This window comes from Tamandua tetradactyla, chromosome 4, assembly GCF_023851605.1.
Source record: "Tamandua tetradactyla isolate mTamTet1 chromosome 4, mTamTet1.pri, whole genome shotgun sequence".
Taxonomy (NCBI): Eukaryota; Metazoa; Chordata; class Mammalia; order Pilosa; family Myrmecophagidae; genus Tamandua; species Tamandua tetradactyla.
In genome coordinates this window covers 62,889,785-63,033,963 of record NC_135330.1, presented here as the reverse complement: position 1 = coordinate 63,033,963, position 144,179 = coordinate 62,889,785, and the positions used below count along the sequence as shown (strand labels likewise).

The window sequence follows — 144,179 nt, the reverse complement described above, 5'->3', positions numbered from 1 at the left end:
AGAATAAAGACTGAAAAGACATATATCAAATGCTAATAGTGGGTGTTGGGACTGCTGTGATTTGTGTTTCTTTATTAAATTTTTTTTGCAATAAATGTGTATTAATGCTTCTCAGAAAGACATGTTTAAAATGAGGTGACATGGAAAACGTCCAGAGCATCACTGTCCAATAGAACCTTCTGCAATGATGTCCAATGCAGTCGCTACTGGCCGAGACTACTGAACACTTGAAATGTGGCTCTTGTGACTGAGAAACTGGGTTACTAACTTAATTTCTCTTTTTCTTTTGCATGGGCAGGCAGTGGGAATCGAACCCGGGTCTCCGGCATGGTAGGTGAGAACTCTGCCTGCTGAACCACCGTAGCCCGCCCTTAACTTAATTTCATTTTAATTAAATTTAAATTTAAATTTAAAAAGCTCTGCTTTTTAAGGGCCTAAGAAGAGAGTCTGTGAATGAAGATGCTGGTTGTTAGGAGTGAGCTTCCTCCTTTGTCACCCTCTGAGCCACCCCTGACAGGGGCTTTCTCCCTTCACCCTCTCTCTCCCTGGAGCCAAGGCCTCCTCCCTCTCTGCTCCCCCCTTGCCTTCCCTCTCCAACCCTGCACAGAGCACAGGGCCTCCTCAGCCCAACCCCTCCAGGTGTGTGTGTCACGGTGGGCACCACCTGCAGGTGGGAGCCCTGGAGCCAGGTGTCCTGAGCACCAGTCCTGACTCAGCATGGCCTTGCTGTGTGATCATGGGCAAGACCCCTCCCTTTCTGGGCCTCGGTTTCCTCATTTGTGTGATGGGGCTATTGGCCAGAGATTTCCAAAGAGTCTTCACAAGCCCTCCACCAAAGCCAAGGGGGCTACAAGGTGGAGCCACTGGACCACTGTGCAAGAGGGACCTCTGTGAGGTGGTGAAAAGAAGTTTCTGGCTGGAAGGCTAATGAGACGCTGGGATGGGTGAAAATGTGTGATGAAGGATGTGTCACGGAGCAAAGAGAGCTTTGCCCGTTCAGCTTTCTTGTGGTACAGGTCTGTGCTTGTCTTCAGGTCATAACTCCATTTTAGCAGTCACGAAGATACATTGTTATTCATCGATTCATATCTCTTTCAGGCTAGTTTTCATGATGTTCAAAGAGAGTCTGCAGTTCCCTTCTGTATCCTCTGTTTCTATCATGGAGCCGATGTTTATACATGTTTAGTGAATGAATGAATGAATGAATGGTGGTTTTGCTTGGCCTCCCTCCCCCCAAGTCTTGCCCCTCTGGGGTTAGAGTTAAGCTCTGTGGCTAAAGGGCGCAGTCATGGAAAAGAATAGAAAATCAGTGGAACTTATTTTGTCTTCTCTGTCTGCCCCTTTGAAAGTATTTTTGCCACAACTCCCCATAACCCAACCCTCCCTTTCCCCAGCAGGGCAGAGAAAGTGTGCACTGTGATAACCTCATTGGTCCTAGGAAGCCAACTGCTCAAGATTTTACCCCCACCCAGGGGCACCTGCCTTTGTGTACAGGAAGCAGCAGCATTTCACGTAGCCGTGGGGAGGCAGACTCAGGAACGGGGGGGGGGTGGCGGCGGCACCCACCCCGCCCCGCCCTGCCAGGCCCGCGCGTGCCGAGAATCAGCCCCTTCTGCTGTGAAATAGGGCCGAACTACACCTCCTAGCCACCCTCTGAGGCTGGTGAGAAGATAAAATGAGTCGGTGCACACAAAAAGCATTTGTAAGCTGTAAGGCCCGGGTGGAAAAAGGGATTGACACCGCCAAGTCTTTGGGCCAGGGCGGGGTCCCTCCACACCTTGGAGTCATTCCCGAGTCCACGCGCCACCCTGCGCCGAAGCCACCTCCCGTCTGATCGCACAGCTGCGAGCCCGGGGGGACGCGGGGCTCTTTCATCTTTCAGCCCCGCCTCCCGGGGCTCGGTGAGAGGGAGGCCGGGACAGCCCATGGAGCCCCCAAACCTGCTCCTCTTACTCGCCTCCAGACCGACCGTGGCCGATTCTCGGGGCTCCAAGTTCTGGCATCCAGGGATGGGGGCCCCTCTGGGGCTTAGAACACGGGCCCCAAACCGTCGCTGCTCCCTACACTCCGACACCCCTACACTCCGCTTTCAGCACGGGGTCCTGCCCCCAGCCTCCCCTCGCCTCCCCTGGCGTTAGCTTCATGCAAAGACAACTTCCTGGGCCTTCCCAGGGACCCCGAGGCCAGGCTACTCCTTAGCCACGCCCGTCCCTCCAGCCTGATTTTCCCATTTGTGTGGGGAGACGAGGACGCGGGGAGGTCATGCGACCGGCCCAGGGTCCTGGTGTGAGCGCCAGCCCCCAAGTGCCCAGAACTCCGGATTGCGCCCGCTCTTCCCAAGAGGAATGCATCGCCTCTCCCGCGACCCCGCCCACCTTCCCTTTTGTTTTCAAGCGCAAATAACCCCTCTGACACCCCTGCGGTTCCTCAGCTCTCGGAGAGATGACCTAATTCCTGCTTTTTCACTGTTAGGGACTTAGCGGTCCCTTCCCCAAGTGTCCTGCCCTCTAGCGTGTGGCCTGGGCAGTACCCAGGCCTGAAACATATCCCTTTAATCCCTTCTCCAACCCCAGTCCCAATCAAAGCCACCCCACCACGGGACACTCTCCCACCCCCTCCTACCCAGCACTCTGAGAAGCCCGCCCCGTAGTCCCCATCAGAGTGAAGCTCTCCCCCCTTGGGCTTACCAGGCCAGCCCCATAGCAGCTTTTATCTCTTCGTGCTCTATGTCAGCGGGTGTGTGTGTGTGTGTGTGTGTGTGTGTGTGTGTGTGTCCATCCATTAGATCACAAACTCCAAGAGCGCAGGGCCATGCCTTGCCGTTCTCTGATTCCCTAGTGTCTAACCCCAGGCCTGGCACAGAGCAGGTGCTTCTTGAATTTAACTGGCTCTAAGGCTGGGTGGTTTGGGGCTCCCACACCTGAACTTCAGGCTGCCAACCAATAATGGGACCTCTAAGATCTGCAGAGGAGGAAGTGGAGGGGAAGAAATGAGAACAAGCTCCCCTTCCTCGGTCCCTGCCTCCCCATCCTCAGCAGACTTGCTGCCATTTCTCAATTGTCCAGTCCTTAGCCTGGCCCGGCTGCACCGGATTGAAAAGGCAAGAAGGGCTGGTCGGAGTCACATAACAGGTCTGGGTTGGTGACTTGTCACTTGCATGTGTTCATTGAACGCTTAAATAAATGGGAAACCCTATCTCCATCCCCCACCCCAACTCTGGGTACTTAGGGCTGACCTCAACTGAAAAAGGAACAAGGGGATCCAATTCTAGTCACAGCCCTAAAACAGCAGAGAACAGAGCCCCTAGGCCAGCCAGAGACTCAAGTCTTTCTAAAGCTTTTACTGTAGACGTATCTCCAGTGAACTGAAGTTATAGCAAGAACATCCAAAGTGAGACAGCAAAGGAGTTCTCAGCTGGTTGGCAGGACGGCAGAGCCTGTTGTGAAATCTCTTTCTCTGGGGGCTTTTGGAAGCAGAGCCAGCTGGGGTGAGTGAGTGCCTGGAGGCAGGGGCATGACTGCGGTGGCCTGTCTAGCACCCCTCCACCTTGGATGCCTCATCAAGACAGCAGGCTTTTGTGGGGGAAGATGACCAAAGGCAGGGATCAGCTGCCTGGGGAGGGAGAGCTGTCCTGGGAGACCCCACGGGTGGGAGGAAATGCTGCCATCACCACCGTGGACTGTTCTTCTGGCTAGTGCAGTGACTCAGGTGCTGCTGGCAGGTCTGGATGTGCTGGGGCAAGTCCAGGCCTCCCCTCCCCACATGCCACCCCAGCAGGTCTGGGGTGGGGTGGGAGACTCTGCCTTCCTCCTTCCATCGCCGCCCAGAGGTTAGCTGCTGCCTTCTGGCCCAGGGGGTCACTGCTGGGCACTTATCTGAGCCCTGCCCCAACCCTGGCCCGGGGAGGTCAGAGCTCTCCCTGGGACCCCAGATAGCCTGGAAGCACCCTGCCAGGTAGACCCTACAGGGAGATCTGGGGGGATGAGGGCAGGCACCCGCATCCGACGTCCTCTCTGTGCCTCATGTTCGCCCTGCCGGGTGGCTAGCACAGGAGTAATGATCACATATCAGAGGAAACTGAGGCGCATCACCTCAAACTCGCGACACGTGGTGCCAACTCCAGCTCCCTTCCCCTGATCTCATGCCCAGCCATGTTGTAGAGGACGGTCCACCCACCAATACTCCTGTGGGCCAGGCAGGCCTTTGTCCAGTCCTCCCTCAAACCGGGGCTTGACCACTGGAGACCAGACCAGCTTCGTTTACGAGATTGAGGGGAGAGGATTCTGGGAATAAAGCAGGCTCTTGGCTCATGGGGAAGAGGAACCGTGAAAGCTCCTACTGGGCTGGCGACATCTCCTCCAACCCTTTAGGGGCCAAAGGCCAGGACTCACTTGTTGCACCTTGGCCTTGTTTTTTTATGCAGAGTGGGTGGGCCTCAGACTTCTCTGAGCAGTTTTTTTTCCCTGTATTTTAACATCCCCAGAGGTTCAGGTATGAGAATAATAGTAACTGCCTTCCATGCATCCTTATGGTGTGCTTGGCACCTTGTGAAGGTCTTAACCCGCAGTGTGGCACGTCTCCTGCACACTAAACCTGGAAGCTGGCGTCATTTCTAGTACCTCTGACAGATGAAGAGACTGGTCTGAATGCCGCTGGAACCTTGTCTAAGGTGAGCAGCTGCTCTGGGATTTAAGCCCAGGTCCAGCGCCCATACCCTAGACCCTTAGTATCCGGACCTCACTTCAGGGGAAATACAGGTGGCCAGGAAAATCCCTCCAGGGGCCCCGCTACCATGGCCCCACCTCTCTCTTCCTCTCCCATCTGCCTCCCCAGCCCAGAATCATCCTGGAATAACCTGGAGTGGAGAGGGTTGTCATCTCCCTCTCCCTTGCCTTCTGAGGCTTTGGTGTTGGCCCAGGTTGCACCTGTTACAGCTCTGCTCTTCCATCCAGGCTTGTGGGGAGACCAGCTATGCACGGGCACGTTGAACAGGCCAATTGCACACGCCAGCCACCTGCCTGCCACGTGCTGCTGGAGCAGTCAAATGACAACCCAACCCCAGCAGAGATGAATTCTCAGCTCCCCCATCCTTGGCAGGAGGAAAGGCTGGTAGAGGGTCGTGGGGCAAAGATACCAGCCTGGCTGAGGCCCATAGCCCCCAGGGCAGGAGCTCTGGGAAGCAGCCTGCTCCTGGGTGTGCGTCCTCCAGTCCAGGGAAGGATGGTGTCTGGAACCAGGAGACAGCTCTGATTCAAGGTCTCACCCTAAGAACCGGGCAGGAGATAGAAACAGTTCTGGGGAACAGAGAATCAGATGCAAAGCAGGAAGCATCAGAGGAACTAAACCCAACTCCCAGAGCATGCCTGCCACGGTGAGGTAAACACTAGGCCTGCGGTGACTGTCCCTTTTGCAGAGGATGACCCTCGAGTTGGGGCTGATGATCCTCCTCCTTTGGCTGTTGGCTTTGCAGCCTCTGGCTTAGCTGGGGAGTGACCCCCTCCCCCTCCCTCCTCCCTCCCAGTGTGGATTGTGGTTGGCTGTGACATTTAAAAGCCAATGTGGGGGAAGGCACCTGACCTTGGGGAGGAATGTGGGAAATGTCTGCTGCCCAGAGCAGCTACCCCCTACCTGGCACCCAGGAATGTGGGCTCCCTGCCACCTGGCCCCCAAGGGAGGTGCGAGTGTGCGTGTGGCTGGAATGACACTGTGGAAAGCACAGTGGAGGTCACCCGGGGAAACTCAGACCATGCAAGGCTGAAGATGAACGGTCAGTGCTGCTCTCTTCGTGGCATCAGCCCTGCGCCTCCGATCCAGGCAGGGCTCCTGTCCTGCCTCCTGAAATCCCCTCAAGCCAGAGGCCACCGACTCAGTGGCAGTTTGTGACTTCTCAGGCTCACAGAACCTTTCAAATTAGCAGCTGCGTCTTATGTTACAGTTATGGAAACTGAGGCCCAAAGAGAGGATATGGCTCATCATGGGCGAGGACCAGGTTTCTAGACTCTGGATGGGTGTTTTTCACACAACCCGTTCTGAGTCCCCAGTCTCGGGAGACTCGGACCACCTCTTCCAAGCTCCCACACGGTTCCTGCTAGGAATCCAGTGTCTTCTGTGGGTGCTCATAGGGAACCGCTAGGGGTGGGAGCTATGGCCATAGGGCAGACACTGAGGGCCTGGCACATGGGCCCCTGTGCCCAAGGCCATGGTCCAGGTAGTGGCCAGCAGGTGGTCCTGATTGAAGGGCGCTGAAGAGGCCAAGCTGACTCCAACAAATGCCCCCCTCTGGGGCAGAACCCCAAGAGAAGGGTTTAGAGTAAGGACTCTGTTGCCCTCTTGTGGTCACACTTGGGCATGACAGCTGTCTTCCAGACCTCCCGGGGCTTATCTTCTCCAAATTATGGAAAGCTTCCCTCCAAAGCTCCCCCTCCTGGAAAGTGCTCCAGGAGGGCTGGATGGGGTGAGATGGGGGTGTCGGTGTCATCCCTCTTGGTGTCATACCTATCACTTAGGTGAGAGCTTTGACCGCACAAAGAAAGGGGGAAAGGGTGGAAGAGATGATGCCTTCTTCAACGTTAGATAGAAGAGGAAGCAGGCTCAGGCCAAGGGGTGTGGCCAAATCTGTGTTACTCAGGATGTCTGGGTGTGTGGAGAGACTCAGTGGTTTCCAAGGTAACAAACTAATCCATCAACAGAGGCAGGATGGTTTGGAAACTTAGAGGATATTTATTTCTCGGGAAGGTCCACACAGCTGGCAGGCACTGCCTTTCCTGCTCTGGGGGATTCCGCTCTCCTATTCCGAGAAACTCCCTCTCCTCTCGGAAGTACCCATGGGAAGGCTGGGATGTGAAGAGAAACCATACACAACACTCCAGAGCCTTAAAAAAATAAAGCATCAAACAACCTCCTCCACCCAAATGCACATGTACAAAATAAATAGATGTATAAAAGAGAGGCCAGGCTCCTCCTATCTGGTCTGAGATGCTGCTTAGGAGAGTGGGTGGCTTGGCCCCACTTCTTCCAATCAGGATTATCCAGAGGCCAAATGGTATGGAAGTGCTGTGGTGAGCCAAGAAGAAGCCCTGGCTTCAGAGACGGGGTGGGAACTCTCCCCTGGAGGTCAGCATGGGAAGATGTGGGGGTAAGGTACCACAGAACAAATAAATAAATAAATAATAAATAAACCCCAATGCGCTCCCAGAGGCCTAAGGCCTTAGACTGAGGCTTGGGAAGCCCGGGGTGGGGGTGGGGTGGGAAGGCCTGTTTCCCTGAAAATGGCAGATCCTGTGATAGGCAGAAAGAACAGTAGGAAAAACACAAGTCCAAAACCACGTCCCAGCCAGCCTCCAGAGCCTGCATCCTTCGTGTTATGGAACCCAGCCTCGAACTGGCTCTAGAGGTGGCTGGGTCTCCCAAGTATCTGTTCTGAGCCTCCTCTCTGACCCTGGAGACGCATGAAGGCTGCGGAGCCCTCTGTCCCTGCTCTCTCTGGAACCAGCGGGGCCTCCTCCCTCCCTCTCTTGCCTGCATCCTGTCCATCTTCCCTGGAGGGAACAGTAGCTGTCTCCAGGGCGGGCTCTTCCCCAGGGCAGTTGAGGCAGAGCCCTTAAATAATCAAACCAAACCAGTCCCTGTGTCCTCCTCTGCTCCCTCTGGCCACATGCAGCACCGCCATCTCTGGCCAGGGCTGCATGCGAGGCTCCCTTCCAGCCAACAAGGAGGAGGCATCAGACGTAAGCGAGGACAGAGAAGGGGCAGGAGCTGGTGGAATGGACAATTGGGGTAGAAGGCCAAACTGGATACACAAAGAAGTCCAAGAGACTGGGGGAGTCTCAGCATCCCTCCTGGAGAGGCACGGCCAGCGGGGGCTGGGGGGACAAGGGGTGGGGCGGGCGGCCGCTCAGCTGGGCAGCAGCACGTGCTCCAGGAGGTAGGTGAGGGAGTCCCAGTGCTTCCAGAGGAGGAAGAGGACGAGGACCAGGAGGGCGGTGCTGGTGATGCGCAGGCGCGTCTTCATGAGGGGCGTGATGAAGTTGGCAATGGTGGACACGAACACCAGCAGCACGGCCATGAGCGCCAGGATCACGTTGATGAACTTGCCCAGCAGCGCGCGCGCGTTGGCGTTCTCCACGCCCTCCAGCTGCACCACCTGCTGCTGTTGCTGCTGCAGCTCCAGCTTGGTGACCCGGGTCAGGCAGGACTCCACGGCCTCCTGCAGCGGCGGAAGGGACAGCGCACGGGAGCTGAGAGCAGGCGGAAACCCTTCACCCGCCCCACCAAGAAGGTGACGATGCTTCAGGTCACCCCCTCTAAAGGCCACTGCAGACATGGGTGAACCAGCTGCAGCCGAGGGCAGAGAGTTTGAATGGTGACTATTCGGGGAGGCCGCCGGGAAATGGGAGTCTCGGTGCAGCCCTCGTCATTCACATGCCTATCTGCCCCGGCCAAGGGTACAGTCTGCGCCCTTCCTCCCCCACACGGCACAAACCATCACCCTCTGCCACTGCCGGCTCTGCCGGTGTGTCTGAGATCCGCGCTGGGGCCCAGCTGTACCTGGATGTCTCGAGCCCTCTCGTAGGACTGGTAGGCCACCTTCTCCTCCATGCTGGCCAGCTCCTGCTTCAGGTTGGTCATCTCATTCTGGTGAAGCTCCGTCAGGTCGTTGAGCTGCTCCTCCAGCCGCTCATACCTGGCAGAGGGAGAACGTGTGAACCCCATCCTGGCTCCCCAGCCTCTCTCATATCCCCAGAATCAATCCCATTCATTCAATGCACCTCAGGCATTCAGGCCTTTGTAATTTTAGCAGCAACCACAATAAAAGCTGCTAAGTCCACAGCACGTATTATGTGTGGGCACCATGCAGAGCATTTTATCCCTGTCATCTCATGTCTTTCCCACCACAATCCCACACATAGGTACTGGCATTGTCCCCATTTTAAGGACAAGAAAGTTGAAGCTTAGAGAGGTCAAGGAACTTGCCTAGGGACACATGGCAGAGCACAGCTGGGTACTGCCTGACTCTAACCTGGGTCTGAAGTCCCAGGCTCAGCTGTTCTTGCATTAACAGGGACACATCAGTGTCAAGGGCGTGGTCCCCTCTCTGAAGGCATGACACAGCAAGGTGACTATCAGGTGGAGGTGGGAGGATTTGGGGTGAGGTTTCCCCTCAATTTTCCAAACCTTCTTCATATGTATGAAGAAGAAAAAGGAAAAGTATTGACTAATGAAAAGATCCCTATGGATACCAGGGAACAAGTGCCAAGGGTCACCTGAGAGGCACAAAGCAGAAGAGCAGAATCAGGAAGGGGTAACAGAGGGGACCAGAGTCTCCAGCTTGGTTCCAGGCAGACCCCTGGAGTGTCAGCTGGAGGTACCGACTCCCCAGGCTGTGGACTGACATACTCTGACTCTACATGTTTGGACTCATTTAGCATTCACAACAACCTGATGAGGTAGGTATTCATATTCTCCCCATTTCACAGACAAGGAAACCAGGTCCAGAGAGGCTAAGTCCTTTGATCAAGGTACTAGTAAACAGGAGTGCTGGGATTTGAACCCAGGGGATCTGTATCCAAGACAGTGCCCTTCATCATCCTCTCCAGATGAGAGGCTGTGTACCTGGTCCCTGCCTTGGTTTCCCCTTCTATGCACACCGACCACACAATGATCCAGGCAGGGATGCTCAAAGCATCCCACAGCAGGCAGGATGTCCTTCCATAGGGTCCCCTAAGCCACATCTCCTGTCTCCTAGCTGTCCTGTACACTCTGGGGAAAGCCTTCTCACACCTACTCCCAGCCCTTCCGATTGCCCAGCACCCTTCTAAATGCACCTCCATCTACATCGAGAACCCTGAGTCAGCACCCTGCTGCTCCGTGCCTCACTGGCGGTCAGGCTGGGCTGGGGTGGGGCCAGGCGGGCACCTACCTATAGCGTTCCTCCTGCAGGCACTGGGTCATGCAGGTGTAGTCCCTCTGCAGCTGCGCCTTCAGGTCCTCCATGGAGTCCTCCAGGTGGGACTGTCCCTCTTTGATCTCCCGCAGCTCCTCCAGCACAGCGTCCAGGTTTCCAGGGGCACCATACAGCAGGTTAGACTTGGGGCTCCCCAGCACCCCACCAGGCCCAGCCCCAGAGTTGCTGCCTGCCCCGGCCGAGCTGGCGCTGGCGCTGGAGCACTCATCATCGCTACCGTACTTGGGGCTGGACACCAGCGTGGCGCTGCCACTCAGCGCCCGGGCCGCCTCCTCGGGGGGCCCGTCTTCCAGAGGGTCCTTCAGGTGGGCGATGTTGTCAGCGCTGCCAAACTTGTTGCGGATGAGGCTGGCGAACTCCCGGGGCTTGGACACCACGGCGGTGTGAGTGGCCTGCGAGAGGCCGGAGAGGCTGCCCTTGACCCCCTCCACGACGCCGCCCCCGAAGCCGCTGATGCCTGCCCGCATGTTGGCGCCCACGTCCTTGAGCCCCTGCTGCATGTCCCGCAGCACGTCCTTGGGCTGCCGCGATGGCCCGTTCTGCTCGATCTCCTTCAGGCGCCGGCGGTAGTGCTCCAGCTTTTTGTGCAGCTGGGCGATGGTCTGCGCGGATTTCTGGTTCTTCTTCTCGAATACCTGCTTGATGCGCGACGCCTGCTGCTTGTCGGCATTGTTGGCCAGCTTCAGGTACTCGGCCACGTTGTCATCCCGCGCCTCCTGCTCGATCTTGATCTGCTCGGTGACCTTCAGGACCTTCTGGCGCAGGTGGTCGATGGCCGCCTTGGTCCGCTGCGGGTCCGGGGCCCCGTCCGGCACGTCCAGGCTAATGGGGCCGTCGGCGTCTCCATGGCCGGGGCCGCCCGGGAGGCCGAGGGCCACAAGGTCTCCCTTGTCCACCTGGGGAGAAAGGCAAGAAGAGGAAACGGGGATAAGTCACAAAAACATGGAAGGGGCCTGGGCAGAACCCTCTCACGTGTCCCCACATGCGCGTGGATGGGGTTGTTTTTACCTGCAAAAGAGACGTAGGACAAATAAGGAACATCAGGGAAAAAGTTCAAAAAATGATCATGACAACAATGCAGCGGGTGGCACCATTCACCAAGGGCTCTCACATCTGCTAATTACCTATTCCCCACAACATGCCTAAAATGCACAGTGCATGGATCTCTTCTTCCTGGTTTTAAACGTTAGGAAACTGGACCAGGGAGGTCAAGCAAGTTGCTCTGGGATACACAGCTACAAAAACACAGAACCAGGCTCGGAATACAGCTGTCTTAACTCCCGGCCCAGAACTCTTATTGCTCCATCACAAGGGCCAAGCGGGTCACAGGGGTGAGTTCTCAGAGAGGAGACAAAACAGACCCTCTGGACTCAACTTCCCCTTCCTCCCTCGGAACTGAGCAGAGCCTACAATTTGGGTGAGGGGGCACCCTGCCCTCCTCACGCTGGCTACACCATTGCAGCCTGGCAGGTCATCCTGCCTCTGCCAACACTTCTTCCTGGGACCTCTGTTACCTTCCAGCTTTCTGAAGTCGTCAGCAACCTCTTCTGCTTCATGACGGGGGTGTGCCCAGCCTGGCACCCCGAGAGGAGCACACGCCCGCCCGCCCTGCCGGCCAGGTCCCTGAGGACGGAAGCCAGAGAACTAGCTCGCAGGGAACAATTTTGGTGTCCTGAGGGTGCCAGCAGCCCAGCTTTAAAGGTGGTGAGCATGCAGCAAGAGATGACAGCTTCCCTCCCCACTGGCAGGCAGAATCCCAGAGAGCATCAGGATGGCCTGAGCACCGGAAAACTCAGAGACAAAGAGGGGAGAAGAGAGACTGAAAAAGAAGGAGGGGAGGGAGAGAAAGGAAGGAAAGGTCATGGGAGACAGGAAAGGTCTAAAATACAAGGTCAGGTGATAGTGGGTAAGCCTGGAGCCCCCCGGCCGTGCCCCCCTGGCCTTTTTGGAGGATCTCTGTCCACAGCTGAGTCCCCAGTGTTTATCACCATGCAACAACGGAAGCAGCAGGAAATGGCTCAACCCCATGTATTTTTACACACAGCACACCCCAAGTAAGGCAGGGTCAGTTCATTTGCTCTTTATATATATGGGGGGGGGGGGCAGAGGCAGGGTAAGGTATATGTTGGGGAAGGAGTTAAACATAAAGAAAGCTCCCAGTCACAGGCACCGGAACTGGAAACAGCCTGTGCCAATTAAAGGCAGAAGTCACTGAGCTCCATTTCTGCAGAGGTGCAAAGTGACTGGAAAACAACAGTCCTGCCAAACTCTGGAGCCAGGGAGGGTGCTGCATCTCTGCGGGCTCCCCCTGGGCTTTTTCAAGTCAGGGTACTGCTGGGGAGACTGGGGACGATGGTCCCTTACCCAATCCCTCTCAAAGTCAGGATTTTTCTCTTACATTTGCTTTGGTCCCCTTCATGTTCCCTTGCCCTGCACCTCCCCCTGCCGAGCTGTTCACACCTCATGACCCTATTTCTCAGAATTTCTGAGCTTTTATACCAAAGGAACCAATCCCACAGCCCCTCTTAAGTCCTCGGTCCCAAGGTCTAATTGTCTAATTGTCAAAACTCCACCCTGCTGTGAAACTTCTTCTTCCTCCCACTGTCCCCTGAAGTGTTGCCAAGGAGTATACCTGCCAGCTTTCCCGACCCTCTGTGTCCTTGCCTGTAAAATGGGGATAATCACATCTTTCACAGACCTGTTGCAAAGTGTTCCACAGGATGATATCTGGCAAGCACTTAGCGTGGGGTATACAGTAGGCACTCATTAAATGCAGTCTGAGTCTAGGCAACATAATTATCCCTCCCCAACCCCTGGGAAACGAACTGCATTTAAGAGATTATACCAACACATTTACTCATTATGGACAGAACACCACAAAATTAAATTCTATATGTAACACATGGCTTTCAATATTAAAGAATCTGACCTTATAAGGCCTCTGTTCTTTAGGGGGAAAGAGGGCCCAGAAAATGAGTTCTGAGTCTGATGGTGTTGCTGCCTGATGCATGGACAGCATCTGCCCCCCCCCCCCCCCCCCCACTCAGGGCAGTACAGGAGGAGCGGCTGAGAAATAGGTGTGAAAATGCCGTGAGGGCGAAAGGGCTCCAGCAGGACCACACTGGAGTGTGAAACAGCACAGTCCCCGCCTGTCACGGCCCCTCGATGGCAGTCTGGCATGTTTCCTCCCTCAGTTTGGCATTTGTCTAGTTGACGAATGGAAAAGCAGAATTGAAGCTGGCTGTGAAATCCGCAGGAATGAGAGAGTAGACACTCCCTGGAAAACCAGCAGGAGGGCTGCCATGTGGCCAAGCGCAGAGGCAGGAGGGCCCGGGGCCGGGAGATGGGCTGCAGGCCCCCTGGTGATGTGATAGTCCGAAGGGCCTCCTGGTCAGCCTCCAGCCACAGAGCATTCTCCCTACCTGCCCCACTTCCCCGGCAGGACTCAGCTCCATGGGCTTCCAGGCGTCTTTTCCCTCAGCCCATTGGCTCTTCTCTTCCCCCTCGAATTGCTATTGGAAATGCCTTGGCTGAAGTGCAAGATAATAAGAATCACTACAACATTATTGGTACTTGCCAGCCTGACTGTAAGTGTCGCACATATATTAATTCATTTAATCCACTTAATTCATTTAATTATTCCTGTTTTATGGAAGAAGAAACCCAAGACCTACAGATGTTAGATAATTTGCCCAGGATTATACAAGCAATAAATGAAGGAGCTAGTCATTTGAATCCAGCCTGGCTCCAAAATCCAATGCCTGGCCCCACCTTGGGGTATGGTCTGGGGGGCCCTGCCTCAGACATCCCACTGCCCGAGCCGGCCCACCTTGTCAGTGGCAGAGTCTAGGTAAGTGCTTTCCAACCAATGCCTGGACCTCACTAGAGAGCAATTAAACTGGAACCTCATAGAGCTGGGGCTGTGAGCTTTTATACTCAAGGTGAGCAAGGAAAAAGAAAAGAGCGCTCACCAGCCCTATCCTGCCCTCGCTATACCCCAAGGCAGATCCTTGGAAATGGCCACGTAGTGGATGCAGCATCTAAAGTCCCCTCGGAAGACATATCCCTGTGGCCTTGCCAGTTTTCCTCACTGAAGCTAGCCGAGGATCCCCATGAAGACTTCGCTCACCCACCCCCAGCACCCATTCCTGGCCCCACAGCTGCCTCTGGGGTCTGGGGGCTCTGCGGCTAGTGCGGGCAGAGCAGCTGCTCTGGTGCTGTGGGGAGTGGGGAGAGACCAAGATCCCGTTTGCAGTTTCTGCCCTCCAGGCCAAACATTCCGGATGAAACACTACTGATGTCAGAGCTCCCCCCTTGAGGAACTTCTCCTGCCAATCCACAGCTGAAGGAGACAGACAGACGGAACGACTGAGGGACCAAGAGAGATCTTAATTTAGACAGGGATGGGCCTCCCCTTGCTTCCAGGGTATAAACTACCAGCCTCAGGGAGGTAGTTTAGGGCTCTTCCCGCCACCACCCCCCCCCCCCAGCCCTCACCGTCCCTCCCTGCCCAGCACTCAGGGATGGAGGCAGAGTTGATCTCGAGCGCCAGGCTGGCCCGAGACACTCCTAAACCAGTGCAGGACCCACCTATGTCGCTCAGCTCTGCCCATCACCACACACAGCCAGAGAGGAGGTGTCAGGGTTTTGGAGAACAAGGAACATCTCAGAGACTGACAGGAAATACCAGACCTCCCTGACCCTCACTGCCTGCACCCCCAGCCCCTGGAACTCAAGGACCTTCTCCCAGGTGCCCCAGAAGCCAGGGCTGACCATGTCTGCAGAAGGTGGGGAGACAGCCCCTGCCACACACACACACACACACACACACACACACACACACACACACCTTTCAGGATGGAGGGAGGGTGGCAGGGGGAAGGACGAGGGAGCAGACAGGAGGAGATAAAGAGGGAGGTATGTGTTAACAGAGGAAAGAAAAGACCAGAAAGCTGTTAAGAGTAATGCAACTAGACACAGAGTTCGAGAAGAGGAGAAAGATTTGCCAGAAAAAGAATGGCAACGACACAGCATGCAGGGTCTGTGCAGGGCAATGGGAAGGGCACTAACTTTGGGGTCACCGACAGGTTTACAGTCCTGGCTCTGTTACTTGCCAGCTGTGTGACCATAGATATCATTAACCTTTCTGAGACTCAGTTTCCTCATCCGTAAAAGGGGTGGGGGTTCACTCTACCAACTCCAAAGGTATCAGGAGAATGAAAGGAGATAATGAGTGAGGGCAACTATCACAGCATCATTGCAGGGTATATACAGCAGGTGCTCAAACCCAAATAAAAACAAATTAAGGGAGTAAAACCTGGGAGTGGAGGCCAGGCTTCGCCAACCTGCTGGCCAGGGCTACCACTCCAACCACCTTCTGAAGGATACTACATCTTTCATCTCACTGTCCTCATTTAAAATAGAGAAGGTGCTTTTCCTAACTCATTCCCAATTCCTCTGACCTGCTAGGTAACTAAGAGGAGGAACAGTTCAGCTCACCCAACCCCTGGCTGGGTGAGACCCACAGCGCCTTGCAGTCCCACACACTCCCCTCCCTGGCCCCTGCCAGCCACACTCAGCAAAGCCGGATCAGGCCCTCTGCCAGATCAGATCGGGAGCTCCAGCCCTGGCTTTACATGGCCCTCCTAGGGCTCCCGTCTCTGCCGGGCCTGAGCTCAGTATCTTCAGGTTACCTGGGCCTGGATGCAGGACCCTGCCCAGTCTCTCACACGCTCGCTGAGCAGCCCGTATCCCCGAGGCCCAGGGGTGGGCGGTGGGGGATCACACAGTAGACACCGTCCAGGCTTAAGTGAAATTTGAAGAGAGGAGGTACATACTCCCCTCCCCACCCCCAGGTGATGAAACTGTTAAATGGGCTTAAAGTAGCGATGTAAATTGTGAACTGTGAATCATGGTTCTATTTATTCAGCAACCATTTGCACTCAACATTCTGCAAGATGAACCATACAAACAATTACCATTTGCAAGGCAGGCATACTCCACCTCCGTGTTTCCAGGTTCCTGAGAGAGCCGCAGGGGGCTCTGAGCCCGTGACCCACCCTGACCCCAGGTCAAGCAGCCCCTTCCTGGATAACAGGATGGGACCCTGTTAGGGTCATCAGGGCAGGCTGACAGGGAAAGGCCTTCCTGTCCTAGGTACTTGCACAGGGGGTTGGAAGATGGACATCTAAGGTGACTCTTGTGGGAAAAAGGAAGGATGAAGGGGAGAGGTGGGGAGGGGAGCAGAGGGAAAGAAGAGCTTTCTGGGCCCCTGTGCTTCCTTCCAGCAGAACAGGGCAACCCTGTCCTCCGACCCTGGGCCCACCTCCCTGGTCAGGAAACCATGGAATCAGGTGCCGACCCTGACTTGTCTGTGGGTCCGGCCAGGCAGGTGAGGGCGGCTGCAGGATGCTGCTCCTGAGGCAGGGTCCGGGCTTCCAGGGAGTGACCGCCCGGCAGGAGAGTGCGGTCCGGGGCTGCCAGGCCTGGGGTCCTGTACAATGCCTCCATCTGCTGGCTTCTGGCCCCGAGACTCTGATCTGAACACCCCACTTGGGATGGAGAACACACAGATTTCCTTTTGTCTACTAGTTCTCAGGGGGAAAGGGAAGGAAGCCGGAACCAGGATGGAGAGGGAAGCCCAGGGCCAGCTAAAATCCTGAGAAGCTGGGAAGGAGGGAGGCTGATATTCCCGCCAGAGCAGGCTGGAAAACCATTCCGACTCTTGGTCCTGAGTCGGGGGCCTGCCAGCGTCCCCCCAGATCAGCTGGCATGGATAGCCTTGGGGGGCTGGGGGCTCCTTCTCCTCTAGGTGGGGTACGTGGGCAACATGAAGTTGCTCAGTCCCAGTTCTGGATGACCCAGGCCTCCCAGGAAGGCAAAGAATGAAGGGGGTTGGGGCGGGGAAGGGGTTCAACCGGTGCCTGGGAGCCTAAGCGGCTTTTCTCCAGAGGGCTGAGAGACCAATGCTTAGACACTTAATGGGGTGCACGTGGGACTGTACAGACACGTGGGTCTACCTGCCCAGGGCAGGTGAAAGGAGACCCTGTAGGGAGACCCCAGCCACCACGCAGGGGATGTGAGGCGATCGGAGGCCTGGGTGCCCTGGCTGCTGGCACTCCCCGCAGCGCCCTCCCCTGCGGCGGAGCATGCCCTCAGCGGCATGACGGCATTTCACTCTGCTAACAAGTGGGTTTCTGAGCAGAGACTGCACGCAGTCACACCCACTCATTCATCTTTTCTCCCAGCACCTCCTGGGCTCAAGGCAACATGCAGCCAAACTACCCACTAGTCTGGTCACCAGCACAGGGTGGGAGCCCCAATCTGCCTCCTCCCCCCCCAGTCGCAACTCCTTCTCCCCCCTCCCCCTGAGGGCTGCTCTCTCTTCCTATGGAGGGGAGTAACCCATCTCATCCTCAGTTCTGGTCCTTCTGTAAGGTCCAAACCCCAGGTTCTGGTCCAAGCACCCTCCCCCTCAATTTGCCTCATTCCCTGCTCAGCTGAGAACAATGTCCTTTTGTCCACAAAAATGTTCTGCTCTCTCCTCTCCTCTCCTTCACACCCACAGAGCGCTGGTTGGGTCCCCGACCTGCCTTCCTATCTTGAGGTCTCCTCAGTTCTCTATTCTCTGCATTTCCAGCAGCTCCAAGGGCCCAAACACTTTACTCCTTCTGGACCCTCTACCTGCTAGCCTGGGAACACTGCACCTGCCCCTCTGCATGCAGGGGCTCAGACTTCACACTCTCCAGGAGACAGAGGTGACCCCAGCCAGAAACACCCCTTCCACTGGATTTCAAGGCAGCTCCTCTGGTCCTAGAAGGAGGGCTACATAGCCACTGGTTTCTGGGGGTGTCTTTAGCAGGGTTCACTCATTCTTCCATCTATGACCCCAGAAACCCAGCCTTGGGAGCCCTCTCTGCAATTGTCTCAACAGCCTAAGGTTGGGGCCTATGTATGTGCCCTCCCCCACTCCCTTCTCCCAGCCACAGAGAGCTCTCTGTCATGGGGGAAGAGGGGCATAACCCTCGCCAGACCAGAGAGCGAACAGAGTCACCCAAAATGTTCAGCAGAAATGGTTTCTCCCCACACCCAGTAACTTCTCTCCTGCTACCCACCAGGGTCCTCACCTGTTTGGGTCCCGTTTCCCAAAGCCGGGTTGGTGATGGGGTCCTGGGGACTCTGAGGCCCCAGGCCTCTGCAGACTGTGCCAGGCTACTGGGGTCACAGTCCCTGGGCAGTGCTGGGCTTGCTGTGGGAAGCCGGGATCTGCGAGCAGGGGTGCCCGAGCTCCCAAGCTCCACAGCCGCCATCTCCAATCTGAGGATTAGGGGTGGATTGCTCTGGGAGATTTCCTCTCCCTGGGGCTCATGGGAGGCTCCCTCCCATCTGGCAGACCGTGAGGGTCACCGAGTGGGTGGACCACATTCTCTGATGAGGTCCCCCCGCACCCTCCCCAAGTCCAGCTGTTACCACTGCGGGTTCAGTGTGCATGAGGATGCCCAGGTGTGATGGTAGCAGCCCTTGGCCGCAGAAGGGAAGCACCCCTGGCACCATGGCAGCTGCAGCACTCTGTCCCACCCCTCCTATTGCAGGGCCTGTCTAGAAATGCCTCTTTCCATCAGAAGCCCCTCTCACAAACAGGGGCCCACATCTCCAGGCACACCCAGAGGCCCAGGCCCAGCGACTCCCTGCCCCCATCCCAGAATAGAATGGAGCTTCTGAGCCAAGCTTCAGGGGCTAAGAGGAGTTCCCCAGTACTAAAAACACCGGAGACAAGAGGGGGGTTCAGTGACGGAGCTAACATAACTTGGAGATTTCTCCCTCACTCCCCGCCACCTGCTACCCTGCCCATTGACTGCTTGAGGCACCACCATTCACAGGGCACCTTCCTGACGGACCCCCACCCCCTCCTCCTGGCTGAGGAGTTCTCCAGGCTCCTCCCGGGAAATTCTTCCACCACTGACCCTGTCCCAGAAACCCACTCTCTGCCCTGGACATCACCGCAGCGACACCTCCACTAGCTTCTGCTTCCCAGTTCCCCGCTCTCCTTCTCTGCCAGCACAGTCCAGGCAAAAGCAACCAAGGTAAAGCATGGATGGCAAACTCACAGCAGTCTCTTCCCCCTTGGACCTCATCTTGACAGTCCCAGGAGGAAATCCTGAGAGTGGCCAGCAGAGGGGGCCAGAGTCCACGGTTGAGGACAGCGAGCTTGAGGAGCGCAAGGGGGCCCCAGGGGGTGTTGGGTCTCTCTACTGGCAGCTTCCTGACGAGTCACTGGTTAGAAGGGACTTGGATTCTGCACCAACTTAAGCCTGGCAAGGGACTGGGGGCTTAAATACTGAGTCAACATGGATCATGCTAATGGGGCAGTCCCAAATTCAAGAAGGTACGAAGAGATAAGAAGGGCCCAGCGCTATCTCTCGGGCTCGGTGCCAGAGCCTGCAGCCCCAAAACATCAAGAGCATGAGTCCCCACACCCTAGGCTCATGGAAACCTCACAAATATTTGTGGCAGCTGATGACATGGGGTTTGTGAGGTCAAGAGCTAGCAAAGCACATTTCATGGGTCCCAAATTCTGGGGCCTGCTCTGAACGGTGGAGTCAGGGACAACTTCCGACAACATCTCCCCCTACCTGTAAGGGACCTCCCTCCTGCAGTATTCGTTTTTTATGCTTAGTACTATTCCTATTGCATAATGGTTATTCATCAACAGATCTTATTACCTCTACTAAACTAGAGAAGGGCAGGGATCAGACCTTAAACTTATTTGGGCTCTTCATTGTGCCTAGCATAAAAACGACCCTTAATATTCATGTTTGTAGAGTGAATGAACGATCTATCTCATTTAGGGGTCATGGAAGATAGTCCAGCTAATGCAGTTCTGTCCTTGGTAGCAAGGGAGGCAGCTTAGACTTCCTATGCTCAAGATGCCCTTCCCTGCCCTGTCCTTTCTAGGCTTTACCAAGCTAAAATTTTTAACCTTTTCTTACAAGTAAAAGAGGAAAAGCAAGAAAAGAAGGAGGCAGCAGCACCTTGAGGAAGCTGAGCCCTGGGGCTTGCCATATGTCAGGGATCACACAGGTCAGAAGCACCAGAAAGAAGTTCCTGCAAGACCATGCTTTACCACCAAGACGAAGCTGGTGAGAACTGCCTCCAACAAGACATCTGGCTTCTCCCTAATGAAAGGTTTCAGCTGTACTCCAGGGACAACTGACCCAATACCTGAGCAGCAGGGAAAGTGGCGGGAGGCTCAGGGGTGAACCAAAAGACTGTTAAGAGAAAGGGAACAAATGGGAACTAGGGGTATGCCTGCCAGGCAAGATAGCAGGAAAATATTTGTTTTTCCTCTACGATTCCATTCTCATCTTTAGATGCAAGAAATGTTCCCAAATCTGCCAAGGATGCAGAGCTTCCTACTCTGGGGATGCGGTGTAGGGGACCCTGAACTATCCTGGCACAGTGGAAAAAGCCGTACATTGGCCTGGGTTTGGGTTCCAGTTCTACCATTTCTTTGCTGTGGGACCTTGGTCAAGTCACCATAGCTCTGAGACTCAGTTTCCACAAATGCAAAATGGGAAAGTACGCCTACTCACAGGGCCAATGGAGGAGTCTGTGAAGTGTGGGGGAGCTTGGAATGCCATGTTTGGCAGGAAGACATGCCAAAGTCCAACTCGCAGGCCCTGGCTGAGCTTTTCAGTGGCACGGCAGAGGGCCTGGGAGTCAGAAGACCTGGTATAAATCCTTCACAATCGCAAGAGGAGGCAGCAGCATCTTCTATGTAGGAGCCTTGAAGAGGCCTGAGTGCTTTAGACCAGTGGCACCCGGAGAAAGAAGAGAGGATGAATGATTTGATTTTCTCTGCAGCTCAGTTTTAGCTTTCTTTGCTACAAAATGGTACAAATAATTATCACCCTGGGTCAAAGTGAAGATAAAACGAGAACATGAGCAAAAATGCCTGATACACAATTGGTTTCATTTAAAAAGATATCTAGTCCTGAGGCTCCCTCACGACATATGTAAACAAACTCACACATACACACAAAAGCACACACACATGTGCACAGAAGTCATAGTCATTCCAGACTGTGCTTTGCCTGGGACACAGAGAGCTAGGAAAGGAGCAGCCATCTGGAGCAAAGTTGAAAGAATGGCAGGCCAACATGGAAATTGCTGCAATGATGCTAAGGCAACAGGCTCTGAAAGGATGGCAGCTGCCAAGAACTATCCTTTGCAAAGGAAAGGTGCTGCTGCATAAATGCCAGCCAGGTGTTTTCCTGGTACATTTTGTCCATCCCATTCCTCCACTGCCTTGCTCAGTCCAGGCAGCTGAGCCATGGAAGGGCGTCTCTGTCTTTGCTCTTTCCTCTCTCCCCACTTGAGCCTGAGAACCGGGTGGCAGGTGGGCCCCCTTATCCAGGAAAGAGCCTCAAAGGACACCCAAGTTCTGCTCCTGAGCACGTCCTGCAGGTTGCAGCCGTCTCTTCTCCTGGGCGCCCCATAGTTTAGTTTTTTCTTCCATATCCTTCTTTGTGACTTCGTCTTCCCTTAATTTTTATGCCATGTCCTTTCCTTATTTAATACTCTTTAAACATTAATTTTTTCTTTTCTCTTCCTCTCCCCTCTTTATTATTCTTGTTTCCCTTTTTGTCTTCATCTCTTTATCTTTTTTTTTTTTTAAAGAATGGACAAACCACACATTCTGAGGGGTAGGATACCCGAGAAGTCAGAGGTTTGACGGGCAAACAACAACACTGAAAAGCAGCTAAATTTAGTAGCTGAGAATAGAAGGTGAGGCCTTAAAAAGCCTCAGGAACCAAATGTGCTGTGAAAATCTCCCAGTTAGGATTCCTCCTTGAAAGGCTGGCACTTCCCTAATGCTCACCAAGCCCTCTTAGGATGGGGGGCCTGGGAGGTGGTCAGTGTTCAGAAATTTTCCCACCCAGCTGGAAGCTGCATCTTCTTAGAACTCAGGTTATTAAAGGGCCCTGCGTCCCCTGGGGAAATGTGGCAGGACAGTTAATATTCTTCAGTGTGAACTGAATAGTGGGTCTCAAGAGTACGCGGAGAGGCACAGCCACAGGCGCTGGCAAAGAAGTCAGCGAGGGCCAGGGGGGAGGACAGCAGGGAAGCTGGGGGGAACACCCAGCCGCATGCACCGCGCCTCTCACAGCTGACCAGGAAGCAGGAGCATCCCTCTACCCGTTGGCCCTTTGCCAGTATAGTGCTAGACACTCCCGTGCTGGGAGCCTTCTCAGGCACAAATACGAGCCCAGATGCTGGGCAGTGGAGAGGACCACTCACTTAGGCAAATCAAAATCTGTGCCAGGTGGGTAGAAATGATGGGTGATTTGATGCCTTTTCTAATCACTCTGTTCCCCTGCAAGAGGGCAAACAGGGAACCGGCCCCAGAGAAAGTGACCCAGAGAGGAAGCAGCAATCTCTATTTTTGAGAAGCAAAGTGCCCTGCATCCTAATCTCTTGCCCAGAATACTTTAGAATAACTCCTTTCTAAAAGCCGAGGACCGAGACACAGAATGTTTGCAGGGGTCCTGCTTACTCAGGGGCTCAGAGCTTGTCACGAGCTGACATGATCAAATGAGAAATGTACGTAAAAGCACTCAGCAAACTGCCGCGTGCTGTTTGTTCCCTGGCTGTGAGATGTCAGGAAGGCTTTCAAAGGGACATGGCCACGATGCCACTGAGCCCTGGAGGAGTAGAAAGGCACGGGGCCCAGATAATATTTGGGTCTGACGCTGCCTTCTCAGACAGGGCAGAAACCTTACATAACGAAGTTAATATTACAGAACCCTTGTCTTCCAGGGCAGGGTTTGTCTTTCCAGTCGCCCTGAGGAGGCCTCCTGGTCACAGTATCAGCTTAGATCTGATTTAGCTTTTGCTGAACACGCTGAATTATTCACTAGCTATGGATACTGGCCCAGCTCTGGGGTCCCAGTGGTGGGATACGTGGAGAGCAGTAAAAGGAAGAGAAAAGGGATGCAGTGAGAACTTCCTGTATCCAGACATGGGGGTTGGAGAGGACAAAAGAAGCAGGGGGTATCTGAGTCAATCTCTGGAGGAAGTAGGAAACAGGGACTAGGGAGCTGAGAGCAGCCAGAAAACCTGCCTGCTGCATCCCAGTGCCCGTCATTTGAGAGAGAAGGGGGGTAGACAAGGCCTAGAAACTTCAGTCATTACCCCCAGCCCCCCATCTTGCACATAGCTCAGGGGAGCCTTTAGATTCCCTAGGAGCCTAGACGGAGTGCAATGAGCCCTCTGCCCCTTGGGGTATAAACAGAGAAAACCCAAACTGTGCCTGTGAAAAGAAAGAAGAGGCAGAAGCAGGGATCGGATTAATGATACTGTGTTTCCATTGCCTCATCTGGCACTAGAGGGACCAGGGTCACGTTTCACATCTCATGGATGTGGCAGATCCAGGGAGGAATTTGCTCGGTGGCTGCAGACACTTGTGCCAACTCCAATGACCCATGCCCATAGCACCAGCTCCGGCATCCTCGAAGTCTGGAACCCATGGCCGAGCACTCCTGCTGCTGACTGCTATCGGCTATTGCGTGGGGGGCTGACACCCGAACCCTGAGCACCCTGTCCTCTTGGACAGTGCATCAGAGGGGGCTAAGGCCAAGGATGAGGTGCACACTTCTGAGGGAGAAGGCTGGAGACCTGATGTCATCACAGCTCCCAGAGATATCTCCCACCAGGTTTTGACCTGTGCTCAGAAGCAAGCGCACTAAGAAGGCCCTGCCTCTGACCTCGGTTAGGCTACTTGGAAGTTATGTGCAACTTGGGGCATTCTGTACTCCCAGAACACAGGCTACTCTGGAGAGCACTGGAGGCTTTTCTAACAAGAAGAAAGTCATGGGTGGCAATGGGAAAGAGACGAATAAAGAGTTATTCCAGAGCCCAGCTGCCTGCTAAAACAATTAAATGGACCCATAATTCAATTTTTAAGGTCAAGAGGATGCTGCTGTTTATGACCTCAGGTGTCAGAGCTTCAGGTAAAAGGCAGAGTCAGCCCGTCTCCTGCTTGGACAGGATGCCAAAAAACCAAGGGACTTCACCTGCATATGAGGAATTCAAATCAGAACATCTTGACTCACCAGGCACAGCTAGATGTACTGTGGTGAGGGGCCAGCAGTCTTGGAAAGCAGGGGTTTTTAATCACAAGATGGGGAGCAAGGGTCTCTGGCAATCACAGAGCTTCTAGTTTGGCCTGCCAAGCGGGCAGGCAGCATGGGGGTCCAGAGGGGGCATCTGTCCTCCCCAGCATCCGACAAGGAAAGGATGGCAGTGGGGACCGGCTGGCACAGCCCCGAGCACACAGGTCTGAACAGTGAAGCCATATAACGTGTGTGAGCAGGATGGGGCAGCCAGCTGGACCCGACTCCCACGTTAACTCCCAGATTCCCATGGTTGACCAGCTGCCAAGGACACATGTTTAAGACCTCTTTCTTTCTGGAAAGTTCTCTTTGCAGAGACAGCTTCACCTACCTCTAAGGCAGCAGGCTTTCAGACATGAATAAACTGGGCCCCTCAGCCCTGCCAAGATCCCAGTCTTGGAAGGGACTTGGGCTAAGGGCGGCCCCTCAGCCCTCAGTGTAAACAGGGGAACTTATTTATGCCAGGGCAGAGGAGAAATCTTGGTGTTGGATAAATCTGGAGGGGGAGTGTACCAAGAGGACAGGATGTCCAGAGCCTGCACTGGTTTGGGTGACGAGCTGATCTCCACTGGTTTCCCTGTCTGGGGCTTGGAGATAACACCTCTGTGAGGCCACAGGAAAATGTCCAGTCATGACATCATCTCTCCGCCCACGACGCAGCGCCACGGGGACACCGTGCATCTCTCTCCCACTCTGCTCCCAAAGCCTGTCAGTAAAAGCCCTCCTGCCACTGAGCGCCTCCAGGCTGGTCTCCTAAGGCTGTCCAGGTGCCTTCTGCAAGCTGCTGCCCACACTCCTCCTTGGCCTCAGAGGGGACTGGCTGTACCGCTTCAGAGGCAGAGAGCAGCCAGGGCAAGGCCAGGGGCGCACCCAGCCCAGCCAGCTGTGAACTCGGCCCTCCTGCACTGTCCCCCTCCCAGGACGTACTTGCACAAGCCCAGAGCGGGTAAGGCTGGGTGGGAAATGTCACAACGACTGGGGAGAGGTTTAGAACAAGGCAGAGAGGGAAGTGATAACCAAGGCAAACATGGAAGAGACGAGAGTTAGGGAGTTCAAGCTCCTGACACTTGCAGGGACTAATACATTCCTGAAAGTTTGGGAGCTGGTGATGGTGGCAGGAGGGAACTGTTGCTAGATTTTCCTGAGAGAATACACATTTTTCCAGGAATTGCTGCTCATCAAAGAAAAACAAAAGGAGTACTGGTGGTGACCCAACTCCATTTTTACTGTACATACAACTATTCTTGCAGCCCCCAGGGCCTGTGTTTCCCAGAGGTTGAGGCAACACAGAGAAGGGGAACCCAGATGTCACCTGCATTTTCTATTCACCTGCCCACGCCCAAAAATTGATGACAATTTTTTTCTATTTTACAGATGTACGTTGGAGAGGGCAGTTACCTTGTTCGGTGGTGTTCAGATAGTAGAAAGTGGAATGGCGGGGGTGAGATGATGATTTGTTTATGCAGGGAAATAATTTAAGGCACTACCTCGAAGACAGTTCATTAGATCTGTAGGTAATAAGTGGTGATCAGAGTGTCACCACCAGGGCTGAGCCTACATCCCTGGACTGTGCTCTGTCATAGCCCTGCTCTCCCTGGGGTTCAGGGTCCCCTCCTTTCTTAGCTTGGGGGCTGGGCGAACTCCTCCAGGACAGCTGAGGAACTTTAGCTGCCTCCAGGGTGTTCCGATAACTCAACCCCTGACTGGGCTTGCTCTGGTCCAAAAGCCAGCTGGTGAGCTCCAAACAATGGCGAAGGGTGTGCAGAGTGGCGGAGGCTTATGAATTAAAAATAGATGTTAGTAATAGCCGGGCAGCTTGGAGAGAGCATGTGGGGCTGTGTTTACTAGAGAGAAGAATACCTCCTATTCATGCCCAGAGACCAGGGGCGGAACCACCACGAGTTCCCACATCAGCCAATGACCTCGGGTCTGGGAGAGTCAGCTGAGGAGAGGGGTTCCCGATGGCTGGAAGACCCCTCCTATGGGCACAGGGAAGCCTCTCCCTCTCCTTTCGACCCTGGGGCCTTACCCACCTTTTTCAGATCAGGAAAGTTATATAACTGAAGGGGAAATGCTAACCAAGAGATAAATTCACCCGCCTTGGGTTGAGGTAAAACTTCTCCCTATGGATGTTGCATTAAATGCTCCTGAGCCACTTGAGTAAGGTCAGATCTCAATTTGGTCTTGTGGAGATCCTAAGAACTAACTCAGCTCGAGTCTCCTCTCTGCCATTAATTAGCAAGCAGCCTCTTAAATCTGCTGGGCCTCAATCTATTTATATGTAAAATGGAGATAATACCTGCTCTGCCTACTGCAGGAATATTAGAATGAATCAGGCAGTCCATGAGACAAGACTTCGGAAAATTCAAAGTTCTAAATAAGTATATGAAACAGTCACAGTAGCAACCGTTCTCCCCACCTCTACACTGAACCTGCAATCGGTCCCACGTCAGCTCACCTGAGAGTCTCAGGGCTTGGGCTTCCACCTGCAGCCAGGAGAGACTCCTCCCCACCCTCTGGCTATCTCAGGACAGGGGAAGGGCATATAGGTGTGCGTGGAAAAGCCCTAGGAGGAGTTCACCAGTCGTGCACCTACCCTCATGACCCCTGGCCTTCTCTACCCGCACCCCCCCATTCCCAATGGGCAACATCAAAACCCCACTGCACCCCGTCCCCCTTCCAAGGATGCACCGCCCATTCCTTCCATCTGCTCAGACAGCTGAGAAATCTTGGCGATGAGGTTGATATTTTCTCTCCTCGTATAATAGTTGCAGTAACAGAGACTCTTGCTTGAAGGGACTTTTAAAATTTAATACTTACAATGCATCTGTCCCGCGACTCACCTGGGAGAGATGGGTCTGGCCGCTGCACCACACAGGGCACTTGCTCATTAAAGGCCAAATGACCTGGTTCATTCAGCTGGGCCCCTGGCCCTGCACAGCACAGGCCACCTCACTATGTTAGCCAGTTCATCCAGGCCTTACTCTCGAACAGATTCTCCCCAGTCGAAGCTATGCATGCAAATGGGTCTATTCCATAGTTTTCAATACTAGCTATATGCTGACAATTCCCAAATTTATGCCTCTAGCCTGGACCTCTCCTCAGGACTCTAGAATCAGACATCTAACTACTTCTTTGGTATCTTCCCATGGACGTTTAACAGCTATCTCCAACCGAATGTGTCCAAATCCTTGCTCTGATATCTGCCCCCTCCTTCACTGCCCGAATCAAGTAACTGCTCCATTTGCTGTCTGCCCTAACAGTTAACGGTAACTTCTTTCTAGCTGCCCAAGCCAAAAATGTGGGAGCCATCTCTGCTCCCCCTCTGTCATGCATCTAGTTCATCAGAAACCTTCGTGACTGAATCTTTGCAGCAAATTCAGAATCCAGGCACGTCTTACCACCTGGATGTCTCTCACTCTGCTCCAAGCCACCATCACCTCACCCCTGGATGAGCTTCCGACAGCTTCCTAACTAGACTCCCAGTTCACAGTCTATTGTGTCACAGCAGCCAAAGTGATTTTTTAAATGGTGTCACTCTCCTGTGCAAAACCTTCTAATGATTTCCAATCTCACTCGGAAAAAAAAACAATCAGAAGTCCTTCTCCTGGCCTACTACGCCCATCTGTACTACCTCCACCTCTCGTTACCTCTCTGAGCTCATCTCCTCTGCATTCTCTGCCTTGTTCACTTCACCTCAGCCACCTGCTGATCCTTTAATATCCCCAAGCACATTCTTACCTCAGGGCCTTTGCACGTACTGGTTCCTTGGCCTTGGATGCGCTACCCTAGCTAACAGCATGGGTCACTCCTGAAATTAGAGAGGTCTTTTCTGACCAACCAGTCACCACTCTCTGCCCCCTCACTTGCTTCATATTTTGCTCTTAGTACTCCTTATCACCTAATATATTGTGTTCTTATTTATTTAATGCTTGTCTCATCCTCCTTAGTAGGATGTAAGCTGCATGAAAGTAGGAGCTTTGTTTTCATTCACTGCGGTATCCCTACAGTCTAGAGCAGTGCCTCACACATAGTAGATGCTCAATGAATATCTGTTGCATGAAGGATGTACATGGCAAATATTCTGCAGTACCAACAAAGAAGAAGAGGGTAGCTACTGATTTGAAGGCTGCCCAGGTGAGGCTCTACTATCAACAGACAGATGGACCATAATTACCTGTAGAAACGCCTTTCTTCTTGAAAAAATCTTTCTAGGTCATTTGTGGAATGTATGAAATGATTCAACAGGCTGTGATCAAAAACTGTGTTTAATGAGCTAGAAAACCATCCCCAAGAGGGATGATGTTGCTGAAGCAAGGAATCTGAAGTTGTACTGTGTTGAACATATTGAAGATTGCACCCATCATCAACTACGGCTTCCTGCTGGCACATGCAGAGGCAGCACAGCATAATGGAAGGAGCACTGGACTTGGAGTCAAGAGAGCCACATTCTAGCCCCAGCCCTGTCACTGAGGGGCTATGTGTCACATCCTTTCTTTAGGTCTAATTACTATAAATTTTGGATATCATCCTGGCTTATCTACGCCACAAGACTATTTTAATGAATTCATGAAACAATGTCAACAAGAGTCCTTCATAAATTGGAAAAGTGCCAAACAGATGTGAGCTGCTTACAGTGCCTGGCATAGAGTGTGCACAAAATGTTGGCTGAACAAATGAACTTCCTAAAGTATTTAAATCTCAGGACACTCAAGAACTTGAGACACAGCTGTATTAAAGTGAGATCAATTCTAGAGCTTGTATGGAGGTTTATCTGCTCTGGTGATAATCTATGGTAAAACTACTTTAGACCCGAGTTTCTCTTAGAGACTTGATGTTAGGTAACCCAGCAAGCCTCAGATCCCCTAAATGTAAGACTCTCTGGCCATCTATCATTTCTCCAACTCTCATTTCCTTATCACTTTGGTCTTCTTCTCTTCCATCTAATCCCCCACCCGTATCAGTCAGTTCAGTCTTTCCTTCCGTATGGTCCTTTCCTGTCAACACAGAGATGTGCTCCAGTCACTCCCCTCTTTAAAGTACAACAGAAGCCAGACTGCCTGAACCCTGGATCCTTCTGTAGTTACTGCCCTCTCTCCTTCCTAGCCAAGTTGCACACATTGGCTCCATATCCTCTATCTCTGAAATTCACAGAAACCAGTTCCTTGCTACCATTACCAGTGGCCCCCACTTCTTGATATTGCCTATGTTCATTTCCAAACCCAGCTCTTACCTGCCATTTCTAATACATTTCACAATGTTTACCATTTTCCCCTTCTTGAAACTCCTTTCTTCTTTTGCTTCAGGGTCATTTCTCTCCAGACTTGCTCCAACCTCTATGTCTGCTCCCTCTCAGGCCCTTTGTGCTTGGACTGTCCTCAGATGTCAGATCTGTCCTTGACCTTCTTCTCACTCAGTATGTGCCCCTTAGCAGATCTCATTCACACCCGTGATTCCAGCCTCAAGGCTGGCTCCCAAAGCTCCCGCCCCAGCTCTGACCTCTGCTCCATAAAGCCAGTTGATTCTTTCTAGCTGGACACTTCTGAAAGGCCCTGGAACTCAACATGTCAACACTGAACTCAACAGCTTCCCCCCCAAAATTTGTGCCTTCTTCCATGTTTCTTTAATCAGAGAATGTCCCTACCCTCAAGGGGCTAGCCCAGAGACCCTAAAATGTATCCTTTATTCCCTTCCCACCTTCTGCATTCCTATCTAATTTCTTCCCTAGTACTGTTTTAATGTAATTGCAGTAATATATATATATAAATATAACATAAAATTTACCATTTCAACTTTTTCTTTTTTCTCCTACATGGGCAGGCACTGGGAAACAAACCTGGGTCTCTGGCATGACAGGCAAGAACTCTGCCTGCTGAACCACTGCGGCCTGCCCCATTTTAACTAATTTTAAGTGTACAATTCAGTGATATTAATTACATCCACTTTGTACCATGGACTGTAACTTTTGAATGTCTTTTGAATTTGTGCCCTCCTTTCCACCCTCACTGCTGCAACAGCCTTCAAAATGGTTTCCTTGCGATGATCATGCATCTATGTGATGATGTTAAGAATTACTGATTGCATATGTAGAATGGTATGATTTCTAAATGTAGGGTTAATTTCTTTTTTTTCCGTTAATTAAAAAAAAAAAAATGGTTTCCTTGACTCCAGCCCTGTTCCTGCTTCCAATCGATTTTCTACACTGAGACTTAGAGGGACCTCCTCCTGCAAGTTTCCCATCCAGCACCCTGTGATAGCTCACACTGCCCCAGACACAATATGACACAGCCTTTTGTGATGTGGCTTCTGTCTGCCTGTCAGTCCCCAGAGTGCCGCGTGCGCCGAGCACAGTGAACCCCTGCAGCCCCCGGCACCAGCCTGCTTTCAGACACGTTGTACGTGGACTTGTGCCCACCCCCTGGCACGTCCCCACCTAAACTATATTCCTTCCAAATTCAGCTCAACAGTTCCCTCCCGAAGGTCTTCACCAACTCCCCCCCACCCCCATCCTGGGCAACACGCTCTCTGAGTGTTCCCACGGCATTATCACAGCCCTCCTCACCCAGTCTGTGATGCCCGCTCATTTGTCTGTCACTTCTAGACAGCAAGCTCCATGAGGACAGCAACTCTGCTTATTCACTCTTGTCACACAGAATAAGTACCCAATAACTATTTGCTATAGGTGTAAAAGAACGAACATATAAATTCACGAAATGCCAAACTAGCTTTTCTCCATACCCAAAACAATCCTTCACAGATGCCTCCCCCATATTCTGTGGTTGGCGAAAATACTATAAACAATACTGTGCCAGGCTCTGTTTCAAGTATTGTACTTATTTTAACTCATTTAATCCCATAACAACCCTACTGTTACTATCCCTATTTTCAACTGGGGAAACTGCGGCACTAAGAGGTTAAGTGACTGTAACTTATCTAGCTAGGAAGTAGCAGAACAAGGACTGGTCCGAGTCTGTACTCTTAGTCACTAGAGTTACTGCCTCTTGATAGCATGTTTAAGGAAAACAATCCAAAATTATTAACGGTCTGACGAAAGCAAGTTTTGAAAAACTAGCCTGTACCCCCTCCCTCCCAAGAAATGAAACAGTCATTATTTTTTGAATTATCTCTTGCTTTTGGCTTAGTCATACCTTGAACTCCTTCAACCAGGGAAGATAACCGTGTAGGCAGCAGGACATCCGCACTCACCAGGAGGGCCCAGCTCAGGTCCCCAGGGCTGCAGGCCCCTCAGCAGATGGCTCTTGCCTCTGAGTTGCCTCCCACCTGGAAAGCCATTCCCTTGCCCACCTCACCTTGTCCCCGATGCCCTCAGCCTCCTCGGCCAAGAGGTACACGTTGCTGCCGTCGGCCAGCAGCAGGGCCGTGTCGGTGGTGGAAGAGGAGCGGGGGCGGCACTGGTGCTGGTGCAGGATGGCGGCCAGGCTGCTGTCCTGGGGGGTCTTGCGCAGCAGGTGGGGGCTGCCGCGCTGGGGCTCCAGGGAGCCACTCTTGGTGCGCCGGCTGCTGCCCCCGCTGCTGCCGCCTCCGCCGCTGCCGTGCAAGCTGGCGCCCCTCTTGATGGAGGGCCGGGAGCGGATCTGCTGCAGCACACGGTTGAAGGCGGTGGGCCGAGCGGGCAGGTCATGCAGGGACATGGCGTAGGAGACACGGTGCATCTCGGGGGAGCGCTCCTTCTCGTCCGGGGAGTCATGGTCGGACATACCCTGCTGCTGCTGCTGCTGCTGCTGGGAATCCTGAGACGCCTGGTGCTCCCTCTCCCGTGACCGGCGGCGGCTGTGGAACAGGTGCTTCAGGCCGTGGCCAAACATGGAGCCCTCTGAGAGCTGCTGGATTTTCTTAAAGGGAAGACATGAAGAATACTAGTGAGTGGAAAGCTCTCAAATGCCTAGTTGGTTGGGGAGTGGAGATGGTGGGGCATCTGTTCTTGAGAGACCAGCATAGCTACTATAGCTGCTTGAATCTGGAAGTCACAACCAAAAGGTCACCTTGCAGACCCACCCTTTTCATTCCCAAAGAAATGCACCCCAATAGCTCCCCACAGGATATGCCAAATCAACATGTGGAGTCAGGGTAACCAAGAGTGATGTTCTATGGCTACTGTCTGAGGCTCAGTGGCACACAGGGAGCACATGGTTCACTGGGTTGTATCCTCCCGGACTGATTCTCCCCTATTGTCCCTCCCGCCTTCTAAGTTAAGTCCTCCTTCAAGCTGCACTGGCCCTTTCAGGTATCCATCTCCAAAGGTGTCTCACTGTGATGCTTCCTGGGAAAATCAGGGTCATACAACTTATATTTTTGTAGTAGACACTGCTAACTGCCTATGCAGTATCTATGCCCCTTTCTTTCTTACTAGCAAAAGTGCAAACAAAGCCTAATGCCCCCTGCTAAAAACTCCTGCTTCATCAGATTCCCTTGCAGCTAGGAGGAGTCGTGTGTTATAAATTTGGCTAATGAAAAGGATGGTGAGGGTTTCTGGAAACACTTTTGCTTTCTTGATAATGGTACTGGTCCTCCCCATCCGGAATGTGGCAGCGATGCCTGAAGATGCAAGCGCCACTTTGCAACCACAAAGTGACCAGTCCAATGACAAAGGTCTACTTATAGATGGTGGAGCCCCAAGAGAAAGGCCCTAGGAAGTTGATGGTCCATCCCAACAGCCAAGTATGACTTATACTGTGGTACTTGTCATATAAAATAAATGAAACTATCTTTTCTCTACATAACTCTAGTATGATTTTCTGTTATTTGGAGCCAATCATATTCTTTATACTTGGCAATGGAAAGAACTTCTATGGGCACAGCTTGTGACACAGCCAGTAATGTGAATATCACACATAGCAGAACCAGCCACCCTCATGAGTGTCTTTCTTCTTGAATGGGAAGAAACCAAATAAGCCCTGGCCCCAGCTTTCCCTCATAGCTCTGCCGCTGAGACTCTCTACCTGTCCCTCAGGCAGGACTGCTCACAGAGGGGCAGCTGGATGGATTGGCCAACGTGGGGCAACATGTGGTATACTTCCAGGTGTCCACTCTATCAGGAGGAAAGCTTATTTGGTGAGGCCGAGCCCTCCACAGAGCTTCAGAGTGGTTGGAAGGAGTCAGCAGGACACAGAACCCAGCAATTCAGGGCTCAATGAGCCTTAGCAGGCCTTCATCTGTGAGGAACAATTCATAATCTCATGAGGCAACCTCAGTCATTTAAAAATAATATTCTCCCAAATTACAAATATGGAATGTTCTTCTTTTCTAAAAACAATGTTTCAGAGCAGAAAACATACCATGCAGAAACCAAGAACAAGCATTTCTTAGATCTTCTAAGTTGTTTTACCCCACTTTCACTGGTACTTCACCACCCAAGCATTGATGGGGTTTGTAGAGACAGCTGTACTTATAACTGAATGTAAGTAACTACATCCCATTTATTTGTAGAAAAATGTGGGGTTTCCTTTCCTCCTCTTCATTTGAGTCTCTTCAAAATCCTCAGAAGTAGGCAAGGCCCTTACGACACCCATTTTATAGACCATGAAAACTAACTAATGGTGAACTATTGGTTTCGAGTTTTCGAGGTGCTTTTTCTCCTGCATGATCTCACTTGGTTTTCCCAGTATAGCAACAATAGCAGCATTTCCCCTTTTTGATGAGGAAATGAAGACTACCACCATTCCTCTCCAAGAATCTAATTTTGTGGCTGCCCAGAAGATGTTAGATTCCACAGACGCAGGTGCTCCCACGGGAGTTCTCATCCCCCCCAGGGCCAGCCCAAGGCAGGGCCACAAGGCCCCCCTGAATCTGCTCTGGATAGAACTAAGGAATCCAAGGCAGGACAGACTTGGGTGCAGGCACCTCTTCGGACCCAGAGCCAGCCAGCTTCTGTGGCCTCCAGCCCAGGAAAGAGCCAATAGAGCCTCCCTCCAGGCATCACGGATGGGCTGGCCGGCACTGGCATTTGTCCAGCTACTTCTGCCAAATGGTCACATTATATATTACAAATTGTCTTCCTAGCATCCTATGCCAGGTCCCTTCCTCCTCCTCCCCTCCCTGCCCCAACCTCATTCCTAAACTGGCTTCTGTCCAGCGCTGAGGCTCTTTGATATCCACTCAGGTAAAAAGAGTTATCCCTGAAAAAGACTGCACCAGAGGTCCGGGAGCTCGGAGCCATTTCCTCTCCCTCACCCCTAGAAATCGGTGGCGGTGCTGGGAGAGGTACAGCCACCACTACCATCTGCCCCTGGGATCCTAAAATCCTTGGTCAATTAATTAATTAATTAAAAAAATTATACAAAACCATTTTCCAAAGTGCTTTCTGATGCACGCTGTCGCACCAGCCTGATTTTTGTCTAACCTTAGGAAGGATGTGAGATGTGGTCTTTGTTTCTCCATTTCACAGATGCAGACACTGAAGCATAGCACAGTTAAGTGACCATCCAAGTCACAGAGCTGGATCCCCAACTTGTAATGACTTCCACTGGTCCACACACTGACTCCAAGACTACCCTGGATAAGGAATTTACATTTGCCCCAACAGCAACAAAACAAGAATGTGGTTGAAAGGGGAATAAAAATTAGAAACTAGAACAAATATAAATGAAACAAAATAAAACAAAGGCATGGTCTTTACAATTCAATGAAATGTAAACCATGGGCTATAGTAATAGGACAATTATAATGATATGTTTTCATCAATTCTAACAAAAGAGTGCATCATATTAAAGTGTTAGGAATGGGGGGGTGGTAATAAGAGAACTCGGTATTTTCTGCATCAGATTTTGCCTGTAAATATAATAGAAATTATATACCAAAAAACCCAAAAAAAAACAAAAGAACTATTGGTGGCCAAACTGGGTCTGGGGGAGTTAAGTCCCCTGAACTGTAACTGTGGCTCTGCCCACGCTCCTAGGACCAGGCTAAGACCCTTCACCACTCTGGGTCTTCATTTCCCACCTCCTTATCTATCCTGTGTGGAAGGAAAGTCACGGACAGCGATGGTGGGACCTCGGGAGAGCCTCCTTAGCTGCACCCAGGTGTCTGCTAGTGTTCACAGGCGGCGCGAGGGAAAAAAACAAAAAGAAGTCAAGCAATAAGGGTGCTGGCACGCTGCAAAGAAAGGGGTTTTTCCTCACTTAGAAGATGAGGCTGGGACAGATGAGGCTGACATGCCGGGGCCAGGGCTGCTTCTGCATGTGGGTTTCAGAGGAGAGATGGCTAAGAAGCTTTGATATAACATGGGGCGTTTAAAAAAAAAAAAAAAAACCTCAGCACATACACAGAACCAGCTATGAGTTTTGGAAGCGAAGAAAACCATGGTGACTAGCTTGAGGGAACTTAGTCGCCCACGCGGCAGTAAAGCACCACCTGCTCTGATTAACAGGTTCCAACTACTAAATGTCACTTGCTTTTCCACATTGACTTTCGCTTTTCCCCAGCTGTCAGAAACCATTTTGGTGGCCAAACTAAGTCATGTATTAGGAAGAGAGAGCAGGGGTGTTTTAGAGCTAGAGGCGGGGCCCAAACAGAGCTCTCTTGACCCATGAGAACCAGGCTAGAGCTATCACTGGGACTTCCCAAAGGCCAGAAGTCAGCTGGGGAGGAGAGCTTCCCCAGGTTAGGTGCCCAGGCCCGGGGAGGTAACTGAGGGAAATCTGCTCTCTCCTCCCCTGGAACTACCTTTAAGGGCTGGAAGAACTCTGTCTTCTCTGGGGGCACATTCGGGAAGAAAGTATGGACTAGATGCCTTCTGAAAGGTCCTTCCTGAGAAGGCTGTGGTCTCTGAACAGTTGGCTTCATCCGTTTTCCTCTCTGGGTGTGGGTTCCCCCAAAGCGGAAGTTTGCTCCAAATTCTGCAAACACAGCTGCATGAGGCCAAAACTAAAATGCCTCAGTACAGCGGCTTTGATACCATCTGATTAGAAAATGGTTGAAAGCGGCTTCTGATACCTACAGGTCGCTCTCATGTTCTCAACAACTTCCAGAAAAGCTGAAAGGGTGGTAAAAAGTCATCCCACCCAAAGCTCATTATCCTACCAGCAGGTGACCACTATCCCCTTCTCCCGACTGGGCTTAAATCTCCCTCAGCCCCACCAAAGCTTCAGCTGTGGAGGCTCAGTGGGGTGACAGGGTCACCCTGAGCCTTGGTGAGCCTAGGTCGCTAACATTCCTCTTTTTATAGGGTCTCTATGGAAACGAGGCTGACATTAGAGAGCTAATCACTGTAAAAAAAAATGCACTGAGTCTTGTTCTCAGGATGCAAAGTAGATTGAGGAAGCCTCCAGTTGCCCCATTAGAAGCTTTGAGTGGCGGACAGGGGGGAGCAGGAGAGGAACCATCACCCCTGGTTTGGTGCTGACAACCACAGTGACAGAGAAGGGAGTACAGCTGCAACTCTTCAGGCCCATGTGGGGTTTCCATTGGAAACACAGTAATGAAAGATTTTTGGAATCAGTTTTTCTTCCAAAGCATCACAGTTGACAATAAAAAACAAATAAACAAACAAACAAAAAAAACAGATTTCAACTCAGGGGCAAATGACTTCCCTTCCCAAGTTTTATTTTTAACTTATTGGCCCATTACTGCTTAGAGAATTCTGCCTGAAACCAATGTAAGTTGGTGAAATGTCACCTTGTCTCCCAGGTCTATAGGCAGACTCGACCTGACGTCGGCAGAGATTTTTATTAAAGCTACCCGCATGGTGTGCCCTCTCTCTGCCTCTGCCTGTCCTACCCAGCCTTCACCGCCCCCTTCCTCCATAAAGCCCTCTCTGTGATCACACCAGTCTGCAGTATCTCCCCCAGCTCTCAACTCCATGGGAGCTCATTATCTGCACCACTCATTTTGCAATTAGTCGTGTACTGCCTTGTGACATTGCTTCTAGAGCTCTCTCAAACTGTTATCCAACTTTTCACCTGCCTGTGGACTGATTCCTCAGTGAGGACATGAGTAATCGGAGGGAAGGAGTAATCTTGAAACCTTGGTGTCCCTAAAATGACCCCAGCAGAGACCTCAATACACACATGGTGATGTCTATTTCTATTTAATTATTTGTTCATTTACTTTCTGAGTGGAAATCATCCAAGCCTAAACGACTATTAAAAAAAAAGTGATTTAATTCTCAGACAACTAGCTTTTCCAAAGATTTCATCATTTCCAAAGATTTAAAATGCTCAGGCAGGCAGCTTTTTCTTTTGTCTAACTAGATCCCTCTTGCTGAGGCTTAAACCCTCAGCTCCATACATCATCTCAGTAACTGGCAAGATTGAGCTGGCTTGGAATGAGATGGATACAGACCAAGGAGCCTGAACGTGTCTATTGTTTTCACAAATGGTTTAGGGAGGGCAGTGGGGGGCTCATGTCCTTACACCCAGCTTTGTTTCCCAAGTTAGCTTGGCTGTAAGAAGGAAGTCTTTAGTCATTTGGTTTGAAAGTCAAATATTGTTTTGCTAACAATAATCACAAAACAAATATGCTATTCCTTATCAGCTTTGCTTCTAACTTATTACACAAAGAGAGACATAAATGTTTGGCTGATAAAGGTGGACCTTGTCCAACCATGACCTCATTCAAAAAAATACACTATCCTAGTCTATGGGGATTTCCAAGGGAAATATCATTTCTTAGAAGAGACATAATAGAGGTAAGTTTTGAAATGGCCTCTAAAACCACTACTAGGAAGATTCGCAAGCGTTTTTCACCAGTCCACAATGTCCATACTTTTTTTAAACTTCAACACCAATTCAAGTTCTGGCAGATGTTTCAATTCTTTAAGGGAGAGAGTCTTGTTAATGACATTGGTAACTGAGTCACAATTAGATACACAGATACTGAGTCTGCAAGACAGTCCCCACTAGAAGAACAACTAGGGCAGCTGGGAATTCATCTAGAACCCAATGTGTGGCAGTAGAACATGGAGTTTTGTTTGCCACCTGCTTTCCCATCATTCACCAATTCCTCCTGAGCCCACACATGGCTGCTGTGAATGTTACTGGGGGCCGGGAGCAATCCTGGGCCTCAAGACTCTCTGCTCTTCTCTTAGAAGGCAAAGATGGGATAAAACAGGCATCCTTAACCTTCTTCACCTTCCATCCTCCTGAGTTTACAGGACTTTGAGAACAGCTGCCATTCCATCAAAAGAGCTTGGCACAGGCCCTACAAAAGACCTGCACTTGCCACCTAGCTCTCCCATTTAAAAAGCTCTTCTCCTCTTGTTTGCTAATTAATGCCCCACCCTTTCTTTAATACATTGCTCTAAATCCACCTCCTTTGGGGCACCTTTCCTGATTAACCCCACGTGTTCCTGGGGGCATCACATGCGCAAAGCACCCTTAAACTTATATTTCCTTCGACAATTTTCTTTTAAGTATTTCAGCTTGTTGTACCGGGAATTCCCCTGCAGGCGAAGACAGTGCCTACTTTCAAATAACTAATTTCCTATTTCTGAGGATACCTGAAGTTTTATTTTATTTTTAAATTTTATGTCAAAATTTTAAAACAAAATAAAAGTTTATTAGGTCTATTCTATCCCTGTCCCCCCCTTCCCCCCCAGAAAGTTAGTCTAGGTATCCAGCTCCCACCTGAGATTGCAGGGATGTATCATTTCTCAAGTAGAAGTAGGAGTCTCATGATGTGACCTGGCCACAGACAGCTAGCCTCTACCCTCAGAACTCTGCCCTAGAGCCCCAGAGCCTCCACACACGCGTTCACTCCACCCCTGTCCCTATGAAGCAGCTGGGCTTCTCCCCCATTTAGAAAGTGTAGAAACTGAGACCAAGAAGCTTTATTCAAACCCTTGAAATAAAACAAACAAACAAGAAAAGCAGAGAAAAACCAACAAACGGGATTCTTTGGAAAGGTCAGTGCTCTGTTTCTTGACTTGCAGAGTGGGTAGACGAGGCGTCTGTTTTGCTGCTGTTATTTAAACTGTGCATATATGTTTTCAGACACTTTTATATGGATGTTACATTTCACAATTTGAAGTTGTGCCCTTCCTGCTGGAGGTTCAATATCTTTGATTGCAAGAACCCTTCTCCTATGGGCTCTGGTTGCTGAGGCACCTACAATCATCGGTGAAGACTGTGTGGCAGCAAAGAGAATCACACAGGATTCACTTGTGAATTTCCCTCAGCTATCTGGCTTCTAATGGCTTTTCCTGCTCTTTGCTCTAAGCAGGCAAGAAGAAGATCCAGTGTATGTTGTGAATAGAAGAACATGAGCTGGAACCAAATAAGCCTTGGAGTAAAAAACACAATCAGGACTGAAATAATGGAATTCACAGATTCTCCATCCCCCTTTTTGCTTTAGGGAAAAATATTCATACCACTCAGAAGTCCCTGGGGAAATTATTCAGCGGGTGCTTTTGTGAGAGGAAAGAAAACCTCTGGTCAGTACACCCAAACCCTTCCTTTGAGGAAAGGCTGCACGAGGGGTGGTAGAGGTGGGGAGGTTGGCAATTTTCTCCCCTGCCTTCTAGCCCCTAAAATGCATCAGGACAGAATCAGCTTACTCGTATACTCAGCTACTCATCCAGACCTCAGAAATACCTATCACATGCTGTATTTTTAACAGGCATGTGTGCTCTATATTTCTTCAGGCATTTTGTCCCTAAGCTCCTTCCCATTCTCACGGGAGCTGAGTTTTCCTGCTGGAGAATTCTGATGTACTTTTGTTCAACTAACACTCTGCGGGTGGCAATTCCAGCACCTCCTCCAAACCAGCATGGAATCTGGCAGGAGCAGAGGGATAAACAATGGCCACAAATGAACCAAGAAATAAACACAAATGGTTAAACAGAAATCCAAGTCACAAGTATCTGAGGACATGACTCCGAATTGTTGGGTTCCTATTGCAGGAGTGTCTGTTGAGATGTCCCCTGAAGGTCATAATAGATGTGTGGAACAGCTAAGGAGGTCCCCAAATTATCTGCATGTACCTCCTGGATGACAATGTCCAATTTCAGATTATTTTTCAGTTATGGCTTTATAACTGCTCCTTTAACTAGTTGAATAGTTACTGCTTAGCAATTTTTCTTTTTTCTTTGTCACTGTCCCTTCCTACCCCTTAGCCACAGTTCCCAGGCAATCACAGCAGAAATTTACAGTACAGAACAAGATGCTCCACAAATCTGAAGGACCACGGAAGGGGAGACCGCAGGAGGCCCTGAACCCTCTGGCTGCCACTAGTTAAGACATCATCCAGATCTCTTAAGCAAAGAAATTTTTTTTCTCCTCCCCCTACCCGTCAACCTCCATGGAGGTACGTCTGACTTCTTAATATTCTGCGCCTTTCCCAAAGATGATTCCCTCCAACACACGAAAACCATTGCAACGCCTGAAGAAAACAGAAGCAGAGGCTAGGACCCAAAAGTTACTTATCTCCAAAGTTTAGAATGAAAACAAAATCAAGCCAGAACCGCTGCTCTGCCTTGACCAAACATGAATATGGAGTGGGAGGTGTTAAAAATTAAACTTGCCTCTTTCTGGTACCACCGTCAAATCTACAATTGCTCAAGCTTTTACCGAGTTCCTGAGCCAATGATGGAATTTTTCCATCGTTGGAAAACCGTGCCTGGGAAACAAGCCGGAACACACTCCAATATTTCTAGTCCCTTTCTCCAGAAAGAGGCTCAGAAAAGTTGAGTGATTTTCCTGAGACCACACAACAATTCAGATTGCAGTGGTCCTGGAGTTCACACCCGTTCTGACGTCCTGCCTGTAAACATGTTGTGATGAAGCTGACACAGATAAACAGGAAACGGCCCTGCTTGTTCCCCAGGCTCCCACTGAGCTGTTTTCTCCTCCTTGCTGTCAGTCTGGGTCTAAACAGCAGCAATTGACCTTAGTAGTATTTTATCTCTAGGGGACTCCTTTTCTCACACCTGATATCAATTTTGTTTCAGGGAAATTCAGCAGGGTAGTAGCAACTGCAGAGTTGCTGCTACATCTGCCCCTGCCCAGAATGAGGAAATCCCCATAAAAAGAGAAAAAATAATAAAGGTCGGTGGAGATGAACAAGCTGCTTAAGGCAGTTTTGTCCACAGAGACAAAGATACCGTCCAGCTTTCCCAATGAAAGCAACGTGGGGTGGTGGGATGAATGAAGGGTGGGAGAATGAATGGAACCAGCAGTTTCCACTTTGGCCTGCAACTATGAGACGGAGACTAGGGAAGTTTCCAAGGTTGCCTCTCATAGACCCCTATCTGGTCAAGGAATCAGACTTTGCTGGCCAGACTCATTCAGAACAAGCCAGAATGAGGGTGAAGTCTGCAGCAGGAGGCTCAACCCCTCTATACAAGAGCATCAATGGACCCTGTTCCCTTCACCATCTCACTTAAAACAGGAACGGCACCTCTTGATGACAGAGTAGGCTCAGGGGTGATATCTGGGAAAGATACCAGGGTTCCCTGGGCCTGGTTAAAATACAAGCTTCCTATGCAGAGACTATCCAAAGGAACTCATCTTTTAGAACTAAGGTTAGTTCCAAACCTCTGAAAAGGCAGCAGCAGAACCAAAGACCACATTTGAAAAACTAGCACAATTTTTTAAAAGTACACACAACAAAAAGTCAGCTGTCTCCCTTCGTGCCGCTCGCCAAGGAATACAGACAAGTAACATATATAGGTAAGAGCACACTCACCTGCGCCCCAGTGGCTTCTTGACTCTGAGTTGCTCAGGCCAAATGAGGAATGTCATTGGCTTATTCTGGGGAACTCCTTAGTGGCTGCTGCCATAGGATACAGGCTTTATTTAATGTAACCTAGTCCTTTCCACTCCCCTAGCCCAGACCCTGCACCCCCTCCAGAGAAAAATCTCTCTGAGGCATCAGTTTCCAAGCCATCTAAGTTCCTTTCTTGGGCTGACATCTCTCTCAGCCCCTTCGTGAGCCAGCTTGAGAAGCCTGAGCCTGCAGTCCCTGTGGCAGCACCAGCAAAGGTGCATTATTTATTCTGGCTGCTGTTTTAATTGATATATATATCAATTAAAATTATATACATATAATATTCACAGCTCAGCAATTGTCTCAGCAACCTCAGGCCAGAAAATAAACGACTCCCAGCTGCATATGAAAGCTCCTTTGGGTTCTGGTTCTAGCTGCCAGCTCAGCATGTGTGCAACTTGAACTGAGGCCCCAAACCTACCGAAGCTCCACTCGCGCCACCTGTCAGTTCTCCACCCTGAGGGTTGGAGCTACGACAGGCAGGCAGGGATCTCTAAGCACTGGCTTAACCTCTGGCTCCACCTAATGGTAAGAAATCCACTGCCCCCTTTCACAGATGGACAAACTGAGCTCCAGGAAGGCCTTCAAAGATCCCAGAGGGAGGAAACTAATTCAGCAACCGAAACTGACCATCACCTGCTTTGCCTCCCACACTGCAATTTTCTCCCATTGCTATCCTACAGGAGGGAAAGTGATGTCAACTTTTTAGTTAGCATCCTGGATTTCTCCAGCCCTTTGTCTGGAACAGCACTTCACACACATTATTCAAACAATCTTCTCAGATGGGTGAGTCACTAGAAACGTCTGCTGAATAATGGGGAACAAACATAGAGGCCTGAAATGCAGCTGAAAGACAGAGGTTCCAATGGTACCTGCATCCACCCAGGGTTCTAACCCAACATCCGCTCATCCTCTCTGACCTTAGTCTCCTTTTCCCATCACTTTTATCCTGTCAGAGCACTTCCACGAGGGTTGGGGAAAGCTAAGTCGCTGGCTGAGCTTTCCAGGGGAGGGTCTGAGCTCACCTTTAAATCAGGAGGCTTGCTTCGGGGACCCGGGTTGGGCGCCGCGGCAGCACCCACATCTGAAGTTGGTCCGCCAGCGGAGTTAGCACCCGTGCCCTCCCCAGGACGGAGGTCTGCGCCCGGCAGGTGGCAAGCAGCATCTTCCAGCCCAGCTCCATCCTCCTCGCACTGTTGTTGCTGAAGCTCGTCGGATTTGCACCTCTTCATGGTGTATGTGGGTCGGCAAGGGGAATCTGTCCTTCCAGCGCGCCGGCTTGGGGGAAGACCGCACCCCCTCTTACTCTCAGAAATGAGGCCGGGGGTTTAAATTATTAGCAAGGGCGTGGGTGGGAGTGTAATTTTTTAAATTAAAAAAATATATATTAAAAAAGAGGATGTGGAAGGGGCGAGGAAAGGGAGCCTTGGTTACAGCTTGGAATAGTTCACTACGACCTGAGGAGTAGCAGACAGGTCACAATCGAGGCTGGGCAGCAGGAGTCCTTGGGCAGTCATTGGCGGGGGAGGGGCAAGACTGCCCCCGACCCCCAAACTTTCTGCTTCAGGCATGGACAGGGCGGGTGGGTGCTGTGCTGCACAGCGCATCCCTCCCGGCGGGCCAAGCTGCTGGGCGAGGCAGAGCATGGGACAGTCAGCCAGGCAGGTCCTCGTCCGCCGCTCTCTGAGCCAGCTGCAGTCCCGGCCTCGCCGCGCGCCCCCACCCCGCCCCGCCCCGGCCGGCCGCGGAGCCCGCAACGCGCCCGGCCCCCTCCCCCTCCCCCTCCCCCTCCCGCCCAGCAGCCCGCCGCGAAGCCGCGGCCCGCGCCAGAGCCGGGCGGCGAGCGCGCAACCTACCCCGCCCCTCCGTCTGCCTCCGCCGGGGCGGAGGGGGGGGAGGGGGGAAGGAGAGACAAGGAGGGAGTGACAACGGCAACGAGCCAATGGGAAGCCCGAAGGGCTGCGGGCGCGTCTCTCGCCGACGTTTGTAGGATTGGTTGCACTGTGAGATTTCCCCTGGAGAGATCTGGAGGGCGATGCTGCTGCGTTTTAGCATTGCGGAGAGCGGGCTGCGGAGTAGGGGCGGGGGCGGTGGGCGATGGCCGCGCGATTTTAGCAGCTGCTTGAGGGACCCTCTCCGAGAGGGCACTCATGGGATTCCCCCCACCCACTCATTTTACATGGCGTAGAGGAGGCACAACAGGGATGTGTATCATCACTGCCCTTTTTTTGCTCTAACTTTGCACGTTAGATTATATACATCCCTTCAATAAGAAAGAAACTGAGCCCCTCGCGTGCACTTGACCTGAGTACATTTTGAGCTGCAAATGCAACGGGAGGAAGGTGTTCTTCTGCCCCTTCTCCCCTCCCCCCACTTTAGTACTTATCCCAAATGATTCATTGCTTATCTTTATGCTCAGATATTGGAAAATGCTTCTTAAACACAATAATGTATGTAAGCGTTCCTTGCAAACCGTAAAGCATCATTTAAATAAGAAAGGGTTATTCATGGCAGGAGGTCTAAACATTTGGAAGAGTGGGAAAGGAATGTCTCTTTTTCTGTAAGCCTCTGTCAAACTGTGCTGAGCAACCAGTAGGCAGAAGAAAGCAAGTGCTGGGCTTATCACGACAGGGAACCTAGTAATAATAGCCCCACCCAAGTGCCTGCTGCACGCCTATTGTGGCAAGATGGGTTTTGCCCACCCAGCAGCCTAGACCAGTGGGTCTAAGGGTCGTCCCCCGACTGACTGGCAGCACCTCAGGTTTGATGGAAATGAAAACTATCAGGGACCACCCAGATTTACTGAATCAGAAATAGTGGGCTCAGAAAGCTCTTAAGCCCTCCAGATGTCATGCTGATGCACGCTAAAATTTGGGGACCGTTGGCCTAAACTGTGGTGAAGGGACCACTCAGACTGAAGGGACCACTGGATCTCTGAGTCACAGTGATGATGTCTAAAGAATTTTACAGTTTACCGATCTCTTTCATGCCATTCCAGTCTCACTTCAGTTCTGCTAGTCTTGAGTTTCCTGGCTTTCAATTCTGTCTTCTTCCGGCTCCAAACACTCATATTAATGTGTATCTTATGAGGGACTAAATGGTTAAGAATTTACTTCAGAAAGGCAGCTACCTTCTAAACCAGGCAGCTACATTTTTAGAAAATAGAAATTTAGGATGGGCTGGGATTGTAGAACCCCCCCCAACCCCCCACCCCAGTACCAAGCACAATGTAGAAACACAAAGCTCTGTGCTTTCTACATTTTCTGTGGTGAGGAAAAGGCAAAATGCCAGTGTTGACAGTGGCGGGATTTAGGACTAGCCCCCCCCAACCCCCCCAACCCTCACCCCACCCCCACCCCGCTTCCACCCCAGGCAGGTCTTGAATAGCAGGCAGTGGCCAGCACGTGGTGAGCACGTGTTAGCACATGTTCAAGACCTGACTCTAAATTGAAGAAAATGGATGGAATTAGGCTTGAATTTTTAAAGATGCAGAGACCATTATCATTTTGAATCATTCCTCATTTCTCTGCTACACTGAATTTGACTTTAAGTTTGATTTTAATATTTTCATATACACATGGCATGATGGCCAAATTTCCAATTTGTGGTCATATTTAGCAAGGTGTGATGCACCTCCACAAAAAAGTCTGGTGTGTTCCCTGAAATCAGCTAATACTTGACTTCCATTTTGGATAGGCAGTGTAACATAATGTTTCAAAGTTCAGATTCTGTAGTAACAATGTTTGGGGACAAATCCTGGTTCTTCTATCCCAGATCATGTGTCTGGGGGCAAGTTATCTAATCTTTTTAGATCCTAGTTTCCTGAGGGAAATGACAGTACCTAGCTCAGAGGGTGTTGGGTGATATATAGATAAAGCACTTAGAACATTGCCTGGCATAGACTGAGGCCTATAGTTATTATCGCAGTTGTCATCTAGCTTCAAAAGGGCTCCACGTTCCACTCTAATAGTTCTATCCGTGAGAATTCAGATGCGTCCCACACATTTCCGACTTTCACTGAGTATCACTTATTGAACAAATATGTTGCTGTCAAAGATGTTTGAGTGGGAAGTCTGTGTAGAGACCTGTGTGACCTACAATTTGCAGATTTGCAATGCAAGAGATGATGTTCAGCATGTAGAAATAAATAGCATTCTCCATTTTGTTTTTGGCAGAACTAGTTAATCACAGATAAATAGCATGGTGTAGTGGGAAGAATACTGGTCTTGGTGTCAGAAAAATTCATGTAAGAATTCTGGTACTGTTTCTTCTGGTGTGTTCTTGGACAACCAAATGATTGAACTTCTGTCAACTTTGGCTTTCTTATCTAGAAATAGGTGCTAATAATACCTAACCCCATGGAGTTTTCGGGAGGATTAAACTAGATAATGCATGTGAAAACGCTTAACACATGGCCCACCATAGAGTTACTTGATAGAATGTGCTCACATAATACACGGTCAGTAAACCTGAATGAAAGAAATCATTAACAAACTTGCCCAGGCCTCCTGTCGCCACGCAAGAAAAGCAGAATTATGCCACAAAGCTTACTGCTTTTTGTGAACGGAGATCCAAGTTAGGCTAATGAAAGCTCCCCTCCCCCAAACCAGTACATCAATAAACAAGAAGATAAAGAGCAGGGTTAAAGAATCCAGCTCCCTGTCAAAAGCCCGTTCATAAAATTTGATAAACTGATGAAGTGTTATTATAGAGGATAAGGTGCCAAGAGCAACTGTATAAGGTAGATTTTTTTTTTCCGTTTTGTAAAAGCAGTCAAGTCTCAGAAGCAGACTCTCTTTTTGCCAATAGCAAGAGGCTTGTAGATTATCTCAAGATTTTTTTTGTCCTCTGTAGGAATTTTTAAAAAAAAAACAAAGACGTGTTTTAAATATCAAATGAGTAGATAGAGAGCTATTTTAAGATTTAACATACTGTGTACAGTGCTTGGAAGTTACAAGTATTCTCTAGAGGAACTAGATATAATAATTTTGACCACTGTATTTTAATACTAACATCATTATAAATATTCCTTTGTTAATGTCACTTTATTCTCTTTCTGCTGGAGATTCCCACATCCATTCAAAGCTCTCCCTAAAAGAAACTGGGTTCCCTTGAATCAGAAGGAGTAAACTATGTAAATGATCACCAAGGAGATTGGCTGGATTGTTGCTGACATCACAATCCCACCACCTAAATTCGAGCTTATTATTGGCTTTTATAAGAAGCAGGGAGGGGGCGGCTAGGAAGACTCTGCATCACTCCTGAGGTGGAGAAAGGTCTGCGCTGCTAAAGATTTATCAGTTGTCTGGGTGGTGGCCGATCATCTTCAGTGATTCCACATCAGTATCTAGCATGGAACTTTCTGGCCCCTAAAATGACTTCATTTATTATTCTAGAACCTAGGATTTTATTTTCCAATCTAAAAATGTATTTGCTATTTTATCAGGAGAGAATGCAGGTGGCGATATCAGGTAGGGAATGTGGGAGTTCTTCTAAACCATCTGGAGGATTTTTCAGCTGCTTTCATGTTTGGCATAAATTGTTTTTTTTCTTCCCTGAGCAACCATAAACCTAAATTGTGCTGCTTATAAAGGTTATTGCTGTTTTTGTTATCATCCATCCTTTTCACTGTTAAGTATCCAGAAACCTCATAAAAGTAATACATATTCTTCAAAGAATATTTGAAAAACTCAGAAAAGTTAAAAAATGAAAATAAGCTCTGTCCAAATATAAACAATGTTTACATTCTTGAGAGGTCGTTCTGTTCTTTAAATAGGTGGAGTTTTAAAAAATAGAACTGTAATCTAAATATAGAATTGTATATTTTATTGTCTTATTTAAAATAAATGCATTTTCCATATATTATTACTTTTTCCATATGTTATTATGTCAGACATATTTTAATATGTATAAGTAAACATTTTTGATGACTTCTTAATATTATATCAAGCGAATATATCATGGTTTATTTCACCACTATTCACCTTATTCTTAGATGCTTGGTTGTTTCAATTTTTTTGCTTTTAGAAATATCTCAATTACTATATTTATGCTTAAATTTTATATATTTTTCCTCCATAGCATAGAAACTTTGATCTATAACTGATAATGTTTCAGAGGAATAAGAAAACCAGATACCCACTCGTGTGATAATTTCCCTCACAGCATCTCTAAGACCTGCCCGGGAGATCCCAATGTCTGTCTCCCTCCTGTACCAGCAATCTCTTATCTGTAGTATGAAAAGCTGTGCATTCAGGTAGGATGCATCGTCTTCATTTTGGATGCTTGTCCATCCGCCGTAATGGGAGAAAAGTTGCAGTAATCATGAACAGAGGGGGTTTGTAAGGCAGAAACTTAAACACTGATTGTACTATTCTGTGCGAATGCCTGGGACTTATAAAATGACTGCTCTGTATCCTTTTCCATCTCTATAGGGAATCCTTACAAACCTCCAGACAATCTGTTACTTAAAGCTGAAAATGCTGGACCTTAGAAAAAATACAAAAGAAAGAAAGAAAGAATCCCAGCTTTTCTCAGAAAAAATAATCAGTTGTTTATTAACATCTGCAGGTAAATATCTATGCCATTTCCATCTATTATTCCTTGTGGTACTCTTAGATAGAGAATAAAAGCAAGCAGATACCATTTAAAGATTATTACAAGTTGTTAGGCATTTTGCCAGGAAATGTGGGAACATAGTTATGTGATCCCCACAACAATCCGGCAAGGTAGGAGTTATTCTTTCTCTACATAAGAGAAAACAGACTCAGTGAGGTTACAGAACTTACATAGGCCTGAGGTCTGGATTCAGTTCTGTTTGACTCCAAAGCCGAGAACAGTAATGGCTCACCCTTTCACAACTGTAATTTTGAGCCACTCCTGGGTGAATAATTTATCAAAGAGTATTAGTCTACAACATACATTCAAATATATTTATGAAACACATATCATATTCATGGGCCTTAGAAGATGCTTGTGGAGGATGCAGAAAAAGAAAAGACATTTTCTGGTCACTGCCTTTTTGGACTTAAAGTCCATTTGGGATGAGGAGACACAAATGAAATGTAAAATTGTAGCGCGGTATTTACCTGGTAATGCCTGCCAACAGTCCAAGGAGAGACCAGTAGATAGCACAGGTCCAGAGGAAAGAACGGTATCTGAGAGTGAGGGATGAGGACAACTCCAAGGAAGAAAAGTTTACACACATTCACTCATAGTATGGGTGTTAAGGGATACAATTTTGCTTTAGGACGATTCTGGTACCTTTAGGTAGATAAAAATTAAATCACCCAGAAAATAGAACCATTTAGTATTTGGATATCTGTAATTTTATATCCGCATGCTATAGAATTTTTATTGCATATTGGTGATGGAAATTTGTTTTCTTTTTAGTCTCTGAGACCATAGGGCAGTGTTTTATACACTATGCTTCATGGACTACCAGAAACATAATCACTTTGGAATTGTTATACTAAATTCATTTTAGTTATACTAAATCCAGCAGATTCCTGGATCCCAACAAGACTGATGGAAACAGAATTCCTGTGGGAATGGGCCTGAAAATATTCATTTTAAACAGGTATCCTAGGCGATTCCAATGCATATAGAAGTTTGAGAACCACTGGTGTGGGGAAAGATATGGTTGGTCTTGATGGACACATCATCAAGGCTGTTTTGATGGATATATGAATTCAGTAATAGCTCCCATTTATTGGGCATTTGCTATATTGGTTGGCATACACCTTTCACTACATTTAGGCTGTAAAACAAACTCTGAAGGTGAGTATCAAACCCCCATTTTACAGATGAGGAAACTGAGGGTCAAAGAGGATTAGTAACTTGCCCAAGGCTACCTGACTAGAAAGAGATAAGGCTAGGATTCCAAGCCAGTTCTGCTCACCTTCAATGTCTATACTTTTCCTGTAACACCTACTGCACTTTTGCTTAAGCTATACTTTGGTGGTACTACATTTATTAATTATATAATAGCAGCCATGACTTCAGTACCTCAAAAGGTACTCTGCAATTGGCGCTCTTCCTGTATGAATGATAACTAAGATGAAGAGATATTAAAGATCTCAAAACCACTTTGCTTCAGTTGGAACAAAGCTTTTATATTCTATGATTTTTCCTCACTTCTACTGCCTCCTGACATTTTCTGAAATTGTTTTCAGCTCTGACTTTGGGACCTCCTTTCCTTGATGTTACTTATCTCAACCCTTCGCACCTAGTTTGGAATGGCAAACCAATGGGCTAGTTAATGGACATTAACTGCTCCTCCCACACATTTTCCCAAAAAGGGAAAATAAAAAAAAAAAATAAAATTTTTTTTATTTTAAAAATAAATAAAAAAGTCTAAATAAAAAAGTGCCAGTTGCTTGAAAAACCTTCTGTTGATCCTGTGACTTCCAAAGGGAAAAGAGAACTCCTTCAAGTAAGACTCTTCTGGGAAGAGGGAATCACGCCATCCCATGTGAGAGCTTATTCTAGATTGTACGTACTTGTATCATAAATCATTTTCAGGGAGTCTCATATGGCCCTGGGGCATCCCCAAGCAAATATAGAGACAAAAGGCTGTTTTAAATAGTGAAGCCATCCAGACTGCCTCATATTTTTTACAGGCCGCTGGTGAAAGAAAATAGTACTCCCTTTCAAGATGCAATGACATAGCACAATTCTTTCAGAGAAAAATTTAGTAATATATAGCTAGAGCCATATAAATGTTTGTGTCCTTTCACCCAGTAAAAACTTCCTGGGAATTTATCTCCAAGAAATCATTCAAAAGAGGAAAATGAGCTACATGAACAACAAAAACATGTTTATAATAGCATTGTTTATAATAATGAAAAACCTGAAAGAACACAAATGTTCAATAATAGAGTGGGTGAATAACAATGGCATAATAATATAATGTAATGTTATGCTGCTATAAAGAGAAAAATATGATGAGCTTATAGATGCATGAAAAGCCTTTTTGAAATAATATAAAAGTATTAGAGTACAAAATTGTGTAGTTAGAAGAATGAGGGCATAAGTCAGACAAACCTGTATCATTAGCTATATAGACAAATAAGTTCACCTGAGCCTCAATTTCCTAATATGTAAAATAGTAATAAGAATATCCATCTTTCCAGGGATGCTTTAAGAATTAAGGATGATGTAAACTACATGGATAAAATCTGGATAAGCATGTGTAACAATGCAAAGAGAGTGCTGAGAACTAATCATAAGTTTTATGCTAGGATTTATTTTTGTATGCTTTAAATCAATAATATTTTTTCCATTTATCCCTTCACACTGTTAAGAAATTTCATGGTCTTATACAGGAAATGTGTGTACACCTTCAGGAAACTTGTCTGGATGGGTCACTAAGTCTCATTTTTAGAAGGGTCCTAGGTCAGTTCCTCTTAAATCAGTTCTAGGAAAATTATAGGAGCCCCTAAAACAGACACCTGTGAAAGTGGCTCAGCCAGGTTCCAGGAACTGTTTTCCAAACACTTAGGGATTTATGTGAAGTGTGTCAGAAAGGGGTCCCTCTCACTTCTGCAAGTTGGGAATGTTCTCATGACTAAGATGGTTTCCATCCACCTTTGCTTTGGAACCCTAACCTTCACCTCCACTAAACCACTTCCCTGCCGAGCTAGATTCATTGCATGGGCAGGGCAGGAGAGAAGATAAAATTGAAGAAATATTTTCTTTCAGGCAAGATATAGTGAGCACTCCCTTTGTGTCAGGCATTGTGTTTGGCACTTGTGGATAGATATAGAACAAAGTTAGTTGGATAAGTTTGAGAACTAAGGCTTCAGGATATTCTCAAATACCTCTGCAAAGATAATGTCATAATGCTGACATAGAATATTGATAGATGAAGTAGGCTGAATACTTCCAAAATGATATGTCCATGTCCTAATCCCCAGAACATGTGAGTGTTGCCTTACTTGAAAAAAGGGTTTTTGCAGATATGAGTAAATTAAGGTCTTGAGATGAGATCATTCTGGGTTAGATGGACCCTAAATCCAATGGCAAGTGTCTTTGAAAAGGTGAGGCAAAGGGAGATTTGACAGGCAGAAGATAAGGAGGTAATTTGACCATGGAGGAAGAAACTGGATCCCTAGGCCAAGAACACCAGGAGCTGCCAGGAGCTGGAAAAGGTAAGGAATGAATTCTCCTTTAGAGCCTTCAGAGGGAGAAAGACCCTGCTAACACCTTGATTTTAGACTAATGGCCTCCAGAACTGTGAGAGAATAAATCTCTGTGGTTTTAAGCCACCCAGTTTGTGATAATGTGTTACAGCAGCTTTAGGAAACTAATAAGTAGGTTTTCATCTATCTGTATTCCTCCATCCAAGATGATCAGTCCAGTAAAAACTGTTGCGAGGTTTTATTCTGGGCAGTTACAGAAATAAATCCGAAATGGGTTCCACTGAACTTTCAGGCAACATTGTGGTGCTCACTGGAGAAAGGATCAAATCTATTTACACTTGGAAAAGCAGTATCAACCCTTCTTAGTTTACTGATGGAAAATGAACTGTGGTAGAACTATGTCTACCATACGGATTGGCATATTTTATTTAACAAATCCTCTATTGATGGGCATTTAGTTTTTTTGCAGTCTTTTGTATTACTGTGCTTCAGTAAACTACATATATCATTTTGTACATGTGAGTATAACATACCACCATTTTTGATCTGTTGAAGGAAAGTGATCATTTGTTTCCTGCTATTTAAAATCATAAAAGATGTGAGTGACATAAAGCTTTGGGTCAGTTACACTAAAAAATTTCTGGAAAATCTTATTTTTCTAAAATAAAGATTATCTGTGGTTGGGGTTACACTAAATTCCTTTTAATTGATTGTTCTTCCTCCCCATACTCTGCATCCTAACAGCAGGAATACCACTGATGAAATATTTATCACTGTAACATATTTGATGTATAATTAATTAAAATGCATTTAGCAATTCATTAATAGGTATTCAATCTTCAAGTTAATACTTGCATACAATCAACTACAGTGATTCTTTCATGTAGAGAATCTCATAGGCAAAAATAAATAAAATATTCTTGGAAATACTATCTTCATTTGGAAAATTTATAATTCTGAATGTGAGTACTATAGATGGGGGAGAATTTTTATTTAGCACTTCTCTGTGCCAGGCAAGATGCTGACTGCTTTCACATTAAACAATAATGTGAAATCTTGCTTAATACAATAGCAACATAAGACTAGGACTCAGGTTTGTAATAAAGCTAACACAATTGAAGAAAACCTTTTCCTATAGAAATTTCAATCTTCTCCTGTAACCATTCAAATCTTTATTTCCTCCATTTGTCATCAGAATTAGATATTCAAATAAAATAATTATTTTTACTTGTAAGTGATTGTGATTTAGGAAGGGTTCACTGTCACTCACATCCTTTATGATTTTAAATAGCAGGAAACAAATGATCATTTTCCTTCAACAGATCAAAAATGGTGGTATGTTATACTCACATGTACAAAATGATATATGTAGGTTATTGAAGCACAGTAATACAAAAGACTGCAAAAAAACTAAGTGTCCATCAATAGAGGATTTGTTAAATAAAATATGCCAATCCATATGGTAGTATATTATACAACTGATAAAAAGAATTTGGCAGTTCTTTATGTTCTGGTGTGGAAGAGCTATAAGCATAAAAGAGAATATGTGTAGTATACTATCATTTGTCTCAAAACTATATATATATATATAAATGTATATGATGTATCATCTATATCTGCAACAGTGGTTACCTTCTGGGGTGGAGGTCTAGGTGACTGGGGGACAAGGATAAAAGGGTGACTTCTATTTCCTTATATGCCTTTCGCACCATTTGAATTTTATACCACATTCTGAACTACTTATTTTAAAGATAAGATTCTAAACGGTGCATCCAGTACATTAATAGAATGAGGCAGGAAAAAAAAACCCACATGATTATCTGAATTGATGCAGAAAAGGCATTTGACAAAACCCAGAACTTTTTTTAAAATACTTTTATTGATAAAACATACAAACACAAACATTTTTAATATACAAAAATTCCATACATGATGTAAAATGAATCGCTCACAATATCATCACATAGTTATAGATTCATCACCATGATCACTTTTTAGATCATGTGCATCACTCCAGAAAAAGAAATAAAAAGAAAAAATAAAAACTTATACATACTCATACCGCTTACCCCTCACTCTCCTTGACCACTAATATTTCCATCTACCCAATATATTTTAAACTTTCTTCCCCCTATTTGTTTTTTTTTTATATCCATATTTTTTACTCATCTGTCCATACCCTAGGTAAAAGGACCATCAGACCACAAGGTTTTCACAATCACACAGTCACACTGTAAACATTGTCTTCCTACAATCATCTTCAAGAAACAAGGCTACTGGAACACAGCTCTACAGTTTCAGGTACTTCCCTTTAGCCACTCAAATACACCATAAAGTGAAAAGGGATATCTATATAATGCATAAGAATAACCTCCAGGATAACCTCTCAACTCTGTTTGAAATCTCTTAGCCACTGACACTTAATTTTTTCTCATTTCTCTCTTCCCCTTTTTTGATCAAGAAGGTTTTTCTCAATCCCTTAATGCTGGTCCCAGCTCATCCTGAGATTTCTGCCCCACGTGGGGGCGGGGTGGGGATGGGGAGGGCAGTGGGTTCACTTTCTGTGTTGGCTTAGAGAGAGAGAGGCCACATCTGAGCAACAGAAGAGGTTCCCTGGGGGCTAGCACTCTTTCTTCATAAAAACACTAAAAAAAAAAGGGAATAGAAGGGAGCTTCTTCAATATAAGGGCATATATGAAAAAGCCCACAGTTAACATCGTACTTAGTGAAAGACTGAACGATTTCTCCTTAAAATCAGGAACAGACAAGGCTGCCTGCTTATACCACTGCTATTCAACACTGACTGAAATTCTAACCAGAGAAATTAGGTAAGGAAAAAACAGTAATCTAAACTGGAAAGGCAGAAGTAAAACTATTTCTATTTGCAGATGACAGGATCCTATATAAAGAAAATTTGCAAGAATCCACAAGAAAGCTACTAGAGCTCAAAGTACAGGCAATGAAAGAAACAACAGATAAATTGAACTTAAATTTAAAAATTTTTATGCACCAAAGAACATTATCTACAAAGTGAAAAGACAACTCACAGAACGGAAGAAAATATTTGGAAACCATATATCTGATAGAGGTTTAATATACAGGATATATAAAGAACTCCTAGAACTCAACAACAAAAAGACAACCCAATTAAAAAGTGAGCAAATAACTTAAATACACATTTCTTCAAAGAAGATATACAAATGGTCAATAAGCATATGAAAGATGCTCAGCATTAGGAAATGCTGATGCTCATTACATTAGGAAAATGTAAATCAAAACCATGAGATAATACTTTACAGACATTAGGATGGTATTTATTTAAAAACAACAACAAAATCCAAACAAAATATGTGTTGGAGAGGATGCAGAGAACTAGGAACCTTAGTACATCATTGGTGGGTGTTCTAGTTTGCTAGCTGCCAGAATGCAATGTACCAGAAACAAAATGGCTTTTAAAAAAGGGAATTTAATAAGTTGCTAGTTTACAGTTTTAAGGCTGAGAAAATGTCACAATTAAAACAAGTCTATCGAAATGTCCAATTTAAGACATCCAGGGAAAGATACCTTGGTTCAAGAAAGTAGATGACGTTCTACGTTTCTCTCTCAGCTGGAAGAGCACATGGTGAAAACGGCGGCATCTGCTGGCTTTCTCGTGGCTCTACCAAAAGGGACTCTCTCCAAAAGGTTTCTTCTTTTAAAAGATTCCAGTAAGCAACTCCACCTTCAATGGGTGGAGACACACCTCCATGGAAATCATCAATCAAAAGTTACCACCCACAATTGAGTGGCTCACATCTCCATGGAAACAATCAAAATGCTCCCACCCAGCATTAATGAATGAGGATTAAAGGGCATGGCTTTTCTGGGGTCCACCACAGATTCAAACCAGCACAGTGGGAAAGGAAAATGGTGCAGCCACTGTGGAAAACTGTTTGGCAGTTCTTCAGAAAGTTAAACAGAATTATAGCACTTGGCAATCCTACTTCTAGTTATATATTCCAAAGATTTGAAAACAGGACCTAACAGATTTGTACACCAGTGTTCATAGCAGCATTATTCACAATATTTAAATGGCAGAAGTAACTCATCAACAAATGAATGATGATATATCAACAAATGAATGATGACAAATGTGGTATATCCATGCAATGGAATATTATTCAGCCATAAAAAGGAATAAAATTCTGATACATGCTACAACATGGGTGAACCTTGAAGAAACTATGTTGAGTAAATAAGCCAGGCACAAAAAGACAAATATTGTATGATTTCACTTATGTGAAGTTCCTAGAATATGCAAATTTATAGAGACAATGTAGGCAGGTTACTAGTGGAGGATTAGGTGGGGAGATATTGCTTAATATCTGTTTAAGCGTTTCTGTTAGGGGTGATGAAAAATGCTGGTAATGGATGGTGGTGATGGTGAAACATTATTGCGAAAACAGTATTCCTGAACTGTACATATAAAAGTGGTTAAAATGTGAAAATTTGCATTTTATATATGCATTACAATAATTTTTCAATCTTACAGAAGACAATTTTTGTCAAGCTATTAAATAAAAATAAAGGATGGGCTCCATGACCTGGAGCTCAAATGCCTTTTCTGATTACTTTTTCCTACCCTAATTTTACAGTTTCTTCAAGATAGGTCTTAATTCCCAATTCCTTTTCTGGGAAACTCCAGCCTGAGTGCTGGTTCATATGATTTGCTAGAAATTGTGCACAGCAAATCATCACACATTGCTGTGTTATAGCTAATTTTATCATCATTATTATTACTATTATTGTGAAAAATAACATATGTACAAAAAAGCAATACATTTCAAAGCACATTGCAACAATTATTGTAGAATAGATTTCAGGGTTTGGTATGGGTTATGATTCCACAATATTAGGTTTTTACTTCTAGCTGCTCCAAGACACTGGAGACTAAAAGATCAATAGAATGATTCAGCACTCATACTCAATTGTTAAACCCTGCCTTCTCTGTATAACTCCACCATCTCCTTTGATCTTTCTCCCAATCTTTAGGGTTATTTGGGCTATGCCCATTCTAACTTTTTCATGTTGGAAGGATACAGGTCATTTATTTTTAAAAATAGTATCAACCAATTGTATGAAACTTTACATTTTTTATTTTCACTTCAGATTTACTAAGCTTTTGGGTGTTGCATGATGATCTTGCAAAGATGAGGAATGGTCAGTGGAAAATATGAACCAAGAAAGAGAGTACATGAGGAGGAGCATGAGTTTCTCTCCTTGCAAGCAGCCTTCACACATATTTACCAGTTAGAAATTAATTTGAATTAGTGATTCCTTTTTATAAAATGCTGATCTCCTGGAAAAGTAAAGTCTTCATATCTTAGGTTGAATTAACCTGACAAACATGACATCACTTAGCCAAGAGTGCCCTGAGTTCATGAGATGAGAGACTGGGAGACAAAAGTATAAACTTTGAAGCAGAACTCAAAAAATTTTACAGCTGAGAGGGCTTACAGATCAACTAGTCCAACTACTTCATAGATGATAAAATATGGGGTCCTGTCAGCATTCCCAGACAAGTCACTGGGAGTGGAGACTGAAATCCAAGACTCTTAACAGCAGTGCTCTTTGCACTACCCCATCCAGCCTGTGAGAGAAGAAAGAGCTCTGGGTTGAGGAAAAGATGTGTCCTTTGCCAGCAAGAAAGATTTGGGAGAGTTTCTGTAAAGGGTGATGGAAACATTTTGGCAATGGTTGATGGAGTTGGTGGCACAAGATTGAGTATATAATTAACACCAGAGAATTGTATACTGGAAAAGGGGATGGGGTGGGGTGGGAGGGGAGAGTTAGGGTTGTATACAAGTTAATGCACACACAGAAACCCTTAGAACTGTACAACACGAGCAAACACTAATAATGTGCTAAAAGTCAATAGCATAATTAAAATATTGTCTCATGAATTGTAACAAAGATACGACACTAAAGCAAAGTGTTAATAGGGAAAACGGTGAGAGAAGGGCAGAGGAGAACCCTGTACTTCTTGCGCGAGTTTTCTGTAAACCTACAACTGCTCTAATTAAAAAAAGGGGGTGGGGTGGGGAAGAGACTAAGTGGGCCCTGTGTCTGGAGAAGAGAGACGGGAAAGAAAGCAATAGTGAAAAAGAGGTGATTGTCAAGTTTTATCTCCTTTGTAATTGTATCTAGGGCTCCGTGATAGTCTCTGTATAAAAGAAAGTTGTTTATATTAGCAGAAGCTGAGTTAACAAAATCAGAACTGGGTTGGAAGGCTACAAACCTCAATTTCCCTTTACTAAGCCTGGTTTCTCTACTGCAGGAAACCAATTGAACTTCTGCAGTTTACAGCTCTTTATCTACCACTTCACATCCCATCTGTCCCCCACCTGGAGAAGGAAAGCCAGAAATTCAGTACACAATACAAATATGAGGGATTTCCCTATTTCCAGCTTATTCCCCTGTATCTACTATATCTGGAAATTGGGAGCGCCATTTAGGGTAACCATGGAAATATTACTGGCCTCTGTCGCGTTTCCTTCCTTTTCTTTGCTATTAAAATCTGTTGCTCTTTGATTTCAGTAAGGGCGCCCCACTTCTGCTGGCGTCCCGATTCTGCAGCTCGGCCCTCTGCTCAGGGATACACACGTAGGGCATAGGAAAACGTTTTTAAATTAGGAGACCGTGTAAACACGAGAACGGGTGAGATTTTCACCAAAGGGGCATCAGTCCCACTCACTCCCGGTCTCCAGTTTCGGGGTTTTGGAAAGCGGACTAAGAACACACTACAAGTCCCAGGACACCTCGCAGCGATGGTGTCCTCCCAGGGATCCTTCCCTCGCTCTTGTGAACGGCGAAAATAAAGGTTCCGCTCGCGGCGCACTGCGGGTTGGTTTGTTTTTAAGGGTGGTGACGGAGGCTGGGAGCCCGGCCGACTGCAGGCGGGGGCGTCAGAAGGCGGATTCCTCCTCCCTGAGGCACTGGGGGGCGGGGAGGAGGGAGGCCGGGCCAGCGGCCGCGGGCCGAGCCGCGAAGACCCAGCGGGCTGAGGAGATGGAGGGTGGCGAGGTACCTTGGGCAACCGAGTCCGTTTCGGGTCCCGGCCCGGGAGGCGGCGGAATGATTCGCGAACTGTGCCGGGGCTTCGGTCGCTACCGCCGCTACCTGGGGCGGCTGAGAAAGAACCTGCGTGAAACCCAGAAGTTCTTCCGCGACATCCAATGTTCCCATAACTGCGGCTGTCCCTCCTCCCCCACGGACGGCAGCAGCCGGCCCGAGTCTGGCCCTGCTCGCGATGTCGCCGAAACCCTGCAGCAGGCGGGTAAGGAAGGCAGCCCCGAGGGAGAGAGAGAGCTGAGGAGGCAAATTGGAGGGTGACTTCACCCCTGCCGCTGCGAAACAACCCCCAGATGAGGGGAAACTGGGAGCCTGGCCGCTTGGCGGGGCCCCGGGCCTGGGCCGCGGGATCCGGGATGCCGGGCGAGTGCAGCCCTCTGGGTGGGGGAAGGGTGCCGCGGGCTCGACCGGGAACGCTGGGGTCAAAGGTCTCCCGGGGGCTGGCGTTCCCCGAGCCGGGCCGGGGGCTGCGGTTCGCAGGCGGGAGGGGGGAGAGGGCCGGTGTTTGGAGAGGACGGGGGTTAATCCGAGGAGCGGGGAAAGTTGCTCTGAGTTGGGGAGTGGGCAGTTGTGGGTCAGAGATCCTGTTTAGGGGCGGAAGGGTCGCAGGATGGAGAGGGACAGTAGCAGGTTGCCCCCGGAGCTCGAGGAGACCCGGAGACTGTAGTGGGGTGTCGCGCGCGCGCGCGTGTGTGTTTGATTTTGTATGTAAAGTGCTTTTACATCAGTCACAGGGCAGCTCGGAAAAAGTAAGGAATGCACGCTAACTGGAATTAGGGGTCGCAGAAGGAAATGATACCTGATGGGGGTCAGGGGATTGTGAGAGATGGCACCTCTGCTTATCGTGAAGAAGGTAGAGAAAGGGAAGGGATCATTCTGGTCCACCTTTGGATTACCACCGACTCTTGCCCTTCTTGACTTGGTTGTTTCTGGGATGTGCTGGAGACTCCAAAGCACTTAAAATCCTGCGTGTTCTTTGATCTTTCCTAAGTTCTTGCTTCCTCTTAAACTCTAATATTGGTGGGGAACTGGAAGGTTTGTCAATTCCTGCGTCCTATTAGGAAATAGCTTAAATTGGAAAGGAGAAGGGACGGGCAGCCCATGTAGTTATGTATCTTGGGGACAACATAACAAAGTCAGTGAGTTTAATGTAGTGTTTCTCAGGCTTGAGTGTGTTTAAAAGTTACCCTGGAAGCTTGTTAAACATGCCATGGCTTGGGCTCCACTCCACAGATTCTGATTTAGTAGATCTGGTGGTGTTGGTAATCTCTAAGTATCTAATTTAAACATAAAAAACTCTGAGAATTCTGGTGCAGGTTATTTAAGATGCACTTTCAGAGACACTAATTTAGATGCTGATAGTAAATTTGAACATGAGACTCATAATGGAATGAACTGTTAAACATTTCTGAGTTTGTGTGTTGGGCCCTATATTCCTGAGATTCCAGAACTAGGGGTAAAAAATAGGATAGTAAAATTCTGGTATCATCCAGTGATAACTATTCTATTTCGTTGGCCGGAATGTAAATTAAAAAATCTATAAAATTATTATATCTCCTGGAAGTAATGGGAGGAAGAGGAAGACTAGCTTTGCTGAAGTTTCAGTTTTGATATCTTATGTCTAGAAATTTGTTGTTCTAGAAATGGGTTTATAGAGGGAACTGATTTCTGTGAAGCCTTAGAAAACAACTGATGAAAGGGCTAATGTTTTGGGAGATGATCTTTTTACCCTCTCCCTAAATATTTCTTCCCAGCAGCTTTCCCTGCTCAGAAGTTCTTCTCATACTTGATCTAAAAGCCCTGTAGTGGCATTCTTATTTTTAAATAACTTTATTTTAGAATTTACTACTGAAAAAAAAAGAATAGATTCACCTCAGAGAGATGGAGATACTGAAGGTACCTTGATTGATTCTTGTTACTATTCTTTAAATGCCAACTTAAATACAAACGTACTTTTGTATTTTGCATCATTGGCTTTTCTAGTTGACTGCATCATGAATTAATCGTTGTGTATTTAACCCTGTTCACCCTCTGGATTCTGTGCATCTAAAATAAAACACCTGGGGAAGGTTCAGATGACAGAATTGGAAGCAATTTGATGTTGTTCATAAAGTGCTTCCATTTCTTTCAGTGCAGGAAATTTTATTTGCAGGGGAGGAAAATGAGCCCTATTTTTCCCAAAAGGAAAAATTATTGAAGTGGCACTGACTGTGTGTATGTTGAAGATGCCATTTTTTCAGCCATTTAGGTAATCATGTTAGAAAGTAGAAACTGCACCTTAAAAGACAGCCAGCTATTGTTCTTTCCTTTTACAGGCTATTTTTACAGGCAAGATCAAGTTAGTTCAGAGATTGTCTCAACTTTCTTTTATGATTGTTGGTTTCTGATTGATAGGAACTTGGAATGTTAGGGAAGAAACATTCAATTCTTAACAAATCTCTAGAGGGTTTTAATCATTGTTTAGAATGGAAGTATGCTTCTAGAGTGGATGTGATATAGTGTTTGAGCAATTTAAGATCACAGATTAACTCTGAATTTGAAATTATTGCACTGTAAGTATGGCAACAATAGTAAAACAGTTTTCATGTGTTCATACCATTTACGATGTCTTATAATACCAAACATTTGTGTTTCATTTTAAATCACAAAGGAGGTGGGATTTAATAATGCTTTTCTCTTAATTTTGGTAGTGTTATAAGGAATTCACTGGGGCCAGAGTAGAGCACATGGAATGTACGTGATGTTTTAGAACTTAAAAAAAGTAGGTGAAATGAAACTCTAAAATGATCTCTTTTTTTGAGAGTAGTTTGGACTGTACAAAGAAAACTTAATTGTAAGTGAAGTTTCCTTGATTCATTCTCTCCACTGCTACCCAAGTAATTGCCCTTCTTTTTCATTAACTATGGGGAATGAGAGCAGTATCCTTCTATCCATTATTTTCCTGTCAGCAGATTCAAAATAATGAGATAAAGGTTTTGAGCACTTCTGAAGAAAGGTGGGGTTGAGTATTACAAAGTAGCAGAGAGAAAGCATTTTTCCTTTCATGATCCAATGGAGTTCCTAGTTGTTGCAATTTATCATAACCCTCTCAATCTTAAAAATTTGGAATGACTCAAGTGTATCTAGTTGGAATGCTCTAGTTTGTGCTGCATTCCTTCCATCTTGAATGACCTTGGACAGATTACAACTGCTCTGTTTCCTTATCTGGAAATGGGGATTATAATAGTGTTTACCTCCAGGGTTGTTGGTAGTTAACATATGTAAGTATTTAGAATAGTGCCTGGTAAGGCATATATGTAAGTATTTAGAATAGTGCCTTGTAAGGCACTGTGTAAGTATTACCTACATTTGAGTGCCTCTTATGTGCTGGTTGCTACGATATGAATACAGAATAAAGAGTCAAAGACTCTTTTAACTTTTTTTTTTTTTTCTTACATGGGCAGGCACCGGGAATCGAACCCGGGTCCTCTGGCATGGCAGGCAAGCATTTTTGCCTGCTGAGCCACTGTGGCCTGCCCAAAGAGTCAAAGACTCTTTTCCTCTGTTTACTGGAGATCAGTTTTTCCTTTCAGTATAGAAACGGGGTTGAGAGGTCCTCCTGGAGGTTTTTCTTATGCATTAAGTATATATCTCCTAAGAAAAGAATCATCGTTATAGAACACGGATTCATTTGTGTCAGATGATGGATGAAAAGGACTAGCAGAACCTGAACTTGTCCTCTAGAAAAATATACTCTAACCTAAACATATACATATGCAAGGCCTGAAACAGAAAGCAGAGAGCTGAGGTATGGCTAGATTATAAGCATTTTATATCAGATACAATTCTTAAGACTTTTATAGCTCTTTGCCTTTAGTTAGCTGACGGCTGTTTTTCTCAACATTCTTCACCTTCTTTTTGCCATAGCTAGTATAATCTGGTTGTTGGAATTAAAAAGAAGAGGAAAGGCACTAGTGTACTTATTTAAAATAGATTTTTTTTTTTACTTAAAAATGTGTATGGATCACAGTTTAAGTGGCAGAGAGACATTTGGGGAAAGAGATCAAAAGTTGGGAGAGAGGAGATTCTTTAAGCCTGGTTTCATATAGCTGCCATTTTTATGGGCTGAGAAGTTAAGTTGTGGGGATAAAATACAGAAATAATAATACTGAGACTGGGATGGGAGTGTGTATTCTAGTGGGTTGCCAGGATCTATTTAGGAGAGCTGCCTGGGGATTTTAATGTAAGATCAGTAGAGATGGTGTTATAATTATTATTCTTATTTACTACTTTTATTACCTTAGATTACTAAAGCCCCATTTCCCCAAGCAGATCTAAAACCAACTTTTTTTCCCCTCAATTCTCTTCTGATATGGAAGCAGCATATAGTCATCAAAAACACAAGCATTTGAGTCAGATCTGGGTTCCTATTCTATTCAGTCTTTTATTAACTATAAGACTTAGGGCAAGTTATTTAACCTCTTTGAATCTTGGTTTCTTTATATATAAAATGAGAGTAATACAAAAGGTCACAAAGGATATGATTCCATTAATATGAACAGGCAAATCCATAGAGGCAGAAAGTAGATTAGTGGTTGCCAGGGAAGGGGTCCTTGGGGTATGGAAAGGAAAATGAGGAGTGAAGGCTAATGGATTCAAGGTTTCCTTTCAGAGCAATGAAAATGTTCTGGAATTAGATAGTGGCGATGGTTGCACTTCTTTGTGAATATACTAAAACCCACTGAATTGTGCACTTTAAAAGCGTGAATTTTATGGTATTTGAATTATAGCTCAATCAATCAAGCAATCAATAAATTGAGAATGATAATACCTACCTCACACGGTTGTTGTGACATTTAGAGCTAATGTACATTAAGGCACTTAGCACAGGCATATAGTTAGTGCTAAATATTTGTAACTTTTGGAATGTGTGTGTGTGTTATGTGGTTAGTGAAAGTTGGATTAGGAAGTTGGAACATGGGGTTGGGGGAAAGAATAAGAGGTGCAGAATGATGGAATGTGGGACAGATCAGTTTTGAGCTGGAGCCAGATTTAGGCTCATGTCGCCCAGCTCCCAGTCCAGTTCTACCTCTGTGATTACTTCCCTGTTCTTTTCTCTTCTGGCCATGGGAATATAAAATGCATGCTGGCAGTAGAGACATTTTGTTACAAATGAGTCATAACCTGCCTCTGCAGCTTGCTGTGGAACCCTAATTTACTTCAGTGGGAGCCTTTATCTGATTGAATGTGTATAAAGTGACATTATCTACTTAGGCCTCTAATTCTAGTTCCAACTTCCTAACTTTTAGGGGATCAGGCTCTTTTCTTTGTTTGGTGAAATGACCTCTTCAGGCACAATGACTCTTTGCCCCCTTTCCCATTCCGAGAATCATCCTTTACTGGAGTGATCTTCTTCCATGGCTCAGGGCAGGCCACTTTTGAAAAGGATTGGATAATTTCCCTTGTTCTTAAAAGAAAAAAATCATTATTACCTTTAAGCTTGTTATCATTGCAATGTGTTTAGTTTAAAATTCATTACCAATTTCAATATCGTTAGTTCTTTAGCCTCACAAGTAGTTAAAAAAAAAAAAAAAAAAAACCACATGGATTTTTTTTTTGGGCAAAATAAGCAGTTTTTCTTTTTATTTCACACAAAACTAAAAGCTTTAAAATATAGACAGTATTATTTTAAATTTGTATATTGATTTACCTTAGTTTTGACCAGATCAGTTTCACCACATTTTTAATCAGTGTTTGATCATTTTCAGTTTTTTTTAACAGTTGCTGTATGGATTTATCCTGACTTTCAGAGCTGGAGAGCTAAATCTGAAGTCTCAGGTTTCACACAGATATTTGAAAGTCCAGGAAACTACTAGGCTATATAAAGAGGAAAATATTTCATAATTTAAAGATAACAGTTAATGCTTAAAATCTAAGCTTTAATTTTCTAAGCATTTTAAAACAAAGCTACTTTCAACGATAAAAATTTAGACAGTTGCTTATATTAAGAAACCATAGCAGAGGGTTTGTTCTCTTTCATTTTACACATTTAATAGAGCTCTGACCTAGCTGACCAAATATACTTTTAGGAAATATTAGAGCAAACCAGAAACACATGGATTTTAATAAAAATCCAATCTGTGTTTTAAATTTTGCTTTGCTCTGTCCACTTACCAGCGTCTTATATTCTTTCTTCATGCTTCTGCTCTCTGTCTTGCTAGATTTAGGAAACAAAGAATAGTCCCACAATAAATGCACTTTTCAAAAACATAATCTTTTGAAAATAAAACCTTAGAAGTACGTTATTGAATTAAAAAGTATTGGCAAAGTCCCTTGAGGGATGGGAGGAAAAATATGGAACTATCAACCTTTACCATCAGGGAAACTCCTGATATGGTCTCAAATGTTAGGGACTCCCAAGTCAATTGGCCAAGCCCTTAATCTTGAGACTTGCTCTTGTGAAGCTTATGTATATGGTGGAGAAGCTAAGCCTACCTATAGTTATGCCTAAAAGTTGCTTCTAGAGGACCTCTTTTTTTGCTCTGATGTGACCTCTCTCTCTCTAAGCCCAACTCTGCAAGTAAAATCATTGCTCTCCCACCATGTGGGACGTGACATCAGGGATGAAAGTCTCCCTGATAACATGGGATATGACTCCTGAGGATGAATCTGGCCCTGGCACTGTGAAATCAACAATGCCTTCCTGACCAAAAGAAGGAAAAATTGTAACAAATAAGGTACCAGTGACTGAGAGTTCAAATAGAGTCTAGAGGCTGCTTTGGAGGCTACTCTTATGCAAGCTTCAGCTAGATAATTGCTGTTTATCATGGTTTGGCAAGCCCCAATCAAAACCATTCCTGCCAACCCTAAAGAACACCTAGGGCTTTATCTGAGATTCTACAGAGGTTGTGTACACTATTGATTACTTTCCAGAAACCTACACCCTCCAGCTGGGTTCCTAGGCCAGATAAGTCCTGAAACCCAGAGGGCCAGCCTTTCTAGAGCATCTACTAGTTCCATCCCTTTATCCCATATTATTGGCAATCCTTTCCAGCATGAAAAATTTAGAATGGGCATAGCCTAAATACCCCTAAGGATTGGAAGAAAGATCAAGGAGAAGGAGGAGTTATAACAAAAAAGATAGGATTAAACAAATGAGTATGACTGCTGAATCATTATATTGATATTTTTGTTAATTTCCAGTGTCTTGGAGCAGCCAAAAGGAAAAACCTAAAATGAGTGAACTGTAACCCATACCAAACTCTGAATTCTGTTCTATAATTAATTGTTGTGGTGTGCTTTGAAATTTATTGCTTTTTTAATATACATTATTTTTCACAATAAAAAATTTAAAAAAATGAAGGGCAAAAAAAATGTCATTGAAGTAAAAGGGAATACAAATTTCACCTTTTACCCATTGTTCAATTCCTTCAGGCTCTAGACATATAGATCATGCTTTCATTTATTTACTTTGTGTGTGTGTGTGTGTGTGTGTGTGAGATAGTTATGCATGTATTTGTCTTACACTGCTTACTAGATTGTGGCTGCTTAAGGGTGAAGACTTTGTTTTATTCATCTTTGTATCCCCTGCAATGCCTACCGTGGTGCTTTATACACAAAAGGCAAATAAATATCCATTAAATTATTTCCATGGCTGAGATATGGTTTGAAAATATGGAGTGATGGTTTGAAATTAATGCAAATGTGGTTTTCCTTTTCCACTGTAGAAGACTTATTATTTATTTATTTTGTATTTTTTTCTCATACGAGATATGGGGTTTTGTAATTCACCCACATTTTACTATCCAGAACCATAAAAAAAGAATGAATGGTATGCGTTTGATAGATGACTGGACAAGCTGGAGTTGCATGCTAAAACAGAATACTAGAACTTCACCACAGTATAGGAAGTAAATCCTTAATACTTAATATTCACTCAACAGTGTGCACGGGTGGTTTAGTGATGAATGCTCGCCTTCCATGCAGGAGACCTGGGTTCGATTCCTGGACTGCGTACACCCCCAACCCCCCGAAATATATATTCACTCAACCAATATTTATTTATGGCTTAACATTGCGCTGGGCACAGGTCATACAGTGGTGAGCCACTCTGTTAACAGATTATTAATTCCAAATTGATGGTATGAAGGAAAGAAGGAATAGTTTCATCACATTCCTTCTAGAGAATTTTCTACAAATTGGCTACCTACTTAACCATTAATTGTCTTTGAGGGGGTGGGGGTGGGGCATATGGGAGCTGTGAGATTAAATGGCATTTATAAAAATAGGAATTCAGATGCTCTACTCACATTCTGACAGTGTAGGAAAATTGGGCCTATTCTTTCTTTGATGGGATAATTAAATCATCCTGTTTATATGGTTCAAATGCAGCATGCATTCAGGAAAATTAGAATCTCTTTCATCTCCATGTCTTTCTCAGAGATTACTCACAGTGAAGCCATATAAAAGACTTGAAGTATGTGGGTATGATCCCCCTCCCCCCCCCGCCCAACAGTTGTACGACTTTGCTCTTTACTTCTTGTAGAAAAATAGCCCACATTTAGGGATGATGGGTTTTCCTTCCTACATGGCCCAGGGAATCTGGACCTTGTTCACAATGTTCATTATGTATATAAAGGGTAAATCCATGCAGAAGATACATATTTTTCGTATCTCTCTCCCGGAGGTCTGGCCAGGGACCCTTAGGATATCCAGTCTAGTTATAGGCCATTCCGGGGCTTGAAAATGACCCAATTCTTTTGCAAAATGCAGAGTTTGGTGATCTTGGGGATCCTAAAACTTGACACTTGAGCAAAGGAGAACAGATGTAGCAGTGGTTGAGATGTGTGCTGCCCTTGATTTGCGTTATAAATCAGGCTTTCTTAGAAAGTTCCCTTGTACATAATTCCCCACCAAAGTCCATACCAAAACTGAAGGAAAGTTGATTAGAGCATGGGGACTCATCAGTATCCCCTTTGGGCCCCCATTGTAGTGCCCGTCATGTGCAGTGCATTTTTCTTTCTTCTTCGGCAGGCAGTGCGAATGGCTTGGATGTATTCCCCAGCTTTGTGCCTTGTGCCTCTGCGAACCATTTGACCACCGCTCTCTTTGCAGTTGGGTTTTAAAATATGCTTCCATTGCCTGGAGAAGGAAGTAGGACTTGAAGATTGTTTTGCTTTTCACTTGTCAAACTAATGATGCATCAGAGCTATCCCAAAGAATGATGTCTTTGGGTTGTATAGTTATAAATTTATAATTTTTTTAACTCACTTTTTTTTTTTTTTTTTTTTTTTTAAAGGAAGGAAAGACAGAGAAGGAAGGAAGGGAGGAAGAAAGGGAAACATTTTTAAACATTTTCTTGTTTTATTATATTTTGTTTGTTTGTTTGTTTTTTACATGGGCTGGGGCCGGGAATCGAACCGGGGTCCTCCGGCACGGCAGGCAAGCACTCTTGCCCGCTGAGCCACCGCGGCCCGCCATTAACTCACTTTTTTTTAAGTGCTTTTATTCCCTTTCTTTTTCACAAATGTTTAAGTGTCTAACTTTAGCTTCATTAGACTAAGAGCTTTAGTGCCTTATTTAAACTGGGCAGATTTCAGCATAGCACTTTTTACCCTTGCCAATCTATGTAATGGGGAGAGAGTTACAGGATTTTTTAAAAATCAAGCCAAATTTACCAGAGCAAAGGCCCTGCCATAAATGCATCTAGATTACAAGGCAGATTTAATAAAAACTGCTTCCTTAGAGGGACTGAACCAATTTGGAGTTTACTTTTTAGGAATATTCCATACAACATTGACTCTAGTCTTGACTTTTAATATTATGGAGATATGGAAGTTTAAGGAAGAATGTGGAAAAGTAGTAGGAAGAAAGTTATTTATTTTATATTATTTTTTTACTTACAGGAACCCCACTAGGGAAACCTGTTTCAATTTCTCCTAATTTACCAACTGGCTTACTCTGCTGGTTCTTGCTTCATGGAGAGAAATGGAGACATTCTGCTGCCCCAACTTGGAAAAGTGGTTTGTTAGTATACGATATAAGTAATTCATTAGTATATGATCAGGAGAAGGCCAGCACTCCTGAAAAGGTTGAGATATGTTCTCTATTGCGAGTAAACAGACGGGACTACTGCAAGGCAGTACAAGGTCAAGCTTTCTCTGGTGGCTTTTGTTTAATGAACTTGATGGTTATATGTAATTTTCATCAAAGTGTCCTATGCTGGAGCACAGATATTGTTCTGTATTTCTTAGCCATGTGGGTTTGCATTCTAAATCTGATCCTGAACCAATTACTTAGATTAATGTCTTGAACTCCTAGACTCTGAACTGGCGACAGTAAACCACCCATCACAAGAAAATTGAAGAGAGAGAAGGTAAAGTACAGGCAAAAAGTGGTAAAACTGAAGAAACCGTTACGGTTCAAATTCTATTATACTATTTGATGTGTTTTTCCAGCTGTTTTTTCATATCATGTAAAATTTAATCTCTTGATCTCTTTCCTCAGAAATCCCCAGAGCTAAGTAAACTTTGTTGGGTATCCTTTTAGATCATTAAAAAAGAAAATTTTATTTTGAAATAATTTCAAACTTAAATAAAATTTGCCAGAACACTACAAAGAGCTTGTTCCCCCAGAATTCAGATTCTCCTATTATTGTTTTAATGGGTTTGTTCCATCACCCATTCTCTCCATGTATTTCTAGTCTTTTTCTGAACCTTTGAGAGCACAAGTAGCAAATAGGTTTTCCTATTACCTCTAAACACTTCCGTGTAAATTTCTCCCAAATGACGACATACTTCTATGCATACAACTCTCAAAATCAAGAAATTAACGTTGATTTCAATACTACCATCCAGCTGCACACTCCATTAAGTTTTGCCAAATGTTCCAAGAATGTCTTCTTTTCTTTTTAATGCAGGAGCCTATCCAGGAACACATGTTGCATTTAGTTGTCATGTATTTTCACTGATGATCCTGTTCCTCAGTAAACCTCTTTCTACTAGCTCTAGCATCCATTGACAACTCCCACCTGACTCAGTGGTGATTTTTTTATATCTGTCATTTCTTTTACATTTATTAGGTGGCATTCTACTGTAAGGAAGATTTTCCTTTTCCCTTTGTTTGCTTTCTTGCTTGTTTCTTATTTGTTTATATCAGTGTAGACTTGTACAGTTTTTGTCAATGGTTGTAATCTCTTACTATCACTTTTTATTTATATGCTCAAATTCTTCCCAATTTGGTCTTTGAGCCCCACTTTAAGCTAGTTTCTGTGTCCTTTTGATACATCCCCACCTTTGGATCATTCTTAATTATTAAGCTGTAAGATGCTGTCTTCCAAATGACAGGAACTGTGTTCTCTATGAAGGCTGAGTTAGTTTCCTTCGAGGAATGGTTTCCATCTCTGGATCGCATAAATTAAAACTTCAGTTACCAACCATGTTTTAGCTCTTTCTGCACCATGACCAGCCTCAAGAGCAGTTTTGCTTGAAAGGAAATTGTCAGCAGGCTGCTAAGTACATTCTCTTAATTTCAGATGGCTCCTAGGGGCTAGAAGCCTCTGGGGAGGCTGTCTCCCTCTTCCCAGATACCAGTCCAATCTGCCTCTTGAAAACTATTTGACATCTTAATATGGCTACCAGATAGGATAACTGTCATGGTCAGGTTCATGTGTCAACTTGGCCAAGTGGTGATACCTGTTTGTCTGGTTGGGCAAGTACTGGCCTGTCTGTTGCGATGAGGACATTTCATAGAATTAAATCATGATCATGTCAGCTGCATCCACAGCTGATTCCATTTGTAATCAGCCAAGGGGCGTGCCTTCTGCAATGAGTGATGCTTAATCTAATCACTGGAAGCCTTTTGAGGAGGATTCGGAAGAGACAGGCTCCCTTCCTGCTTTGGCCAGTGAGCCTCTCCTGTGGAGTTCATCCAGACCTTCCGTCGGAATCGTCAGCTTCAAAGCCTACCCTGTGGATTTTGAACTCTGCATTCCCACAGTTATGTAACACACTTTTATAAATTTTATATTTGCGAGTGTTTACTGTTGATTCTGTTTCTCTAGAGAACCCTAACTAATACAACTTGGTACCAGGAGTGGTTCTTAAGAAACAGAATCTTAAAAATGGGTTTTTGTGAATGGTTTTCTATTCTGACTAGACTCAAAGGCACTAAGGACTCTGATTCCCATAATCAGAATGACACTCCCAATCCATGGAGTGAATTGGTAAAAGAGATAGTCAAAATATCACCATTCGATTCTCCTAATGCTTCGCTTGTATGAAGCCAGGCTCTGGGGGATAATGTTTTTGACTCTTTTATGGAGTTTTGTGGAAATAAGAGGTATAGAGATGTTGACTGGTTGTTGTTAGATACACTGGATACATTAAGGAGTGAAAGATAGGGGCTTAAGTCTTCAAATGAGAAGTTTAAGTGCTGTCTGACAGATGTAGAAGTTTCTGTGAGTATCCTGAAGGAAAATCTTATTTCCTGTAGCCATAGACTTGAGATCTCTGAAAATCAGACTCAGAATCTTATTGTTAGAGAAGCAACTTTACAACGTAAACTGAAAATTCATTGTTGTGTGGTGTCTACCATTAAAGTGAGGGCATTGATTGGAAAGGAGTGGGACCCTGAAAAATGGGATGGTGACATATGGATTGATAATGATGTCGGGGGTGAGGTTGAAACCCTAGGTCATGCTGAGTCTTCTCTAGATAACCCTGTAATAGTCTGCCCTGAGGACATAGACGCCTCATCTCCTGCCTGCCTTGAGAAGTTGGCCACCCAACCTCCTCCTGAAGGGATTAGCCCTAGAGTGATTAATCCTGTTTCACCAGATGAAACTGCAAATGAATGCCCTGAAGCAAATGGCTTGGAAGATATTTCTAATTCTTTTCATGACCCACCCCCACCAACCCTCTTTTCTTCCAGACCTATAAGTAGACTAAAGTCCCAACAGACCCATAAAGGTGAGGTGCAAAGTATCACACATGAGGAGGTATGTTATACTTCAAAAGAACTGTGTGAGTTTTCCAATTTGTATAGACAGAAATCAGGTGAGTATGTGTGGCAATGGATTTTAAGGGTGTGGGATAATAGTGGGAGGAATGTAAGGCTGGATCAGGCTAAATTTATTGATATGGGCCTACTAAGCAGAGATTCTGCATTCAGTGTTATAGCTTGAGGGATTAGAAAAGGTATTAACAGTTTGTTTGGATGGTTGGTTGAAACATGGATCAAAAGGTGGCCGACATTACCTGAGGTTGAAATGCCAGAACTGCCCTGGTATAATGTAGATGAGGGGATCCAGAGGCTTAGAGACACTGGAATGTTAGAGTGGATTTATCATGCAAAGCCTGCTCTTACACCCCAGGAATGTCCAGAGGATGTATTTTTTACCAGAACAGTGAAAAATAAATTTGTGAGAGTAGTGCCATCATCCCTGAAGAGCTCTGTAGTTGCACTTCTCTGTAGGTCAAATATTACTGTGGAAACTGCTGTCACTGAGCTGGAGTCCTTAAACACAATGGGGATGACCAGATCCCTAGTTGGCAGAAGCCAGGTGGAAGCACTTAATTGCCAAAGACAGGATAGACGTGGCTATTATAATAGACAGCAAATTCAAAGCAGAAGTCAAAATTACATGACTCGCAGAGATTTGTGGCATTGGCTAGTAAATCATGAGGTACCTAGAAATGCAATAGAAGGGTAGTATACTAAATTCTTGTTCGAGCTGTATAAACAAAAGAGTTCTAGGTCAAGTGAACATAAGTCTAACCTGAATTACAAAAACAACAGAGTCACAGCCCCTTAATCAATTTCCAGACTTGAGACAATTTACATACCCAGGGCCCCTTGAATGAAGGGGAAGCCAGGTCCCTTTGGGGGAGTACCTTATTACACTCCCACAGCTTTATACTGTTAATCTTCCTCTAAGCCTTCCCCAAGGAGGTCGACAGCCTTTTACCAGGGTAACTGTGCATTGGGGAAAAGGAAATGATCAGCTATTTCAGGGATTATTAGACACTGATTCAGAAGTGACTAATTCTAGGGGACCCAAAACCTCACTCTGGTCCACCAGTCAGAGTGGGGGCTTATGGAGGCCAGGTGATGAATGGAGTTTTAGCTCAGGTCCATCTCACAGTGGGTCCAGTAGGCCCCCGGACCCATTCTCTAGTTATTTCCCCAGTTCCAGAATATGTACTTGGAATAGACATACTGAGCAACTGGCAGAATTCCCACATTGGCTCTCTAACTCATGGAGTGAGGGCTGTTATGGTGGGAAAGGCCAAGTCAAAGCCACTAGAACTGCCCCTACCCAGCAAAATAATAAATCAGAAGCAATACCAGATTCCTGGAGGGATTGAGAGATTACTGCTACTCTTAAGGACTTGAAGGATGCAGGGGTGGTGATTCCTACCACATCCCCATTCAACTCTCCTATTTGGCCTGTGCAGAAAACAGATAGGTCTTGGAGGATGACAGTGGATTATCATAAGCTCAACCAGGTGGTAACTCCAATTGCAGCTGCTGTTCCAGATGTGGTATCATTGCCTGAGCAAATCAATACATCCCCTGGTACCTGGTAATGCAGCTATTGATCTGGCAAATGCTTTTTCTCAATAGCTATTAGTAAGGACCACCAGAAACAGTTTGCTTTCAGCTGGCAAGGTCAGCAATATACTTTCACTGTCCTACCTCAGGGATATATCAACTCTCCAGCCCTATTTCATAATCTTGTCCATAGGGACTTTGATCATTTCTCCCTCCCACAAGAGATCACACTGGTCCATTATATTGATGATATCATGTTGATTAGACCTAGTGAGCAAGAAGTAGCAACTACTCTGGACTTACTGGTAAGGCATTTGTGTGTCAGAGGATGGGAGATAAATCCAACAAAAATACAGGGGCCTTCTACCTCAGTGAATTTTCTAGTTGTCCAATGGTGTGGGGCATGTCAAGATATCTCTTCTAAGGTGAAGGATAAGTTGCTGCATCTGGCCCCTCCTACGACCAAAAAAGAGGCACAATGCCTAGTTGGTCTCTTTGGATTTTGGCAACAACATATTCCTCATTTGGGTGTACCACTCTGGCCCATTTATTGAGTGACCAGAAAAGCTACTAATTTTGAGTGGGGATCTGAACAAGAGGCGGCTCTGCGACAGGTCCAGGCTGCTATACAAGCTGCTCTGCCACTTGGGTCGTATGATCCAGCAGATCCAATGGTGCTGGAAGTGTCAGTGGCAAATAGAGATGCTGTTTGGAGCTTAGGCAGACTCCTATAAGAGAATCACAACACAGACCCTTAGGATTTTGGAATAAAGCCTCACCATCTGCTGCAGATAACTACTCTCCTTTTGAGAAACAGCTTTTGGCCTGCTACTGGGCCTTAGTAGAGACTGAATGCTTAACCATGGGCCACCAAGTTACCATCAGACCTGAGTTGCCTGTCATGAGCTGGGTGTTGTCTGACCACCAAGCCATAAAGTTGGGCATGCACGGCAGCACTCTATTGTAAAATGGAAATGGTATATATGAGATAGGGCCAGAGCAGGCCCTGAAGGCACAAGTTAGTTACATGAAGCAGTGGCCCAAATGCCTATCGTCTCCACTCCTGCCACATTACTTTCTCTTTCCCAGACCAGAGCTATGGCCTGTTGGGGAGTTCCTTACAATGAATTGACTGAGGAAGAGAAAACTTGGGCCTGGTTTACTGATGGTTCAGCATGATATACAGGTACCACCCGAAGGTGTACGGCTGTAGCACTACAACCCCTTTCTGGGGTGTCATGGAAGGACAGTGGTGAGGGGAAATCCTCCCAGTGGGCAGAACTTCGAGCAGTGCACCTGGTTGTTCGTTTTGCTTGGAAGGAGAACTAGCCAGAGGTACGTTGGTATACTGCCTCATGGGCTGTTGCTTATGGTTTGGCTGGGTGGTCAGGGACTTGGAAAGATCATAATTGGAAAATTGGTGACAAAGAGGTCTGGGGAAGAGTTATGTGGATAGACCTTTCTGAGTGGGCTAAAAGCATGAACATATTTGTGTCCCATGTGAATGTGCACCTGAGGGTGACTTCAGTAGAGGAATGTTTTAATAATCAAGTGGATAAAATGACCTGTTCTGTGGATACCAGTCAGTCTCTTTCCCTAGCAACTCATGTCATTGCCCAGTGGGCTCATGAAGAAAGTGGTCATGGTGGTAGGGATGGAGGTTATGCATGGGCTCAGCAATATGGACTTCCAGTCACCAAAGCTGACTTGGCTACAGCCTTCTGAGTGCCCAGTCTGCCAGCAGCAGAGACCCACACTCAGCCCCCGATATGGCACCATTCCCCGAGGTGACCAGCCAGCTACATGGTGGCAGGTTGATTACATTGGACCACTCCCTTCATAGAAGGGGCAGCAATTTGTTCTAACTGGAATAGACACATACTCCGGATATGGGTTTGCTTTCCCTGCCTGCAATGCTTCTGCCAAAACTACCATCTCTGGGCTTATAGAATGCCTCATCCATCATCATGGTATTTCACATAGCATTGCTTCTGATCAAGGAACACATTTCACAGCAAATGAATTACGGGAATGGGCACATGCTCATGGAATTCTCTGGTCTTACCCTGTTCCCCATTATCCAGAAGCAGCTGGATTGTTAGAATGGTGAAATGGCCTTTTGAAAACTCAATTACAGTGCTAACTAGGTGGCAATACCTTGAAGGGCTGGGGTAATGTTCTCCAGGAAGCTGTATATGCTTTGAATCAGCGGCCGCTGTATGGTGCTGTTTCCCCCATAGCCAGGATCCATGGGTCCAGGAACCAAGGGGTGGAAATGGGAGTGGTACCACTCACTATTACCCCTAGTGATCCACCAGAAAAATTTTGGCTTCCTGTCCCTGCGACCCTGAGCTCTGCTGGTCTATAGGTTTTAGTTCCAAAAGGAGGAGTGCTTCCACCAGGAGAAACAACAGTGATTACATTGAACTGGTATCTAGGACTGCCACCTGGTCACTTTGGACTACTTATGCCCCTGGATCAACAAGCCAAGAAGGGGATTACATTATTGTCTGGGGTGATTGACCCTGACTATCGGGGAAATAGGACTGCAACTACACAATGGAGGTAAAGAGGAGTTTTCGTGGAATATAGGAGATCCCGTAGGGCGTGTTTTAGTACTACCATGCTGTGTGATCAAAATCAATGGAAAACTGCAACAACCCAATCCAGGCAGGACTACCAATGGCTCTGAAACTTCAGGAATGAAGGTTTGGTTTGCCCTACCAGGCAAAGAACCACGGCCAGCTGGAGTGTTTGCTGAGGGTAAAGGGAACATGGAATGGGTAGTGGAAGAAGGTAGTGATAAAGATGAACTACGACCATGTGATCAGTTATAGAAACAAGGACTGTAATGCTGTGTTGTTCGTGTTGTACTATTTAAGTTGTAAGATATCAAGTTTAAGAATGAATATTACCCATGGACTTGTACCCTATTCTGGAGAGACTTAATGTGTTTCCAGTTATATGCAGGACAGTTGAGTATTGTTAGGTGAAAGAAAAAATGTGTGTTTTATATTTAGAAGTTAGGTATGGTTTAAGGTGATACGTACAGCTGCCAAGTTGACAAAGGGTGGACTGTCATGGTGAGGTTCATGTGTCAACTTGGCCAAGTGGTGATAACTGTTTGTCTGGTTGGGCAAGTGCTGGCCTGTCTGTTGTGATGAGGACATTTCATAGAATTAAATCATGATCATGTCAGCTGTATCCACAGCTGATTCCATTTGTAATCAGCCAAGGGGAGTGTCTTCTATAATGAGTGATGCTTAATGTAATCACTGGAAGCCTTTTAAGGAGGATTCAGAAGAGAAAGGCTTTCTTCCTGCTTTGGCTGGTGAGACTCTCCTGTGGAGTTCATCCAAACCCTCCTTTGGAATCATCAGCTTCACAGCCTGCCCTGTGGATTTTGGACTCTGCATTCCCACAGTTATGTGAGACACTTTTATAAATTTTATATTTGCGAGTGTTTCCTGTTGATTCTATTTCTCTAGAGAACCCTAACTAATACAGTAACTTCAGAGGTATTTCTGCCAGCTTGACCTTTCAACTTCCAGTAGAGCTTTGACTACTTGAATGCATTTCAATTTGTAATCTCCAAAAACCATTTCCTTCAATCAAAAAATCTTGTACTAGGTCCTGAAAAGGATTCTGAAACCCAGACTACCTAAGTCTTCTTCAAATGGGTTTGCCTCCCCTTCACAATCTTCTAAATTTAGCTGAAAGTTAGAGAGCTTGTTGGGAATGATGAATAAATGTTTCTTAGCTAGAATAATTTCTCTCGCTCTCAGCTTCTGGGCTTTTTGCAGTTAAATCATTTGAAGCTCAGAGTAGAATTGATTATAGTAAAAAAGAACATAAACTTACTTTTTCAACTTGGAATTTGTCCTTTTCTTTACCTTTGACACATATAGTTAATAGGAAATAAAGGATGCCACTTAATTGTGGAATGCATATTTGCATCTCTACTTCAGTTAGCTATAAGATCCTTTTTGTATTTTGTCCACTTTTAGAAGAAGACTTGTGATAAAAAGAACTCCTTTACAGAAGGAGGGTAGTCCTTAGGTAGCAGAAACAAGGATTGCAAAAGTTACTGTGTTGAGGCTTGAATTAACTCTGAAGTCCCTTGTCAACCTTATGAGTTGTAATAGTATAATAAGGTAAAGGTGTCAATTTCTAGTTCACTTACTCCACATAATGCCTTCCCTACCTAGACCATAGGTTGCTTACCCTGGCCTACATTCTCCTCTCATGAGTATATGTTATTGATTGGTGTGAAAAACAGGCTTGAAGGAAAGTGAAATGATGCAAGTCATTGCCATTAAAGCCAAAAACAATTCAGATAAAATACTAATCCTGATGGTTCACTAGTGACATAAAAAGGTCATCAGCATTTCTCCCTCTTGTCCATCTTTTCTGGAACAGTCTCAGACCTGAAGAGTAATACACACTGACTGCTAAGAGAACATTAAGAATTTCTCTGAAAAGCACCTTGATTTGTTTTAGATAAAGAACTCTAGAGATCTTACATAGAATAATGATCACTTTTTTTTAAACTTTTTTATTAATTAAAAAAAATTTAACAAATAAAACATTAAGATATCATTCCATTCTACATATACAATCAGTAATTCTTAATATCATCACATAGTTTCATATTCATCATTTCTTGGAACATTTGCATCGATTTAGAAAAAGAAAAAGACAACAGAAAAAGAAATAAAACGATAACAGAGAAAGAAAAAGATCATACATACCATACCCCTTACCCCTCGCTTTCATTTATCACTAGCATTTCAAACTGAATTTATTTTAACATTTGTTCCCCCTATTATTTATTTGTATTCCATATGTTCTACTCTTCTGTTGATATAGTAGCTAAAAGGAGCATCAGACACAAGGTTTTCACATTCACAGAGTCTCATTGTGAAAGCTGTATCATTGTTCAATCATCATCAAGAAACATGGCGATTGGAACACAGCTCTACATTTTCAGGCAGTTCCCTCCAGCCTCTCCGCTACATCTTGAACAAGAAGGTGATATCTACTTAATGCGTAAGAATAACCTCCAGGATAACCTCTCAACTCTGTTTGGAATCTCTCAGCCACTGACACTTTGTCTCATTTCACTCTTCCCCCTTTGGTCGAGAAGTTTCTCTCAATCCCTTGGTGTTAATTCTCAGCTCATTCTAGGGTTTTTCTCAGTCCCTTGATGCTGAGTCTCAGCTCATTCCAGGATCTCTGTCCCACGTTGCCAGGAAGGTCCACACCCCTGGGAGTCATGTCCCACGCAGAGAGGAGGAGGGTGGTGAGACTGCTCGTCATGTTGGCTGGAGAGAGAGGCCACATCTGAGCAACAAAAGAGGCTCTCTTGGGGGTGACTCTTAGGCCTAAATTTTAAGTAGACTTGACCTATCCTTTGTGGGGTTAAGTTTCATATGAACAAGCCCCAAGACTGGGGGCTCAGCCTATAGCTTTGGTTGTCCACACTGCTTGTGAGAATATCAAGAATTCAACTTGGGGAAGTTGAATTTCTCCCCACTCTCACCATTCCCCAAAGGGGGCTTGCAAATACTTTCCAGTCACTGATCAAATCACTCTGGGATTCATCGGGGTATCACTCTGGACAAACCAACAAAATCTCATGTCCTACCTGAGATTCCGAGTACTTATGACATTCAATGAAACTATCTACATGAGTTATATTAGGAAATGCTCTAGTCAAAATCTAAATTTTGTAACAAATAAATATTTTTTGCTTTAGTCTCATGCATAAGGTGACATTTTAAAGTATTAATTATCATCTATTTTCAGCACCCTGCAATAATGACATTCCTTTGTTCTTCCTCATGCAAAAACATTTTTAAAATTTGTACATTGTACATTTCACTATTATTATACACTCTAGGCATTCCTAGATTATACCATCTTGATCTTTACCATCTATCTTTCTTTCTGCTTTCATTTATGTCCCCAGCCTTCCTCCCTCTATCATTCTCACATGCAGCTTCATTCAGTGTTTTAACATAATCACAGTTAGGTAGTATTGTGCTGTCCATTTCTGAGTTTTTATATCAGTCCTGTTGCACAGTCCGTATCCCTTCAGCTCCAATTACCCAGTATCTCACCCTATTTCTATCTCCTGATGGTTTCTGTTACCAAGGAAATATTCCAAGTTTATTCACTAATGTCAGTTCATATCAGTGAGACCATACAGTATTTGTCGTTTTGTTTCTGGCTAATCACACTCAGCATAATGTCCTTAAGGTCCATTCATGTTGTTACATATTTCACAACTTTATTCTGTCTTACAACTGCATAATATTCCATCTTATGTAAATGTCACAGTTTGTTTAGTCAACTGTGTGTTGATGGACACACTTAGGAGGGTCTACTTAGATATTATAGACCCCAGCCAGATTTTCCCAGACCAAACTGGCCTCCTGTCAGGATGAAAGAGTTACCTGCGTCGGTTTTCCCTGAGGGTGAGACCCAGCGGGTTGAAAAACTTTCCTGTGAAGTGTCTGGACTCTGTTTTTCTTATCCTGCCCTGTGTGTGGCGCTTGTCTGACTGCAGGTCCCACCAGCATAAGATGATGCGGTACCTTTAACTTTGGCAGACTCTCCCTGCTGGGGGCGTGGTGGAGACAGAGGAGAGGTTGTAGGCTGGTTTTAATGGCTTCAAATTATCAAGCCCTGGTGTCTGAATTCCTTGATGGAGGGAGCCCTGAGTTGGGCTTCACTCCTCCCCTGGGGAAGGCACAGGCTCCAGACAAGCCCCCAAAAGAGCTTACTTCTGCCTATGCCTGGGGCAGTTTCAGCCTGAAAAGTCCTGCTGCTGTATCCAGAGGCAATCAAGCCTTTGTAGATACACAGCCACAAAAACCTCTGTTTCCTTTTTTTTTTTTTTTCCCCCTTTTTCTGTCAGTCCTGCCCCCTTGGCGCTGGGGCAAAAATGAACAACCTCCACTTTGATCAGGTTCACCTAAGCTGGGGGCCTATTTTTAGTAGTCAGAAATTGTTAATTAGTTCCACATTGGCATTTGATTGTGCCCAGTCCCTGCTGCTGGTGAAGTCCTTTCCTTTCCCCTCTGGGAAGTGGCCTGTGGGGGAGGGGCGCCGGCCACTGCAGCTTTGGGAACTCTCCGTTTTGGGGGGTGCTCGCAGCTGGTCCAGACTGAGGTACACTATGTGTCTGGTCACTATCGTGGCCCCAGGAGCTGTTCTGTACTGTTTCTGGTTATTTAGTAGTTGTTCTGGAGGACGAACTAAAACACGCACGTTGTTAAGCCGCCATCTTGACCTGGAAGTCAATGATCACTTTTTTAAAAGCATGCTTTAGCTAGTGATAAGTCTGTGTTTTTCCCCAGGTTTTGTTTCTCATAGTTTTGGGCAACTTTATACATCTTTTCAGAGGTACTATGTAGGTCTGCTTTACGTTGGGGTCCTCAGTTCCTAAGTTGTATTTGTTCCCAGCCTGGGAAAAAATGGGATAGAAAACATTGGCTCATCTTAAGTATTAATCTGAGGCCCTGAAACCTAGGTGCAGTTTCTGAGCAGCCCTGTATTTCACCTTCTAGCCTGCTTAGACCAAATCTGGGCTTTTTGTTTTTGTATTTTTTAAAGTTTTAAACTTTAGTTTTCCCATTTATAAATGGGGCTAGTATTCCCTGCCTGATAGAACTGTTGTGAGCATTTAATGACAAGATGGATATAAAGTGATCATTACTCAGCAAGGGTGTAAATAAACAAAATGGGCTGCTATGTTCGTTGCTTCCCTCCTCATATCATAAGTAACCTAAATCAAGATAATCTGTATTTAAGAATAGCCATATACACACACACACACACACACACACACACACACACACACACACACACTTGTGCACATACATACATCCTTGGTTTGGCACTTAAGACAATTTGGTATGAATTTTTCTTTAGCCAGAGTTGGCAGGGTTAATGTGCAGCAGCTGAGAAGCCATGCTGTTACCTTCTGGCAGCCCCATATGCAGATGCTGTTATATTAATTACAAAAGAAACTCGATTAACTTGGAAGGGCTTTAACTGTCAGGGAGGCAGCTGCTCTAGCTCTGAGATAAAAATAGGTTTTCTTTCTCCCTCCTACTGTCAGTCTACAATTTTTAATCTCTTCTTTAGAGAACTGCTGAAACATTACTGTAGGTTCTCAGAGCTCCCTGGCTAGTTCAGTCAACTTTCTGATCTGCATTTATAGTAGTCCAGGGGGAGCTTGCATAATTAAATTCACAGGCAATTTAAAATAAAATTAAAACAACCAAACCAGCTTCCTGTCCCCTTCAATCATAATTTTTCCAACAGTTAAAGCCTAATGAAATTCTGGAATTTTACACCTGGACAGGATATTAAAGATGACCAACTCCCTCAGTTTGCAGATGAGAAATGTGAGACTCAGAAAGATCAGGGTCACAAAGCTAGTGAGTGGTGAAGATTGGGATCTAGAAATCTGCCCTCCACCACTTCAGTGCTATACTCACTTCAATGCTGCACTTGTCCCTCACTGAGCTGTTTGCTCAGAGAAGTAAGGAGTAAAATGATACTGTTTCAACTTCATTTCAGTTCATGCCCTTGTTCAAATCTAGTAGACATATTAGAGATATGATGCGGCTAAGGATTAATAGGAGAAGCAAAGGGCTGGGATAGTCAGGTATTGAAAAACAGAGATGGCATTGTTCATATTGAAGACCTTCCTTCAGTCCAGTAGCTTGAATGTAGAACTCTAGCAGAGTGCATGGAAATGAAAACCTAGAACTGGGCCCAGCTTAAGCTGTTTTTCTCGTTACACTGATCTTTGGTTGTTTGACCCAAAATGTTTATTTATAGTGGTTGTTTTTGTAGGAGAGATGGGGAGGGGTGATAATTTGGGTCAGATGAATAATGGGATGTGTCTGCTGTGGTTTTGGCTGATGCAGCATGCTACATTGGCTTTCCTATAGTTTTGACTGCCTTTCCTATAGTCTTAGAAGTGTTGATAAACTCTTCCTCTGGTAGTGAAAAGTGGTTTAGTTGGTTTTAGTTCCCTATTATCTACTCTCATAGCAGCAGCAGCAGTCTCAAAGCACCTTTAGGTTTTGTTGCTTTTATGATGTAACAGCTTATATTACAGGAAGCTTAAAGGTTGTCAGTATGGACTTACACTCAGACACCTATCTGAAAATCTGAGGACTGGGAAAAGAAGAAAGATAGAAAGTATAGTGACAGTGAAGACAGTCTAGTTAGACTTCTCACTGCTGAAGCTGAGACTATGATAGTAAAATTCTGCTAGATGAATGAGTGAGATCCTATTCTTTTGTCCCCATCTATTCTCCATGTTGAAATGAAGGAGGTTTTTAGGAATGACATTGCTGTTAAGCTGTTTTTCATGATGCTGTACTTTTCCAAGTACTTAGTGGAACTGCTTATAGCTTCTACACACACAACCCTGTACAATAAATGAATACTTACACAAAACGAACAAGTATGTGACATTAAGTTTTTACCATTACCATTTGTCAGTCATTGTTCTGGGGGTTGAGGATACAGAGAGGATTATGGTTCTTCCTGCTTTTGATCATCATTATTATTTTTTTAATGAAGCATTTAAGATATTTATTAAAATTACAAAGCAAAGCAAATATGCCATTAATAATATAATATAGTATTTACCAGTTTAATGTGCTTTTTTTTTTTTTTAATACATAGGTTGGAACTGGAAATCGAACCCAGGTCTCTGGCATGGCAGGCGAGAACTCTGTCATTCTGCCACTATTGCCTGCCCTTAATGTGTAATTTTTATCATCATTTTTTTAATTGAGAAATCTTCACACATATACATTCTATACATGGTGTGCAATCGATGGCTCACAGTATCATCACATAGTTGTGTATTCATTACTATGATCATTTTTTAGAACATTTGCATCACTCTAGAAAAACAAATAAAAGGAAAAAAGAAAAAATTCATACATACCATACACCTTACCCCTCCCTTTCACTGACCACAAATGTTTCCATCTACCCAATTTATTTTATCTTTTGTCTTCCCTATTATATATTTATTTTTTATCCATATTTTTACTCATCTGTCCATACCTAGGCTATAAGGAGCATCAGACAAAAAGTTTTCACAATCGCACAGTCACATTGTAAACATTATATCTTTATACAATAATCTTCAAGAATTTAGGCCACTGAAACACAGCTCAGCAGTTTCAGGTGCTTCCCTCTAACCACTCCGATACACCATAAACTAAACAGGGATATCTATATAATGCATAAGAATAACCTCCAGGATACCCTCTCAACTCTACTTGAAATCTCTCAGCCACTGAAACTATTGTCTCTCATTTCTCTCCTCCCATTTTGGTCAAGAAGGCTTTCTCAATTTCTTGATGCTGGGTCCCGGCTTATCCCGGGGTTTCTGTCCCATTTTGCCAGGTAGATTTACACCACTGGGAGTCATTTCCCACGTAGAAGAGTAGGCAGTGAGTTCACCTGCTGAGTTGGCTTAGAGAGAGAGGCCACATCTGAGCAACAAAAGAGGTTTCTTGGGGGGTGACGCTTAGGCCTAATTTTAAGTAGGCTTAGCCTTCCTTTGCAGGAATAAGTTTCATAGGGACAAACACCAAAATTGAGGGCTCAGCCTATTGAGTTGATTTTCCCTACTGCTTGCGAGAACATTAGAAGTTCTCCAAATAAGGAAGTTGAATATTTCCTCCTTTCTCCCCATTACCCCAAGGGGAATTTGCAAATCTTCTTTATTCGCTACCTAAATCACTCTGGGGTTTATCGGGTATCACACTAACGTGGACAAACCAACACAATTTCATGCCCTATTCAAGTTTCCATGTACTTATGGTGTTCAACTAAACTGACCATACACGTTAAATTAGGAAATGCACTACCCAAAATATAAATTTTGCAACAAATAAACATCTTTCCCTTTAGTCTCACACACAAGTTGAAGTTTTAAAATGTAGACCATATCATCCTTTACCCAGTCTTCTGATGTACCTTAGTCCTATCCAGATCAGCTTCATTCATATCTCTACTTGATGTCTGATCACTTTTTCAACTTTTTAAACAGTTCCTGTATGGGGTACTGCTGACTTTTGTAGCTTCAAAGGTCTAACTTGATCATTATTAATAAATGTAATCAGATAATTAGAGTAATTGTGATAAGAGTTGCATAGTTGTAAATAACATGCTAAGGTGATTTAGGACTGGCCGTTGCTACTTGCTAAGTGATCACAAAAGCAATTGGCTGGGTCTCCCTTGCTTTTAAATTGTAAATCAAAGACTACCCTAATACTGGTGTTTTTACTCTTGTGATTGGAAAATATCTTGCACAGATTAGGCCCTCAGTTAATGCTCTTTGCTTTTACAAAGGAACCCATCTCTTTCCTAGATGAGTAGATTTTCTTTCAGTGTATGTGTTGCTGATGTGTATGTGCAGGCTAGGGTGATATATTTATAGACAGACAACAAAGGAATAGTCTTAATGAAAAGCAAGGGGTAGGGGAGGGTCTGGGTGAAAGCAGATCTCTTTAAACCTTATCTGTTTTGTTGTAGTCATTTGTAGAAGAGAAGGAAACCTGAGGATTTGAAATAGCAGGCTTATAGCAAAGCAGGTGTAGTCTGAAATAGAACGGCTTCTTAAATGAGTCAAGGCATCTCTTGTTTCAACTACATTAGCAAAATAAACAGCTTACAAATGGCTTAATACAGCTCATGATTAAGTGACTGAAGTGAGTACTGTTTCAATTGATGCTACCCAAAACTGCAGTTAAGATGTGCGTATTTGGTGCATAGATTGACCTTCTTATAGCCTAAGAACTGTGTATCTGTGTGTTTTTTTAATTTTTTTTATTTTTTTAGCAAATGCCACAGTTGTCTGGATCATAGGCATAGGCAGGCACTGGTTTTGAAGAAGTTGAGAATGATCTAGTTCAAAATCTAAGTGTTTCAGTGAATTAATTTCTGATTCCTTTTTTCAAACAGGTTCTCACACTTTAGGAAGCTTTCATCTTCTCTTGAATGCTATTTGAATCCATTTGAGGGAGTCAGCTATTTACATTAGACTTATAGGTGGTTGTCCTGAGAGAAGAATGTGTTTGAGGTAGACTACATCTCATCCTAGATTTCCCTGGGTTTTTATCCTAATAGGCAGTTCTTTCCATTTGTCTTACTCAGGGTTTTGTCATCCATAAACTGAAAGAATGTGATTTGATTAGGACGTATGAATCTTAACTGAGCACCTGATGTTTTAAGAAAACAGATGACTTGGCATCTGGGATGCTGTCACCAGCTATTAGGAGGATGAACTGGATAAGATTCTAGAGTATGCAAACTTGAATTATGTTCTATTTCAACATGTGTCTGTAAAGCTATAGCTCCTGCATGTATTTAGTTATAAAATATGTCATTAGCGAGGAAAATAAGTTAATAACTGCACATGGTAGAGAAATTTTAAAAGGCCATATGTGTCTAAGAAATACATCTTCCTTCATAGGGAAAGTTTTGATTTTGACATATTCAGGTAGAGTTTCTCCTTCAACTCATGTCCCAGATCTTTATTGACTTTGTCATTTCAATGAGTTTATGTTTGTTGACTGAGTCCTTGTGAACTCCGTTCCTACAATGGATGAAAAACAGGGGGCTGGATCAGGCCATTGCTACCTTTTCTGGGTAGAAATAATAGCCTGTTCCCGGGGGATGAGCAAGGGAGGAGAGTTCTGTCTGATGTTTGAAAAGCCTTTTCTGACTGGGCTGTTTTCCTGTATTTCTTTCAACTGAGAGGATCCTCGAAATTTCTCCTCTAGGACCTTGTCATCCTAATGGGGTCTCTGTGTGTGACCCTGATGGAGTCTCTCTACCCCTCCTCACTCTTTCTCTGTACTCCTCCTTCCCCTCCCTCCCCTTCTCCAACTAGGTGAGCTGAGCTGCATTTCCTTCCCACCCAAGCAAGAGAAGTACCTCCAGCAGATTGTGGACTGTCTCCCCTGCATCTTGATCCTCGGCCAGGATTGTAATGTCAAGTGCCAGCTGTTGAACCTGCTGTTGGGGGTGCAGGTGCTTCCCACCACCAAGCTGGACAGTGAGGAGACCTGTAAGCTTCGGCGTCTTCACTTCACCTATGGGACTCAGACTCGCGTCAGCCTGGCCCTCCCTGGCCAGTATGAACTAGTGCATACTCTGGTTGCTCACCAGGGCAACTGGAATACCATCCCCAAGGAGGACCTGGAGGTCCAAGAGGACAGTGAGGATGCTGCTCATGTTTTAGCTGAATTGGAGGTGACGATGCACCATGCTCTCTTACAGGTATTAATCTCATACCTATTCCTACTTGCACACATGTATACCAACTTTTCTTATATTTGAGTATTCTCAAAAAGTAATTTGGTGAAATAAAATTGGCTCTGAGCAGTAGCTGGTGGAATCAGAGGAACATGATCTAGAAAGTTGAAAAACAGACAAAGCCATAACATTGTCCATCTATCTCTGCTTAGCTGCAATGCTCCTAGGTCCTTAGCTATTTACTTGTCTTCTTACTTCTTTATCTACCTTTCTAAAATAAAATGGACTTGATATTAGCTTCCCAACGTACTTTTATAGACTAATTTATGTAAAAATAGTAACAGATCACAATGGTTCTAAGTTTGGAACACCTGGATGCTGAGCCTCAGAGGGGCCTTTTCAGCCTTTGTAGAGTTCAGGCACTGCACTTTAACTGCAGTCAGACTCCAGACTGATTAAATACATCAGTGAAGTTCAGCTACTGCTAGGAGCATTTCACAGCTACCTTGAAGATTTTTCATGCCAGTGAGAAAGGTCTTTTTGTTGAGCTCCAGTTATATTTAGGATCAGTGAGTTAGCACTAAACAGTCATTCCATTTGATTTGTTAAGGGGGTGGTAAAGAAAGGAGACATTTAACTACAGGAAACCAAGATTGAATGAGGGGAAATAGGATGGTCATTTTGAACTGTCAAATTATCAAAGCAGAATTTCCTTCTACCCCCTTATACAATAGTCATTCTTTTAAAGTGTTGTTTTAAAGTCCTCATAAATTAGCCATTTTCAGTTTGTTACATAATAGGCTAACTCACTTGGACCCAAACTGGTTGGTATTCTCAGTTTTTTAGCTCTGGGTCCCCTGAGAGTCTTGGTTCATAATTTAGCAATAGAGGAACACTGTCAAACTATTAATATCTGAAATCTCAATTAGTGTCAAAACAATTATTTTCCAATTGGCCAGCACATTTCACCATCCATGGTATTCACTGGTTCTGTCTTTTTTAAAAAAATATTTTTAGTGCTATATTTTCACATACATACAGTCCATCCAAAGTTTATAATCAATGGCTCACATAGTTGTATATTTATCACCATGATTATTTTTAGAACATTAGCATCACTCCAGAAAAAGAAATAAAAAGAAAAAAGAAAAAAAACCCACAAAACTCATGTATCCCATACCCCTTACCCCTCCCTTTCACTGACCACTAATATTTCATTCTACATGATTTTTTTAACCCCTTATCCTCTCCCTAGTATTTGTTTATTATTTGTCCTTATTTTTTTTTTACTCATTTATCTGTACCCTGGATAAAGGGAGCATCAGGTTTTCATAACACAGTCATATTGTAAAAGCTATATAGTTATATAATATTCTTCAAGAGTCAAGGCTACTGGAATACAGTTCAATAGTTTCAGATACTTCCCTCTAGCCACTTCAGTATACCGTAAATTAAAAAGGGGTATCTATATAATGCATAAGAATAGCCTCCGGGTTAACCTCTCGACTCTGTTGAAATATCTCAGCCACTGAAACTTTATTTTGTCTCATTCTCTCTTCCCCCTTTGGTTAAGAAGGCTTTCACAATCCAATGATATGAATCCCAGCTCATCCCTAGAAATCGTGTCCCACATTGCCAGAAGATTTATACTCCTGAGAGTCATGTCTTGTGTAAGGGGGAGGGCAGTGAGTTCACCTGCTGAGTTGGTTTAGAAAGAGAGACCACATCTGAGCAACAAAAAGGTCTTCTGGGGGTGACTCTTAGGCATAATTAAAAGTAGGCTTAGCTTTTCCTTTGCAGGAATAGGTTTCATAGGGGTGAGAACCAAGACTGAGGGCTCAGCCTATTGAATTGGTTGTCCCACTGCTTGCAAGACCATCAGAAATATCCCCAGATGGGGAAATTTGATATTTTCTCCTTTCTCCCCAAGTCCCCCTAGGGGACTTTGTAATTACTTTTTTATTCTCTGCCTAAATTACTCTGGGATGTAATGGGGCATCACATTAACCTGTAAAAACCAACAAGATCTCAGGCCCTATTCAAGATTCCGTGTAATTATGATGTCTGACTAAACTGATCATATAAGTTAATTTTACCTAAAATATAAGTTTTGCACCAAATAAAATGTCTCTTCCTTTGATCTCACACAGAAGTTGAAGTTTTAAAATATAGACAGTATGATCCTTTACCCTCTATTCTGGTTTAGTCTTACCCAGATCAGCTTCATTCATGTCTCTGGTTGAAATCTGATCACTTTTTCAACTTTTTTAACAGTTGCTGTGTGGGGTAATACTGACTTTCATAGCTTCAGAACTCTGACTCTGAGTCTCAGGTGTCACATAAATAACTGAGGTTTCTGGAAACAACCAGATTATACACGAATAGCTCAGTATCTCAGAATTTAGAAATAACAGGTACAACTCTGCAATAGATATGATTACTGTAAGAGTTTACAATCCAGGACCCTTTACAATAGGCCCCAACCTGATAACCCATGTTCTTGACTTCAGTTCTCTGAGTTTGTATATTATATAGTCCATATGAGTGAGGCATGATGGTATTTATCTTTTTGTTTCTAACATTTCATTCAACATACTGTCCTCAAGGTTCATTCACCTAATTGCGTGCCTCACAACTTCGTTCCTTCTTATGGCCCCTCAGTAATCTGTTGTGTGTATACACTACAGTCTCCCCTTCCATTCCTCAATTGTTGTTCCCTTAGGCCACCTCCATCCATTGTGAATCTGAACACTGCCATCATAAATACCAGTGTGCAAATGTCTATCTGTGTCCCCATTCTCAGTTCCTCCAGGTATATATGTGGCAACAGGGTTGCAGGATCATAGGGCAACCCCTCTCCTAGCCTCCTGTGGAATCATCACCCTACCCTTCAGAGGGGCTGCACCTCTCTGCTTCCCTACCAACAGTGAATAGTCACATCTCTTTCTCCACATTTTCTCTAGCATTTGTTTTACTCTGTTTATTTTTAAACAGTTTTATTCGCACATCATACAATCCAACCTAAGTACAAAATCAGTGGTTCCTGATTTTGACAGTCTATATGAAGATGTTTCCTTTCCTTCCGCAAAGGATCCCATACCTCTCCCACATATCCCCTGCTTGTTGACACTTAGTTTTGGCATAATGCCTTTGTTACATTTAGTGGAAGCACGTAACTGTTGTACTGTTGACTATAGCCCTAGCTTTTATTCATTGTATTTTTCCCTTGTATACCGGCCAATTTTCAACACCTTGCAATGTCGACATTCATTTGTTCTCCCTCATGCAAAAACATTCTTATAATTTTATATTTGATCACCATCATTGTTCACTCCAGGCATTCCTAGATTATGCTATCTCAGTCTTTACCCTCCATCTTTCCTTCTGATGTCACACGTGTCCCAGCCCTTCTCCTGCAAATATACTCATATTCAGCTTCCTTCAGTGTACTTAATATTATTCTGCTGTCATCAGTTAATATTGTGCTATCCATTTTTGAATTTTCACCATCAATCCTGTTGCACATTCTGTACTCCTTCAGCACCAAATGCCCAATCTCTAGTCTCTTTCTACCACCTGATAACCTTTGTTCTTAACTTTAATTCTCAAAGTTCTCTAATTAATGTTAGTTATATTAGTGAGACCATACATTATTTGTCTTTGTTTCTGGCTAATTTCACTCAGCATGATGTCCTCAAGGTTTGTCTACATTGTTACATGCTTCATGACTTTATTCTGTTTTACAGCTACATAATTTTCCATTGTATATATATACCACAGCTTATTTAGCTACTCATCTGTTATTGGACATTTGAACTGTTTCATCCCTTGGCAATCGTAAATAATGCTATTAACATCGGTGTGCAAATGTACGTTTGTGTCCTTGCCTTCATGTCCTCTGAATATATACCTAGTGATGGAATTGCTGGATCATATGGCAGTTTTATACTTAGGTTCCTGAGGGACCACCAAATTGCCTTCCAGAGCGTTTGTGCCGTTTTACATTCCCACCAATAGTGGATAAGTGTACCTCTTTCTCCACATCCTCTCCAGCACTTGTCTTCTGTTTTCTGTTCTTTTGATAATAGCCATCCTGGTGAGTGTTGGTCCTGTCTTTATATACAAATCTACCTGCCCTTTTCTACTCTCACCCCCTTTCTAGCATACATTTCCACCACCTCTTTTTCTGTCCTCTTTTCTCCTACAAGTCTAATGGAACACAGAACTCTGTCTCAGAGTTGCCTCAGTTTGATGTGTGTGTATTTTTTTTCTTATGAAAACCTATAAGAAAAGGAATGAAAAGAAGCAAAGATAATTAAACTTCCTACATTTAAGATGAAATTCCTGCAGTCTAGTAGTGGTTTGTTTACTGTGGCAATTCATAGCTCTCAGTTATTCTGCTCTTAGCAGTAGCCTATTCATTCCCACTATGTGTTTTCCGGCCCTTTAGACAAATGTTCATGAAACCTTGCAGCCAGACTTCTACACAATAACTTATTTCCTAGCTCATGGTGATGTCCAGTGAGGTTTATTTCAGGGAATGAGGTAGTCTAATGTTTCCAGGCAAGGTCTGATGACTTTAAATAAACTTACTTTTTCACTTTTTTGAACTCTAAACAGTTGGAGTAGTAAAGTTTTCACTTCATAATCCTCAATTAATATCTATCAGAAAATATTGTTTTAAATATCATATGGGTATTGATTTTTAAATTTCTCAACATTTTCACGGCCCATAATCAATATAAAGGATATTACTAAAATGATAAAGGTTTATGTAAAATTTAACCCCCAAATTTAATAAGTATGATTTTTTGCTGAAAACTAGCTTCTTTCAGTATTTGTCTAGTTATTGGCATTTATTATGGTGCCTGTATTAGTCAGGGTTCTCTAGGGAAACAGGATATCTAGGAGATATCTGTAACTATTATGAGTTTTAATAAAATTGTCTCATTTAACTGTAGTGATGTATAAGTCCACATTCCATAGGACAGGCTGAAGCTGGGAACTCGGATGAAGGTTTTCAATGAATTCCCTAGGAGAAGCTAGCAGGCTGAAGTAGGGATGAAAATTCTCTCTTCTGACTGCTGAAGTCATCACTTCTTTTAAATCCTTCAACTGATTGGATGAAACATCTCTTATTGCTGATGACATGCTCCTCAGTTGACTGTAGATGTAATCAGCCATAAATACAATCAACTTACTGATGATTTAAGTCCACAAAATGACCTTTCACTTAACAGGCCAGTTCTTGCTTGACCAGACAACTGTGCATCATTACCTGCCCAAGGTGACACATGAAGTTAAAGCATCACAGTGCCTTATACAACGAAGTTAGTTATGGGTTGCTTACTTCTAGTTAGTTACCATGTGTTTGTAGGTTGAAAGATAAGGATTGACAGATAAAAGTAGAAAAGAAGGTTAAGTATCCTCAGGGCAATGAGAGAATGTTGAGAAGAGGAAGTATAAGGAATTAGGCCAAAAATGGCTATTCTAAGGGAAAAGAACCAAGATTAGGGTAGTTTGGTAGTATGTATAAGACAGAGAAATAAAGAGTGACATCTAGGTATAAAATTAAAGAAACCATGATCCCATGGGGCAAGAAGAAAGAGGGACTAAAGTGATGTAATAAAAAGGTGAATGGGAAGTTCAAGGAAATGCTAAATTATAAATTCTTTGTGTGCAGTGATCATATGTTCCTTGGATTTAACACCTCTCTTTCCCTTCCCTGACACTAACATATATAGTGAAATGTAATTATCTAATATACATTCTCTTTGCCAGGAAACCTGGGAATCCCACTAAAGGTTAATATACTTATTAAGAATATGTGGGTTTTAGAGGCATGATATATATTTTTATCCCTACGTTCACTATAGCCTTAATATCTCTAAAAGAACAGCTTGAAGCTGAGACTGTATTTTCTCAATTTACCATCAGTGATTCATCTCTGGCCTTCAGGTTAGCTCTTGGCCTTCAGATTACTCTGACAGAGATTACATTCTTAATCTTCCTATTTTGTCTTCACCCCTTGCTAGGATACTTTACCTTTTTCCTGTACCATTTGGTTTCTTTTCCATTTCTACTATCTCTAAATATTTGTTTGTGTTTCCTTTGGAGTAGAGGACAGTAAGCAGAAGGAATCTGCTCTTATTCAGAAACTCAGAGGTTGAAAGTACTGACAATAGGCAGAAACTGTGGTTGGAGCTATTAAACATGATTTCATTTTTGTGATGTCTCAGCCAAACCTTGAAAAATATTATCTCCTTCCATAGCAGGGCCTATCTGTGAAGCCATCTTGTCCATTCTTTATTCTTTTTTCAGAATTTCCTGAACACCACACCAGATCAGACAGTGCCTGACACACAGTGGGTCTTGAGTTATTGTTTGAAGATGGGCTTTGCAGTCAAGTGGACCTGGATTACATCCTGACTTTGTCATTTAGCTAACTGTATGCCTCTTTGGTGCTTGGTTTCCATATTTGTAAAATGGGAATGGTAATCCTTATCTTTGAATTGATGTGAGGCTTAAATGAGATAGTATATTGTAAAGCACCTCCTGCAGTATCAGGCACATAGTAGGCCAGTTCCCTCCTCCCTTTGAATGAATACATCAATGCCTTTTTAAAAATTTTTTTATTTTATCAATCAGTGTCTTTTTGAGAAGAGGATTTCCTAATCTCTCAATCACTCATCCCTTCTGTGACAGGCATCAATGTTGGAACTCCTCCCTTTTGTCAGACTTTAAATCCTTGTTCCAACTTACTTATAATTCTTACTCTGCTCTTATTAGGGACAAAGTTCACCATAATTCACTGACTTGTAATAAATGAAAGGAAAGATATTATAAAATATAAATATAAAGAAATGTATAAAGTTAAAAGTTAAAGCCTCACCTTTCTGTTTTCCTCTTCTTCATTTTACTATTTTGACTTTCTAATTCTTGATGAATCTAGTAAGTGGTAAGGTAATAAAGCTTCAGAATCCTACTTTTCTCTCCATCTATGGTTATTTGATGCTTGAGTATCTACAAAGTAAAATGCATAGAGGCTGTTCAGCACATTCTTGTCAACTTACCTGTTAGCTAATTCATTATAGTGTGAAAGGTAGTAGAGATACTTATCGTCCTTAAGGGCCTCATCATTGTGAGTTGAGACATGGGCAAAAGCTTTTATTTTGGTGTGTCTGGAATTATGAATAATTTTTAGCATAATGGTCTCTTGCTTTTTCTGGCTAGTTTAGGGCTTTTGGTTGGGGTTATGTTGTTAATTTTCGATGTCTTGTTTCTGCCCTCAAAGGTACCACACTGATGCTTTTCCTAGGTAGAGAGATAAACTTGTTATCCATTCTATGTTAACTGCTGAGATAAAGTTCTGGGTTGGCTTCACATTATTTCCTAGTTATAGCCTAGAAACCTTTCAATGCAGCTCGCCCTTAGAGACTGTTTATACTACTGACAGTTCAGAATTAACACAAGTCAACGTATTTTCTACAATGTAACAAAATTGGAGAAGTAGTTTTCTTAATAGCAGTTAGTATTTAAAAGTGATAGTGAATTCAGGGAAATATAGAAAGTAAAAAAAAAGAATCAACATTTTTATAAAAACAAAGGAAAAAACTGAACTATGTTGTGAGGATGGAATAGAAGGAGAATTGGAAGTAAAGATAGCTAGAGTATGGGGACAGAGATTGACGTTAAGGCTGTGTAAATTGCAGGCCAAGGGCAAGCCTGTTTATGTAGTTGTGTACTACTTTTCTGTGGGATGTAAACCTGAGGCCTCAGAGCTTTAGAGAAAGTAAAGACATCTGCTACTGACCAGCCATACTTGAGTATTTTACTGTTTTCTCTTTGAATCATCTGTTAGTATAATCAGCCTTAGCTATAATTGAGTTTTGGTAGTGTGCTGTGAGCCATAGAGTAAGGAGTCCTGATCAACAAGAGCCAGTGTTCTTAAGGAAGTGCCCATACTTCTTTAGTGATTGAGTGATTGCTTTTGACATTTAGAATAGTGCCATTTTACATTTAAAGAAAACAACAAAAATACCATAGAGATGAATTCTGGTGTTTGTAGAGTAGCAATTTCATTTATATTGTATTATCTTAAACCTGCTAGGAAAATTGATGGTACTACATCAACTTCTGGAAACTCCATGGGTTTCTTTTTACGAATTCTTTGTGAATAAAATGGAAATCATGAGATATTCTTTTAATTCTCTGAAATTCTTTTTCCTTTATTAAGTTTGGAGCAAAATACTTACTGCTCCATCATTGAAGGAGCAATTCTAGATAAGGAGGGGTCTTTAAAATGTGCAGAGTATGGGTTGAAAAATAGAAAATTTTGCATACAATATATGAAGGTAGTTTTGAGTAAGTAGTAAAGGCGTTTATTCATTCATCTATTTTGCATTTATTTATTAAATGCCTACTAAGTACCATGTACTGTTCTAGGTGCTAGGGTTATAGTCTTCCATGAAACAGTCTGAGACTAGATGTTCCTCTCAAGGAACATATGGGTCATTATAGGGCCCTGTCTCCTGGAAACAGTGCTCACTTCCCCTTTTGTTCATAGCCACTAGGCATGAATCATCCCTTCACTGTGAATTGCAGAATCACATATCATATCCAGTGTAATTTGTACTCCTGCCAGGGTCTCAGCCTGCAACTCCTTGCCTATTTTCTGATAGTCACGATAGAGCAATGAGACCAATGTAGTAAGTTGATTAACTGGGAAGTGGAGGAGAGAGCACATACCTGTCATGAGTGGACAGCTTCTTTTTATGTGTCAATATATTAGTCTCTATTCTGCCATTAGAAAGCCTTGAGTCCTTTTTTTTTTTTTAAATGAATTTGCATCTATGAGGAAGTCAAGTCAATGTCTGTATTAGAAAGGATATTTGTCTTACAAAAGGACTTGGTGGCTTTGGCTGATGGTTCTTCTGTTGCACGCACAAAAAGGTCCTTCAAGGAAAACCTGGAAATTTAGTTTAGAATTGCAAGAAAATCCATCAAATAAGCAAGTAAAGAAAATTCTTCCTGAAAATTTTCTAAATAACACTTATTTTGGTTTTGAATATTTAAGCATTCTTCCCATAATATTCCTATAGTAAGTTTGATTGATAGCTTTTATATATATATATATTAGGACAGCTTTACGATATTTAAATATTTATTTTTAAATATTTTCATCTATAATTCTATACCTTACTATAACTTTCATTTCTTGGGATTCCTTTCTAGTCTTTATTCACTTATAGTGTGATCTTAGTGCTGGCGTTTATGCAAATCTAAGCTCTACTCTAGAGTTTCTTACTTATCATCTATTTAAATATGCCTAACTGAAGTGATTCATACTCTAGCATGTGTGACTCAGGGCAGTGAAAATGGGTTTGTTTTGATGAGTGTCAAACTAGTCTTCCAACCAGAAAACATTCAGTGCAATTTGCAGTACAGATGAAACTGCAAATTTCTTCTTAGCCTATTATTGTAGATTTAGGTATTTGTGTGCAGTGTGTGCTCAAATTACAAACAACGAGATGCTCAAGTATTTTTACCTTTAAATGTTTCAAAGTGACTAGCCAAATGAAAGCTATGTGACCTACTTGAGGATAAACTTAGTTCTTCTTGTTTGGGAAAGAAGGTGAGACCTTTGTGCTTTGCTGGGAATAGGAAAGATTAAAAAAACACACAAAGTATCAATCTCAATGGAACAGGAATATCAGAAGCAATAGGCTGACATTTCCCGGTCCTTTCTTACTGATCTAGAGAAAGAAATCAGAAGGGAAGAGTTCCCATGTTTTGCTTTTTAAAATCATCCAAAATACCTGCTGCCCAAATAAGGTAAGGAATGAAAACAAAATATTAATTTGAAAGAAAATCAAGAAACTATATATCTTTTGGATTTCAAGTAAATTTTCAACATCCGATAACTACTATGGATACAAACTTAAGCAGATTTATGGGGAGTTCTTTTATAACTTTCTAAAATATGCTAGAAGTCTGTGAAGGATTGATGGTGAGTTTGCAGACCTCTGACAACATCAGGAGTTTGTATGCCTGTGATGGCGAGTCCCCAGCTCAACTCTTAGGTCTGGAATGCCAGGCAAAGTAGACTGTTTCAGAATGAAGCTGCATCTGAGCTATAGGTTTTTTGTTTGTTTGTTTGTTTTGTTTTGTTTTGTTTTTACTATTATTATTACTTTTATTTTTTTTCTCTATATTAACATTCTATATCTTTTTCTGTTGTGTTGCTAGTTCTTCTAAACTGATGCAAATGTACTAAGAAATGATGATCATGCATCTATGTGATGATGTTAAGAATTACTGATTGCATATGTAGAATGGTATGATTTCTAAATGTTGGGTTAATTTCTTTTTTTCCGTTAATTAATAAAAAAAAAAAAGTAGACTGTTTCAGAGATACAGAGGGGCAACCTATGCAATAGATGGAAACATGTGCTGTCTTAATTGCTTTGAGGGCCTCAGGAAAGAAATAGAATACAAAGCAGAAATTACATGTTGGGAAAAGAAGCTGTGGAAGGTTTGTTTCTAAACCAAAGATCATCCTTGAAACTGACCTTAGAATCTTGGGTGTATTGATTAGGATTGGGTTTAGTTACAGATAATCAGTAAAACAGGTCTAAACAAGACAGAGTGGGTTATTTTTATTTCCTCACATAAGAGAAATCTGAAGAGAGGCAGGTTATGGGTGGTGTGGCAGCTCTCTGATCCTTGGGGACCTGCGCTCCCTTTTTTCTTTTCCTTCATCATTCTTAGCACTGATTTCCACCTTCAGATTTGCCCATTTCTGGATAGTTACTGCTGCTCTAGCTATCACATCTGTGTTCCAGGTAGGAAGAAAGGAAGAAGAAGAAGGCCGAAGTAAGCACACACTATCTGGTAAAATCAGGCCCTCTCGAGAGCTTTCTTAGAGGCCCATACACTTACATCTCATTGGCTCCCTCTATCTCTAAGGGACAGTACCATCTCCAGTAATGTAGAGGCTAAATATTAGATAGGCAGACTAATCCAAAAGGGATCTCATGATCCCTTGCTGTACCAAGGGATCATAAGAATAGAGTTATCACAAAGACTTAAATGGCTAAAACTTTGAGGTACCTGCAAACTCTTACAATAGCACAGTAATAATATTTAGTGGGGCTAAATATTTTAGTTTGCTGCTTAATTAATTTATTGGGCAATATTGAAGACTTAGATTTGCTAGACATTAGGCTTACAATAGTGAACAAGATCGACATGGTCTCTGCACTCAAAGGGTTGCGAGCTAATGGAGAAAGATAGGTTTTAAATAAATAAATTATAAATGTTTTGAGTACTAAGAAAGGGGAAGTAGAGAGTGCTTGGGATTGTGTAATAGGAAAGACTCTGTAAGGGTATGATATAACATGCATGTTGAGATTTAAAGGATGCTTGGAGTTAGCCAGGTTAGGAAGATAGAGATAATAGGAGGGGAGGGGTTGGGAAAGGGAGGAGGGGGGAATGTTCTAGGCAGACTCGCTTCCAGACTGATAATTTCCATAATAGTTCCTTGTTCTTTCATTAATTGGCTTATTTCTCCATCAGTGGGAATTAGTGTGATTTTCAAGCAACAAAAGAAGGTGGAGACCATATAGTCTTCTTATCTGAAACAGCTAAAAGGACCGCCATCCTTTCTACTTATTTGGTTTTTTCACTTTCTCTAGATGAGTGCCTATGTGCATTGGCTGTACCACGGAGGGTTGGTACCAGAGGAATGAAATGAACAAATGATTGGGGCATACTGAAGTCCAATTGCTCCACAGAGATCTGGATTTTGGTATTAGTGTGGAACTTTGAGGAGGCATGGATTGGTTCTGACCCTGAAGTGCTAATCTGACCCCTTTTCTCTTCCAGGAAGTGGACATTGTGGTAGCACCATGCCAAAGCCTCCGGTCCACAGTGGATGTTCTAGGTGATTTGGTGAATGATTTCTTGCCTGTGATAACCTATGCACTCCATAAAGATGAACTCTCAGAGAGAGATGAGCTAGAACTTCAGGAAATCCAACAATATTTCTCCTTTCCCATATTCTTTTTCAAAGTACCAAAGTTGGGCTCAGAGATAATTGAGTCCTCTACCAGAAGAATGGATAATGAAAGATCACCACTTTATCGACAGCTAATTGACCTGGGCTATCTGAGCAATAGTCACTGTAACTGTGGGGCCCCTGGCCAGGATACCAAAGCTCAGGGCATGTTGGTGGAACAAAGTGAGAAGCTGAGGCAGTTGAGCACATTTTCTCACCAGGTGCTACAGAGTCACCTGGTGGATGTGGCCAAGGCCCTGAATCTGTTACACTCTCGCTGCCTTGACATCTTTATTAACCAGGCTTTTGACATGCAGCGAGACCTGCAGATTACTCCCAAACGTCTGGAATATACTCGAAAAAAGGAGAATGAGTTGTATGAATCACTTATGAATATTGCCAATCGAAAGCAAGAGGAAATGAAGGACATGATTGTTGAGACACTTAACACCATGAAAGAGGAACTTCTGGATGATGCTGCCAACATGGAGTTTAAAGGTAGGTCCTAGTGAGCTTGGTGGGGAGCTGGGCCTACAGAAGCCTCTAACCCTTTTCAAGCTAGAAATTTGAGCACCTTAGCTCTTGAAGCTAAACCCATTCCCATTGTTTGCAGCAGGAGACCACTTTACATTATTTAGCCAAAGTGGCATCTCTTGTTCTCAAAGACCTTCCTGGAGATTTCACAGTCATTCCTTCCCTTGTCTATTTGTCCAACTTTTGGTGAATTCATTCTAATAGGTCTCCTTAATTTCTGGTGTATATCTGTATCCCTCTCCCCCTAACAGAGCTGGAGAAGAGCTGCTTGAAGAATGTAATTAAGTCATTCCTTCCGCCTGGCCCAGGCTTCTTTATCAGTTCTGCTTTTTTGTCCCAAGGTATCATTTTATTTTCAGGTTGCTTCTGAAACACAACTCAGGAGAATTTTCCAAAGTAGTGTTTTTAGCTTTTCTGGTGTTCCCATTCTTCATGAATGGCTATTAACACAATTGGACCACAGTGATTAGTTAGGCCTTTTGGTATCTGAAGTTTAGATGCTGCTGACTTTGTTACTAACTGCTATATGAACCTTGATGCATGAACACTAGCCCTACTGCTTATTAATCAAAATGATGTGGTTTACAAGTTCAGGTTCTCAACTGTGGCTATCAGCTACATCACCTGAAAGACTTTTTTTTTCTTTTTTCTTTTTTTACATGGGCAGGCACCGGGAAATGAACCCGGGTCTCTGGCAGGCAGGCAAGAACTCTGCCTGCTGAGCCACTGTGGCCCACCCCTGGGAAACTTTTTGAAAATGCAGATACTCAAGACAACTAAAGAACATTCCAGACGTATTTACCAGAATTTCTGATATGGGTTCTGGCATCAGTGTTTTTTCAAAAACCACTTTCTTAGGTGAATCCTGTTTTGTGCCAATTTTCTAGATGGGGAAATAAGGCTTAGAAAGGTTAAACAATTTGCTCAAGATCACACAACTAGTAAAGGAGGGCACATTTGAATCTACAGTCTGATTCCTGAGCCCATAATTCAGTCTCTGTGCTTCACTGCCTCTTATTCTGTTCCCAGTTACTGATGTTACCTTCTTCCTGTACTTGGCTTCAAAACTGCAGCATGGCCTTTAACTGTTTTCTTTCCCTTGACTGTACATCCAGTGAGTTGCCAAGTCCTGATGTTTCTTAATTAATCTCCCTGACATCTTTCTCTTCTTTGTTCAGTTCATTTTTACTGGTTATCTGTTCCTACAGACTAAGTTTATAGTCTTGGCCTAAAATTAAGGACCTTCCAAGACCCACCCCTAAAAACTTTTCCAATCTTATTTCCTACTTGTCCGTTCCGTTAATTCCTGTTTTGGTTGATCTTAACTGCTTGCTGTCCTCCATAAGCTCCTTTCACTTTTTCTTTGCTCATACCCTGCCTGAACATGAAATGTCCGTTATGTAACTGTGAATTTCAAATCCCACCTTTCCTTCAAGGCTTTCCCCAAATTTCATTTTTCATGAAGTCTTTAAATTTTTTAGTTGGTAATCTCATCTGGGAACCCACAATATTTCATCTGTAACTTATCTCTGTATTTTTCACTTACTGTTTTTTATTATTGTTATTTATGTTCTTTTCTCCTTTTTTCTCAACTCCTAGAGTTGAAGGAGAACAGGATCAAAGTCTTATTCATCATCATATACCTTTCAGCAAATAACAGTACAGTTTTGGAGAATGAATGAATCTCTATGATGGTATATAACTATGTCACAGTTATCACTACAGAGGGAATACAGTTGACTTCTGCAAGCACAGAATGCCTGATTTCTTAAGAGCTTTCTAAAGATGGACAAAAATTCCTCTTTTTTGAATTCCCACTGCAGGGAGGAATTACTGAGAAATGCTCATTTGCAATAGAAATCCTAGAAATTCTCAATATTTCATTAAAAAATCTGGAACATCAGTGCTAGTATCATAGTGTACATAATAAAGGGTGATCAGGGCAGGTAAGTTGGGCAGACATCAAAATATTTCGTTGATTGTTAAGTGCCAGGCATACCATATTATGTGCTTGAGATACAGTGATTAGCAAAATACACTTGGTAACTGGACACAAATAGATCAAATGTCTGGCTCTGTTAACTACATTGTTGATATTTGGATCTACTTACTTAGTTGGCTACATAGTATTTGCAATTTATATGTCTGGTTCTTACTTTGTTCTCACCCCTTTCTAAGAATCTTTGAGGCAGATTAACCTTGAGGAAGCTAATGATAAGTAGATTAAGAAGAGTACTATCACATATCCTATGGAGCCAGTTTTCTATTATGTTTTATTTGGCTTTTGTTTTTAAGTAAAGGTAATGTATGCATACTAGGGATCATTATATACTTTATAAATTTTTAATTTGTTTTTTTAAAAGATAATGCCTATATATATAGTACTTAATTCAAAGGTTTAAAGTTACTGTCCCCCAGTTACTCAGTTCTTCATATATTCTTCTACATCTTGCTTTTTCTACTTAACAGTATATCTTAGACAGCTTTTCATAAATGCACATGCAAATCTGCCTTCTTCTAATCAATAGACCTTAATTTATTTAACTCTTCCCCTATTGATGGATATTTAGGCTGTTTCTTTCTTTCTTTCTTTCTTTTTTATATGGGCAGGCACAGGGAATTGAACCCAGGTCTCCAGTATGGCAGGCGAGAACTCTGCCACTGAGCCACCATGGCCTGCCAGAGGTTCTTTCTTTTTTTTTTTTTTTAATGCTATTACAAACTATATTTCATTGATCAACATAGCATACACACAACATTGATACTTGTGTATTTCTAGAAAAAAAAATTCCTATAAGTAGAATAGTGAGGTCAAAATGTATGGATATTTTGTTCATTTATTGCTTTAAATTTTTATAAATGTATTTATTTTTTAACTATGGTAAAATATAGTTAAATAAAATAATTTTAACTATTTTAAGTAGACAAGTCTCTGGCATTAAGTACATTGACAATACTGTATAACTTTTACCACTGTCTATTTCCAGACTATTTCCATCATCCCAAATCAAAACCATTTCCCATAATCAAAACCATTTCCCATTTAATAATAACTCCCCATTTGTCCCTTCCCCCCACCCATTGTTACCAATATTCTGCTTTCTGTCTCAATGAATTTCCTTATTCTAAGTATTTCATAAGAGAAATCATAATATTTGTCCTTTTGTGTCTGGTTTTTTTCACTCAACATGGTGTCTTCAAGTTTAATCCATGTTGTAGTATGTACCAGCACTTCACTTCTTTGTATGGCTGAATAATATTCCGTTTTGTTTATCCTTTTACCTATTGATGGACATTTGGGTCGCTTCCACCTATTATGAATAAGGTCATAATGAACATTGGTGTGCAAATACCTTTCTGAGTCCCTGCCTTCAATTCTTTTAAGTATGTTGTAGGAGTGAAATTACCAGGCCATATGGTAATTCTATGTTTAACTTTCTAAGGAACTGTCCAAACTGCTTTTCACATTGGTTGCACCATTTTACATTCCCACCAACATTGCACAAGGGTTCCGATTTCTCCACATCCTCATCAGCACTTGTGAGTTTCTGTTTTTTTTTTTTAATAGTAGCCATCTTAGTGGGTATGAAGAGGTATCTAGCTGTAGTTTTAATTTGCATTTCTCTGATGGCTACTGGTGTTAAAACGCATCTTTTTAATATACTTATTGGCCATTTGAAATCTTCTTTGGAGAAATGTCTATTCAAATTCTGGGCCCATTTTAAAATTCTGTTTGTCTTTTTGTTGTTAAGTTGGAGAAATTCTATATATGGATAATAAACCTTATCAAATATATGGTTTCTAAATATATCAGAGCCTGATTGCTGTGATTAGAACTTCCAGTAATTTGTTGAATAACAGTAGTGACAGCATGCATCCTTGTCCTGTATCTTATCTTAGGGTTAAAGCTTTTAGTGTTTTACCACTGAATATATTTGCTGTGAGTTTTTCATAAATGCCCTTTATCATGTTGAGAAAGTTCCCTTCTTTTCCTGGTTTTCTAAATGTCTCTATCATGAAAGATTGTTGTGTTTTGTCAAATTTCTTTTATGAATCAGTTGAGATAATAGTGTTTTTTTCCTTCCTTTTATTAATGTAGTACATTACATTGATTTATTTTCTTAGTTTAACTACCCTTGCATTCCTGAGATAAATCTCACATGGTCATGGTGTATAATCCTTGGGTGGGAATGTGGGGAGTGAGTGAGTGGTGGTGGAGTAAAATAAGAGCAGAGAAAGGGGGGTGGGCAGTTACAGTCTCTGCTTTTTTTTTTTTTTTTACATGGGCAGGCACCAGGAATCGAACCCGGGTGCTCTGGCATGGCAGGCAAGCATTCTTGCCTGCTGAGCCACCGTGGCCCACCGCAGTCTCTGCTTTTTAACAGGGGAGTTTAGTCCATTGAAATTTAAGGTGATAGCTGAGAAAAAAGAATTTACTTCTGCCATTTAGCTGATTGTTATCTGGATGTGTTGTAGGTTTGTTCCTCAGTTATTCCATTACTGCCTCTTTTTTGTGTGTGTATTTAGTTGCTTTTTTTATAATGTACATTTTGATTCCCTTCCTCTTTCCTTTTCTCTATATTTTTTAGTTATTTTCTTAATGGTTGCCTTCATAATTATAATGAACATCTTAAACCAATAACAACCTAACTCGACTAGTACCAACCTAGTTTTTCAGTAGTATACAAACTGTCTATTCCTGTGGATCTCTGTTCCTCTCCCTTTATATTACTATTGCCTCAGATTACATCTTTAAGCATTTTATGTCTATTAACAGAGATTTTTTTTAGTTTTTTTTCTTTTACATTGGCAGGCGCCGGGAAATGAACCTGGGTCTCCAGCACGGCAGGTGAGAACTCTGCCTGCTGAGCCACTGTGGCCCGCCCTATTAACATGATTTAAAATATTATTCTATATATTTGGCTAAGTCATATAGGAGAGAAAAAGACAGTTACAAACCAAAAGTAAAATAATATAGGATTTTATATTTACCTATCTAGTTACCTTTACCAGTGTTCTTTATTTCTTCTTATGACTTTGAATTACAGTTTAATGTTCTTTTCTTTCAGCCTGAAGGATTCCTTTAGTATTTCTTATAGAGCAGGTCTTCTGATAATGAACTCTTTCAGCTTTTGTTTATCTGTAAGTATCCTAATTTCTCCTTCCTTTCTGAAAGATAATTTTGCCAAATATAGAATTCTCGGTTGAGAGTTTGTCTTTAAAGATTTAAATATGCTATCCCACAGTCTCCTGGCCTCCATGGTTTTTTTTTTTCCACATGGGCAGGCACCACCAGGAACCGAACCCAGGTCTTCAGCATGGCAGGCGAGAACTTGGCCACTGAGCCACCGCAGCTTGCCCCGTACATGGTTTTTGATGAGATGTCTGCTGTTAATCTTCTTGGAGATGCCTTGTATGTGACAATTTGCTTTTCTCTTGCTGCTTTCAAAATCCTCCCTTGTCTTTGGATTTTGACAATTTTAAGATAATGTATCTTGGTGTAGACCTCTGGGAGTCTCTCCTACAAGGAGTTTGTTTAGTTTTCTGGATATGTACATTCATGTCTTTCATCAGATTTGGGAAGTTGTTGACCATTATGTCTTTGACTACCTTTTTTGCCACTCTCTCTTGTCTTTCTGGGGCACTGCTGAAGCATGTGTTATTATGCTTGATGTTGTCTCACAGGTCATTGTTTTTCATTATTTTTTCTTTCAGCTCCTCACACTGAATAATTTCAGATGTCTTATCTTCAAGTTTCTGATCCTTTCTTCTTGTTCTAATCTTTTGTTAAATCTGTCTAATGAGTTTTTTTAATTTCAATTTACTGTAGTTTGCAGTACCAAAATTTCTGTTTGGTTATCCTATGTTTTTATTTTTGTTCAGACAACGTTTTCCTATTTTCCTTTAGTTCTTTGTATATGGGTTCCTTTAGTCCATTGAATGTACTTGAGATAGTTGATTTAACTTCTTTGACTAATTGTTCCAAACTATGAACTTCCTCAGGGAAGGATTCTGGGAAATTCTTTCTTTTCCTGTGAATGGACCATACTTCCTTATTCTTTGTGTGTTTCGTAATGTTTTGTTGAGAATTGGGCATTCTGAGTATTATGTTGTTAAAACTCTGGAAACCTAGTTCTCCTGCCTCTCTGGGATTACTAGGCTTTCTCTTGTTGTTGAGGGCTGGAGCTGTCAATTTGAGATTTTTTTTTTCAAACTATTTTTGACCCTAAAAGAGGAATGGAAAGAGAAAAGGGGGGGGGGGGGGACACAAAAAAAGGCATTGCCTCTTTGAGACTTCTCTGCTGTTTTGCCTGAAGGGAGTTGGAACAATGGCCACCCTCAGAGCCAGCCCCCTACTGATCTGAAGTACCTGATTAAAAGCAGTAATCAACGATGAGACCATATACCCCCAGATTTGGGGGTACTAGGTTTTTATAGCCGACCCTGGTACCAAGAAGCTGTACCAAGAGCCCAGGCTACAGTCCACATGGCTGCCTGCCATGCAGTTGGGGGATGAGGAATGGTAGCTACTGCAGGCAGGGCAAAATTTACTGATGTGTACCACAACTTAGTAGCCTTTTCTTTCAGCTTTTCCTTGGATGCTGCACAGTGTACCACTAGACTCGTGAATTTTCAATAATATGTTAGACAGTATGAAATATGACAAAGATCATAGACTTTGGAATCAATTAGCTTTAGGTTCAGATGCTGCTGTTTTATTTTCTAACTAGACCTTCTTCCTAAAGCCTGATTTTTCTTCTTTTTGAGGCTGTTTCCTGATCTGGAAAATATAAGCAATAATACCATTTCACAAAATTGTGAAGATTAAATTGGATTACACATGTAAAATACTTAAACTATAGTGCCTTTCACATAGTCTGCATTCAATAAATATCATTCCTCCTTTCCTATAAATGTGACATAAAAGCTAACAAAATCGGCATTTTCTTTCTAGATATAATTTTCCTTCTCAGGATTCTTAGCTTTGTTAAGTAATTGGAAGTTATATGGCCCCTGTTCATGATGAAAGTCTGAAGTTGTTCATCAGTCAACCATGTGTTTTTTGTAGCCATCATCATGATAGTGCTTTGGAGAGCCTTTATTTAGTGTGCCTGCCCCTTTCTCACACAACTGACAGGCTCATTGCTCTATCTCTATAGATGTCATTATCTCTGAGAATGGGGAACCAGTGGGCACCAGAGAGATCAAATGCTGTATCCGACAGATCCAGGAACTCATCATCTCCCAACTCAATCAGGCGGTGGCTAACAAGCTGATCAGCTCAGTAGATTATCTACGTGAGAGCTTCGTGGGAACCCTGGAACGGTGTCTGCAGAGCCTGGAGAAATCCCAGGATGTTTCAATTCACATCACTAGTAATTATCTCAAACAGGTACTCAAACCAGTGATGATCCCAAACAGGAACTCAAAGAACAGTTGTTAAGACATTAGGTCACAGATAACACATGAAACAGAATCTACACATAAGCTCAACTTCAACCTAGTCAAGAATTTCCATTCACCTTTTTGTCAGTCCAGTTTGGATTTTATTTTTATTTCCTTCCACATCACTATTGTCTGTAGAAGGTGTTCATGGACATTAAAATTGCAGTTAAGTTGATGAGCAAGAAGATGAAGATAAAATAAAGGGACCTAAATAATCACAAAATAGTAACCTGAGTTCCCAGGAGTTTGACTCTGCATATATTTTGGTGGATAAATATGGGCACCCAGGGACTGGACTATATTCTTGAAGTAAATGTTATTTATTGCATTTTTGAACTAATCACTCCATAAAGGACATATTAATTTTCTTTTGTATATTATCTTTCAGATCTTAAATGCTGCCTATCATGTTGAAGTCACATTTCACTCAGGGTCCTCAGTTACAAGGATGCTATGGGAGCAAATCAAGCAGGTAGAGGTCGTTTAGAGGAAAAATATGTTTAGTTCTTGGTTTTTTCAAATGAATCCCCAACAGACAACTGATGTTTAGATCTTCTGTTAGTGCAGGGTGACCATTAGTCCTGGTTTGTATGCCTGGGAGAATTCTGGCTTATGACTATTTTGAAGTAATTATTAATAGTGTTCCCCTCAACTCTTAAAAATGGTGGGCAGATGATATTTTATGGTGCTGTAAGACTACTTCACTAGCTTCTTCATATCTCTTTTTCCCAATTTAAATGTTTTCACAGAACTAGGCTTTGTTTTTGCCAGAGGCCAAAAGTGTGATTTTTGTTCTTAATTTGGTCTGTTGCTTATGTAGACTTATTAACTTCAAAAGAAATTTATCAAGCACTCTCTGGCATTGAATATAGTATATTGAGGGTTCGTGAGCATGTAAAGTCAACCCAGTGTTTCTTTGATGCTTTTTCATCAGGCCTGAGCCCTGATAGTGAGATAGAAATGGAGAGAACCTGTATTTCATACAGCTCCTATGTTAAGAGCCCATTCCTAATGAGTAGGTAACCCAGAGAATGAAGGGCATTGGGGTCTTTTCAGCGGTCCCTGTCTCCCATCCCTCAGTGATCTCACTGTCCTCATTCTGGCAGATCATACAGCGCATCACATGGGTGAGTCCCCCTGCCATCACTCAAGAATGGAAGAGAAAGGTGGCCCAAGAAGCCATTGAGAGCCTCAGTGCTTCAAAGTTGGCTAAGAGCATTTGCAGCCAATTCCGGACTCGGCTCAATAGTTCTCATGAGGCTTTTGCAGCCTCCTTGAGGCAGGTGGGTATGTGGGAAAGGAAATATAACTAGATCAAGCAGAGAAGAATCCCATCCATAGAAGAATATTTTGCTCTCTGCTTTTCGTATAATTTTTTTTTAAATCATCAGTATATTTTCTGTTTTGTCAAAAGATAATATTTACAGGAAGTTGCATCAATAAATTTTTCATGTAGTTATTTTTCTAACTCTAGAAAGAATGGAGGGAGCTCAGTTAATCTTGTCCCATTTCACTGAGTGAGCAATGAAAATCCAGAGGGCTAGGAATTTTATAAGTTTATATAATATTTTAGGAATGCATGACAGAAAAGGATGATTTTCCAATTTCCATACTAGTTCACAATTATGTGACTTCATATTATTCCTTTGGTATGGGTCTGTAGTGTTAAAGGAAGTATAGATGTGGTTATGCATCCAAGAGGAAGAGTTATTTGTTCAGTGCCTGCTATGTGTTGGTCTTTATACTAAATGAATTACATACATCTTATATATTTCTCACAAGTCCTTATGAGGTGGATATTATTATCCCTATATTACAGATGAGAAGCCAAGGCTAGGGACTTGGTAAGTTGCATGTCTTTTCTGTGTTTTCCTCCCAGCTGGAAGCTGGCCACTCAGGTCGGCTGGAGAAAACTGAAGATTTGTGGCTGAAGGTTCGGAAAGATCATGCCCCCCGCCTGGCCCGCCTTTCTTTAGAGAGCCGTTCTTTACAGGATGTCTTGCTGCATCGTGAGTCCTTAATTTTTTTTTGCCCCTGAGTAAATAGGAGGAGGGTTCTGGATACCTGATAATCTCATGTCCAGCCTTGGTAAGAATCCTGTTGTCTAAAGCTGCTTCTTTAGGCCCTTACTGTTATGTATAAGAACTCCTGAAGTCTTTTTCGTCCTGCTATTTATATGTATCATCAAAGTTTATTTCAATTCAGCCAGCTAGGTTACTTTCTACTGGTTTAGAATGACACCAGAATTTCTTCCCCTGGAATAATTATGACTTCCTGGCTTTTGAGCAGATCCACATTTAAGAATCATATGGAATTTACCGAGCAAGTTCCCGTCCCTCTTGCCTCATTTCTGTCTCTGTGTCTTATAGGTAAACCTAAACTGGGACAGGAACTAGGCCGGGGCCAATATGGTGTGGTGTACCTGTGTGACAACTGGGGAGGACACTTCCCTTGTGCCCTCAAGTCAGTTGTCCCTCCAGACGAGAAGCACTGGAATGACTTGGCTTTGGAGTTTCACTACATGAGGTGGGTCTTAGTCTTATTAATCTTTATGGGAAAAGATACAGAGAAGAAGCCAAAAGCCTGGTTTAAGTTTTGAACCAACAGCTAAAGCATGTCTTATATTTCCCTGCCTGGGTTTCAAATGTTGTAAACTAGTATTTTGGTGTCCAGCACAGAAATGTGTTCTCTTCAGAGTCTTTTCTGTCTTTGCTTGCCCTTTCCCCACCATCCTAATTTCTCAAACTAATCCTTCCATTTGACTTTCTTCCTTAGACCTTATTTAGGCTTGTCAATTTTTAGATTCAATTCTTTGTCCTTGTTAGAGAGGCCTTGTTAGAGTATCTTTGCCTTCTCTTTGCACTGAGGGCCATTATCTCTAGACCTGGACTAGGTGTGATCTTGAGGTTATTCTTTTCCACACTTGTGTCATGCTTTGCAATATTAGAACCTAAGACCCCTCTCCTTCCTTCCAGGTCTCTGCCCAAGCATGAGCGACTTGTGGATCTCCATGGTTCAGTCATTGACTACAACTATGGTGGTGGCTCCAGCATTGCTGTGCTGCTCATTATGGAGCGGCTACACCGGGATCTCTATACAGGGCTAAAGGTAAGATGAGAGAAGGAGAAGAGCAAGATCAGCTGGTAGCCAGATCCCCTGGTTCCTTTCTGGTCCTTAATCTTTTTCTGTTAATTCAGAGCTTCTGGTTTTCATAAGAGCTTGTTGGAGCAATCATGCTTTGTTGCCCTTATTTCCAAAAAAACCTTAAAAATTTCTGTCTCTGTTTTCTTCCTCAGTACGTATCTAGAATAAACTGTTGTTCACTACTTTAATTCCTATGTGGTTGTAAAAATCTAGACTTCTTAGAAGAGCTATTCCTATAATTCTAATCATTGATGGAAAAAGAGAAGGAAGAGTAAAGTCAGATTTTGTGTTTTAGTCAACAGATATTTATTAGTGTCTACTTTGTATAGGACCCTGTATTAAGCACCAGAAGGGGATACTAAAAGTATAATTGCCAGCATAATGCCCAGAGCCTATTTAAAGGCCAGTGAGGTTACTAATCAGGCTGGAGCAGTTGATTCATTTTGGAAATAGGGAGAAGATAATATCCGAAGAGATGTTGGAGTCCAATTATAGAGGGCCAAAAATGTTAAGAATTTCCTTAGAATTCAAATTCTGTTAAAGATAATGAGGAGCTATGAAAGGATTTTATTTGAGTGAAGTCTAGAATCATGGTGAAAGCTTCAATTGGATACTGAATTTCCCTCATCTAAAACAACCACTAGAAGGGAAATAGAGAGGTTTTCTTCATTTGTTCTCTACATTTGGGCTGAGAAGAAGGGAAGAAAAGCTGCCCCAGAGAAAGTAGATCCCTTCTCATAAATACCTCTTATATTTTACATTGTATAGAGGCTTCTAAAAGTGGGGCAGAGGAAACCTTAGAAATGCTTCCAGGAGCCCTGAAGAATGAGTATAACGAAGAAAATGATTGTCCAAGTGGCTTTATTTTCCCTCTGTATTTCAGAGGAGTTTAGCTCGGCAACGTCTGGTGCTTTTCCATACATAGGTTAGAGAACCATATTTAAGCTTTTGGGTGAGTGATATTATGTTCTCCAGAGTTTGAGACCCTAAATTAGAGGCTTGGTGGAAGTCATATGACTTTGATATTTGAATCTACAAAGCCAACATAGCCAACCAGGCCTACAGAGCAATGGAAGTAAATCTGTCAGAGGGATTTAATTAGCACCTAGTGATACTTTGAGTCTCGTGGGCAGTTCCAGAGTTTGTTCTTATGCTAGAAATGAGGGCATGCCTTCAGTCATTTCATCACACCCTCTCCTAATCACACTTGGGGATTGTCAAGCTTCCCTCTTCTGTCTGCTTTTCTCTTTCCTTTCTCTTTTCATTTACTTCTCTGACCTTGTGTGCCCTAATGCAGTGAGTCTTTTAGCATCCCAAAGCAGGAACTCTCAGTTGGTTCAAGCAAGTAAGGTTTGAGGAATTTCCTTGTTAGAGACAAGTAAGTTTTTTTGTTTTCCCAAGGCTGGGCTGACCCTGGAGACACGTTTACAGATAGCACTAGATGTGGTGGAAGGAATCCGCTTTCTGCACAGCCAGGGACTTGTCCACCGTGATATCAAATTGAAAAATGTGCTGGTAAGTAGGGCTGTTTCCCCCAAGATAATATCTTGCCTCTCTGAGTCATGTGACCTTTTGAAGGATACATGCAAATGCAAGTTTGGTCGTAGGAAAAGCCCAGAGAGACCATAATAGAGTTAACAACATCACAGATGATATCTTGGACTTAAAGCTTGAGTCTTCAAAACTTGAAGACTTGAATAAATCTTCAAAAAATGAAGATTTTGTTCCTGTGGGCTTCATCATAGACTTAGCTTTATTATTTAAGGTTTTTTTCTCCAAACACTGTTTTGAAAAATTTTAAACTTACAGAAAAGATAAAAGGCCAGTACTATGAAGACTTATATACCCTTCACTCAGATTCATATTTTCTCTCTGTCTCTCTTTGGGAGAAGGGAGAAATCTTCCTAAAATTGTAATTGAAACCTAAGAGGTTTATCAGTAGCCAAGTGGGACATAGATTTATTCTCTTTAGTCTTTAGGGAAGGAAGCTACAGGGATTTCTAGAAACTCTTCTCAGCTAACCAGTGGACCTCAACCTTCTAGTTATCAATTATTTGCTCTGAGGTCTGAAGGTCAGAGGAGAATCAGAACCTGAAATGCTTTCCTTGGTGTTCTTTCATAGACCTTCACTTATTTATTCTTCCAAGATGTACTGAGGTCCTATCAGTTCTGGGAATATAAAGATGAAAAAAATAGTCCTTGCTATCAGGTGCTCATAAGTGGGGGAGAAGAAGGTAATGAGAATGAATCTGGAGGTAGGGAGGTTGGAGGCAAGATTTAATAAATACCTACTTTGAGCTAGGCACCTACTCTTTTGAACTTGGGTATGCAACTAAGTGCTGTGGGCAGGATCACAGACAGGGTATCTCTCACTTTGTTTTGTTAACAGCTAGACAGACAGAACCGTGCCAAGATCACTGACTTAGGATTCTGCAAGCCAGAGGCCATGATGTCAGGCAGCATTGTGGGGACTCCTATCCATATGGCTCCTGAACTTTTCACAGGTAAGACTGAAGGGCAGGGAATGGGTTTGGGCAGGGCTCAGTACCTTGTCCCTAAGTGTTACCTGTCAAACTAAGTAGTATCTGTGAGTATTTCTGGGAGGTCTGGTACAGGCAAGGGAAAAACCAGAACAGGGAAAACTAAGAGAAGTTAGGGGGCAAAGTGCAGGGGTAAAGGGGTGAGAAAAAAATAAGTAAAAGCTTCCTCCAAGTCACTAACTGTTCTTTTGAATGTCTCTAAGATTTTAGTGCCATACATTTTCATAGGCAATCAACTATTTGATACTAAAGTATTGATTGATTAATTTCTTTGGTTAGATACTAGGGAGTTGTCCTCTGTCATTAAAGAACAACAACTGATAAAGAAATATCATATCAAGAGAGGTAAAATAATTAGAAAATAGTATAAGATAGCATGTGATTAAGTGCTAATATTAAATGCCTCATAATGTACTATTGGGGTTTAATGAAGGGATAAATGAAGGCTGAAAGGTTTGACAACTTTGTGGTAGAGTTGGGATTTGGGATAGAAGTAGAGTCAGAAATGGAAAAATGGATAGATATCAAAGGAACTCATATTTATTAAGTAGTACTTTTAGCTACCCAGTATGGGTTTGTTTTTTAAATATATATTGTTTCTCTTAATCTTTATGGCAATTCTATGCTGATGATGCATCTTTATCCATTTTATGGATAAAGCAGTTGAAGCCAGATTGATGAAGAAACCTACTCCAAAATATTGAGCTAAAAAGTGGAGCTGGGATTTGATTCTAGATCTTTCTGTCTCCAAAGTCTGAGCATTTATCATTAAGGAGAAAAATTCTGGAGGCTGGAGTTGGATAGATGAAGAAAATCAGAAAATAGAGATAAGCATGACAGGAAGGAAAGCCATTTGGGGAGTAGTAGAAAATAAATTTGGAAATAGATTGAACCTGAAATTTAGGCAAAGGAGCTAATGCTTGATGTGGAGTAAGGAGCTATTGAACTTTTGAACAGAAGAGTGATGCAAAGAAAATGTTTATGGAAGATTAGTTTAAGAGCAGTAGGTAAAGAAGTGTAAGAAGGAAGAACCAAGGTTCTTGTAGAATGTATAAAATGTAATGATAAATCATTGGTTTATACTTAAAAGGTATGAATGTGTAATTTGTGACAAGAACTATATAAAGGGGGATGGATGGGGTGGGAACATAGTTTATATGTACTATTCATGTTAAGTTGGTATCAAAGCAAACTAGATTGTTACAGATTGAGGATGTTAAATTTAACACCCTAAATATAAATCCCATGATAACTATGGAGAAAATATTGGAGAATATGCAAATTCATAGCAACAGAAAGTAGAGTACAGGTTGCCAGGAGTAGGGAGCAGTGGAATGGGGAGTTAATGCATAATGAACGTATGGATTCTGTTTAGAGAGATGGGAAGGTTTTAGAAATGGAAGTTGGTGAAGTAATTGTAATATTATGAATGTGATTAATTCCATTGGATGGCATGCTTGGGAGTGGTTGAGATGGGAAAGTTTATCTTTTTTTTTTTTTAAACAAAATTAATTTTATTTAGATTGAAATAAACAGTACAAAATTGATTTTCTTCACCCAAAATAACAGCAATATTTTCTGTATTGTTCCTTGCTAAACCACAAAACACTTATTTTTGTAGGCTTTCCAGGTTTTGCTTATAAATCAAGGTGAGGCAATAGAGACAGCCATGGAAACAGAAGAAAACAGACAAATCAGCTGTTAATTCATGGCCTCTGATTCTGTCTTGACAATGAAACAGAAGTGTTCAACTCATACCTACTAAAAAGCTTATGAAGGTATAGGCTCAACAAAGAAATGTAAATAGCAACAACCAGATGTGGAAAAAGACATTCAAACTTTAACTGTAACTTGTTCCTTTAGGTTCATTTTTTTTTTTTACCTTTTTTTATTGTATAATATAATTTATATACAAAGCAAAGAAATAAAAAAGCAGTAGTTTTCAAAGCACTTTTCAAAAAGTGGTTACAGGATAGATCCCAGAGTTTGTCATGGGCCTACCATATGATCCTCTTACATTTTTCCTTCTAGCTGCTCCAGAGTATAGGAGGCTAGAGGGTTTAAATACTTTTTTTATCATCACAATCAACTTTTTTTTCCTTCTTTTTTTGTGAGCAATAACATAGATACAAAAAAGCTATAAATTTCCAAGCACAGCACCACAATTAGTTGTAGAACATATTTCAGACTTGGACATGGGTTACAATTTCACAATTTTAGCTTTTTACTTCTAACTGGAGTAAATACTGGAGACTAAAAGAGATATCAGTTTAATGATTCAGCATTCATATTCATTTGTTAAGTCCTATCGTCTGTGTATAATTCCACCATCACCTTTGATCTTTCCATACCTCTCACTGGGGTTGTTTAGGCTATGACCCTTTAGGTTCATTTGATGAAGACAAAATCTACACTGAAATCCTTGCTTGGCAAGCTCAGTTTCTCTCACTCTTCAGTAATTCCCTTAACTAGTTGTCCAATACAAATTTCTAACAACATACTTATAAGTCCTACTTTTAATTAAAGGTCAGTTGTGAGCCTCATTTTAACATTTTACAAAATGCATTCCGGGAAAGTTTATCTTATATATATGTTCCCTCAATTAAAAAAAAGAAAGAAAGAAAGGGCAACTAAAGAGACAATGAAAATTAAATTTAATGTGTTGTTCTGGACAGCGTCTAATAAGGGAGGACAAAAGGCTCAAAACGACATTACTGGGACATATGAAAATTTGGGATATTGACTGTAAGCTTTATATCAATGTTAAATTTCTTGAATTTGATAACTATTCTTAAGATAGTTGCATAAGTGAATATTCTTTTTAAGGAGCATGATTTTTACAGCCTACATTCAACTGTACAGAAAATAGATTGACAGGTAGGTAGATGAATTGAGAGATAGATAGAATGATTTGGCAAATGTAGAAAAATGTTAAGATTGCTAGATCTTGGGGCGGGCCGCGGTGGCTCAGCGGGCAAAGTGCTTGCCTGCTATGCCGGAGGACCTCGGTTCGATTCCCGGCCCCAGCCCATGTAACAAAAACGGAGAAACAGAATACAATAAAACAAGAAAATGTTTAAAGATGTTTCCCTTTCTTCCTTCCTTCCTTCCTTCTATCCTTCCTTCCTTCTCTCTGTCTTTAAAAAAAAAAAAAAAAAAAAAAAAAAGATTGCTAGATCTTGGTATCTGGCGGGAGATATGCTGCAGTTCTTTCTGTGGGTTTTATATTATTTTTGAAACTGTAAATTTGAAATTATTTTGGAAAAAAAAAGAGAGAGAGCGAGAACCAAGGTTGGGAGACCAGTTAGGTGGTGATTATTTTTCAGTATTAGGTTGGTAAGTGCTAAAACAGAAAAACTTATAAGAGATTTAGGATCAGTTCAGAGTATGAATGGGAAGATTATATTTTTAACTTGATATGGGTGATAAACAGAAAAGAAGCTAAAAGACGACTCCAAGGTTTTGAGCTTGAGTGGATGGGGAATGATTGTACCATTGCTACGGAAAATGGAAAAGTAATTGCAGGTCAGTTATTTTTATATATATATATATTAGATTTAGGATATTAATTTTTTTTGAGGAGGGTCTTAAACATTTTTATTCTAGTAACATATAAACAAACTGAAACTTGTCCCTTTAAACAATTCAAATATATAATTTAATGTTCATAATTATATTCACAAAATTATCATCACCAAGCATAATTAAAACCTTTCCATCACCCAAATAGAAACTCTGTACCAATTAAGCATTAAGTCCCCATTCCCTATACCCACCCAAACCCCTAGTAACCTGAATTCTGGTTTCTGACTTTTATGAACTTGCTTTTTCAAATTATTTCATATAAATGAGATTATATAATATTTTTCCTTTTGTGTCTAGCTATTTTATTCACAGTGTCTTCAAGGTTCATCCACATTGTTGCACCAGACAAAGCTTCATTCCTTTTTATGGCTGAATAATATGCCACTATATGCATATACCACATTTTGTTTATCCATATTTCTGTGAGTGGACATATGGGTTGCTTCCATCTTTTGGCAATTGTGAATAATGCTGTTATATTACCATAAACATCAGTGGGAAAATATCTATTTAAGTCCTTGTTTCCAGTTATTTTGGGCACATACCTAAAAATGGGATTGCCAGCTCACATTCAATATTTAACTTTTTGAGGAACCACCAAACTGTTTTCCACAGCAGTTGCACCATTTTACATGCCCACCAACAATGAACAAGTGTTCCTATTTCTCTACATCCTCTCAGCACTTATTTTCTATTTATTTAACAATAGCCATTCTAGTGGGTGTGAAGTTATATCTCTTTGTAGTGTTGATTTGCATTTACCTGATGAATTATGATGTTGAGCATCTTTTCATATGCTTGTTAGCCATTTGTATTTCTTCTTTTGAGAAAGGTCTATATAAGTCATTTGCCCATTTTTTAAATTGGGTTGTTTGTCTTTTTGTGGTTGAGTTGTATGATTTCTTACCCTTATCAGATGTGTGGATTTAATTTTGATGAAGTCCTATTATCTATTTTTTTCTTTGGTTGCTCATGCTTTTGGTGTAAAGTCCACAAAACCATTGCCTAACACAGGATCCTGAAGATGTGTCCCTATGTTTTCTTCTAGGCGTTTTATAGTTTTGGGTCTCATGCTTAGCTCTTTGATCCATTTTGAGTTAATATTTGCATATGATGTGAGGTAGCGGTCCTCCTTCAGTCTTTGGCTTATGGATACCCAGTTCTCTCAGCATAATTTGTCAGAGAGTCGTTATTTTCCAATTGAGTGGACTTGGAACCCTGTCAAAAATCATAGCTGTGAGAGTCTGTTTCTGAACTTTCAGTTTGATTCCCTTGGTGTATTTGTTTGTCCTTGTGCCAGTATCATTCTGTTTTGATTACTGTAGCTTTGTAGTAAGTTTTTAAATCGAAAGTGTGCATCCTCCAACTTCAGTTTTCTGTTTCAAAATGATTTTGGCTATTCAGTGCCCTGTACCCTTCTCTATGAATTTAATGATTAGCTTTTCCATTTGTGCAAAGAAGGCTGCTGAAATTTTTAGTGGGATTGTGTTGAATCTGTAAATCACTTTGAGTAGAAGTGCCATCTTAACAATATTTACTCTTCCAAGCCATGGACATGGGATGTCCTTCCATTTATTATGTCTTCTTTGATTCTTCCAGCAATGTTTAGTAGTTTTCAGTGCAGAACTCCTTTATATCCTTGGTTAATTTATTCTGAGATATTTGATTCTATTAGTTGCTATTGTAAATGGATTTTTTTCTTGAGTTCCTCTTCAGATTGTTCATTGCTAATGTATAGAACACTGATTTTTGCATGTTGATCTTATACCCTACTACTTTGCTGAATTCATTTACTAGCTTTAGTAGCTCTTTCTGTGGATTATTCAGAATTGTCTATGTATAGCATCATGCCATCTGCAAATAGGGAAAGTTTTCCTTCTTCCTTTCCAACTGGATGTTATTTATTTCTTTTTCTTGCCAAATTGCTCTGACTAGGACTTCCAATACAATGTTGAGTAGCAGTGGTGACAGTAGGCATCCTTGTCTTCTTTCTGATATCAGAGTGAAAGCTTTCAGTCTTTCACCATTGTGTATGATGTTAGAAGTGGGATTTTCATATATGTCCTTTATCATGTTTAATATTTTCCTCTACCATTTTGCCTTTTGTATTATATATATCATATCTGACTTTCCTTCTTTCTACACTCTTCTCCATACCTCTCTCTTCTGTCTTTTCGGTTCTGACTCTAGTGCTCCCTTTAGTATTTCTTGCAGAGCTGGTCTCTTGGTCACAAATTCTCTCAGTGACTTTTTGTCTGAGAATGTTTTAATTTCTCCCTCAATTTTGAAGGACAATTTTGCTGGATATAGGAGTCTTGGTTGGCAGTTTTTCTCTTTTAGTAATTTAAATATATCATCCCACTGTCTTCTAGCCTCCATGGTTTCTGCTGAGAAATCTACACATAGTCTTATTGGGTTTCCCTTGTATGTGATGGATTGTTTTTCTCTTGCTGCTTTCAAGATCCTCTCTTTCTCTTTGACCTCTGACATTCTAACTAGTAAGTGTCTTGGAGAATGCCTATTTGGGTCTAATCTCTTTGGGGTGCGCTGCACTTCTTGGATCTGTAATTTTAGGTCTTTCATAAGAGTTGGGAAATTTTCAGTGAAAATTGCTTCCATTAGTTTTTCTCCTCCTTTTCCCTTCTCTTCTCCTTCTGGGACACCCACAACACGTATATTTGTGCGGTTCATATTGTCCTTGAGTTCCCTGATACCCTGTTCAAATTTTTCCATTCTTTTCCCGATAGTTTCTGTTTCTTTTTGGAATTCAGTTGTTCCATCCTCCAAATCACTAATTCTATCTTCTGTCTCTTTGAATCTATCATTGTATGTATCCATTGTTTTTTCTATCTTTTCTACTTTGTCCTTCACTTCCATAAGTTCTGTGATTTGTTTTTTCAGTTTTTCTATTTCTTCTTTATGTTCAGCCCATGTCTTCTTCATGTCCTCCCTCAATTTATCGATTTCGTTTTTGAAGAGGTTTTCCATTTCTGTTCGTATATTCAGCATTAGTTGTCTCAGCTCCTGTATCTCATTTGAACTATTGATTTGTTCCTTTGACTGGGCCATATTTTCAATTATTTGAGTGTGATCCGTTATCTTCTGTTGGCGTCTGCGCATTTAGACAGATTTCCCTGGGTATTGGATCCAAAGTTTGGAAGATTTTTCTGTGAAATCTCTGGGTTCTGTTTTTCTTATCCTGCCCAGTAGGTGGCGCTCGTGGCACACATTTGTCTGCAGGTCCCACCAGTAAAAGGTGCTGTGGGACCTTTAACTTTGGAAAACTCTCGCCGTCCGGGAGGTTCGCTAGCCGAAGCGGCTTGGAAGAGTTCTAGCCGGCCCGGGGTCCGAACGCAGGGAGGGTTGCTGGCCGCCGCAGCCCGGGAAAGCGCCCGTCCGAATTTCCTAGTCGGCCCGGGCAACAAGCGTGATGGGAGGGCGCCAGCCGCCGCGGTTTCAGGGGACCGCCTCTCCAATTCTCCCAGCCGGCCCGGGAAGGGGGAAGGGAGTTACTCCGGCCGCTTGCCGCCCCGCCCGGTGAAGCCCGCGCGCCTCGGCGATCTCACCCAAGCGGCTTCTCTCAGCCAGCCAGCTGTTCCAGGATGGGGTACGCTGTCTTTTTTATCTCTGTTGTGGCTTTGGGCGCTGTTCTGTATCGTTTCTACTCCCCTAGTAGCTGTCCTGGAGAAGAAACTAAGATCCGCGCGTCTTACTAAGCCGCCATCTTCTCCGGAAGTCCTTTATCATGTTTAAGAAGTTTTCTTCTATCCTAGTTTTCCAACTGTTTTTATCAAGAAGGAGTGTTGGATTTTGTCAAATACATTTTCTGTATCAATTGAGACAATCATTTGCATTTTTTCCTCATTCTATTAATGTGGTGTATTACATTAATTGATTTTTTTGTTGACCACCCTTGTATACCTGGGGTGAATTGCATTTGATCATGGTGTATAATTCTTTTAATGTGCTGTTGGATTTGGTTTGCTAGCATTTTTTAAATTAATTTTTTAATAAAAAAATATATAACAACAAACAAATATAAGCATTCTTAACTTTTGATCATTCTGTCTACATATATAATCAGTAACTCACAATATCATCACATAGTTGCATATTCATCATCATGATCATTTCTTAGAACATTTGCATCTATTCAGAAAAAAGAAATAAAAAGAAAACAGAAAAAAATTCATACATACCATACCCCTTACCCCTACCCCCCACCGACCACCAGCATTTTAATCTACTAAATTTATTTTAACATTTGTTCCTCCTATTACCCATCTATTTTTTAATCCATATGTTTTACTCATCTGTCCATAAGGTAGATAAAAGAAGCATCAGATAGAAGGTTTTCACAATCACACAGTCACACTGCAAAAGCTATATCATTATACAACCATCTTCAAGAAACATGGCTACTTCAAGAAACAGCTATACATTTTCAGGCAGTTCCCTCCAGCCTCTCTGCTATACCTTAACTGAAAAGGTGATATCTATTTAATGCATAAGAATAACCTCCAGGATAACCTCTCGACTCTGGAATCTCTCAGCCATTGACACTTTATTTTGTCTCATTTCTCTCTTCCTCCTTTCGGTCAAGAAGGTTTTCTCTATCCCTTGATGCTGAGTCCAAGCTCATTTTAGGATTTCTATCTCATGTTGCCAGGAAGGTCGACACCCCTGGGAGTCATGTCCCATGTAGAAAGGGGGAGAGCAGTGAATTTGCTTGTCATGTTGGCTGAGAGAGAGAGGTCACATCTGAGCGACAAAAGAGGTTCTCTTGGGGGTGATTCTTAGGCCTAAGTTTAAGTAGGCTTAGCCTATCCTTTGCAGGGTTAAGTTTCATATGAACAAACCCCAAGATTAGGGGCTCAGCCTATTGCTTTGGTTGTCCCCACTGCTTGTGAGAATATCAAGAATTCTCCACTTGGGGAAGTTGAATTTTTCCCCTTTCTCACCATTCCCCCAAGGGGACTTTGCAAATACTTTTTTTATTTTTTATTTATTTTTTTGTTAGAGAAGTTGTAGATTTACAGAAAAATCATGCACAAAATAGAGTTCCCACATTAACCCTCACCCCCCGGCCCCCATCATGAACACCTTTACATTAGTTTGGCACATCTGTTACAATTAACTAAAGGATATTTTAATAATTATACTATTTTCTATAGTAGGACGTTTACAATAGTGTTCACTGTTCACACTGTACAGTCAGATGCAAATACTTTTTATCCTACTACTATTGTTGAAACATCTATCGCTCCCTTCAGTTTTGCCAATGTCTGTCTCATGTACTTTGGAGCTTCTTGATTGGGAGGATAAATATTTATGCTTGTTTTATCTTCTTGGTGAATTGACCCTTTAATTAGTATATAGTGTCCTTCTTTGTCTCTTACAATGTCTTTACATTTAAAGTCTATTTTGTCTGATATTAGTATAGCTACTGCTGCTTTCTTTTAGTTACAACTTGCGTGGAAAATCTTTTTCCATCCTTTCACTTTAAATCTATTTGTATCCTTGTGTCTAAGATGAGTCTCTTGTAAACAGCATATAACTGGATTGTGTTTCTTAATCCATTCTGCCAATCTGTATCTTTTAATTGGTAAATTTAGTCCATTAACATTCAAAGTTATTACTGAAAAGGTCTTTCTTGATTCCATCATCTTATCTTTTTAATTTTATTTGTCAGATCTATATATTCTTTTCCCTCCTTCTCTTTGTATTTAAATTACCCTTAGTGGTACTCGTGGTACTCTTCAATTCTATGTCCTCCTCCAGACCTCCCTCTCCTGTCTTTTTTTTTTCAGCTGGCAAAACTCTTTTTAGTATTTCTTGTAGGGCCACTCTCTTGTTGACAAATTCTTTTAAGATTTCTTGTCTAAAAACTTTAATTTCTCCCTCAATTTTGAAGGACAGTTTGGCGGGTACAGAATTCTTGGTTGGAAGTCGTTCTCTTTCAGATCTTGAGTATATCATATCACTGCCTTCTCGCCTCCAGGGTGCTAGTTGAGTAGTCTGAACTCAGTCTTATTTGGTTTCCCTTGTATGTAGTAGATTGTTTTTCTCTTGCCGCTTTCAAGATTTTCTGCTTCTCTTCAACATTTGACAGACTGATTAATATGTGCCTTGGGGAAAGACGTATTTGGATTTACTCTGTTTAGAGTTCTTTGGGCTTCTTTGAATTGTGTATTTATGTCCTTTATGAGGGTTGGGAAGTTTTCCCCCATCATATCCTCAGCTACTCTTCCTAGTCCTTTACTTTTCTCTTCTCCTTCTGGGACACTAGTGATTTTTATATTTGTGCGCTTTGTTTTGTCTGTCATTTCCCTACATTCCGATTCGTTTTTTCCATCTTTTTTGCCATTTGTTGTTTTGAGCCTTTGAAGTCAATTATTCTGTCCTCTGTATCACTTACTCTTTCTTCTGTCTCTTAAAATCTGGTGTTGTGTGCCTCTAGTATGTTTTTTATTTGGTCAACAGAGTCTTTAATCTCTGTGATATCTGCTGTTTTTCTATTTATTCTTTGAAGTTCCTCTTTATACTTTTCTACTGTCTTGTTGATCTCCTTTATGTCATTTGCTACCCCACTTACTTTGTTAAGTAGAGTTGTATGAACATCTTTGATTAGTTCCGATGTCTGTGTCTCCTCTGGTGTTTTAATTTGGTCATTAAGCAGGGCTATTATCTGTCTGCATTGTGATATGCTTAGTAATGTGCTGTCTTCGTGATATGTAAATATCTTGATTGATTTACTTTGAGAGTTGATTTCTTTCCATAGTCTAAGGCCTTGTGTTTGCAGGATGGTTGTACAGCAGGGAGCAGGGCACGGGGTAGGACACTCAGTGTGGTGATTTGTTTCAGGGAAGGTGTAGGCGCAGGTTGGGGATGTTATGCTAATGCTTGTGAACATGGGTGCCCAGCGGCCAGGGAGGATGTAGCTGTGCAGATGCAGTCTGGGGAACATAACCCTGGTGTGCGCTGGTCTAAGGCACAGGACCCTTTATGCGCATGTGTAGAGGTGTGGCAGCAGGTCGGCATTATGCCTCTGTGGGTTGGGGGCAGATGTGACCCGGCTATGCTGGTAGCTCTTTCTCAGAGCTGGGAAGTGAGGCTGAGGGCCATGTGCATGCATGGTTCTAGGACTGCTGTAAAGTACGATTCCCAGAGCTGAATGACGTGTTTGGGGGCCTGTGTGCATGTGTCGTCCTGGAAATGCTGTAAACAGATGCACAGAGCTCAGGGGGGATGGAATGAGGCTGTGTGACACTATGGGCAGGGGCCAGGGAGGCAGAAGTAGTCTAGGTATGGAGGTTAGTGCCTGCAGTCTTTATGTGCTGGCAACAGCCTGCAGGGAACAGGGAAGGGGAGGGGGAGGTAGTGCTTGGGAGGCATGCAGGATAGGTGGGTTGAGCTGCGCTTGGGGTGGGGGTGTGGGCTGGTATGTGCACTGGGGGGCTGGTGGTGTGGGGGGTACCTGGAGTGCGGGGAATGGTAGTGGGTGACGGGGTTTGGGTGCATGGGGTGTGGGGTGAGTCACCGGTCATGGGGCTGCACTGGTGAGGGTAGCATGCCCAAGGAACACAGCCTGGCTTACTTCCTAGTCCTGGGTTCCTGTCTGTGCACTCCCGCGGGCTCCGTGCCTCTGCGCCAGGCTCCAGCTCTCTGCCTGTCAGTTCTTCGGCCTCTGCAACCAGGGCTGCCGAAGGCTCTCCCAGGTCAGCTGCAGTCCCGAATTGCTGCCTCAGTAGCCCTCCTGTCCCTTCTCTAACTTTCCCATGGAGCAGGGCTAGTCTTGAGCTTCTCTATTCGGCCATCTTCCCAGAAGTCCCAGTTATTAATATTGGTTTAAGAGTTAAGTTACAAAAACTAAAGGACAAATACTGTATGGTCTCACTGATATGAACTGACATTAGTGAATAAACTTGGAATATGTCGTTGGTAACAGAGACCATCAGGAGATAGAAATAGGGTAAGATAGTGGGTAATTGGAGCTGAAGGGACACAGACTGTGCAACAGGACTGGATACAAAAACTCAGAAATGGACAGCACGATACTACCTAACTAATGTAATTACGTTAAAACACTGACTGAAGCTGCATGTGAGAATGATAGAGGGAGGAGGGCTGGGGACATAATTGAAATCAGAAAGAAAGATGTTAAAGATCAAGATGGTATAATCTAGGAATGCCTAGAGTGTATAATAATAGTGAAATGTACAATGTACAAATTTTAAAAATATTTTGGCATGAGGAAGAACAAAGGAATGTCATTATTGCGGGGTGCTGAAAATAGATGATAATACTTTAAGATGTCACCTCATGTGTGAGACTAAAGCAAAAAATGTTTATTTGTTACAAAATTTAGATTTTGACTAGAGCATCTCCTAATATAACTCATGTAGATAGTTTGATTGAATATCATAAGTACTTGGAATCTCAGGTAGCACATGAGATTTTGTTGGTTTGTCCAGAGTGATGCCCTGATGAATCCCAGAATGATTTGATCAGTGACTGGAAAAGTATTTGCAAGCCCCCTTTGGGGAATGGTGAGAGTGGGGAGAAATTCAACTTCCCCAAGTTGAATTCTTGATATTCTCACAAGCAGTGTGGACAACCAAAGCTATAGGCTGAGCCCCCAGTCTTGGGGTTTGTTCACATGAAACTTAGCCCCACAAAGGATAGGTCAAGTCTACTTAAAATTTAGGCCTAACAGTCACCCCCCAAGAGAACCTCTTTTGTTGCTCAGATGTGGCCCCTCTCTCCAGCCAACACAACGAGCAGTCTCACCACCCTCCCCCTCTCTGCGTGGGACATGACTCCCAGGGATGTGGACCTTCCTGGCAACGTGGGACAGAGATCCTGGAATGAGCTGAGACTCAACATCAAGGGACTGAGAAAAACCCTAGAATGAGCTGAGAATTAACATCAAGGGATTGAGAGAAACTTCTCGACCAAAAGGGGAAAGAGTGAAATGAGACAAAGTGTCAGTGGCTGAGAGATTCCAAACAGAGTCGAGAGGTCATCCTGGAGGTTATTCTTACGCATTAAGTAGATATCACCTTCTTGTTCAAGATGTAGCGGAGAGGCTGGAGGGAACTGCCTGAAAATGTAGAGCTGTGTTCCAGTAGCCATGTTTCTTGATGATGATTGACAATGATACAGCTTTCACAGTGAGACTCTGTGAATGTGAAAACCTTATGTCTGATGCTCCTTTTAGCTACTGTATCAACAGAAGAGTAGAACATATGGAATACAAATAAATAATAGGGGGAACAAATGTTAAAATAAATTCAGTTTGAAATGCTAGTGGTAAATGAAAGCGAGGGGTAAGGGGTATGGTATGTATAATCTTTTTCTTTCTCTGTTATAATTTTATTTCTTTTTCTGTTGTCTTTTTATTTCTTTTTCTAAATCGATGCAAATGTTCTAAGAAATGATGAATATGCAACTATATGATGATACTAAGAATTACTGATTGTATATGTAGAATGGAATGATATCTTAATGTTTTGTCTGTTAATTTTTTTTAATTAATTAAAAGAAGTTTAAAAAAAAAAGAGTTAAGTTAGCAAAAAATCTGAATTAATCTTGTTGGCCTCACACAGAAATCTTCCCCCTACCCTTTGTTGAATGATACACATAAGATTAGGAATTGAGCTGTGTGGCTGTAGACCTGGGCACATCTGAAGCAAGTTTACAGTCATCAACTTCCTCTCTCCTTAGATTTACTTTTCTTTAGCTTTTTAATCATAATTCCCACTGATTTATGGCTATTTCATATTTAAATACTTTTAAATATTAAAAGTATTTTAATACTGGCTATTTCATATTTAAATACTTTTAATGGTTTCTACTGCAGTTCTCCCCAAGGATGTCAGAACGATCTTTCTATATATCATTTTCGGCACATCACCACCTTTTATAAATCATAAATGACTTCCTGCTGTCTACCGAATCCAGACTTCTCTGTCTGCTTTTAAAAATCTTTCTATTCTGGTTCCACCCTACATACACACCATTTCCCAACTCTATTCTCTAATATCTTCCAGAAATAGTTTTTTTTACTGATCCACAAAATAAAATATTTTATTTTCCTTCTCCTTTGTCAAGTTCTAGTCTTGATTAATATTTACCTTTGACTTCCCAATGCCATAGTTTTTTTTAATAAACTTTTTATTTTGATTTAATTTCAAATTTACACGACAGTTAAAAAATAATATAAAATCCATACAGAGAAATCTGACAACCCCCCTACCCAGATACCCAGCTCTATCAACTTTTAACATTATGCCACTTTTGCCATATTCTTTCCACCTATTTGCACTACCTATCTATGTGTCTACCTATCTGTCTACCTGTTCATCTGTTTTCTAAACATTTGAGAGTCGGTTGTATACATCATGTTCCTTGAACACTTAATATTTCCGTATACCTTCCCTAGGAACAGGGATATTCACTTATGTAACCACCTTAAACACAGTTATCCAGTTCAAGAAATTTAACTGATATACGGCTTTCAGTCTATATTCCAAATTTTTCTTATGCCACTGTAGTATCTTTTTAGGCATTTTCTACTTCAATATCAGATCCAATCCAGGATCATGTATTTCATTTTATTGTCTCTTTAGTCTCTCTCCCTCTCTTTTTATTTTTAATTGTGGACACATATATACAACATGAGCTTTCCAATCTCAGTCATTCCCAAACATACAATTAAGTGAGATCAGTCACATTTACAATATTGTGCCACTGTCACCACCATCCACTACCAGATTTTCCCATAGTCCCAAACAGAGATCTTGCACCTATTATGCATTGACTCTGCATTCACCCTCCCTGACTTTCCTAACCTGTAGTCTACTTTTTATCTCTTCGAATTTGCATATACAATTTCATATAAGTGTAATCGTATAATTTCTGTCTCTGTGTGTTCTAGTTTGCTAGCTGCCAGAATGCAACGTACCAGAAATGGAATGGCTTCTAAAAGGGGAATATAAAAAGTTGCTAGTTTACAGTTCTAAGGCCAAGAAAATATCCCAATTAGAACAAGTCTACAAAATGTCCCATCAAAGGCATCCAGGGAAATATATTTTGGTTCAAGAAGGCCAATGAAGTTCAGGGTCTCTTTCTCAAGTAGAAGGGCACATGGTGAACACAGTCAGTTTCTCTGTCATCTGGAAAGGCACATGATGAACATGATCAGGGTTCCTCTCTCATCTGGAAGGGTGCATGGTGAACATGGCGTCATCCACCGGCTTCTTCTCCTGGCTTCCTGTTTGATGAAGCTCCCCAGGAGGCATTTCCCTTCTTTCTCTCCAAAGGCCACTGGCTGGTGGACTCTGCTTCTCGTGGCTATGTCGTTCTCTTCTGCTCTCTCTCAACCGCTTTCATTCTCCAAAATGTTTCCTCTTTTATAGGACTCCAGAAACTTATCAAGATCCACCCAAATGGGTGGAGACATGCTGTCACCTAATCCAGTTTAACAACCACTCTTGATTAAATCACATCTCCAGAGAAATGATCTGATTACAGTTTCAAACATACAGTATTGAATAGGGACTATTCTGCCTTTATGAAATGGGATTTAGATTAAAACATGGCTTCTCTAGGGGACATACATCCTTTCAAACCAAAGTCAAATAAATATGACTTATTTCACTCAGAATGATGTCTTCAAGGTTCACCTATGTCATAGCAGATCTCAGAACTTCATTCCTTTTAGGGCTGAATAATATTCCATTGCATATATATGCCATATTTTGTTCATCGGCTCATCTGCTGATGGGCATTTGGGAGTTGCTTCCACCTTTTGGCTATGGAGACGAATACTGCTATGAATGTTACTATACAAATATCTGTTCAAGTCTCTGCTTTTAGTTATTTTGGGTATGTACCTAGAATTGGGAAGGCCATGTTTGTGGTAGTTCTTTGTTTAACTTTTCGAGGAACTGCCAAACTTTTCCACAGCCACTGCACTATTTTACATTCCCACCAACCATGTACTAAATAAGGTTTCTATTTCTTTGCATCCTTGTAAGCACATGTATATTTTTGTTTTTTAAATTATTATTGATAGCCATTCTAGTAGGTGTGAAATGATAGATAAGACCACTCATTGTGGTTTTATTTTCATTTCCCTAATAGCTGATGATATTGAGCATCTTTTCATATGCTTATTGGCTATTTGTATATCTTCTTTGGAGATATGTGTATTCACTCTCTTTGCTCATTTTTTAATTGGGTTGTCTTTTTTTTTGTTGAGTTATGTGATTCAATTATATAATTTGGAAATTAAACCTTTCTCAGATATATGGGTTTTTTTTCCCATTCTGTTGGTTGTCTTTTTACTTTCTTGGTACTGTCCTTTGATGCACAAAAGTTTAAAATTTTGATGAAGTCCAGTTTATCTGTTTTTTCTTTTGTTGTTTATGTACCATAGTTGTGTTATGTTTGTGTTTGTATGTATGTGTGTGTGCATGTGTTGTAAAAAAGACATTACATAATTAGAATAAGCATACTTATAAAGTCAGAATCTAGAATATAGGTTACCAGGGGTTGGGGTGGGGCTAGGGAATGGGAAGTTAAGGCTTAAAATGTACAGGGTTCCCGTTTGGAATGATGGAAATATTTTGGTAATGGATCGTGGTAATGGTAGCATGACACTGCCAATGTAGTTAACAGCACTGAAATATATGTTTGAATGTGGTTAAAAGGGGAAATGTTTTATATATATATATGGTAATAGAATACAAATTTTTAAAAAGAATCCATGGAGCTGCACTACACAGTAAACCCTAGGTTAAACAATGGATTAATCGTACAATTATAAAAATGTGCTTCATTAGTTGTAACAAATGTTCTATACCAATGCAAGGTGGTAATAATAGGGTGGTATATGGGAATCCTGTATTTTATGTGTGTTTGTTCTGTAAACCCACAACTTCTCTAATACGGAAAAAAATGGGCATTATAAATTTGTCCTGCCTATGTAATATAGTTGTTATGAGAGATAATGGCCAATGAAAGCTTTAGAACAAATGTATAGGAACTTCTGAGATAGAAATTGGCAGTGCTGTTGCTCTTTTCCTTTCCCTGACTCGTGACTTTTCGTACCTTTTTGCTGTAGGAAAGTATGATAATTCTGTGGATGTCTACGCTTTTGGAATTCTTTTCTGGTATATCTGCTCAGGCTCTGTCAAGCTCCCTGAGGCATTTGAGAGGTGTGCCAGCAAAGACCACCTCTGGAACAACGTGCGAAGAGGTAAGAGGTATATCCTTTGTCCTAACTCCCCTGACAAGGCACTGCGGCAGAGGCATCCTCTCACCCTTTCTGGCCACACCATATCAGGACAACATAGCCAGTTAAACCATCCATGAAATCCAGAAAAGATACTCAAGTCAAGCCTTTGTTGAAAGCAACATTGTATTAAACTAACTCATAAAATCAGTCTTACATACCTTTTTTTTTCTTTAAAATTTCTGCTTCTTTAAGTTCCTGTGCTATCATGTTCCTGTTTTCCTCACAATTGCTATTAATTCTATTAGGTTCTAACCTAGATTATCGCAGTTGAAGTCAAAGCTCACTGTGTTCTTTAGCATTCTGAGCTTCAGCAGGGTAATCAACCTGTGAGCTGGTCATGTTTCTTAGTTGCCTTGGTCGCTCTCTCACTGAATTTGGTCTTATTCCTGCTCCTTTCTCTAGGGGCCCGCCCAGAACGCCTGCCTGTGTTTGATGAGGAGTGCTGGCAGTTGATGGAAGCCTGTTGGGATGGCGATCCCTCTCAGAGGCCTCTCTTGGGCATTGTCCAGCCCATGCTCCAGGGCATTATGGACCGGCTATGCAAGTCACATTCTGAGCAGCCAAACCGAGGACTAGATGATTCTACTTGAAAGCAAAGACTTTTCTCTCTTATTTTATCTCTTCCCTTTCCCCCCACCTTTGGGCCATGGAGAGAATTTGACATTTATTCATTACAGGGAATTCAAGGGAATTGGTGCTTGCTGGGCAACTTGAGACTTTCCCAAACCGAGATGACTCTTGGCTAGTCAGGAGCTGGATGCCTGTTTGAGTATATGCAGCAGTTCACTGATACCCCAACCTGTCCCTTTAGCAAAAGGTTCTCTAGGTCATGGGTAAAAACTGAAGAATGGGATGTTCTAGCCTCAGAACTGAAAACAAGGCAAATCCTATCATTGTCTGTTCAATGTGTTTGTTTCTTTCCAAGACACCAAGTGGGACACTGCAGTGGCAATAGTTTAAAAGCTATTATTTCCATGACTTCTGCTTTAGCAGAGAATAGTTTGACTCCATGCAGTGGTCAGGACCCTTAGAAAATTTGAGTTTAGTTCTGGGATGTGAGACCATAGGAACAACAAATAACTCTGGATGTCTGCTACCTGTTGTCAGGTTGTAACAGAAGCTCCACTAAGGGGGCTTGAAGCAAAGCTATGTCTTCCTTATGGTGTCAGTATGTTTACATTTGTAGGGCCACCTATCCCTGATTTATGGGGGAAGATTTCACTGTTACATCACAAAGAGGCCAAAAACAAACAAAAAACACACAAGTGTTTTTATGTAAGTATGTATTTGTATAAGCTATTGGATTTTGAGTTACTTCTTACCACAAAACAAAATGTATTCCTCTACCCTTGGGTCTTGATTTTTTTTTTCTCTTTCTCTCTTTGGTCTCAAGGTGGAGAGGCGCTCCAGATGACATGGTACTTGGGGGTGAGTGTCTGAGCGAAACTGACTTAATGTGAAGTATTTGGTGAGACCTGAGAGGCGGGAAATGATCTGGAGGCCATAGGCCTCCATACAAACCTACTGGAAGGATACCGTCTTGTTTTTTAAAATTTAAGTAAAATCAGAAATTCTTCTTTTTGTTTTTGAAACTAACACACTGACATTCTAAAAACCTGATCGATGAGCTTTTTAATCAAGGTTTCTTTTGCAATTTGTCCCTTATATTTGCCTTATTTTAAATATAATTTCTTAGAATAAAACAAGAACCGGACCAAAGAGAGCACTCTGTAGTAGTTCTATGTGGGTATACCTTATCCCATTTGTAAATGTCTGTGAAGGTTTCCCTCCCCTTGTGGGATGGTCTTCTTTTGGAGAGTTTCATTAAGTATAAGTGATCAGAGAAATCCTTATTCCTGTCACAAAAAGAGGCACAATTTAAACATTGTTACATCTCAGATCTTGACTTCAAGTCTTCCTCAACTAAACTGGTCCAAATTAGATTTAGAAAAACAGGTAGCTAATGAAATAGACAGTGGAGATCATAGCCTCCACCATCTGCCTAATTCTCACAAACTGCAATCTGTCCCTTGTGTCCAGCCTCAAAATGTGAAACAAGTTCCCAAGTGTGTGTACAAGATGAATGACAAATTTGCTCTTGAGATTTTCCAGGGTTGTTTGTGACAGAATGACCATCTCTTGAATATAACAGCATAAATGGAGTCTATAAGATTTTTTTTCATATAACCTTTAAGGTTCAGTGTAATACTTTGGCTCTCCTGGGCTCTGCTTTGATAGTGTAGTAGCCCTTCAGAAACTCCTTTAGTGCTTAAAACCTTTTTTACTTGCAAATGATAAAGTGACTGATGCAGTGTCTTTGGGCTCTATAGGCTCCATCCTTGTTTTAGTGAAATATTCAGTACTGTCTTAGAATTTTAGCCCCAATTAGCTATACTTCTTGTCACTCTATTCTTGTCAATATTAACTTGTTGCCCTTCTGGGTATACTGACAGGGTTTCCAGGAAGCCATATTCAAGTCAATAAAGGAGAGGTGAGATGTCTCGACTTGCCCCCCTCAAAAAAAGGATAAAGGGAGAAAAGAAACGTCTGTTCTATCTGAAATCTCAAGAAACGTATATAATTCCCTTTTCCAGGCTGTCTTCTAACTATAGCTATAATCAGAAGTCTGTGCTTTCATTATGGAGACCATATTCCTAATATTCTTTGGAAACAAACCAAACCTCTCTCCACATATGGGAGGTTAGGTTTTTTTCCTTCATGCAAAGTCTCACATCAGTTTATTCCCCATAGCTTACTCTGCTCTCAGATACCAGTGTTCTAGCAGATTCCACACAGTTTTGCCCTTGGTATGGGGATGGAGGGGATTAATGCTAAGTAAGAAGAGTAATTGTGTTAACAGTTCATTAAAAAAAAAGTATTCTGAGAAAAGTTGCAAAATATTCTTGAAAGTCTCCAGGCCAGCCAGAGTCCATATACAGATATTTGGGGGTGTTATTTAAATACTCAGCAGGCTGAGTGCAGAAACACATATATAAGTATGTATATTTGCTTTTATTTTATAACATTGTTAGCTAATTTTGGATTCTTTATTCCTTGGCTCCCATTATTACTAAAATGATGGAATGCCATGAAATGTACTGTATTGTATGTTACTTGGGAAGACACTAGGTATTCAGAGAAGTCTGGTAGCAGTTGGGCTCAAGACGTCTCAGCATGGCCAAAGTCCTTGGTAGTATGTACTTCCAAGTGGTGAGATGAGATTTGGCAGGGGCAGGAAGGAGAATGGCATAAAATAATCACCGTTACTTCATTCTAGTCTTTTAATCCACTTAATGAGGACAATTTATTCAGCCCCAGAATGATCACCTGGCCATTTTTTATGCACTTCGAGTCTGTTCACTCAGTTTGCTTCAGAACTGAGTGAGGGGCTTTCCGGCAGAGCAGTCAGAAGAAATGCTGGGGCCGGAATGGCTGATCCTGTGACTAGAGAGCTAGTGGCAAGGTCCTACTAGCTCATTTGGCCAAGGTTTCCACAGCCATGCCCTAGTGCCCTTGATCCTTTGTTGAGAATGGCTCATTGATTGAACAAGCCCTTCAGATTTCTGGGAAGCACTGTGCTGGTTGTTCCCAGACCAAGGAGAGTCACTTTTGACCCCATAAGCTTCAATGGGACAGACCCTAGGTGGCAGTTTCTCCTATTTTGAACACTAAGCTTCAAGAAAATAGTGGAGGAAAAGATACATTGCTACCAGGAGTAGAAATTGGGGGATTTTAGGACTCTCTCTGAGTATCTGCCAACCCTAGAATGCATTTTTATATCTTTACTTGAGCTGCCAAAGAGAGATTGTTTTTTTCCTGAAGGGGGAGAAAGTTTGGGGTGGCAGGGCTGGGAAGCAATAACTGCACTGAATGACACTTTATTTGGGGGTTATTATTTAGTACTGAGAAGCAGAAGAGAATTGATGACTACAGTAACACTTTGGGGTACAGGGACAGCCTCTACCCTTGCTTTGGAGAGACGACCTGCTTGGTATTCCATTTAGCTGACCGTGGAAATGCCCGAGTCCACACTGCAGCAGAGCAGGGTTAACGGCAGCCCCGGAAGAGTTAATTGCCAAAAGAGGAACTGCTTTCTTTGAGTTTTCAAAGCTTAATTTCTGGATTGCTGGGTCAAAGAACTCACCTTCCTTAAAGGAAAAGGTTTTATCTTTCTAAATATGTGGTAGTGTGATGTAAAAGTGGGTAAGAAAGGAGTGACTTTGGGAAACCTTTGTATTACAAATGACTTTGGGGGTTTCAAGTTGCAGTACTGTTCTTTAAAGGGTTTATTTTTTAACTTCATCTGCTTTGTTAACATTCAGTCCAGCTGAGGTGATGGAAGAGACTGTGTGTGAACACCTGACATTGGGGAGGAAGGGGTAACCTTGTCCAGAAGATTGAAAAGAAAATTGCTCTAGACAGCTTGTTGTCTTTTATCGTTCTGTAATTTTTTAAAGGGTTAATGTTTATTACAGTGTTAAATAAAAATGTAACATACTAAGTGTGTGAAAATAAAAGTGCAATAACAAAAGAAGATTCCTTTGGCACAAACTTAAGTCCTTAAACTCTCTCTCATCTTGTGCTACCTGGCTCTTTCCATAATATTGTTACAGCAAGACCATTGTAATTGTTATTTTTAAGAGACGTGATATGGGTTAAGTCTTCATTTAATGTAAGTTTGAATGGCTGGGTTTGGTTTTATAGAATGTTCTGTATATTTACTGGGACGCACAAATACCTAATGTGCTGTACAATAAAGATCACATTAACATTTAAGTTTGCATCTGTTTCACTTTCATTTTCTTTTATCTGTGGTAACCATTCCATTTTCACTGTGACTTCTGCAGTCAGATGTTTTTCAGTTTGCCTTAGGAGACACTGATGAAACATGTTACTCCCCCTACAGAGTCTTTCCTCAGGCAAGATAATCACTCATGATCTCTGGGGACTGTATTACCACTACAGAATGGTGAGGTAAGGGATGAGGTAGGATAGCCAAAGAGGGGCAAGATGGGGTGACAGAGAAATTTGTTTTTCAAAGCTTATTTTGGGTTCACACCCTTTTCTTCAGCTTCTTTTCAGCAGAAACTTAACTTATTCTGAATTCATAAAAGTGCCTACCTACTCTTTATTACAGTATGAGGGAATTTGGGATGTAATCTTTATATCGGCCTGTCTGCACTTAGAATATTTAAATTTTCTGTTTAGGCTCATCCCACCGTTGAGATTCTCTAGCTCAGCAGTGTGAGGCAGGTTACATCGTAGGCCATTTCCAGAACAGTGCTATGTAGTCACCAGAGAATTTTAACTGCGTAGCATGCTGCCTCCTCTCATGGGACACCTTTGTTTGGCTTTGGTTTTGGTTACCATGTCACGTAGTGCTTGTATTCGTGAGCACTGCCGTTAACTTTTTGCTCTGCTTTAGGTCTGCCAGCCAAGGTTGACCAGGAGATGGCAGCACATCCAAAACCATTCAAATGTTCTAATTTCTTAAAGGAAAAGCTGAAATTGAGTCTCTGGCTATCAGCCTACCCCTATACAGTGGTCATTTAATGAAGATAGGCCTCTTACTCTTGTGAAACTCTTTTACTTGGTGATCTGTCATTCTTCACAGCTAAATATATCCGATTTAAATGTATATACTGTTTATTCTCCTAAAATAGAATTCAGCATGACTGAGCTCTCCTAATCCTCTGCTTTACCATTATTACTTTGGAGAAAATTGCTTAAAGTATACACATTTTTATACAGGGCATGATTTTTCAAGAACAGGTTTGTCTCTTGAGTGAAACTGGGGTGGCCTTCCTGGACCTGTGTTTGGGTGGCACTTGGGAGGAAGAGGCCACCAAGTGGTGCACCCTACTCCTTTTCTGAACATTATTAAAGTCAACTTAAAACTTTGTACCTTTAACAGTATCCCAAGGAGTCCACGAAGTATTAACTGGACTGGTTGAGGCATCTCAGGATCCCTCTGGAGGTGGTCCTGTCCTTAGTATATTCTAAATGTAGCATTTCAAATCAGTGGAAAAATAAGATTATTTGATAAAACTGGCTATCCATCTCAGAAAAAATATAGATTCTTAAATAGTCATTCACAAAAGAATTCCAGGTATACTAAAGATCTAAATGTAAAAAAATAAAATTACAAAGAAACCAGATGATAGCATACATTTCTTATTCATTATTGCAAGGCACTATTCTAAATATATATTAACTCAATCCTCCCCACAACCCCATTTTACTGATGAGAAAACTAAGGCACAGAGGTCATACTAATAAGTAGTCAAGCTGATATTTGATTCTAAGAAGTCCAGTTCCAAAGCTTCTGCAGTTAACTATACCTTGCTTCCTTTAGGAGAAAATGTAGGTAAATACGTTTATTTGTGTGTGTGTGGGGGGGGGGAATGGCAAATTTGACCATGGTTTGGACCCTAGAAGCCATAAAGAAAAAAAATGACAGAAGACACCAATACCAAAGTTAAAACAAATCACTAATTTGGACAAAATAATTGCAATAAATAACAGATAAAAGGTTAATCTTCCGAATATACAAAGAGGTCAAAAAGAAAAACTTTGAAAGTAAATTACTTAGTAAAAATACCTGAAAAAGATGCCCGTCCTCTCTAGTATTCAGGGAAATGCATAGAAAAACCAAGAAGATATTTCCATCTATCATACTAAAACTAAATATTAAAAATTCCATTCAGGGCGGGCCACAGTAACTCAGCAGGCAGCATTTTCGCCACCATGCTGGAGATCGGGGTTTGATTTCTGGTGCCTGCCCATGCAAAAAAAAAAAAATCCATTCATAGGAGGAGTATGGGGGACAAAAGCACTCTCCCATGTTGTTGGAGGGAGTAGATATCGCCACAAAAATGGCAATTTGGCAGTCCTTATAAAAATATAAAATATATGTCCTTTATGCTAGAAATGATTTATGCCATCTACAGAAATATTTGCACAAGTGTGCAAATATTGCAAAGCTATATAAATAAAAGGGTGTTCATAGCATTTTATTTATAGTACCAAAAAATTGGAAGTGATGCTAATATCTGACAATGGAGGAAGATTAAATTATGGTGTCCCTACTATGGAATTCTATGCAGCCATTGAAAAGAATGATGTAGATCTATATATACTAATATGGAAAGATATTTATACTGTCATTAAGTGAAAATTAAGTATAAGAATATATCTAGTATAACCCCCTTTTGGGGAGGAAAATCCCTTCCATCTCCCATAACCCAAACTATCTAGAGATTTATTTCATCTCTATAGCTATGCATAGAAAAAAGTTAGTAAGGATGACCATGGTTCTTCTAAAGAGAGAACATCCAACTTTTCATGTACTGCATTTTGTTACTGTTCATCTGCTATGAACATCTATTATTTTTCTAACTTGATAAAACCAATTCTGGTTAATTTAGGAAAAAGCAAGTCTGTATTGGAAAGACAGTAGGCGCTCACGAAATAAACAGGAAAGTGGAAGAGCAGGCTCACAGAATCAATGTGTAGGAACCAGGGCAGCTCTGGAGACTACTGCAAAGGCCTCACTATGACTGATCTTCTATCTCTCAGTGAGTCAGCAGCCAGGGAGAGTTTTTGAGTGGCTGAGCATAGGTCACAGGCCCATCTCCTACCCGTATTGGTTCAGAATGGTATGATCTATCCCTCCGGATCCCATAGTGGGATACCCGCACCTAGATTTGCCTGCTCATTAAACTGCATTCAATGGAAATGTAATTCCTAAAAGGTAATCAGAAGCAGAAAAGAGATCTAGATTTTGTATAGACTCTAGGTGACTGAGCCTATTAGTCATGAACCTGTCCTATAGGCCAAGCCACTGCAGGAGAGGGACAGATTTTGGTATCAGCCATGCCGTAGATTAAGAGTTTGGGTGGGTGCTGTCCACCTAGAGAGTAGGGGTGGTGATAGATGTAAACCTGTAGGTTAGGGTCCCTGACTACTTCTCCTTCTATCCCTCTTGGACCTATACTATATCCAGACTTGCAGATCCTGACTGGAACATGCCATAGTTTCCTTCGAAAAGGGGAGCCCCTGATGTCATGTTCAAGGACAAGGTAGTGGGTGACTGAGGTGCTGCTGTGATTAAGTGGTAGGTTTGAGTGGTCATTGCCTCTGATCTTTCTCTAGGCATATTCAGGAGAAGCTGCTGTGAACCTGGTGGACAGACCATCAACACTATAGTTGGATAAGGGCATGGATGACATAGAATTGACCCAGCATGGGCAGGAGTGGGCAGGTGGGGCAGGAAAAGCCTCAGTGTTTCCATGTCAAGTAGCTTGAGTGAGAGTGCTACTCTCTCCACCTGGACCAGACCAAGTGGCCCATGTATCCCAGCCCATCCTCAAGAATCTCACTTCTCAGGAAGTGGGGAGATTTGGATAGGAAGCCCTCTGCCAGCCAGCCACATTCTAGAATTGGACCAGGACCAAACAGCTTCATGGAAATTTTACCACACATTCCAAGAAGACCACACCAATTCTGTTCAAACCCTCCAAAAACTGAAGAGGAGGAATACTCCCTAATTCATTCTATGAGGCCAACATACCCCTAATATGAAAGCCAGATAAAGACAACATAAGAAAAGAAAATTACAGGACAGTATACCTTAGGAATATAGATGAAAAATCCTTAACAAAAATACTAACAAAAAAATCCAACAGCATATTAAAAGAATTACACACCATGGTCAGGTTGGATATATCCCAATAATATAAGGGTGGTTCAGCATAAGAAAACTAATTAATGTAATATATTACATTAATAGAGTGAAAGGGAAAAATCACATCATCTTCTAAACTGATGCAGAAAAGGCATTTGCAAAAATCTAGCAGCCCTTCTTGTGAAAATACTTTAAAACTAGGAATAGAAGGAAACTTCTTCAACATGAAAAAGGCCATGTATGAAAAACTCACAGCTAATATCATACTTAATGGTGAACGACTGAAAACTTTCTCTCTAACATTAAGAGCAAGACAAGGATGCCCACTGTCACTATTGTTTTTGAACATTTTACTGGAAGTTTTAGCCAGAGTACTTAGGCAAGAAAAAGAAATAAAAGGTACCAAAATTAAGAAAGACAAACTTTTCCTATTTGCGGATGACATGATCCTGAAAAATCCACAACACAGACAGTTACTAGCAAAGTGACAGGATACAAGATCTACTTGCAAAAATCAGTTGTGTTTCTATATATTAGTAATAACAGTCTGAAGAGGAAATGAAGAAAAAAAATTCCATTTACAAAAGCAACCAAAAGAATCAAATATCTAGGGAAAAACTTAATCAAGGATGCAAAGGACTGATACATAGAAAACTACAAAACATAGCTAAATCAAAGACCTACATAACTGGAAGGACATTCCATGTTCATAGACTGGAAGATTTAATATTGTTAAGATGTCATTTCTACCCAAAGCAATATATAGATTCAGCAAAATCCCAATCAAAATTTCAACAGCCTTTTTTTGCAGAAATTGAAAAGCTAATCATCAAATTTATATGAAATGCTAAGAATACCTGAATAGCCAAACTCATCTTGAAAAAGAATGAAGTTGGAAGACTCATACTTCTCAATTTTAAAATTTATTAAAAAACTACAGTAATCAAAATAGCATGATATTGGCAAAAGGACAGTCATATAGAGCAATGGAATCCAATTGAGAGTTCAGAAATAGACACTGACATCTATGGCCAATTGATTGTACACTCATTGGGAAAAGTATAGTCTCTTCAGCAAATGGGGCCTACAACTCAATAACAAAAAGACAACCCATAAAAAAATGGGCAAAAGACATGAAAAGACATTTCTTCAAAAAATTTATTCAAGTGGCCAATAATCACATGAAAAGAGGCTCAACATCATTAAGCCATTAGGGAAATGCAATCAAAACCACAAGGAAATACCATTTCATACCCACTGGAATGGCCAGTGTTTTTTTAAATGTTTTTTGTTGTGAAAAATAGCATATATACGCACAAAAAAGCAATAGTTCTCAAAGTACATTTTAACAAGCCGTTACAGAACAGATTTCAAAGTTTGGTACAGGTTACCATTTCACAATTTCAGGGTTTTCCTTCTAGCTGCTCCAAAACACTGAAGACTAAAAGAAATATCAATATAGTGATTCAGCAGTCACACTCGTTTGTTAGACCTATCATCCTTTGTTGAAGCTCCTCTTTCTCCTTTGAAGTTTTTACCAATCTATAGGGGTCTTTGAGCTATGCCCATTCTAACTTTTTCATGTTGAAAAGGGGTGTCAACAATATAGGGTAGGGGAATGGAATTAGTTGTTGCTCTTGGAGATGCTGGCCTCTGTGGGTTTCCAGATATATCTGAATGGCCATTGTTTAAAAAACAGAAAATAAGTGGATGTGGGCAAAAGGAATACTCATTCAGTGTTGGTGAGACTGTAATATGGTGCAGCCTCTGTGGAAAAGTTTTACAATTCCTCAAAAAGATAAACATAGAATAACCATATGAACTGTCAATTCCATTTTTAGGTATATGCCCAATGGAACTGAAGCAGGTATTCAAATAGTTATTTGTACACTAGTGTTCTTGCAGCATAATGCATGATAGCCAAAAGGTGGAAAGAACCCAAATGCCCAATAACAGATGAAAGGATAAACAAAGCCTGGTACATCTATAAAATGGAATATTATTCATCCATAAAATAAATGAAATTATGCTATATGCTACAATATGGATGTACCTTGAAGACATCATACTGAGTGAAATAAACCAAACATTATAGAAAGTGAAATAAATCCCAAACTATTTCTTTGAAAACAGTAAATCAGGCTGAAAAAGCCTGGTTAGAAAAAAACAATCAGTTTATAGGATTTGGAAAGAAGACGGTTTTAAAAAAAGAAACACTCAGAAGAAATATAACAGATTATTCTGAGCAAATATGTGGCAAAAAATTGGATGAGTTCCTACAAAAATACAAAATATCAAAAAATGATTCCCAAAGAATTAGAAAACACGAATAGACCAATTACTATTTAAGAGACTGGGAAAGTGATTAAACATTGTAAAAACAAAATTTGGACGTCACATTTTTTTGAAGAATGTATGAAATAAAAATATGCATTTCCTCTCAAAAACGGGACCAGCTTTTGCTGGGCTAAACTAAAGGTTTGAATTTGGATTACAATTAATATAAGCTGATATGAGCCTTCAAATGTACTAGAAATTTTGTTTTTGTCATTTCTGAAATGTAAACTATACATTTCATAAATGAAATTTATGTTTCAAGGTTGTGAATACTATTTCAGATATAACATAGTCATAAAGTAATGCCTAAGATGAGAATTATTATAGCTCATAAATTGTTCCTGTAGTTATTTATTGATAATAATTATTTATAGAGCATCTACAATGTGCCAAGCACTATTTTAGGTGCTTGGAAACAGAATAGTCAAGGATCCTTGCCCTCAAGAAGCTTACATTCTAGAGCCTTGGAGAAGCTTACATTCTAGAGAGTTAGTCACTTGCTTAAGATGTTAATGAGCTGGATAGAACCTCTTTATGTACTTTTTCCTTTTTTCTTTCCCTCCTAGCTAATAGTTTGTTGTTTCCTGTGCTGGTTTGAAAGGATGTATGTCCCCTAGAAAAGCCATGTTTTAATCTAAATCCCATTTCATAAAGGCAGAATAATCCCTATTCAATACTGTATGTTTGAAACTGTAATCAGATCATTTCCCTGGATGCCTTTCCAAGAGTGGTTGTTAAACTGGATTAGGTGACAACATTTCTCCACCCATTTGGGTGGGTCTTGATAAGTTTCTGGAGTCCTATAAAAGAGGAAACATTTTGGAGAATGAAGGAGATTCAGAGAGCAGAGCAGAATGACATAGCCACAAGAAGCAGAGTCCACTAGCCAGCAACCTTTGGAGATGAAGAAGGAAAATGCCTCCCAGGGAGCTTCGTGAAACAGAAAGCCAGGAGAAGAAGCTAGCAGAAGACACTGCATTCACCATGTGCCCTTCCAGATGAGAGAGAAACTTTGACTGTGTCTGCCATGTGCCTTCCACTTGAAAGAGAAACCCTGAACTTCATTGGCCATCTTGAACCAAGGTATCTTTTCCAGGATGGATGTCTTTGATTGGACATCTCTATAGACTTGTTTTAATTGGGACATTTTCTTAGCCTTAGAACTGTAAACTAGCAACTTATTAAATCCCCTTTTTGAAAGCCCTTCTGTTTCTGGTATATTGCATTCCAGCAGCTAGCAAACTAGAATATTTCCAAACTACAGAAAGTTTAGTGTATCCCTGATGTTAAAGGTAAGTTCATTTCCTAATTAAGAGCTGAGAGTTTTCTAAACCAAACACAGGTTAAATTGTTGTTGTCATTATTCTTTAAACAAACCTATCATCAAATAAAGCAGGGAGATGTGCTCTCAGTACATACTGGCAAATGCATGAGCTTTAAGCCAGATCTGAAGCCTGGAAGCCACCTGGTGGAGCTGGGGCAGGAACATGCTTGGAAACCTTCTGGGGATAATAGTTTTCAGCTCAAAGGGTCAATGTGCTTGCCACTTAGTAAGTGCTCAATAAATAACAGGAGTCATTGTTCCTTTGTGCAGTTCCCGGCTGGGTGAGGCTCTCTGTACTCTGTGACTTTGGGCCAATGGCTTCATCTCTCTGGGCCTGGTTTCCCAAAGTTTAAGTTGCAGAGTGGGGAGGTGGTTCATTGAAATGATCTCTGAGTGCCCGTTATTTAGAACCGGGTGATCTGATGGTTATGAATCACTAACCACACTGGAAAATGCAGCCACTGCAGTAGAGGTCTTGCTCAGGAGGGTCTTAAGCCAGGGTGGCCGGGGCCAGGCCTCCTCAGGGGTCCTGCACCAGGGTGGGCTCTGCACATGCACCTCAGGTACCGCGCTGCCACCCAGCCTGCTCTTTGTCTCTGCCTCTTCTCTTGGTCTGGGGTGACTTTCTCAGCAGTGATGGGGTTGACTTGATGGCTGGGTTCTGTCTCATCTCCTGGGCTCACCTCCAGAGCCACCCATGGGAGATTTGCTCAGACTCTCCTCAGAGCCTCACAGAGAGCTCAACCCTGACCCTTTGCAGACAAGGACACTGAGGCTTGGAGACATGAATGGCTTGGCCAAGACCCTGTGGCTTCTGAGCATCAGAGCTAGCTAACTGCTCAGCCAGAGTGTTCAGCTCCTGCCCCAGAGCGGAGCAGGACCCAGGCTCACAACCACTGCACCTCCTCGTAGCCATGACAGAAAGTGAGAAACTTCTCTGAACGGGTTTCCTCCTCTGTGGAATCGGGCTAAGAACAGTGAGCCCCTCAGAGGTTTGGGGGAGATTAGATGAGTCAGTGCAACGTGGCATCAGGACATACGTTTGCTTGCAGTGAACTCAGGGCCCTGACAGCCAGGGTTCAAATGCTGCTCTGCTGCTTCCTACCTCTGTGGCCCTCCCTGCACAGCAACTTTCCTCTTAGTGCCTTGATTTTCTCATCTGTAAAATGGGATTAGTAGCAGTGCATTTCTTATTGTTGCCATAACAAAACTTAGTGTCTTAAAGCAATTTATTATCTAGCGGCTTTTTAGGGTCAGACATCTGGGTCTGGCTTCGCTATTGGGTTCTGGTTCAGGGTCTCTCGGGAAGTTTGCAGTTGAGTTATCAGCTGGGTCTGAACCCATGTGAATGTTTGCCCTGGGCCAGGGGGGCTGCCTCTAACGTTGCTCCCTCACATGACCATTGGCAGGACCCCTGGGCTGCTCAAATTGCCTCAGACGTGGTGGCTGGCGTCACCCAGAGAGAGAGAGAGAGGCAAAGCTGCAATGCATTTTGTGACTTACCCTGTAAAGTCGCTGTTGCCGCTGGTATTCCATTGGTCACATAGATCCCGACACAATGTGTCGGGTGTAGGCAGCACAAGGCGGGGTCTGTGGGGGCGTCCAGAGGGCGCTGCCATAGACAGTGACTTCCTGATAGGGCTCATCTGGGGATTAAATGAAATTATACGTGGAGAACCTAGAAGGCTGTAAATGCTCAGTAATCGGGGGCTTTAGGATACACTTGCTCCTCTCCTTGAAAGCTTTGGGACCCAAGAGCATAGAATGTTTTGACAGATGTTGGGATTTCGACTTTGGGAAGAATACAGACCGAAACACAGAGTTTTAGAAGAGCCCTAGCCTGGGGGTCAGGAGACCCAAATTCTAACACCACCCCCACTGCTCATTTGCTAGGTGACCTCAGGCAAGTGCCTTTCCACCCTGGGCCTCAGTTCCCTCATTCCTGTGAGGAAAGGTGGGTCTTCCCTTAGGTTCTGGACACCCGTGAGAAGTGGCGGCACTCAGCTGTTTCCTGAAGGCCCTCCCCTCCCCAGCCTTTTCTCCCAAACCCACCCCTGCTCTGGCTGAGGGGGCAGCTCTCGGCAGACCCCAAAATCAATGACACTCTTCAGGCCTGGGCCATCCTCGCTACCTGGAGCTTTGCTCTGTCACTCAAGTCATGTGTGCCCTTCCTGGCCATGTCGGGTTCCTCCTCCATGGAGCCCAAACAGGGCAAGACCCGTGGAACCCTGGGCATGGCCTGGCTTCTTCTCCAACCCTACAAGCAAGGAG

The 144,179-nt window shown here is 42.9% G+C and overlaps 2 protein-coding genes and 2 long non-coding RNA genes across 14 annotated transcripts; 2 read left to right on the top strand and 2 right to left on the bottom strand.

Annotated features, from left to right (window-relative positions):
* Positions 1-6,697: 6,697 nt before the first annotated feature.
* Positions 6,698-43,544, bottom strand: TMCC2 (transmembrane and coiled-coil domain family 2). 4 transcript variants are annotated; one of them, XM_077157548.1, is made up of 5 exons: positions 42,885-43,544; positions 31,449-31,991; positions 9,920-10,860; positions 8,548-8,683; positions 6,698-8,206 (listed from the first exon to the last, which is right to left on the bottom strand). In XM_077157548.1, exons 1-5 carry the CDS (start codon positions 43,089-43,091, stop codon positions 7,895-7,897), a joined length of 2,139 nt encoding a protein of 712 aa, XP_077013663.1. In that variant the 5' UTR covers positions 43,092-43,544; the 3' UTR covers positions 6,698-7,894. The 4 variants fall into 4 exon arrangements, with proteins under 4 accessions (XP_077013663.1, XP_077013664.1, XP_077013665.1 ...); XM_077157549.1 differs by lacking the exon at positions 42,885-43,544 and adding an exon at positions 41,779-42,860; XM_077157550.1 differs by lacking the exons at positions 31,449-31,991; positions 42,885-43,544 and adding an exon at positions 19,072-21,583.
* A 3,517-nt stretch (positions 43,545-47,061) lies between these two features.
* LOC143679007 (uncharacterized) lies at positions 47,062-50,178 on the top strand. The gene is made up of 4 exons (XR_013173518.1): positions 47,062-47,330; positions 47,941-48,115; positions 48,294-48,429; positions 50,034-50,178. It is a non-coding gene; the product is annotated as an uncharacterized LOC143679007 (long non-coding RNA).
* Positions 50,179-58,916: 8,738 nt separating this feature from the next.
* DSTYK (dual serine/threonine and tyrosine protein kinase) lies at positions 58,917-134,337 on the top strand. 8 transcript variants are annotated; one of them, XR_013174262.1, is made up of 15 exons: positions 58,920-59,316; positions 86,587-86,975; positions 98,838-99,507; positions 106,704-106,936; positions 107,378-107,461; positions 108,096-108,272; positions 108,869-108,998; positions 109,359-109,515; positions 109,965-110,097; positions 111,535-111,648; positions 112,523-112,637; positions 129,388-129,522; positions 129,964-130,836; positions 130,955-130,989; positions 133,884-134,337. XR_013174262.1 is itself a non-coding variant. In XM_077157547.1 (14 exons), the coding sequence occupies exons 2-14, from the start codon at positions 69,068-69,070 to the stop codon at positions 130,149-130,151; spliced, it is 2,574 nt and encodes an 857-aa protein (XP_077013662.1). In that variant the 5' UTR covers positions 59,210-59,316; positions 68,996-69,067; the 3' UTR covers positions 130,152-134,337. The 8 variants fall into 8 exon arrangements, 3 of the variants coding, with proteins under 3 accessions (XP_077013661.1, XP_077013660.1, XP_077013662.1); XR_013174260.1 differs by having other exon boundaries at positions 132,015-134,337; XR_013174258.1 differs by having other exon boundaries at positions 130,955-134,337.
* Positions 91,687-130,180, bottom strand: LOC143680937 (uncharacterized). The gene is made up of 4 exons (XR_013174263.1): positions 129,720-130,180; positions 95,700-95,919; positions 93,844-93,974; positions 91,687-92,115 (listed from the first exon to the last, which is right to left on the bottom strand). It is a non-coding gene; the product is annotated as an uncharacterized LOC143680937 (long non-coding RNA).
* Positions 134,338-144,179: the final 9,842 nt, after the last annotated feature.

Coding starts and splice junctions, on each gene's coding strand:
- TMCC2 (XM_077157548.1), bottom strand. CDS start 43,091: ATGAAGAGGTGCAAATCCGACGAGCTTCAGCAACAACAGTGCGAGGAG. Junction 10,861..31,448: donor CTGAGGGCATCGGGGACAAG/GTGAGGTGGGCA, acceptor CTTTCTCCCCAG/GTGGACAAGGGAGACCTTGT. Junction 8,684..9,919: donor CTGCAGGAGGAACGCTATAG/GTAGGTGCCCGC, acceptor TCCCTCTGCCAG/GTATGAGCGGCTGGAGGAGC.
- DSTYK (XM_077157545.1), top strand. CDS start 59,049: ATGGAGGGTGGCGAGGTACCTTGGGCAACCGAGTCCGTTTCGGGTCCC. Junction 86,976..98,837: donor TGCACCATGCTCTCTTACAG/GTATTAATCTCA, acceptor TTTCTCTTCCAG/GAAGTGGACATTGTGGTAGC. Junction 110,098..111,534: donor ATCTCTATACAGGGCTAAAG/GTAAGATGAGAG, acceptor TGTTTTCCCAAG/GCTGGGCTGACCCTGGAGAC.